Below are 144,179 nucleotides of genomic sequence, written 5' to 3' on the forward strand. Positions count from 1 at the left end.
GTGTTCAAACTCCATATCCAAACTCTAAGTTTGGTGTGGGAACTACACACTAAAATTGACCTGATCATCTTGTGGCTCCATGAGAGCCACTGTCAAGCTATTGACATTAAAGAAGCGCTTGTTGGGAGGCAACCCAATTTTATTTATCTAATTTTATTTTATTTTGTTTCTTTGTTATTTTTGTGTTTAATTAGGTACATGATCATGAGGAGTCACAAAAAAATCAAAAAAATTAAAAACAGAGTCAAAAACAGAAGAAAAAAAATTGTTCACCCTGGAGGCAGCGCAGACTGGCGTTCAACGCAAGTAAGATGCATCTGGCTGGCGTTCAACGCTAGAACAGAGCACCATTCTGGCGCTGAACGCCAGAAACAAGCAACAACCTGGCGTTGAACGCCAGGAATGTGCACAGAGAGGACAAACTGGCGCTGAACGCCAGTAACAAGCATGAAACTGGCGTTCAACGGCAGAAACATGCATTACATGGGCGTTGAACGCCCAGAATGTGCACCAATGGGCGTTTGAACGCCAGGATGATGCACGAAGGCAATTTACATGCCTATATGGTGAAGGAATGGTATTTCTTTTCACCTCAGGATCTGTGGACCCCACAGGATCCCCACCTCAGGATCTGTGGACCCCACAGGATCCCCACCTACCATATTCCCACCTTACCTTCTAATCCTATTTTTGTGATTTGAATTCCCCATGTCACAATTCCCAATCTTCTTCATCAATCACCTCAATTCCTCTTCCCAATTACCCCATTCACCATTCACATCAACCTCCTCTTCCCCATAAACCCCACCTACCTTCATAAAATTCAAATTCATTTTCCCACCCATTCCCACCCAAATTGGCCGAACCTTTACCCTCCCCTCTCCCTATAAATACCCTTCCACTCTTCTTCATTTTCACACATCACAAACCCACATTCTCCCACATAGCCGAACCAACTCTTCTCCCTCTCTTCCCTATTCTCTTCTTCTTCTTCTACTTTTCTTTTCTTTCTTGCTCGAGGGCGAGCAAAATTTTAAGTTTGGTGTGGTAAAAGCATAAGCTTTTTGTTTTTCCATTACCATCAATGGCACCTAAGGCCGGAGTATCCTCTAGAAAAGGGAAAGGGAAGACAAAAGCTTCCACCTCCGAGTCATGGGAGAAGGAGAGATTCATCTCCAAGAGCCATCAAGACCACTTCTATGATGTTGTGGCAAAGAAGAAGGTGATCCCTGAGGTCCCTTTCAAGCTCAAAAAGAATGAGTATCCAGAAATCCGACATGAGATCCAAAGAAGAGGGTGGGAAGTCATAACCAACCCCATGCAACAAGTCGGAATATTGATGGTTCAAGAGTTCTATGCCAATGCATGGATCACTAAGAACCATGATCAAAGTATGAACCCGAATCCAAAGAACTATATCACAATGGTTCGGGGGAAATACTTAGATTTTAGTCCGGAAAATGTGAGGTTGGCGTTTCACTTGCCCATGATGCAAGGAGATGAACGCCCCTACACTAGAAGGGTCAACTTCAATCAAAGATTGGACCAAGTCCTAATGGACATATGTGTGGAAGGAGCCCAATGGAGAATAGACTCCAAAGGCAAGCCAGTCCAACTAAGAAGACTGGACCTCAAGCCTGTAGCTAGAGGATGGTTGGAATTCATCCAAAGATCCATCATTCCTACAAGCAACCGATCTGAAGTTACTGTGGATCGGGCCATCATGATCCATAGCATCATGATTGGAGAGGAAGTAGAAGTTCATGAGGTCATCTCCAATGAACTCTACAAAATAGCCGACAAGTCCTCACCCATGGCACGGCTAGCCTTCCCTCACCTTATTTGCCATCTATGTTACTCAGCTGGAGTTATCATAGATGGAGATGTCTCCATTGAAGAAGACAAGCCCATCACCAAGAAAAGGATGGAGCAAACAAGAGAAGTTCCTCACGGCCCTCAAGAAGAACATGAGGAAGTTCATCATCAACAATTGCCTCAAGGAATGCACTTTCCTCCCAACAACTACTGGGAGCAACTCAATGCCTCTTTAGAAGATTTGAGCCATAATGTTGAACAATTAAGGGTGGAACATCATGAGCACTCCATCATTCTCCAAGAAATAAGAGAAGATCAAAGAGCAATGAGGGAGGAGCAACAAAGGCAAGGAAGGGACATAGAAGAGCTTAAGGACATTGTTGGTCCTTCAAGAAGAAGACGCCACTAAAGGTGGATTCATTCCTTGTTCTTTATTTCTTTATGTTTTCGGTTTTTAATTATTGTGTTTATCTATGTTTTGTGTCTCTACTTCATGATCATTAGTATGTAACCATGCCTTAAAGCTATGAATAAAATCCATTAATCCTTCACCTCTCTTAAATGAAAAATGTTTTAATTCAAAAGAACAAGAAGTACATGAATTTCAAATTTATCCTTGAATTTAATTTAATTATATTGATGTGGTGACAATACTTTTTGTTTTCTGAATGAATGATTGAACAGTGCATATGTCTTTTGATAGTATTGTTTATGAGTGTTAAAATTGTTGGTTCTTGAAAGAATGATGAACAAAGAGAAATGTTATTGATGATCTGAAAAAAAAAATCATGAAATTGATTCTTGAAGCAAGAAAAAGCAGTGAAAAAGCAAAAGCTTGTGAAAAAAAAATGGCGAAAAATTGAGAAAGAAAAAGAAGGAGCAGTAGAAAAAGCCAATAGCCCTTAAAACCAAAAGGCAAGGGTAAAAAGGATCCAAGGCTTTGAGCATCAATGGATAGGAGGGCCCAAGGAAATTAAATCCAGGCCTAAGCGGCTAAATCAAGCTGTCCCTAACCATGTGCTTGTGTCATGAAGGTCCAAGTGAAACGCTTGAGACTGAGTGGTTAAAGTCGTGATCCAAAGCAAAAGAGTGTGCTTAAGAGCTCTGGACACCACTAACTGGGGACTCTAGCAAAGCTAAGTCACAATCTGAAAAGGTTCACCCAGTCATGTGTCTGTGGCATTTATGTATCCGGTGGTAATACTGGAAAACAAAATGCTTAGGGCCACGGCCAAGACTCATAAGTAGCTGTGTTCAAGAATCAACATACTTAACTAGGAAAGTCAATAACACTATCCGAAATTCTAAGTTCCTAGAGAAGCCAATCATTCTAAACTTCAAAGGAAAAAGTGAGATGCCAAAACTGTTCAGAAGCAAAAAGCTACAAGTCCCGCTCATCTAAGTAGAATTAATATTCATTGATATTTTGGAATTTATAGTATATTCTCTTCTTTTTATCCTGTTTGATTTTTAGTTGCTTGGGGACAAGCAACAATTTAAGTTTGGTGTTGTGATGAGCGGATAATTTATACGCTTTTTGGCATTGTTTTTAGGTAATTTTTAGTAAGTTCAAGCTACCTTTAGGGATGTTTTCATTAGTTTTTATGTTAAATTCACATTTCTGGACTTTACTATGAGTTTGTGTGTTTTTCTGTGATTTCAGGTAAATTCTGGCTGAAATTGAGGGACTTGAGCAAAACTCTGAAGAAGGCTGACAAAAGGACTGCTGATGCTGTTGGAATCTGACCTCCCTGCACTCGAAATGGATTTTCTGGAGCTACAGAACTCCAATTGGCACGCTCTCAACGGCGTTGGAAAGTAGACATCCAGGGCTTTCCAGCAATATATAATAGTTCATGCTTTATTCGACGAATGACGACGTAACTTGGCGTTGAACGCCAAGTTCATGCTGCTGTCTGGAGTTAAACGCCAGAAAAACGTCATGATCCGGAGTTGAACGCCCAAAACACGTCATAACTCGGAGTTCAACTCCAGGAGAGGCCTTAGCTCGTGGATTGATCAAGCTCAGCCCAAACATACACCAAGTGGGCCCCGGAAGTGGATTTATGCATCAATTACTTACTCATGTAAACCCTAGGAGCTAGTTTATTATAAATAGAATTTTTTACTATCATATTATCATCCTGGATTGTATTTTGAATCCTGTGATCACGTTTTGGGGGCTGGCCATTCGGCCATGCCTGAACCTTTCACTTATGTATTTTCAACGGTGGAGTTTCTGCACACCATAGATTAAGGGTGTGGAGCTCTGCTGTACCTCAAGTATTAATGCAGTTCTATTTTCTTTTATTCAAATCTCTCTTATTCTTATTCCAAGATATTCAGTCGTACCCAAGAACATGATGAATGTGATGATAAGTAACCCTCATTATCATTCTCACTTATGAACGCACGTGATTGACAACCACTTCCGTTCTACATGCAACCGAGCTTGAATGTATATCTCTTAGATTCCCCAACAGAATCTTCGTGGTATAAGCTAGATAGATGGCGGCATTTATGAGGATCCGGAAAGTCTCACCTTGTCTGTGGTATTCCGAGTAGGATCCTGGGAATCCGGAAAGTCTAACCTTGTTTGTGGTATTCCGAGTAGGATTCCGGTAATGAATGACTGTGACGTGCTTCAAACCTGCAAGTGCTGGGCGTTAGTGACAGACGCAAAAGAATCAAGGGATTCTATTCCAGTAGGTGCAGGAACCAACTAGTGATTAGCCGTACTGTGACAGAGTGCGTGAGCATAGTTTTCACTGCGAGGATGGGATGTAACCATCAACCATGGGTGATGCCTCCAGACGATTAGCCGTGCGAGTGACAGCCGCATAGGATCATTTTTCCGAGAGAATTGAAAGTAGCCACCGCTGATGGTGAACCCCTATACACAGCTTGCCATGGAAAGGAATAAGAAGGATTGAGTTGAAGCAGGAGAATAGCAGGCGTCCTTGAGTATATAGTATCTCCATTCGCTTATCTGAAATTCCCACCAATGAACCTGCATAAGTATCCTATCCCTTTTATAATTTATTTTCTTATTTCTATTTTCAAAAACCCATAAACCAATTTAATCTGCCTAAATGAGATTTACAAGGTGACCATAGCTTGCTTCATACCAACAATCTCTGTGGGATCGACCCTTACTCACGTAAGGTTTATTACTTGGACGACCCAGTACACTTGCTGGTTAGTTGAACGGAGTTGTGAATTCCAATAAAAACAATTTTTGAATAAATCCATACAAGCACAAAGAATAGTGATCACAATTTCGTCCACCACTCACCCTTTATGTCCTAAATACTTATAGTATACCTAGCGATGGAAATAGGCTAGGAGATATGGTAACTTGTGGACGAAGTAAGGGGAGATTTAATGATAAGTCATAACTAATGATGACTGTATAGGTGTTGAGGGTGATGAAGGAAGTGCGGTATATGACGTGGGCCAAAGGGCTGTATTTGATAGTGACTATTGATGAGATATTTTGGTGGAAAAATGAATTTCTCCCAAAACACACAGATCTAACCGGCAAGTGCACCGGGTCACATCAAGTAATAATAACTCACGGGAGTGAGGTCGATCCCACAGGGATTGATGGATCAAGCAACTTTAATGGGTGATTAGTTTAGTCAAGCTAACATTAGTGAATTGTGTGAAGAGTGACCAACAGAAAGTAAATTGCAAGAATTAAAGGTGCAGAAGTTAAATGGGACAGAAACTTAAATGACAAGAAATATAAATTGCAAGAATCTTAAATTGCAAGAATTATAAATTGCATGAAATTGTAAAGGGAATTGGGAATTGGATTTGCAGAATTTAAACAAGGAAAAGTAAATTGCAACAATTAGAAGATTGGAATATGACTTGATTGAATCGGATCAAAAAAACAGAAACGTAAATAAACATGAAAAGCATTAAACAGAGAATGAAAAATTGGAATTCAGATCTCAGGACCCAAGAGACTAGATAACCAAGTCTAGATCTCAATGCCTTCCTAGATCCCACAAGAGCAATTGCAAAGAAATTAGAGAAATGTAAAGTGCAGAAGGAGTAGATGAAGAAGCAATTAACCGAAACTGAAATTCAAGTGTGCAGTAAATAAAGCAGAGAGATCTTAGAATGAGATTGAAACAGAATTCCTTCAATTCTCCAACCCAAGACTCAAAAACAAATTAAAAAGAGAGCTCTCTACTACTACTCCTAGTGCTCCCTAGTGGAGCCAGCCTCCTCTACAAATATGAAAATGATGCCTTATATAGGCTTTACAAAATGGAAATGAAAATGAAATTGAAATTGAAATTAAAACAAATTACAATTAAATGAAATTCCTATTTTATCTATCTGTGCCTTTGAGTGATGATCATGGGCCCTTGCTCTTGATGGGATTGGGTTGATAGAGGCCTTGGTTGATTGCTCTTGGAGTTTGGAGAAGAACCGAATTGAACCGGGTTGGAATCATGAAAGCTTGAGTAAAAGTTGGAGGAAAAGTTAGGGCCAATGTTAGGGGTCTAACTTTGAGGCTAACTTTTCATATCAGCTAGCAAAATTTGCTGATACCAACGTTGGTGCCAAAGTTAGGGGTCTAACTTTGGCTCCAACGTTGGCCATTCCTAATACACATTTATGGAGCCAACTTTGTCTTCTTTTCATGTTGCCAATTTTATGCCCAATATAGACTATCATATATGGTTGGAAAGCTCTAAATGTCATCTTTCTAACCCATTTGGAATCACTTCAATTGGACATCTACAACTCAAGTTATAATCATTTGAAGAGGGCATGGTTGCTGGCTTTGGTGTGCAGCGTTTGAGGTAAAGTTTGCCTCAAACGTTGGTGAAAACGCCAGTTCTGGAGGCTCAAACGTATTGTCCACCCCATACTATTATACATTGTTGGAAAGCCCTGAATGTCTACTTTCCATTGCCGTTGGAAGTGCATCAATTGGAGCTCTACAGCTCGAGTTATACTCCGTTGAAGGTGCAGAGGTCAGTTGGCCTCACTGCAGGTTGCCACCATGTTCGTTTATGCACATTGCGGGGCAGTTTTCTCCCTCAATTTTAGTGTCCACCATGCAGTGCCATATATGCTTGGAAAGCTCTTGATTCCTACTTTCCAATGCTTCTTGAATCACCTCATTTGGAACTCTGTAGCTCAAGTTATTCTTGTTGGAAGTATACCCCTTCAAGCTGTTGTGGTGTGTGGCGCCAACGTTAGCCTCCAAGTTAGGGGTCTAACGTTGGCGCAAACGTGAGTAGCCCCTGGGACAAATTTTTCATGCCAACGTTAGCCTCCAATTTAGGGGGCTAACGTTGGCGCAAACGTTGAGTAGCCCTGGGGGTGATTTTCCAATTCTCACGTTAGCCTCCAAGTTAGGGGGCTAACTTCAAGTCCAACTTTTCACCCAAAACTTTTTGTCCTCTCTTCCTCCTTGTTTTGAGCCACGCTTTTCTTCCTTTGGGCCACGCTTTTCTTCCTTGATTTGGTCATGGGTCACGCTTTTAGAAGCGTGGCCTAAGCCTCCAAAGTGTGCTCCAATTTCAAAGTGTGCCCAAAATTCCTCTTTTCTTCTTTTTAGCTTATTTTGTGCTCTTTTTGCTTCTTTTTCTTCTTATTTCCTACAAAGTTTATCAAATCAAAAGATCAAAGAAATGTACCATTTAAGCACCAAAGAATGCAATATTTAAGCACTAACCATAAATTTCTTGTATGAAAAAGCATAGAAAAACATGACATGGTGACATGTCATCAATTATTGGCTGGTTATGAGTTGTGCCATGAGCCAGATGGCTATGGTGGATATTGATTTATGGCTGGAAATGAAATTAAAACTTTGAATGATTGCTTTATCTTGAGCTCTTTTCTCGAAAGTGCGACCATAGAGAAATGGAGGAAGGTGAGGATCCCTTTCCTTGTTCTTTCTGGTATTGTAAAATTCCCCCCAACGAGATGGTGGGAGGTTAAGATCCCCTCCTTGGTTCCTCCGAGGCATATGAGAACGTACCTCCTGGGTAGTAGTAAAGGTTGTGGTTGCGCCCCACTTGCTCCAGGTTGGTTAGTATAGAAGCTTCCTGGGTGGACGCAAGGGTTGTGGCTTTGCCCCACTTGCCTCGGGTTATGATGAGTAATGTATAAATGTGCAATCATGTGATGTATAAATGACGATATGATCATGATGAATGATTATGGAATGTTATGAATGAATGTGGAATGATTATCTGAGATACAAGTTTCCCTGGATGAAGGCAGTGACTAGCAACCACGTGCTCTAGGTTGAGACTAGATACTCTGCAGACCCTATGTCGTAAGTGTGGCCGGACACTGTGAAAGTTCCGGATGAGCTCGTCTGGTCGTCCCCGTGGATAAACACCAGTGTGGGTGTTTTATGATTGTGATTATGATTATGATCATGATTATGATTGAGGATAACTCGAGTTGAGGATGCACGACAGAGGGACAGTCCAATGGTTAGCTACAGGACTTGTTGGTTTGGCTATATAACTGACAGATGATATCATCAGTCATAGGGTAGGCATTCATCATTCGCATATGTTTGTATTGTTTGGGTTTGTTTATTTGTTATGGATTGTTATATCATATATGCTATGTTACCTTACTATGTGCTACTTGTTCTACTTGTACCTTAATTGTGTATTACTTGCATGTATTGCTTGTGTTTGTACAACTAAGAGGCCCCTTATGCTGGTGTCAGAGGACGCTGAGGGCTGTTCTTGATGAGATGAATTGATGATGTAATTGAATAATAATGATGATTATTGAATGAGATAATTTGAGCTCTCTGGGTAGACGCAGTGAAGTGGATTCACTTGCTCCAAGTGTGGATATGATGTATTGGTATAGAATTGCTGAGACAGAATAATTGGTTATGGTTTTGTTTATGATTCTGATTCCGATTTGTTGGAGAGTTAGAAAGTTGGAGAGCATGAAAGATATGAATTAGATTTATCATTCCTTTATGACAGTTGCGTATTCATGGATTAGCGAGAACCTAGGATGGATAATTAGTGAAGAAAAGTTTAGGATGCTTAGTGAGTTTTGCTTGCAGTGCATTGTATTTATTTGCCACTTTTACCGTGCTGGGAACCCATGGGTCGGGGGTTCTCATTCCGTATATATCTCTTGTTTTTCAGATACAGGTCCAAGTACTCAGAACTGAGCTGTGGTTTATCTGAGAGATGGCGAAGATCTTTATATTTGTTACTTTATACTTTGCTTAGAATCTCTCCACCTTTATTTTGAAGAACTGATATTATGTATTGAATTCTTTTTAACTTGCCTATAGAGGCTCCTATGTTTCTTTTGGGAGAGATTAGGATATTCTGTTGTCAACTATTTTCATATTGTATCCTAGCCAACCTAAACTTCGCAGGTCGCGACTAGTGGCAATTTACTTATGTTATATATCTATATAATGTACTTCTCTTACTCTTCTTCATGCCTTTATCTGTATATCGCCTTCGACTTCACGCTTTATCTTTTAGTTGTCGAAACGACAGTGATATGTCTTTGCGATTTTAGTTTTACTCTTTTTAGGCTTCTCGATTAATACTCCTTTCAATTTTATTTATATTTATGTATTAAAAATCCACTTGAGAGTCGTACCACCGTAATATCATTGACTTATGACTCGAGTATAAGGATTTGAATATGTGGGTGTTACATTATGGTATCAAAGCAGTTCGTCCTTGTGAGCCTGAGGGATAGAACTGCTTATGCTTAAATGCATACTCTGAGTCTGTGCCTGTGCTAGTTAGGGTATCTAACCAATACATCTAGCATGAAGTCCATGAGTGTACCTTTGGTAATTTGAAGCACTTAATTTGAGATATTGAGTCTGATCACCTCGATATCACTTGTCTAGTGTGGACAAGATCCGAAGGGTATCTCATGGACATGAATGAAGTAATCGGAAAGAGGAATTCCCAAGAATGAACCGGTGAGGAAATACCATTATAGGAATTTTGGCAGTGGTGTATATAAGAATGATGTGTTGATTTTGGATTGATGAGTGGAACACTTGGAGGTGGATTGTTGCTTGAACAATTTGTTTAATTATGCTTGAGTTGATTGGAATCTGATGATTTAGAGAAGAAGGGGCTTGTAATTGACATTGGAGTAGTTGGATTTGAATGGGAATGAAAGTTTGTGAAATTGAACACTTGTGTACGAATTTAAAAATGATTAATTATCAAAAAACTTATGCTATAGACCTTGAATGATTAGGATGTGAATTGGAATAGCATTGGATAGATGGCAAATTGTTAAGTGTTGAGGTTGGTGGAGTATGAATTAGGCTTGGACTTGGCTGAGTTTGATATTAATCGGCATGTGCATTTAGTTATGATGAATGGGATTCATCGAATGCTTAGCATGTAAGGCCATGGCGTTATGCTTAAGGAGGAATAAGAGCAAAGTTGCTGAAGAGTGTGTGAAATAGGTGGCTACAGAGAAAGGGAGTCATAGGGAGCACAACTAAGGGTACACACAACACTTTTCCCAAGGACGGAACAACTTTGCAACAAATGAGGAGTCTCAAGGGAACGGTAAGGGAAAACAGACAGCGGCTACTTTAGATATTTCGAGCTATCAGAGATGTGGAAGTCATCACCCAAATAGGCCATGTCGATTGGGGTTAGGTGTATGCTACGAGTGTTGGAGATCAGGGCATATGTCTTGGAATTATCCCTACAGAGAATGCCGGGATGCAACCGAATTTGATTCTCATACCCGAGATAATTGTAAACTAGTAGTTAAATTTCTGACTTCTTGCATATCATTAATATGTAATATTCATTCGTGATGCATGACAAGTGTTGATAATCGTAGAGTCCAAGTCGACGATTAGTCGCGGACCATTAGTCGCTGAGACGGAGCGATATTTAGTTAACTTAGAGGAGTAGCTAGACTCTTAAAGGTTATGAATAAGAGAAACACAGCAGAAGCAAGTTGGATTATATCTAAGGGATCGAAAGTGTCAAAAACTATACTGGGTTATTGTTCGAAACCCAGTGACAGTAAACTGCAAGAAAAGAGAATAGAGCTAATTTAACCTTTACTTGCTCATCGTTTGAGGGGCAAGTGAAGACGAGACAAAATCCCTATACGAGAGATTTTTCAAGACAATTCTCGAAGGAACAAGAACAACAATCACCAAGGGAGGAAGTTGGTGCGCGAAATTGTGAACAATACTTTTCACAACTCTCATAATCCCCGGTCATGAACCCCAAAAACTTGGTGTTCAATACCATGGCATTACACAACTTCGCACAACTAACCAGCAAGTGCACTGGGTCGTCCAAGTAATAAACCTTACGCGAGTAAGGGTCGATCCCACGGAGATTGTTAGTATGAAGCAAGCTATGGTCATCTTGTAAATCTTAGTCAAGAAAACTCAAATGGATATGATGATAAACGAAATAAACATAAAGATAAAGATAGAGGTACTTATGTAATTCATTGGTAGGAACTTCAGACAAGCGCATGAAGATGCCTTCCCTTCCGTCTCTCTGCTTTCCTACTGTCTTCATCCAATCCTTCTTACTCCTTTCCATGGCAAGCTTATGTAGGGTTTCACCGTTGTCAATGGCTACCTCCCATCCTCTCAGTGATTACGTTGCCTATGCTCTATCACAGCATGGATAATCATCTGTCGGTTCTCGGTCAGGCCGGAATAGAATCCATCGATTCTTTTGCATCTGTCACTAACGCCCCGCCTACTAGGAGTTTGAAGCACGTCACAGTCATTCAATCATTGAATCCTACTCAGAATACCACAGACAAGGTTAGACCTTCCGGATTCTCTTGAATGCCGCCATCAGTTCTAGCCTATACCACGAAGACTCTGATCTCACGGAATGGTTGGCTCGGTTGTCAGGCGATCAACCATGCATCGTGCAATCAGGAATCCAAGAGATATTCACCCAATCGAAGGTAGAACAGAGGTGGTTGTCAGTCACATGTTCATAGGTGAGAATGATGATGAGTGTCACGGATCATCACATTCATCAAGTTGAAGAACAAGTGATATCTTAGAACAAGAACAAGCGGAATTGAATGGAAGAACAATAGTAATTGCATTAATACTCGAGGTACAGCAGAGCTCCACACCTTAATCTATGGTGTGTAGAAGCTCCACCGTTGAAAATACATAAGAACAAGGTCTAGGCATGGCCGAATGGCCAGCCTCCCAATGATCTAAGATAGCATAAAAATGAAGATAGCTACCAAAGTCTACAAATACAATAGTAAAAGGTCCTACTTATAGAGAACTAGTAGCCTAAGGTTTACAGAAATGAGTAAATGACATAAAAATCCACTTCCGGGCCCAATTGGTGTGTGCTTGGGCTGAGCAATGAAGCATTTTCGTGTAGAGACTCTTCTTGGAGTTAAACGCCAGCTTTAGTGCCAGTTTGGGCGTTTAACTCCCATTTGGGTGCCAGTTCCAGCGTTTAACGCTGGGATTTCTGAGGGTGACTTTGAACGCCGGTTTGGGCCATCAAATCTTGGGCAAAGTATGAACTATCATATATTGCTGGAAAGCCCAGGATGTCTACGTTCCAACGCCGTTGAGAGCGCGCCAATTGGGCTTCTGTAGCTCCAGAAAATCCACTTCGAGTGCAGGGAGGTCAGAATCCAACAGCATCGGCTGTCCTTTTTAGTCTCTGAATCAGATTTTTACTCAGGTCCCTCAATTTCAGCCAAAAAATACCTGAAATCACAGAAAAACACACAAACTCATAGTAAAGTCCAGAAAAGTGAATTTTAACTAAAAACTAATAAAAATATACTAAAAACTAACTATATCATACCAAAAACATACTAAAAACAATGCCAAAAAGCGTACAAATTATCCGCTCATCACAACACCAAACTTAAATTGTTGCTTGTCCTCAAGCAACTGAAAATCAAATAAGATAAAAAGAAGAGAATATGCAATGAATTCCAAAAACATCTATGAAGATCAGTATTAATTAGATGAGCGGGGCTTTTAGCTTTTTGCCTCTGAATAGTTTTGGCATCTCACTCTATCCTTTGAAATTCAGAATGATTGGCTTCTTTAGGAACTTAGAATCCAGATAGTGTTATTGATTCTCCTAGTAGAGTATGATGATTCTTGAACATAGCTATTTATTGAGTCTTGGCTGTGACCCAAAGCACTCTGTCTTCCAGTATTACCACCGGATACATACATGCCACAGACACATAATTGGGTGAACCTTTTCAGATTGTGACTCAGCTTTGCTAGAGTCCCCAATTAGAGGTGTCCAGGGTTCTTAAGCACACTCTTATTGCCTTGGATCACAACTTTATTTTTCTTTCTTTTCTTTCTCTTTTTCTTTTTTTTTGTTTTTTTTTTTTTGAATAGTAATGCTTTTTCTTGCTTCAAGAATCATTGTAATGATTTTTCAGATCCTCAGTAACATGTCTCCTTTTTCATCATTCTTTCAAGAGCCAACATTCATGAACCACAAATTCAAGATACATATGCACTGTTTAAGCATACATTCAGAAAACAAAAATATTGCCACCACATCAAAATAATTAAACTGTTATAAAATTCAAAATTCATGCAATTCTTCCCTTTTCAATTTAAGCACGTTTTTATTCAAGAAAGGTGATGGATTCATAGGACATTCATAACTTTAAGGCATAGACACTAAGACACTAATGATCACAAGACACAAACATAGATAAACATAAGCACTAAAATTCGAAAAACAGAAGAATAAAGAACAAGGAAATCAAGGAACGGGTCCACCTTAGTGATGGCGGCTCTTTCTTCCTCTTGAAGATCCTATGGAGTGCTTGAGCTCCTCAATGTCTCTTCCTTGTCTTTGTTGCTCCTCCCTCATGATTCTTTGATCTTCTCTAATTTCATGGAGGATGATGGAGTGTTCTTGATGCTCCACCCTTAGTTGTCCCATGTTGGAACTTAATTCTCCTAAGGAGGTGTTTAGTTGCTCCCAATAGTTTTGTGGAGGAAAGTGCATCCCTTGAGGTATCTCAGGGATCTCATGATGAGTGGAGTCTCTTGTGTGCTCCATCCTCTTCTTAGTGATGGGCTTGTCCTCATCAATGGGGATGTCTCCCTCTATGTCAACTCCAACTGAATAACAGAGGTGACAAATGAGATGAGGGAAGGCTAACCTTGCTAAGGTAGAGGACTTGTCCGCTACCTTATAGAGTTCTTGGGCTATAACCTCATGAACTTCTATTTCTTCTCCAATCATGATGCTATGGATCATGATAGCCCGGTCTATGGTAACTTCGGACCGGTTGCTAGTGGGAATAATTGAGCGTTGGATGAACTCCAACCATCCTCTAGCCACAGGCTTGAGGTCATGCCTTCTCAATTGAACCGGTTTCCCTCTTGAATCTCTCTTCCATTGGGCGCCCTCTTCACATATGACTGTGAGGACTTGGTCCAACCTTTGATCAAAGTTGACCCTTCTAGTGTAAGGATGTTCATCTCCTTGCATCATGGGCAAGTTGAACGCCACCCTCACACTTTCCGGACTAAAATCCAAGTATTTCCCCCGAACCATAGTAAGATAATTCTTTGGATTCGGGTTCACACTTTGGTCATGGTTCTTGGTGATCCATGCATTGGCATAGAACTCTTGAACCATCAAGATTCTGACTTGTTGAATGGGGTTGGTAAGAACTTCCCATTCTCTTCTTCGGATCTCATGTCGGATCTCCGGATATTCACCCTTTTTGAGTGAAAAAGGGACCTCGGGGATCACCTTCTTCAAGGCCACAACTTCATAGAAGTGGTCTTGATGCACCCTTGAGATGAATCTTTCTATCTCCCATGACTCGGAGGTGGAAGCTTTTGCCTTCCCTTTCCTCTTTCTAGAGGTTTCTCCGGCCTTGGATGCCATAAATGGTTATGGAAAAACAAAAAGCAATGCTTTTACCACACCAAACTTAAAATGTTTGCTCGTCCTCGAGCAAAAGAAGAAAGAAGAGAGTAGAAGAAGAAGAAAGGAGGGGAAAGGGAATGGCTTTAATTTTCGGCCAAGAAGGGGAGAAGTGGTGTGTATGTTGTGTGAAAATGAAGGAGTGAAGGAGGGTTTATATAAGAGAGGGGGAAGGGTAGTGTTCGGCCATTTGAGGGTGGGTTTGGGTGGGAAAGTGGTTTGAATTTGAATGGTGAGGTAGGTGGGGTTTTATGAGGGATGGATGTGAGTGGTGAAGAGAAAGATGGGATTTGATAGGTGAAGGGTTTTTGGGGAAGAGGTGTTGAGGTGATTGGTGAATGGGTGAAGAAGAAGAGAGAGAGTGGTAGGGTAGGTGGGGATCCTGTGGGGTCCACAGATCCTGAGGTGTCAAGGAAAAGTCATCCCTGCACCAAATGGCAAATAAAATCACGTTTTTAGCCATTTCTGGCGTTAAACGCCGGGCTGGTGCCCATTTCTGGCGTTTAACGCCAGCCTCTTGCCCATTTCTGGCGTTTAACGCCAGTCTGGTGCCCCTTTCTGGCGTTAAACGCCCAGAATGGTGCCAGACTGGGCGTTAAACGCCCAACAGCTAGCCTCACTGGCGTTTAAACGCCAGTAGGTGCGTCCTCCAGGGTGTGCTGTTTTTCTTCCTGTTTTTCGTTCTGTTTTTGCTTTTTTCATTGATTTTGTGATTTCTCATGATCATCAACCTACAAAAAAGAGAAAATAACAAAATAAAATAGATAAAATATAACATTGGGTTGCCTCCCAACAAGCGCTTCTTTAATGTCATTAGCTTGACAGAGGACTCTCATGGAGCCTCAGAAATGCCCAGAGCTATGTTGGAACCTCCCAACACCAAACTTAGAGTTTGAATGTGGGGGTTTAACACCAAACTTAGAGTTTGGTTGTGGCCTCCCAACACCAAACTTAGAGTTTGACTGTGGGGGCTCTGTTAGGCTCTATTTTGAGAGAAGCTCTTCATGCTTCTTCTCCATGATGACAGAGGGATATCCTTGAGCCTTAAACACCAAGGATTCTTCATTCACTTGAATGATCAACTCTCCTCTATCAACATCAATCACAGCCCTTGCTGTGGCTAGGAATGGTTTGCCAAGGATGATGAATTCATCCATGCACTTCCCAGTCTCTAGGACTATGAAATCAGTAGGGATGTAATGATCTTCAACTTTAACCAGAACATCCTCTACAAGTCCATGGGCTTGTTTTCTTGAATTGTCTACCATCTCTAGTGAGATTTTTGCAGCTTGCACCTCAGAGATTCCTAACTTCTCCATTACAGAGAGAGGCATGAGGTTTACACTTGACCCTAAGTCACACAAGGCCTTCTTGAAGGTCATGGTGCCTATGGTACAAGGTATTGAAAACTTCCCAGGATCTTGTCTCTTTTGAGGCAGTTTCTGCCTAGACAAGTCATCCAGTTCTTTGGTGAGCAAAGGGGGTTCATCCTCCCAAGTCTCATTTCCAAATAACTTGTCATTCAGCTTCATGATTGCTCCAAGGTATTTAGCAACTTGCTCCTCAGTGACATACTCATCCTCTTCAGAGGAAGAATACTCATCAGAGCTCATGAATGGCAGAAGTAAGTCCAATGGAATCTCTATGGTCTCAGTTTGAGCCTCAGATTCCCATGGTTCCTCATTGGGGAGCTCATTGGAGGCCAGTGGACGCCCAGTGAGGCCTTCCTCAGTGGCGTTCACTGCCTCTTCTTCCTCCCAAAATTCGGCCATGTTGATGGCCTTGCACTCTCCTTTTGGATTTTCTTCTGTATTGCTTGGAAGAGTACTAGGAGGGAGTTCAGTAATTTTCTTGCTCAGCTGACCCACTTGTCCTTCCAAATTTCTGATGGAGGACCTTGTTTCAGTCATGAAACTTTGAGTGGTTTTGATCAGATCAGAGACCATGGTTGCTAAGTCAGAGTTATTCTGCTTAGAACTCTCTGTCTGTTGCTGAGAAGATGATGGAAAAGGCTTGCTATTGCTAAACCTGTTTCTTCCACCATTATTGTTATTGAAACCTTGTTGAGGTCTCTGTTGATCTTTCCATGAAAGAATTGGATGATTCCTCCATGAAGGGTTATAGGTGTTTCCATAGGGTTCTCCCATGTAATTCACCTCTTCCATTGAAGGGTTCTCAGGATCATAAGCTTCTTCCTTAGATGAAGCTTCCTTAGTACTGCTTGGTGCATTTTGCATTCCAGACAGACTTTGAGAAATCATATTGACTTGTTGAGTCAATATTTTATTCTGAGCCAAAATGGCATTCAGAGTGTCAATCTCAAGAACTCATTTCTTCTGACTAGTCCCATTGTTCACAGGATTTCTTTCAGAAGTGTACATGAATTGGTTATTTGCAACCATTTCAATCAGTTCTTGAGCTTCAGTAGGCGTCTTCTTCAGATGAAGAGATCCTCCAGAAGAGCTATCCAAAGACATCTTGGACAGTTCAGAGAGACCATCATAGAAAATACCTATGTTGCTCCATTCAGAAAGCATATTAGAAGGACACTTTCTGATTAATTGTTTGTATCTTTCCCAAGCTTCATAGAGGGATTCCCCTTCCTTCTGTCTGAAGGTTTGGACTTCCACTCTAAGCTTACTCAATTTTTGAGGTGGAAAGAACTTTGCCAAGAAGGCATTGACTAGCTTTTCCCAAGAGTCCAGGCTTTCTTTAGGTTGAGAGTCCAACCATATTCTAGCTCTGTCTCTTACAGCAAAAGGGAATAGCATAAGTTTGTAGACCTCAGGGTCAACCCCATTAGTCTTGACAGTGTCACAGATTTGCAAGAATTCAACTAAAAACTGATGAGGATCTTCCAATGGAAGTCCATGGAACTTGCAATTCTGTTGCATTAGAGAAACTAATTGAGGCTTAAGCTCAAAGTTGTTTGCTCCAATGGCAGGGATAGAGATGCTTCTCCCATAGAAGTCGGGCGTAGGTGCAGTAAAGTCACCCAGCACCTTCCTTGCATTGTTGGCATTGTTGTTGTTTTCGGCTGCCATGAGTTCTTCTTCTTTGAAGAATTCGGTCAGGTCCTCTAAAGAGAATTGTGCTTTGGCTTCTCTTAGCTTTCTCTTCAAGGTCCTTTCATGTTCAGGATCAGCCGCAACAAGAATGTTTTTGTCTTTGTTCCTGCTCATAAGAAAGAGAAGGGAACAAGAAAATGTGGAATCCTCTATGTCTCAGTATAGAGATTCCTTTAGGTGTCAGAGGAAAAGAAAAGTAGAAGACAGGAGTAGAAAATTCGAACTTATCAAAGTAGATGGAGTTCGAATTTTGCATTAAGGGATAGTGTTAGTCCATAAATAGAAGGATGTGAGAAGAAGGGAAGTGATTTTCGAAAATTAAGTGAAAAATTTTGAAAACATTTTTGAAAAACATTACTTAATTTTCGAAAATGAAAGTGGAAAAGAAATCAAGTGAATTTTTTGAAAAAGATTTTGAAATTAGAAATCAAAAAGATTTGATTGAAAACTATTTTGAAAAAGATGTGGTTAAGAAGATATGATTGGTTTTAAAAAAAAGGATGTGATTGAGAAAATATGATTTGAAAAACATTTTAAAAAGATTTGATTTTGAAAATTAATAACTTGCCTAACAAGAAAAGATATGATTCAAACATTAAACCTTTCTCAACAGAAAAGGCAACATACTTGAAATGTTGAATCAAATCATTAATTGATAGTAAGTATCTTTGAAAATAGAAAGAAATTGAATTTGAAAGAGATTTGATTGAAAAGATATGATTTGAAAAAGATTTGATTTTGAAAAAGTTTGAAAACCTGAAAAAAAATTGCATTGAAAAACAAAATCTTCCCCCTTGTGCCATCCTGGCGTTAAACGCCCAAAATGGTGCACATTCTGGCGTTTAACGCCCAAAACTATACCTTTTTGGGCGTTAAACGCCCAACCAGGTACCCTGGCTGGCGTTTAAACGCCAGTCTGTCCTTCTTCACTGGGCGTTTTGAACGCCCAGCTTTTTCTGTGCAATTCCTCTGCTGTATGTTCTGAATCTTCAATTCTCTGTATTATTGACTTGAGAAGACACAAATAAAAATATTTTTGGATTTTTAATAATAAGGAAAAATCAAAATACAACTAAAATCAAATAGCAATGCATGTAAAACACCAAACTTAGCAGTTTGTATATTACTGACACTAATGAGAATGCATATGAGACACATAAACACTCAAGTCAAGAGAATTCAAAGATTAGAGTAAGAAATCATCAAGAATTATTTGAAGATCCTTAAGACACATGAATGAATGCATGTAATTGACACCAAACTTAAAATGACACATTAGACTCAAACAAGAAATTTTTGGGTTTTATGATTTTGTAATTTTTTTTTTGTGATTTTCGAAAATTTAGTGGAAAAAGGTATCAAAATTCTTAATGAGAATTCCAGGAATCATGCAATGTTAGTCTAAAGCTTCAGTCTAAAGGAATTAGACATGGTCAGCCAAGCTTCAGCAGAACATTGCATTCAAGAGCTAAATTGATGAAGATCAATCAGCTTTGGTGATGATAAGAACATCACCTTGAAACACTAGAATTCATTCCTAAGAACTCTGAAGAAAAAATACCTAATCTAAGTGGTGCGCGAAATTGTGAACTATACTTTTTCACAACTCTCATAATCCCCGGTAATGGCTCCAAAAACTTGGTGCGCTCAATACCATGGCATTACACAACTTCGCACAACTAACCAGCAAGTGCACTGGGTCGTCCAAGTAATAAACCTTACGTGAGTAAGGGTCGATCCCACGGAGATTGTTAGTATTGAAGCAAGCTATGGTCATCTTGTAAATCTTAGTCAGGCAAACTCAAATGGTAATGGTGATGAACGAAAATAACACAAAGGTAAAGATAGAGATACTTATGTAATTCATTGGTAGGAACTTCAGATAAGCGCATGAAGATGCCTTCCCTTCCGTCTCTCTGCTTTCCTACTGCCTTCATCCAATCCTTCCTACTCCTTTCCATGGCAAGCTCGTGTAGGGTTTCACTGTTGTCAGCAGCTACCTCCCATCCTCGCAGTGAAAGCTAATGCACACACTCTGTCACAGTGCTGCCAATCACCGGTGTGGTTCCCTCCCCTACCGGAATAGAATCCAGTGATTCTTTTGCGTCTGTCACTAACGCCCAGCAGGTTACAGGTTTGAAGCACGTCACAGTCATTCAGTCATTGAATCCTACTCAGAATACCACAGACAAGGTTAGACCTTCCGGATTCTCTTGAATGCTGCCATCAGTTCTTGCCTATACCACGAAGACTCTGACCTCACGGAATGGCTGGCTCGTTTGTCAGGCGAGCACTCGGTTGTCAGGCGATCAACCATGCATCGTGCAATCAGGAATCCAAGAGATATTCACCAAGCCTCAAATGCTTGTAGAACAAGAGTGGTTGTCAGTCACTTTGTTCATGGGTGAGAATGGTGATGGGCGTCAATCATCACCTCCATCAAGTTGAAGAACAAGTGATATCTTGGAATAAGAACAAGCGGAATTGAATTGAAGAACAATAGTAATTGCATTAATACTCGAGGTACAGCAGAGCTCCACACCTTAATCTATGGTGTGTAGAAACTCCACCGTTGAAAATACATAAGCATAAGGTCTAGGCATGGCCGAATGGCCAGCCTCCCAATGATCTAAGAACACAAGTGATCAAAAGATATAAAGATCCAAAGACCCAAAGATCCAAAGATCCAAAGATTCAAAGATTCAAAGATTTCTAATACAATAGCAAAAGGTCCTACTTATAAGAAACTAGTAGCCTAAGGTGTACAGAAATGAGTAAATGACATAAAAATCCTCTTCCGGGCCCACTTGGTGTGTGCTTGGGCTGAGCAATGAAGCAAATTTCGTGTAGAGACTCTTCTTGGAGTTAAACGCCAGCGTTGGTGCCAGTTTGGGCGTTTAACTCCCATTTGGGTGCCAGTTCCAGTGTTTAACGCTGGGATTTCTTGAGGTGACTTTGAACGCCGGTTTGGGCCATCAAATCTTGGGCAAAGTATGGATTATCATATATTGCTGGAAAGACCAGGATGTCTACTTTCCAACGCCGTTGAGAGAGCGCCAATTGGGCTTCTGTAGCTCCAGAAAATCCACTTCGAGTGCAGGGAGGTCAGAATCCAACAGCATCTGCAGTCCTTTTTGGTCTCTGAATCAGATTTTTGCTCAGCTCCCTCAATTTCAGCCAGAAAATACCTGAAATCACAGAAAAACACACAAACTCATAGTAAAGTCCAGAAAAGTGAATTTTAACTAAAAACTAATAAAAATATACTAAAAACTAACTATATCATACTAAAAACATACTAAAAACAATGCCAAAACGTATACAAATTATCCGCTCATCACAACACCAAACTTAAATTGTTGCTTGTCCTCAAGCAACTGAAAATCAAATAAGATAAAAAGAAGAGAATATGCAATGAATTCCAAAAACATCTGTGAAGATCAGTACTAATTAGATGAGCGGGGTTTTTAACTTTTTGCCTCTTGAACAGTTTTGGCATCTCAATCTATCCCTTGAAATTCAGAATGGTTGGCTTCTTTAGGAACGCAGAGTCCAGATAGTGTTAATGATTCTCTTAGTAAGGTATGATGATTCTTGAACATAGCTATTTATTGAGTCTTGGCTGTGGCCCAAAGCACTCTGTCTTCCAGTATTACTACCGGATACATACATGCCACAGACACATAATTGGGTGAACCTTTTCAGATTGTGACTCAGCTTTGCTAAAGTCCCCAATTAGAGGTGTCCAGGGTTCTTAAGCACACTCTTATTTGCCTTGGATCACAACTCTTATTTCTCTAATTTTTTTCGTTTTCTTTTTCTCTCTTTTTTTTTCGGTTTTTTTTTTTGAATAGCTTTTTCTTGCTTCAAGAATCATTTTTATGATTTTTCAGATCCTCAGTAACATGTCTCCTTTTTCATCATTCTTTCAAGAGCCAACATTCATGAACCACAAATTCAAGATACATATGCACTGTTTACACATACATTCAGAGAACAAAAATATTACCACCACATCAAAATAATTAAACTATTATAAAATTCAAAATTCATGCAATTCTTTTTCTTTTTCAATTAAGCACATTTTTATTGAAGAAAGGTGATGGATTCATAGGACATTCATAACTTTAAGGCATAGACACTAAGACACTAATGATCACAAGACACAAACATGGATAAACATAAGCATAAAATTCGAAAAACAGAAGAACAAATAACAAGGAAATCAAAGAACGGGTCCACCTTAGTGATGGCGGCTCTTTCTTGCTCTTGAAGATCCTATGGAGTGCTTGAGCTCCTCAATATCTCTTCCTTGTCTTTGTTGCTCCTCCCTCATGATTCTTTGATCTTCTCTAATCTCATGAAGGATGATGGAGTGTTCTTGGTGCTCCACCCTTAGTTGTCCCATGTTGGAACTCAATTCTCCTAGGGAGGTGTTTAGTTGCTCCCAATAGTTTTGTGGAGGAAAATTCATCCCTTGAGGAATTTCAGGGATCTCATGATGAGTGGGATCTCTTGTGTACTCCATCCTTTTCTTGGTGATGGGTTTGTCCTCCTCAATGGGGGTGTCTCCTTCTATGTTAACCCCAACTGAATAACAGAGGTGACAAATGAGATGAGGAAAGGCTAACCTTGCCAAGGTGGAGGTCTTGTCCGCCACCTTATAGAGTTCTTGGGCTATAACCTCATGAACCTCTATTTCTTCTCCAATCATGATGCTATGGATCATGATAGCCCGGTCTATGGTAACTTCGGACCGGTTGCTAGTGGGGATGATTGAGCGTTGTATGAACTCTAACCATCCTCTAGCCACGGGCTTGAGGTCATGCCTTCTCAATTGGACCGGCTTTCCTCTTGAATCCTGCTTCCATTGTGCGCCCTCTTCACATATGACTGTGAGGACTTGGTCCAACCTTTGATCAAAGTTGACCCTTCTAGTGTAAGGATGTTCATCTCCTTGCATCATAGGCAAGTTGAACGCCACCCTCACACTCTCCGGACTAAAATCCAAGTATTTCCCCCGTACCATAGTAAGATAATTCTTTGGATTCGGGTTCACACTTTGGTCATGGTTCTTGGTGATCCATGCATTGGCATAGAACTCTTGAACCATCAAGATTCCGACTTGTTGAATGGGGTTGGTAAGAACTTCCCAACCTCTTCTTCGGATCTCATGGCGGATCTCCGGATATTCACCCTTTTTGAGTGAAAAAGGGACCTCGGGGATCACCTTCTTCAAGGCCACAACTTCATAGAAGTGGACTTGATGCACCTTTGAGAGGAATCTATCCATCTCCCATGACTCGGAGGTGGAAGCCTTTGCCTTCCCTTTCCTCTTTCTAAAGGTTTCTCCGGCCTTGGATGCCATAATGGTTATGGAAAAACGAAAAAGCAATGCTTTTACTACACCAAACTTAAAATGTTTGCTCGTCCTCGAGCAAAAGAAGAAAGAAGAGAGTAGAAGAAGAAGAAATGAGGAAGAGGGAGATGGTGGTGGGTTCGGCCAAAGAGGGGGAGAAGTGGTGTTTAGGTTGTGTGAAAATGAAGGGTTGAAGAAGGGTATATATAGGAGAGAGGGGGGTAAAGGTTCGGCCATTATGGGTGGGTTTGGGAGGGAAAGTGGTTTGAATTTGAAGGGTGAGGTTGGTGGGGATTTATGAAGGATGGATGTGAGTGGTGAAGAGAAGGGTAGGATTTGATAGGTGAGGGGTTTTTGGGGAAGAGGTGTTGAGGTGATTGGTGAATGGGGGAAGAAGAGAGAGAGTGATGGTAGGGTCCTGTGGGGTCCACAGATCCTGTAGTGTCAAGGAAAATGCATCCTTGCACCAAATGGCATCAAAATCCACGTTTTGAGCCATTTCTGGCGTTAAACGCCGGGCTGGTGCCCATTCCTGGCGTTTAACGCCAGGTTCTTGCCCTTTACTGGCGTTTAACGCCAGTCTGGTGCCCCTTTCTGGCGTTAAACGCCCAGATGGGTGCCAGACTGGGCGTTAAACGCCCAACTGCTAGGCTGACTGGCGTTTAAACGCCAGCAGCATCTTCCTCCAGGGTGTGCTGTTTTTCTTCCTGTTTTTCATTCTGTTTTTGCTTTTTTCATTGTTTTTGTGACTTCTTATGATCATCAACCTACAAAAAAGATAAAATAACAAAAGAAAATAATTAATTATAAAACATTGGGTTGCCTCCCAACAAGCGCTTCTTTAATGTCATTAGCTTGACAGAGGACTCTCATGGAGCCTCAGAAGTGCTCAGAACCGTGTTGGACCCTCCCAACACCAAACTTAGAGTTTGAATGTGGGGGTTCAACACCAAACTTAGAGTTTGGTTGTGGCCCCCCAACACCAAACTTAGAGTTTGACTGTGGGGGCTCAGTTTTGAGAGAAGCTCTTCATGCTTCCTCTTCATGATGATAGAGGGATATCCTTGAGCTTTAAACACCAAGGATTCTTCATTCACTTGAATGATCAACTCTCCTCTATCAACATCAATCACAGCCTTTGCTGTGGCTAGGAAGGGTCTGCCAAGGATGATGGATTCATCCATGCATTTCCCAGTCTCTAGGACTATGAAATCAGTAGGGATGTAATGGTCTTCAACCTTAACCAGAACATCCTCTACAAGTCCATAGGCTTGTTTTCTTGAGTTGTCTGCCATCTCTAGTGAGATTTTTGCAGCTTGTACCTCATAGATCCCAAATTTCTCCATTACAGAGAGGGGCATGAGGTTTACACTTGATCCTAAGTCACACAAGGCCTTCTTGAAGGTCATGGTACCTATGGTACAAGGTATAGAAAACTTCCCAGGATCCTGCCTCTTTTGAGGCAGTTTCTGCTTAGACAAGTCATCCAGTTCTTTGGTGAGCAAAGGGGGTTCGTCCTCCCAAGTCTCATTTCCAAATAACTTGTCATTTAGCTTCATGATTGCTCCAAGGTATTTAGCAAGTTGCTCTTCAGTGACATACTCATCCTCTTCAGAGGAAGAATACTCATCAGAGCTTATGAATGGCAGAAGTAAGTCCAATGTGATCTCTATGGTCTCCGTTTGAGCCTCAGATTCCCAAGGTTCCTTATTGGGGAACTCAGTGGAGGTCAGTGGACGTCCATTGAGGGCTTCCTCAGTGGCGTTCACTGCCTCTTCTTCCTCCCAGAATTCGGCCATATTGATGGCCTTGCATTCCCCTTTTGGATTTTCTTCAGTATTGCTTGGGAGAGTGCTTGGAGGAAGTTCAGTAATTTTCTTGCTCAGCTGACCCACTTGTCCTTCCAAATTCCTAATGGAAGATCTAGTTTCAGTCATGAAACTTTGAGTGGTTTTGATTAGATCAGAGACCATAGTTGCTAAGTCAGAGGTATTCTGCTTAGAACTCTCTGTCTGTTGCTGAGAAGATGATGGGAAAGGCTTGCTATTGCTAAACCTGTTTCTCCCACCATTATTGTTATTGAAACCTTGTTGAGGTCTCTGTTGATCCTTCCATGAAAGATTTGGATGATTCCTCCATGAAGGGTTGTAGGTGTTTCCATAGGGTTCTCCCATGTAATTCACCTCTTCTATTGAAGGGTTCTCAGGATCATAAGCTTCTTCCTCAGATGAAGCTTCCTTAGTACTGCTTGGTGCATTTTGCATTCCAGACAGACTTTGAGAAATCATATTGACTTGTTGAGTCAATATTTTATTCTGAGCCAAAATGGCATTCAGAGTGTCAATCTCAAGAACTCCTTTCTTCTGACTAGTCCCATTGTTCACAGGATTTCTTTCAGAAGTGTACATGAATTGGTTATTTGCAACCATTTCAATCAGTTCTTGAACTTCAGTAGGCGTCTTCTTCAGATGAAGAGATCCTCCAGAAGAGCTATCCAAAGACATCTTGGACAGTTCAGAGAGACCATCATAGAAAATACCTATGATGCTCCATTCAGAAAGCATATCAGTGGGACACTTTCTGATCAATTGTTTGTATCTTTCCCAAGCTTCATAGAGGGATTCTCCTTCCTTCTGTCTGAAGGTTTGGACTTCCACTCTAAGCTTACTCAATTTTTGAGGTGGAAAGAACTTTGCCAAGAAGGCATTGACTAGCTTTTCCCAAGAGTTCAGGCTTTCTTTAGGTTGAGAATCCAACCATGTTCTAGCTCTGTCTCTTACAGCAAAAGGGAATAGCATCAGTCTGTAGACCTCAGGGTCAACCCCATTAGTCTTGACTGTGTCATAGATTTGCAAGAACTCAGCTAAAAACTGATGAGGATCTTCCATTGGAAGTCCATGGAACTTGCAATTCTGTTGCATTAGAGAAACTAATTGAGGCTTAAGCTCAAAGTTGTTTGCTCCAATGGGAGGGATAGAGATGCTTCTCCCATAGAAGTCGGGAGTAGGTGCAGTAAAGTCACCCAGCACCTTCCTTGCATTGTTGGTATTGTTGTTGTTTTCGGCTGCCATGTGTTCTTCTTCCTTGAAGAATTCGGTCATGTGCTCTAAAGAGAGTTGTGCTTTGGCTTCTCTTAGCTTTCTCTTCAAGGTCCTTTCAGGTTCAGGATCAGCCTCAACAAGAATGCCTTTGTCCTTGCTCCTGCTCATAAGATAGAGAAGAGAACAAGAAAATGTGGAATCCTCTATGTCACAGTATAGAGATTCCTTTAGGTGTCAGAGGAAAAGAAGAGTAGAAGACAGGAGTGGGAAAATTCGAACTTATCAGAGAGAATGGAGTTCGAATTTTGCATTAAGGGATAGTGTTAATCCATAAATAGAAGGATGTGAGAAGGAGGGAAGTGATTTTCGAAAATTAAGTGGGGAATTTGAAAACATTTTTGAAAAACATTACTTAATTTTCGAAAATGAAAATGGAAAAGAAATCAAGTGATTTTTGAAAAAGATTTTGAAATTAGAAATCAAAAGGATTTGATTGAAAACTATTTTGAAAAAGATGTGGTTAAGAAGATATGATTGATTTAAAAAAAATGTGATTGAGAAGATATGATTTGAAAAACATTTTAAAAAGATTTGATTTGAAAATTAAAAACTTGACTAACAAGAAAAGATATGATTCAATCATTAAACCTTTCTCAACAGAAAAGGCAACATACTTGAAATGTTGAATCAAATCATTAATTGATAGTAAGTATCTTTGAAAAAGGAAAGGAGTTAATTTTGAAAAAGATTTGATTGAAAATTGATTTGAAAAAGATTTGATTTTGAAAAGATTTTGAAAACTTAGAAAAAATCTGATTTGAAAACAAAATCTTCCTCCCCTAGCCATCCTGGCGTTAAACGCCCAGAATGGTATACAATACCATTCTGGGCGTTTAACGCCCAAAATGCTACCCTTTTGGGCGTTAAACGCCCAACCAGGTACCCTGGCTGGCGTTTAAACGCCAGTCTGTCCTTCTTCACTGGGCGTTTTGAACGCCCAGCTTTTTCTGTGCAATTCCTCTGCTGTATGTTCTGAATCTTCAATTCTCTGTATTATTGACTTGAAAAGACATAAATTAAAAATATTTTTGGATTTTTAATAATAAGGACAAACCAAAATGCAACAAGAATCAAATAACAATGCATGCAAGACACCAAACTTAGCAGTTTGTAAACTACTGACACTAACAAAATAAAAATGCATATGAGACACACAAAACAATCAAGTCAAATTGAATTCAAAGATCAGAGCAAGTAAATCATCAAGAACATCTTGAAGATCACCAAGATACATGAATGCATGCAATTGACATCAAACTTATGATGAGACTCTAGACTCAAACAAGAAATATTTTTGGATTTTATGATTTTGCAAATTTTTTTTTTCGAAAACTAAATGGTAAAGGTATCAAAATTCCTAATGAGAATTCCAGGAATCAGTGCAATGTTAGTCTAAGACTCCGGTCCAGGAATTAGACATGGCTTCACAGCCAGCCAAGCTTTCAGAGAAAGCTTCGGTCCAAAACACTAGACATGGCCAGAGGCCAGCCAAGCCTTAGCAGATCACTGCTCCAAAAGCGAGATTGATAGAAATCAACAAGCTCTTGTGGTGATGAGTTGAAACCTCGGTCCAATGAAATTAGACATGGCTTCTCAGCCAGCCAGATTTCAACAAATCATCATGAAACTCTAGAATTCATCTTCAAGAATTTCGAAAAAAATAAATACCTAATCTAAGCAACAAGATGAACCGTCAGTTGTCCAGCCTAAACAATTCCGGGCAATAACACCAAAACTTGATGTTGTTGCCGGATCTTAGCACTGATGTTACCAAAGCTTGCTCAAAACTTGAACAATCCCCGGCAACGGCGCCAAAAACTTGGTGCGCGAAATTGTGAACTATACTTTTTCACAACTCTCATAATCCCCGGTAATGGCTCCAAAAACTTTGTGCGCTCAATACCATGGCATTACACAACTTCGCACAACTAACCAGCAAGTGCACTGGGTCGTCCAAGTAATAAACCTTACGTAAGTAAGGGTCGATCCCACGGAGATTGTTAGTATTGAAGCAAGCTATGGTCATCTTGTAAATCTTAGTCAGGCAAACTCAAATGGTAATGGTGATGAACGAAAATAACACAAAGGTAAAGATAGAGATACTTATGTAATTCATTGGTAGGAACTTCAGATAAGCGCATGAAGATGCCTTCCCTTCCGTCTCTCTGCTTTCCTACTGCCTTCATCCAATCCTTCCTACTCCTTTCCATGGCAAGCTCGTGTAGGGTTTCACTGTTGTCAGCAGCTACCTCCCATCCTCGCAGTGAAAGCTAATGCACACACTCTGTCACAGTGCTGCCAATCACCGGTGTGGTTCCCTCCCCTACCGGAATAGAATCCAGTGATTCTTTTGCGTCTGTCACTAACGCCCAGCAGGTTACAGGTTTGAAGCACGTCACAGTCATTCAGTCATTGAATCCTACTCAGAATACCACAGACAAGGTTAGACCTTCCGGATTCTCTTGAATGCTGCCATCAGTTCTTGCCTATACCACGAAGACTCTGACCTCACGGAATGGCTGGCTCGTTTGTCAGGCGAGCACTCGGTTGTCAGGCGATCAACCATGCATCGTGCAATCAGGAATCCAAGAGATATTCACCAAGCCTCAAATGCTTGTAGAACAAGAGTGGTTGTCAGTCACTTTGTTCATGGGTGAGAATGGTGATGGGCGTCAATCATCACCTCCATCAAGTTGAAGAACAAGTGATATCTTGGAATAAGAACAAGCGGAATTGAATTGAAGAACAATAGTAATTGCATTAATACTCGAGGTACAGCAGAGCTCCACACCTTAATCTATGGTGTGTAGAAACTCCACCGTTGAAAATACATAAGCATAAGGTCTAGGCATGGCCGAATGGCCAGCCTCCCAATGATCTAAGAACACAAGTGATCAAAAGATATAAAGATCCAAAGACCCAAAGATCCAAAGATCCAAAGATTCAAAGATTCAAAGATTTCTAATACAATAGCAAAAGGTCCTACTTATAAGAAACTAGTAGCCTAAGGTGTACAGAAATGAGTAAATGACATAAAAATCCTCTTCCGGGCCCACTTGGTGTGTGCTTGGGCTGAGCAATGAAGCAAATTTCGTGTAGAGACTCTTCTTGGAGTTAAACGCCAGCTTTGGTGCCAGTTTGGGCGTTTAACTCCCATTTGGGTGCCAGTTCCAGCGTTTAACGCTGGGATTTCTTGAGGTGACTTTGAACGCCGGTTTGGGCCATCAAATCTTGGGCAAAGTATGGACTATCATATATTGCTGGAAAGCCCAGGATGTCTACTTTCCAACGCCGTTGAGAGCGCGCCAATTGGGCTTCTGTAGCTCCAGAAAATCCACGTCGAGTGCAGGGAGGTCAGAATCCAACAGCATCTGCAGTCCTTTTTGGTCTCTGAATCAGATTTTTGCTCAGGTCCCTCAATTTCAGCCAGAAAATACCTGAAATCACAGAAAAACACACAAACTCATAGTAAAGTCCAGAAAAGTGAATTTTAACTAAAAACTAATAAAAATATACTAAAAACTAACTATATCATACTAAAAACATACTAAAAACAATGCCAAAAAGTATACAAATTATCCGCTCATCACTAAGCAACAAGATGAACCGTCAGTTGTCCAAACTCAACAATCCCCGGCAACGGCGCCAAAAACTTGGTGCGCGAAATTGTGAACAATACTTTTCACAACTCTCATAATCCCCGGTCATGAACCCCAAAAACTTGGTGTTCAATACCATGGCATTACACAACTTCGCACAACTAACCAGCAAGTGCACTGGGTCGTCCAAGTAATAAACCTTACGCGAGTAAGGGTCGATCCCACGGAGATTGTTAGTATGAAGCAAGCTATGGTCATCTTGTAAATCTTAGTCAGGCAAACTCAAATGGATATGATGATGAACGAAATAAACATAAAGATAAAGATAGAGGTACTTATGTAATTCATTGGTAGGAACTTCAGACAAGCGCATGAAGATGCCTTCCCTTCCGTCTCTCTGCTTTCCTACTGTCTTCATCCAATCCTTCTTACTCCTTTCCATGGCAAGCTTATGTAGGGTTTCACCGTTGTCAATGGCTACCTCCCATCCTCTCAGTGATTACGTTGCCTATGCTCTGTCACAGCATGGATAATCATCTGTCGGTTCTCGGTCAGGCTGGAATAGAATCCATCGATTCTTTTGCGTCTATCACTAACGCCCCGCCTGCTAGGAGTTTGAAGCACGTCACAGTCATTCAATCATTGAATCCTACTCAGAATACCACAGACAAGGTTAGACCTTCCGGATTCTCTTGAATGCCGCCATCAGTTCTAGCCTATACCACGAAGACTCTGATCTCACGGAATGGTTGGCTCGGTTGTCAGGCGATCAACCATGCATCGTGCAATCAGGAATCCAAGAGATATTCACCCAATCGAAGGTAGAACAGAGGTGGTTGTCAGTCACATGTTCATAGGTGAGAATGATGATGAGTGTCACGGATCATCACATTCATCAAGTTGAAGAACAAGTGATATCTTAGAACAAGAACAAGCGGAATTGAATGGAAGAACAATAGTAATTGCATTAATACTCGAGGTACAGCAGAGCTCCACACCTTAATCTATGGTGTGTAGAAGCTCCACCGTTGAAAATACATAAGAACAAGGTCTAGGCATGGCCGAATGGCCAGCCTCCCAATGATCTAAGATAGCATAAAAATGAAGATAGCTACCAAAGTCTACAAATACAATAGTAAAAGGTCCTACTTATAGAGAACTAGTAGCCTAAGGTTTACAAAAATGAGTAAATGACATAAAAATCCACTTCCGGGCCCACTTGGTGTGTGCTTGGGATGAGCAATGAAGCATTTTCGTGTAGAGACTCTTCTTGGAGTTAAACGCCAGCTTTAGTGCCAGTTTGGGCGTTTAACTCCCATTTGGGTGCCAGTTCCAGCGTTTAACGCTGGGATTTCTGAGGGTGACTTTGAACGCCGGTTTGGGCCATCAAATCTTGGGCAAAGTATGGACTATCATATATTGCTGGAAAGCCCAGGATGTCTACTTTCCAAGGCCGTTGAGAGCGCGCCAATTGGGCTTCTGTAGCTCCAGAAAATCCACTTCGAGTGCAGGGAGGTCAGAATCCAACAGCATCTGCAGTCCTTTTTAGTCTCTGAATCAGATTTTTGCTCAGGTCCCTCAATTTCAGCCAGAAAATACCTGAAATCACAGAAAAACACACAAACTCATAGTAAAGTCCAGAAAAGTGAATTTTAACTAAAAACTAATAAAAATATACTAAAAACTAACTATATCATACCAAAAACATACTAAAAACAATGCCAAAAAGCGTACAAATTATCCGCTCATCAGAAGTATAGAAAGCAACCTCAGAATGAAATGACTCATAAGCAATGTGAAAGCTATCATTCGGGAACTCCGTGTTGAGTTGGATTGGGAGTTTGCTATAGTTATGGATGAGCTGGACACATATCCTGGAACTGTCTTGAGAAGGTCAACCGCGATACGTCCTAGGGCTAACAACAAGGTCGTGTGTTCACTACGATGATGAGGGATACCACTAGATCTGACGGTTTGCAAAGAGGTAAGTGAAAGATCGGTAACAACATGTTAAAAGTACGATTAAATTGGTATGTGATTTTGGCTATCATAGATAGAAATCTAGTGAATGGCAATCATGCTAAGCTGTGGTTTAGTACTTGAGGAAATAAGTGATAGAACTAGTACTAGACGAGAGATCAAAGTAACGCAGCAAAAACTTGTGGAAGCAGTAACACAAGATAGTTGCGAATAGGAGCTGTAAAAGTTTACTATAATATTTTAAGTTTGAGTACTCGAAGGGTTTAGTGGGTTACTGCAAGTAATGATCCCAAATAATTGGAATTGATTGTGGCTGCGAGCTTTGATGGTTCTGAAACGGATGAGAAAATTATCGTCGATACGTAATTGGATTTAAATGATGAGTGAGTGCAAGTCGTCGTGTTTGAGAGACCAGTACTGTGATATTTGGTCATGGTGACCTTGGAATTAGATTGAGATTTATAATGATTGGTTTTGAAAGACGAATGTGAACACAATTAAATTGAAATGTTGATGTGGAACTGATATTGGTTTGAGGGAACCCGTGACGGGTGGCAAACTCCAATTTTTTGGGAGGTGCTGTCAAAATTTTTTCCCAAGAATTTGAAAGAGTGTTGGTTATGGGTTTGAAGATGATTTTTTATTTGAGTAACTTTAACAACAGAGATGTGTCTCGAATGCTTTTATAGATTATTAAAGGAAAGTGAATTCTTATGATTTTGTTAGCTTGTTATTTCAAACTCATTTGATTTCTAAAAATGAAAGGAGTTTCGATTAATGAGTCAAGGGCTTTAAAACAGCAAATTATATAGAAATTTGAGGGTTTGGGGATAAGAAAGTAAGTCTGGAGGTTATGCTTGGAGTTGAACTGTGATTAGTGGTAATTAGCTTGGCAGAGAGAGAGGATAAGGATAGGGTATGATTAAGGAATGGTGATGATTTTTGATTGATTATAGTGATGTGGGATGATGACTATGATTAAGGACGATGGTAATATTATTGATGACATGATTTGAGATTTAATAAGATGTGAGTTGATGAGATGACGAAAGTAATGAACGAGACTGTTGGTCGGCGTTGAACGAATGAGCGAAACCCTCAGAGATAGAGGAATTAGAGCGCGGCAACGAAAGCGCGCAGAGTAAAAAGACCTTGGAACTACTATGTGTTGGATATAAAGGCAGAATATGCTCACGTACTTGTAGTGACAGATAGAATTTTCGAGGGCGAAAATTTCTGTTAGGGGGTAAAATGTAAAACCTGGTCAAACCATAATTAACTAAATAATAAATTAAATAGGAGCAAATATGGTTAAAAAATTTGGCAATCGGAATTTGATAATTTAAATATGATATTTGGATTCAGTGAATTTTCTTGAGTTGAAAAACATAATTTTTTTGCGTAAAAACGCACACTGAAATTTTGACCGGCAGTACCGGCTGAGATCTGTCTGATACTGCAGCAGAGAAAACTGATTATAAGTAAATGAGTTTAAGAAACTAGGAATTATAATTAGGGAAGGTATAAATATTTAAAATGCGATTTGGAGAGCTAATCTTAAAGGTTTTGGCCCAAAATTGGGCCAACGGACAAAAATAAGTGAACTGAGCCTAAGTGGACCCAAGATCCAACATATATAAACACTAGCAGAAGACCCGTGCAACGCACGGGTCGAAAATTTCTATTCACGACATAAGCTAAACTTTTTTTAATTCTCTCAGATTATTATTTTTTACATTAGTAAAGATTTTTATGTCTTAAAATAGACATCAAACAAATACAACAAAACTAAAATAATAACAGTAAAACTTTCTAAATACATATTTTGTTTCTCTCTAATAAGGTAGTCATCATCATCAACAGCACCCTAATCCAAATCCATTGTCAACAATGTTAGACCTGCATATCAATAAAAAATACTTAGTTAATAGACCCATGGCGCCTCTTCTGAACGATAGCCGAATATAGAATTTAGGGCATATGAAACAAAATGAACCCCAAATACAGAAGACAATAGAAATTAGGGAAAATTATGATATATAAGGGTATGGAAAAATTATACTAAACAAAGAATTCTATTGAATAATTCACTTACCAAATTATATTTTTTGAAAAACTTTCTTATAAACATTAGATGTGGAGTTTCAATAGTTATCATCATTATACAATAATATCTTCAATTTTGATCTTGTTGTCACTTTAACTATCGCAACATATAACTGTCTATGAGAAAAAATTGCTCGTCAAAGATAAATACCAACCAGAGATAAAGTTTGTCCTTGATTCTTATTAATAGTCATCGCAAAACAAAGACTAATTGAAAATTGCCTGCGCTGAAATTTAAAAGGAGTACTAGGATCACTAGGTACTGAATTCATCCGAGGAATAAAAACTTTGTCACCAATGTTACTTCCAGACACAATTTCAACACCAATAATATTATCTTCAAGATCTTGAACAATGAGTCGGGTTCCATTACACAATCTATTTGCCTGATCTATGTTTCTTAGCAAAATAATAGGAGCACCTTTCTTCAATTTAAGAACATGTTTTGGTATCCCTGAACATGTAATTTGATTTAAAAACTGAATTGTTAACTAATCAATTTCAATTCCATCTTGAAAATTACTTCTACAAATAGAGTCAGAACTCAAATAAACCTTTTCTAACTCAGGAAGAGTATCAACAACAAAATCATTTATCTATTGCACAATATCAACAAAATTTGACACGAAAGAATTATTTTGCAACCTAATATTTTTTGTCAACCACATTACCTTACAATATTTTCAAAGAATTGATGAATTAATTGAAGTCATAATTATTTCAGCACAAGCTAAGTTCCTTTAGGAATAACTGGTAACACTTGTCTAAAATCACCACCAAACACAATAACTTTTTCACCAAAGGAAATATCATGAACCGAAAGCACATTCGAACTCATTAAATCACGGAAAGTTCTATCAAAGGTTTCAAGTGCCAACTTATTCGTCATGGGTGCCTCATCCCATATTATTAGAGAAACACGACAGATGAGTTCTACTCGTTGACTATCTTTCTTAATATTACACACAGATTCCTCATTTAACTCTATTAGAATGCAAAACAATGAGTGTGTAGTCCTCCTACCAGGCAGCAATAGAGATGCAATACCACTAGAAGTAACATTTAAAATAATTTTCCTTTCTGAATGAAGACGAGAAGACAAAAATTTGCACACAAAAAAATTCAGTACCACCAAATCCATAAACAAAAAAGAACCTAACTCTTTTATTTGTAACTTTGTCAATTATTTTCTAGTAAATGAGTTTTTGTTCATCACCAATTTATTCGAATTCCCTTCGTAGTTGATGTACATCATAATCCAACTCATTCATAATCATAGAATTTGAAAAATGAGAAACCAACTCTTGATTAGGAAAAGCATTTGGAAAAAATCTTTCAAGCTTTTGCCGTTCATTTGCAATAATTTTTCAGTTTCAATCAAATAAAGAATTTCAAGTTCTCTTGTGATCATGAGCTCTAAGAAATAAGTGAAAAAAATACATAAATTACAAAAAAAATTAAACATATCATGATATAAACATCTTCACATAAATTTAATCAATAATAAATAATCAAACAGGAGTTTGAAAAATACCTAGCAATTACAACTCGCATCTTCGATAATATAAAATGTCATCACCTAATAGTCTCCAAGTATCTTACCAAACCAATTCAGGTTTATTCATTGAATTAGATGCAAACAATGTAATAAACAACTTAGGGAATTGAAAACCAGAAGACAATTCTGCAGTTTTCTTAATAGCATTATTGAACTCCCAATCATCACTCAATAAACCAAGAGCATTGTAAGCAGCCTTGAAAGAATTATATAGAACACCACCAAGAGTATGAATTCTTTCAAAACTTTTACAACCCCTCTAAATATTGAGCAATAGATGCAAATAAAATATCTCACTCAAACTAGAATGGATAAAAGTTAGCCTTCCAATTGAGTATCCTCTCTGTCTTGGAACCCATTCCTGAGTATCACGCAAGTAAACAAATTAATTTGGATATTTAGAATAGAATAAATGATACCATACGGGAACTTAACATTAGCTCGCATCCAAGCAGTAAACATTGTATCCTTATACTTGTTCTTCTTAATAATTTTTCATATCTTATCATCATAAGTAAATATCAGATTCTGTCTTTCGAGAAAATGAAATATCAACCATTGAACAGATGACCATTTGTGATGAATATCAAATGCAAATAATTTCCAAGCAGATTCACAAGGTGCTAGATATCGACAATCGTAGAATTGCTTAATCTCATTAACATTTTGAACACCATGTTCCTGAGTTTGTACATTTCTAATTGTTGCAATAACATGATCTGGGCCTTTGTTTATATATTTGAACAAATATTTGATGATATTTGACTTGTTACAAAACTACAAATTGATGTGAGCTCAATATTTCATTAGGAGCATTGGATTATAAGGAGCAACAAACTGATTATCCACATCCACACCATTTATTGTGTATGTAATCCCCATATTACGCCTTCTATATATTGGATAACCATCCTTATCAAAATTTGCTGAGTCAACAAATATTTTAGGATAAAGTTTAGATCAACCACCATTTCTCATGCAAGGAGAAGAAGGTTTTAAATTACCACAAGGACCATGAATCATATATTTGGTAACAATGCTATATAGCTTTAGAAATCTCATTGGGTCTGGTAACTCAGCTGATATATCTCATCCAGGATTTCAATTGTTTGCATCCTACCTGCATTTTGAAGCCAAACCAATATATGTGCATGTGGCAAGCCTCTTTTCTGAAATTCAATTGTATACATTCCTGAATAAAAGAAAAATCTAATTTTAAATATAATTCATTATTAGATAAGCAACAAAAAACTCCATAAAATTACCTGCATTCACAAGTCGAAAGAAGACACCGTCCTTCAAATCAGTTTTCAAAGATTAGATTTTCAATTCAAACAATTTGCATGCAAGATCGGGTCGATCAGATATAAGAATATGAGTCTGTTCAGTGTATCTTTGAAACTCCAACCAACTTGAATTGCATGTTATAGTAATAAATAGACTAGGGTATCCATATTGTTTGCAAATAGACATAGCATCCTGACAATTATTCAACATATATCTTCTTCCCCCAGTAAAAGAAGATGGCAACACAATCCTAGTTCCAATGGACGATGCATCAATATCTCCTCATTTCATGGCCTCCTCAACTCCTTGCAATATATGAGATCTTATATTCTTCTGGTCAATCTAATATACAAAAGTCATTGTGATTCTACCATACTAAAAGAATCAGCAATAAATTGTTGAAATAGTCTTTTAGATTTAAATATTGTTCCAAACTCAGCTTTTCATTCTTGAATTCGGAAGCAAACAAATTTTCGAAGAGAAACTCTTTGTCTTGTGGGTATGTTTTCTCTACTTCTAACGTGACGGTACCGTATATCTTCTTGCTATCCATCTTTACCATATGAGAACAACAAAGGATATTGCAATGGCCAATAGCAAGTATGTGTCTCATGAATATGTTGTAACTATCCATTCTTAGAATGAACAATGATATCGCGTCCAATATCTAAGCCATCGAAGCCACCAACAATAAGACCAGTAATTTCAGCAACTGTTGGTTTACTATACACTCGAGGGTCTGTAGCTCAATGTCTAAACAACCGAATGAAAAAAGATTCATCAAGATGTTGCTGATAGAACTGTTTAGCCATCCAAAAAGATTTGGCAACAATATTATTTTCATCGATCATTTTCAATAAATCTTCAATTAATGTTGAATCCAAAGAACCCACATCATTGGTCAAACTTTATACAAAAATAAATTAGTTACCTATTCACAAAAAAGGAATGAAAAACAAATTTGAAAAAAATAATAGTTGGGAGTTAGTTAAAACATAATCAAATCATACTGAAAAAATCTCTCTATTTGCCAACTCATTCTCAGTATCAAAGATATACAACTGAACAAATTTCGGTGGTTGACCAGCCATTGGAAGTAAACCACTAATTCTATGATAATTTTGACTACAAAGAACAAACTAAAGTGGATGTATTCCATTACTAAGAGATGTGTCAACCCTTCCACCAATAAAAGTAAAACAAAACAAATTATTATATACCCAAATGTTCTTTAAAAAGTATTTACTCTTTGGATCATTTTCATTGAAAAGCGATACCAACAATTCCGGTAGCTTTTTCAACAATAGCAATTCCATTTTGCCTTTAAGACAACACATTGAAAATACTGGACAATTAATTTTAAATTCTCTTAAAACATGTTCAGGATACCAAAAGGCCGCACCACACCATATGTAACTGTAATTACAATCACCATGGTCCAAGTATCCTATTTATAAAATAATTAGTATCATATGTCAAGAAAAAAAATAAAATTGTGCTAATCAATATAGGAAAAAAAAGAGAAAAATATTGAACTTATTTATTAAAAGTAATCACACACCTTTATTTTTACTTGGTGCAAACATCACATGATCCTTGATTCCTTGATATTGAATACGTTATTGAAAGAATGAAGTGAACCAATGTATTTAATAAAACTAAAATTAAAAATAAAAAAGTAGCAAGTAAAACTCAACCATTATTTGGAATTTAAAGTTTATATTTGTCTATATATATACCTTCATGGTTTGGTATTGACTCGAATAAAAGGGTCTCTTGATTTATATAAAAAAATACAAATAAATTTATTACTAAAACTTAAAAAAAATCTACTGCAAAAATAAATAAATACTTAAGTAAACATGTGTATATATATGAAAAAAATGAATAAGAATCAAAAGAATATGAAATGTTTCAATTCATGTAAAGGAGTAAGAATCAAAAGAATGTGACAACTCATGTAAAGATAAATAATATATCATTATCAAATAAATAATTATCACCAAGAGAATCAACTAACCTTTTCTTGTGGCAAATGTCTCGTCTCTTTTTCCTCTTCATTGCAAATATTTTATTCTCTAAAACAAGTGTAGATAACTCACTTATATTATTGCTAGCTAAAGAATAGAAATAAAAGAATAAGAAGTGAATATAAAAAACATACTCAAAGAAAAGATTACACTTAACTTTGGTTTCATATGAAAAAGTAAAAAAAAAAAAACTAAAAACACAAAACTTGAAAAGTATCGAAAAAGTTAAAAAAAAAACAAAACACAAAACTTGAAAAATATTGTGTTTTGAAATCACAATATCATTGGATACCTTCAACCAAACTATTAAGCCAATAACCTACTCTAACTCAGCATATAAAAGGTAATTATAATGCTAGATTTTCTTATCCAACTGAAAAACATGATGACCTTTTCTCAAATTGATTTCTTTTTTTTTTCAATGTAGCCTAAATAACCTAGCTATCTATTTAGAATTTAGACAAGTTGTTATTACTTTATGTATTCTATGTATTCTTTAAAAATCCTTCAAAAGAATTCAAAATAACATTATTTAAACATCCTTCTCAATTTGTATAATTAATTCTTATATTTCTTATGGAAAAACATTCAGCACGTCATATAAATTCTCATCAATTATCATTTGTAATTGAATTCTCAACTTTCTCTTGAATAAGATTTGCAACGCTATATATATAACTTTTTAAATATAAATCGTTTGTCAAAACAAGATCGAACATATAATACTAAAGAACTACCGCATTTTATTGATCTATATAGAGATGAACTACAAAGATAAAGGGTTACATAATTAAATTTGAGATAACTAAAAAACTTCACATTCCACACCAAAAAAGGGTGGACACTATTTGCACTACCCATATCTAATACCCTATAAATCCTAATCAATAGCTCTATTTAAATGACATGAAAATCCTAATCAGTAACTCTAGTTGAATGACATGCAAAACCATGTCACTTAACCCCCTCACCAGATCAGATTCATCCTCAAAAGCATCAACATCATCAGATTCATCAAATCAAGGACCTTGTCAATCTTTTCAATGGATGCTTTTTCTTTTTCTAATCTTGAGCACAACCTTATTTAAGGCCAACATCATATTCCTAACTTCAATAAAATTCATTAAAATTTAAACCAAATTAGACAAATTAATACAAATAAGTCTAAAAAATCAAATAATAAAAGTTAGCACATTGTATAAGCAAATAAACACATCATCACCTTCTCACTTTCATCAACTTGATCACACAAATTATCCGAGTGATCACTTTCATTTGATATCTCTCTCATGGCATTAGCAGATTTTCTTTTAAGAGAATGACACTTTTATAGCACACACAATATAGTAGCTTCAGTTAATGTAAAACTCGGTTAATTAACGGCTAATTAGCCTATAAATGAGAATTTATTCTAGAAAGTTCAAAATGTGATTTTTGTGGCTAAATATGATAGAGGAGATTGAGACAAGAATTTTGGTACCAATTTTATAGAAATCGGACCAAGATTGGACCGAACGGGCCAAACTGGGCCAACCGGACCCAAAGTGGGCCCTTGGCCCAACATAACTAGACCAAAACCCTAGTTTTCAGCATTCTCTCTCCTCACTAAACACACTCACATGCTAAAAATGGAGGCCATGGAGGGAAGAACACTCTCTCAAGTTCTTTCTCTCACTTGATCTTCAAACCACCATAACTTTTGATCTAGAGCTCCGATTGCCGCACCGTTTGTGGCCACGCATTCACCGCGGAGAGCTCTACTAAAACCATAAAATTAATCTTGAGGTAAGCCACGTTTTGCTCTTCGAAATTCCAGCCTTGTTTTTGAGTTTTATAAGCAAAAATATTGAGATTTTGGGCTCTTTGATGTTATAGGACCCAACTCTCTTGAAGGAGAAGGTTAATCTTGTCTCCTTGGACCTTGGGTATGGTAAGATTCTCAACCCTAGTGTAATTTTGTTGTTCTATGATGTTTGGTTATTGAGATTTTGTGTATGGGTATGATGATTGTGGCTTAGGTTGTGTATGTGTGAATATTGGAGCTTGATTGGTGATTTTGAAAAGCTTGAAAAAGGGATTTGGTGGTGAAAAATCTGTTCTTGGAGGTATTGAAGCCTTGAGAGCTTGTGGATAAGTGGTTTGAAAGTGCTCCGGTTGAGCTTGGGAAATCGGCTAAGGTATGGTTTCGGTTTCCCGTATCTAATATGTAATGTAATAGGAAATACTTAGGCTAGAGGCCCTAAGATAGGCATTGAATTGTTGATGTTGTTGAATTATTGATATATATGATGTGGTCATATATGTGATGATGATTAATGATGCCTTGATGGTATGATGTATGAGAAATATGCATGTTGTGACATATGCTTGATGATTGGTTATGGTTGAATTGTGGGTTGAACCATGTTGATGGTGAGTATGATATTGATTGTGTACAATGATGATTTAGTGGAATTGATGTTGTTGAGAATTGGCATGAGGAAGAGTATATGATATGTCAATATATTTGAGTGTGAGCCACTTGGGTAAAGTGGGTTAAAATGATGAGATAGTGATTTTGATAAATTGTGGTAAAGTGTCAATGTGTGAGTTGAGGAGGCTTGATGTTGAAATTGATATATTTTGATTGATTTCAAAGAAAAGGGATGAAAATGACATGTTTTGATTGATTTTGAAAAGAGTTGAATATGGCTTGTTTTGAAAATGGCATGTTGTGGTTTTGTATGAAAAACATGGTTTTTGGGCATACTTTGACGGGACATAACTTGGACTGCGAATCTCTGTTTTGTACCAAATCTGTTTAGAAATGAAATTGGGTCCGGGATGTTCCTGCCGTTCGAAGAACGGGTGAAAAACAATTTAAAATGAGGAAGTTATGTCTGTCGGAATATTGGGGATTGAAACTGTGAATTCTGCAGCTTTTAACTTAGAAAATTTTTTAGCAGAATGACCCCCCACGCGTAGGCGCACTTGGCGCGTATGTGCCGTTCTTCTCGAAAGCGCCATCCACGCGTGCGCGCCGATGTGCTGCACCCAATGCCCAGCCATTTTCCAGAGAGTTATGCCAGAACTGTGCAAGTTTTGTGCCTGGGGCACGAGAGTACCCACGCGTACGCGTGGTTGACGCGTGCGCGTCGTTTGGCTAGTTTTCAATCCACGCGTTAGCGTGCATGACGCTTACGCGTCGATGAGTTTTCAAGGCCATCCACGCGTGCGCGTGGAGTGCGCGTACGTGTGGACCTGTTTTCATCCCAAAGTTGATTTTTGAGTTTTAAAAACCAAATTTCATACTTCTAGGCCTCCGATCTCACCACTTATGTCTTAAATCATTATGATATGTCTAGCTATGAGAAGAAGGGCTAGTGAATGTGGCAACTTGCGAGTGAAGCAAGGGAAAAATGGATGATCAATGAGGATCAAGCATGAATATGTGAGATGCGGAGGATGGTGGTGGAAGTGCTTGTTATGCCATGGGCCGAAAGGCTGTAATTGTTGATGAAACGGCTAGTTATGGATTTAACCATGAGCCGGGAGGCTGGTTATGGATTTAACCGTGAGCCGGATGGCTGGATTATTGCCGTGTTACGGTGGGCCCATGATTATGGCTATGTATAAACGCATATATATGTTGTTGAATGAATTGTGAAAGTTGCACTTCCATTATCGGAGATGAGAGTTTCCCTGGGAGAAAGCAATGGCTAGCCACCACGTGCTCCAGGTCGAGACTTGAAGCTCTTTTGACCCTATGTCATCAGGGTGGCCGGGCACTGTGAAATTCCCGGACGAGCTCACCCCCAAAAATATTCACCAGTGATGGTGATGGATAAATATTCACCAGTGATGGTGATGGATAAATATTCACCAGTGAGGGTGATGGATATGGATCATGATTATGATCAAGTTTACTTTGAGCATGACTCAAGATGGGGAGACACGACAGAGGGACAATCCAATGGTTAACTGCCAGGACTTGTCGGGTTGGCTCTATAACCGACAGATGATATCATCAGCCACTAGGGATAGGCATTCATCATATGCATACTATATGAATTATTTGAGATTGCCTATTTGACTACATATTACTTGCTAATTATCTAAATGCCTTACTTGTTCCTAATTGTATATTTCTTGCTTGATATAACTGTGTTTGCTATATTATACTCCTGCTGGTGGCTGGGAGGTCTGAAGGAATTGGAAAGGGAAGTATTAGTTAGACTGAAGAATCTTTAGTCAGATACCCTTTATGGTTTAGCCTGTTTATAAGCTTTGATATTATCTGGAGGAAGTTCTAGGATTGCCTTGGGCTTTCCTCCATTATTATGTATTATATATGTGGAAGCTGTTACCATGCTGGGGTCCTCTGGTTCTCACCCATGCGGATTTTGTGGTTTTCAAATGCAGGACGTGAGGTTTCCCGCTAAGGCATGCTGGAAACTTCTATAATTGCGAAGATCCTTTGTTCTCGGGGCTATGTTTTGGTTTATATGTTTTGTTTAGATACTTTTATATCCATTAAATAATACAACTGTGATGACTCCTCTTAAGGGAGATTTTGGAGAATAGGTTTTATGTATTTGTGTCCCTTTGGGTTTCCTTTGGGGTTTTCCTTATTTTTATCATATGTATATATTGCTATGCTTAGACCGGTTATCTTCGCAGCCGGATTTTGAGTCTTGATATTTCTGTTTTTGACACTCCTTTGTATATATATAATCACGCGTTGGTTATCCTTGTTCGTTACGTTATCGATCGGAGTGTTTCGCTTTCGAGTTGCGATTTTTGTTTACCCCTTTTTTCTACAAAGGCTCCTAGTTATAATCAATCATTCATACTACTATACGTACTAAATTTTTATTTTAGAGGTCGTAATCCCTTGCCATCTCTGAATTATGACTTAAGCATAAGACTCTATATGGTAGGGTGTTACAGTTAACACAAGATAAAAAAAAATGGAGAAAGAGGGGTGTATCTAGTAGTATATATACAACTGAGAAATTTGAATCTTTGAAATAGTTAAATTTTTTAATTTGGGAGGCAAAAGAAAGGAAATAATTAATAGATATTTGAAACTGAACATTCAAAATCTACAGTATACCATATATTAGTCTATACCTACTATCCTCCAATATCTAATCCAAGATCTTCATAACCGTCACTATTAAATCGAAGAATCAGAAGGACAGACTTGAAATCATATATCCTAACCTGATTGCAGGAGAGAAGTATAGCAAAGAGATGTAAAAAATAGCACGTAAATCAAGACAACTTCTTCTAAACCCTAACCTAATAGTGTCAGAAGCAAGAAAAAGGGCATACAATGAGCATATCTAGTATTAGTTTAAATATTATAATTTTAATAGGCATATACAATATATTTTTAATATTTAATACAGGATAGAGCTTATTTCGAATGAAAAATATGTCAAGTTGATCTCTTCTAGAAAAGTAGATATAAACTATTTAAAATATTATTACCCTAATACAGATCTCTTCTAAAAAAATAGATATAGACTATGTAGAATATTATTACCCTAATACAGATTGATTTGTCAACTATTCTCTTCTATCTTTATAACAGATTGTTCTCATTAGCATATTATAAACAATTATTCACTTAAGATCAGTAAAAAAATATATTAGTAAACCTACTTAAAAGAAATTGAAGCAACCGTAACAAAATCATGGAAGGCCAAATAATTATGTTTTCAATTATCATCAAAATAGTATATAGATTAGAGAATTATTAAATGATGTTCATCTTTTAAAAACCTATTTAATATTCAAAAATCAATTACTTAGAGAAGACAAGGAGAGAGAAAAGGAAGGTTAGTCTATATCTACTAACCTCCAATATCTAATCCAAGATCTTCACAGCCGTCACTATTAGATTGAAGAATCAGGACGGATTTAGAACCCTATACCCTAACCTAATAGCAAGAGAGAAATATAGCAAAGAGGGGTGAAAAATAGCACGTAAATTAAGATAGTTCCCTCTAAATCCTAACCTAATAAAAAAAAAGGAAGAAAGAGAGAAGAGGAAAAAAAAAGAGAAATATAAAAAGAAGAAAGAGAAATTGAAGACCAAAAGAAAGGAAGAAAAAGAGCATACAATAAGCAATCTTCTCTATAAATCCTAAGCTAGCAACAATAGATATAAGCAATAAATAAAATTGGAAGAGAAGACAAATAGAAAGGAGAGGAAGAGAGAAAACATGAAGATAAAAAAAAATAACATGAGGTCAGTGTAAAGGAAAAAGTAAGAATCAAAATAAAAAAAGCATATACATAAATCTAAGGGATGGCAGGCTTAGGTAATGAACACACGTTTTTGTTTAAATATCATGATTTTAGTAGCCTTCCTATATAATTAGATTTCTAATTAAAAAATATATCATATTCCAATGAAGATACACACAAGCTTATTATTTATTTAACTAAATACCCAAGGAAAAATAGGAGGGCATCAATAAACTTAGAAAATTATGTTAAAAAGAAAACAATAAAACATACCATCAAGAAATTAAGAGATAAACAAAAAGGAGTAACAAGTAAGGATAAACTACTTACTAATTTTATTTCAATAAAAAGGGAAACAAAATACGTATTTATAAAATAAATAATCAAGAATATAAAAAACCAAGGAATCGGAGAAACAAAAAGAATAAAATAAACCAGCAGCCAAAATTGCACCCTATAAATTTATTAACTTATTTTTTACACACCTATGACCTTTCATATATCAGAAAAAATTAAAGATTATAAACCCACTTAAAAGAAAATAAAAAAATAATTTATATAAAAATAAACAAGTAGTTGTATTGAAAAAATGTTTATGACACATATGAAATTAAAATGGACATCATATAGAAATAATAACCTCCATTATTTATCCCCCACAGAAACAGAAAACAACAAAAATGAAAGATTTAATCAAGGATTAAAGAAATAAACAAAAAAGAGTAACATATAAGAATAACCTTCTTACTAATTTTATTTTAAAAAATACGGCAATGAAATATAGAATATTCCACTTCTTTACCACAGAAGCTTTGAAATTAAATGCATAAAAATGTATCACATGTAAAAATATTTCAAAAAATTCTAAAAATAAATATTAAAAAAAACATAATCAGTGTTAATTAAAATTAAAAATATAAAAAGGCAACAAATTTATATTTGACTCCCAATTTCTTTGTATACAAAATTTCAGAAGAAGAAAATTAGCAAAAATGTTGATTATACTTGTAAAATCAACATGGACCTCATATACAAATTACAATCCTCATTAGAAGAAAAAAAAGCAAAAATCTAAATTTGCCTATAAATTCTTTTCAGTGCAAAAAAATCAGAAAAGAAAAAATGTTCATAATACTTATAAAATCAACATGAAGCTCTATTTTAATAATAATCCCGAGCATTTACCCCCCACAAAAACAGAAAACAAAAAAATAGATCATTCAATCAAGAAATAAAGACTCACAAAAAATAACAAAGAAATAACCCTAAAGATACAGAAGATATCAAATAAAAGTCGGCATATTAGTCCTCCCCTTTATATGCATGAATTTTGTATAAAATAACTAATTTGTGATTTTGAATTTCTAAAAGACAACTTATCCATTCTTAATTTATAAACATCATAATTATTTTAAGCAGTACATAATAGAGGATTAGAAGTAAACATGTACTTTCACCCATCATTAAAAAATAAATATTATAAAACCACATAAAAGAGAATAAATAATCAGTGAATTCAATTTATTTGAAACAAAATTAAAGAAATCCTAGAACAAGGAGAAGAATAACTCATACATGGATGTCACACATAGATTAACACACATATACAAATATAAAAATATTTTTTAAAAAGATATAACAGTGATTGGAGTAGTAACAAAATATTAACAATTTAAAATATCCAAATATACCCAAATATACAACTATATCAAAAAAAAAATAAATATTATAAAACCACACAAAAAAAACAAATTAAACAGAATTTATATAAAAAATAAGCAAGAAGAAAGATTATTTACTTTAACTTTCTCAGAGAGTTCTTCGTAAAAGAACAAATTAATCATAATTTAGAGAAAAAACCATTATACTGTACCGCAAAATCTACACATTAAATAATTATATATAAATAACATTCAAGTATAATTCAAGTTTAAAACCACACAATTATCTCAATAAAAAGATAAATACTTCAAAACCACACAAGAAATACTCACAAATCCATAAAGAATGAAAAAAAAAGGGCTCGCTCCAATTAGATTTTCGCAGCTAATAGATTTCAAAATTTTTACTACTAACGGATCATAATTAATAAATAAATCTGAATAACATCCAAGTAAAATTCAAGTAGTGTGCAATTATACAAATAAGGATGGTTGGTTACTAAATTTACAACAGCACTGCTTTCTATATGAATAAAATTTGGAGAGCAATTGAAGTGTTTCTATATGGAGTGTATGCAGCTCTTATTATGTGTCTCAAGATCATTGTGTTTTTTTCACATGCTTTTGTTTCAGTTGCTGTTAAAACTAAAAAAATTGTCACATTTTAACTAAGCTAAAAAAAGTATGCATTTATGTACAACAAAAGTACATTTCTTTAATCTCCAAAGAAAAATTAATCAGTTATGAGCAGAGTCTATAACACTTTTAAGTTACAGATTTTATAAAAAGCTATTTCAGGGTTCATGATCATCCAAAGATCTTATTTATAATGGTAAGAGAATATTTTAATCAAATTCTTCTCATTTTCTAATGATAAATAAATTTTAACTGAATATATTCTATGAGAAGCAAACCCAATAATTACCTTAACATGCTTAAAACATTCCTCCTGTTGTTGCACCCTCTTCACTTTATCCTCTTGTTTTCTCCTTTCCATCTAACAGAAAAACGAAAAACAATCTCCATAAAGATGGAGTTAAAAAAAATTAAAATTATTCAAAACTACTGTGAATTACATATTAGAAACCCAAATTCAATCTAGTGCTTACAATTTCTAGGATACATGAGAAATCTTAAATCAATATAAACCCAACTAACCTCCGAGATCTAATCGAAGATCTTCACCGCCGACATCATCAGATCTAAGAATCAGAAGTAAGACAGATATCGAACATGTAAAGCCAAATATCTTTCGGTCACGCCGACAAATCTCTCCCAAAAATTGGTACTCATCTCTCTAAACCCTAACCTAATAGCACAAAAGAGCTATAACAGAAATAAGTGTCAAACAGTAAAAAAATAAATCAAACAACAAAACCATAACCACATTCAAAGAACTGTCAGTAAGAAAAACTCTATGCCGGCAAAAAAAAATGCAGACTTGCATCGTAGTAGAGACATGTCGGCCAAATCTAGACTTACTCTTCTTCCCCATTCATATGCTTGGTCCAGCAGATGGGAATATTCCATTTCTTCAAAACATTTTTGCAGGAAGGGAGAGTGGCTCATTAAAATAAATAGGGAGGCAAACTTTAGTTAGATCCTACCCTATATTATCCTTAATCATTGACTAGAGATTCACACCTTTTTCTTTCTCTATAGGGTCAGGCAATTTCTTACGCCACTTAACATGAGGGTAGTTGCTTCCAACAGATCTAATGGCTGTATCTACATCATCCTCCGATTCGAATGCATAGAACCCATCATCATCAGAAGAGAAAGATGATACTCTTTAATCAGACCCATTACTTTTGAAAGAACTGGACGATAGAAAATTGCAGGTGTCAAAAAAGGCATTGTCTTCATCATCTGTTCCTTCTTCTGCAGCATCATTTCTCTCGTTATCATCCTCAGATTCACTTGCACTTCCTTCTAAATCAACAAAATGGAAAAATGAAATTCAAAGTTGTACATCAACATTAACCTTGCTGCTAATGCAGAAATGTCTCAGTTCCAACCATTATCACTGAAGGAGGCCACAAGACCAGAAATGAGCTACCAATAAAGATTTGCTAGTTAATCAAAAGGGAGTAATAATGCCTAACAGCATACCATTCTACAAAAACTTACCACTAGATTTTTCCTTCCTTAATGTGGAGGAAGTCTCTTGATCATTCCACTGTCTTTGGCTCTCATCAACAACTGTATTTTTCATATCGACCTTTTCTATCTACAATATAATAATATAAATAGAAGTTTGTTAATAAAAATGAAGAAAAAGCAAATGCAATCCTTAATATGCCCAAAAAAAATGCATTCAAACACAAAAGATCAACATTTGCCAAAGTCGATCAAAAGAATTTTATAATCAAGGGGAAGCCTGTGAAAATGCTGGATTTAAGCATCAATGACTACATTCATATCTTCAATATAGGATTTAATGGGTCTAATTGTAGAAAAGGATAAAAAAATATTCACCTTATTTAGGTCCTAGCTAACTCTTTTACCCATGAAGGAAGATAGCACCACAAATTTTGCATGATGTTGTCTGCCAGAAAAAGAACTACATTTTTCACACAGGTTTGGGGGTGAAATAAAACTTCATCTTCTAAGTTTTCTCTAATTAATCAAGAACACTGAAATTTGGGGTTGAACGAATCGGAAGCTGGAAAACATATCACAAACAACTTCAGAAGCACATTTTTTATTATTTTGACCCTTCTGTTCATTGCATAAAAGCAACAAACATATCAATGATGCTCCTTAATTGAATTATTTAATGCTTAGTCATACAGTTAACATGAAACCCAATTTTTATCATGATAATAGAAATACAAACTTAAATGCATACTTCAAAATTTAAATACTTCTTGGAACTGATATGAGTTCATATTATTATCAAATGATAATGCAAGACTTGGTAAGTAAAAAATATGAGATCTAAAGTGAGACGAATAGCTGGTAATGTATATAATTGGTTCCTTTTAAAAAGAGAGCTAGCCATAAAGGATTTTGACTATTCCTTAGTGTCAAAAGCTTATGGTGCAGTATTTACTTATCTATCTCCTACTTCCACTCTCCTGCAATGAACTCCAAAATGTGAAATTCCCAGCAAAAGAGAGGTAACTTCAGGATTAATCTTATTTATCATATCCATGGCAATTCTCATATTGAAATGGGATGAAAAGCGTGAAAGAAAAAATAGAGGCCAAATACTAAAACAAATTTTATAAAAAAAATAACACAATGAGCTAAAAAGAGGTGAGAAAACTGTGACTCTCACAACAAAATGGGAATTTGAAATTGAACATTCAGGACACGCAGCAATAAACACAGTATAAGAAATATATATAAGATCTCTTTAGAGTGACCAATGATATAAAAAGAACCTATTTAAATAATGTAAAATTTATTTAAATAATGATATACAATGAAGTCACCCAAAATTGATTTAAAACAATCCTAAATAAACACAAAAGTTGTAAAATCTAAAACATTTAAAGTTTTAGAATTTATAGATTTGTGAATTTTTATAACCTTCAATAAATTTAGCCACAATATTTAGCACTATCAAATTGGGACTAAAATACAACTTACCAATCAAGTAGCTTTTATATGACCTTTAATAAGCACCACCAGAAGCTCTTCATCAACACCAGACCTATTCAAAGTAGGGACAGAATTGCAAGGTTCATGGATAAATGTTAAAAGCTGGCCCAAATAAACTAATATTAAGTACTAATTGTGAGAACAAACAAATAATTTTTTTTTTAAATTAAGCCTATCAAACTTGAAAGTTTACCTAAACTTGTGGAACCTAGAAAACTTCAAAAATTATAAAATAAAAAAATATATATTGTTACTCATATTATATCACTATGGATATAATGACAAATTACTTTTTATCATGTCTTTGCATGAATTTATAAAAAATAAGTGATATTAATCAACATGGCAACAAAATGCTCGAGGAAAAAGCAAGATGTTGATGCAAGAATCTTGATAATCTTGTGTTTTGACCACAATGTATAAGACAAAAAAAAAAGTAGGATGTGATCTTTCAAATATAAAAGGATACCTGATCAACAGAGAAAATGGCCCAAGCTAAAGGCTTGTTGAAGAGAACACTTTCCCTAACCAAACGCACAACACAACGGAGTCCTTGAATCAAAGAGTATCCAGCAGCCAAACCATTCGCAACAACCAAGAATCTGCAAAGTTTTTTAATCCATCAAAAACTAATGAATTAGGACAACAAAACATGCAACACTTTTATTGCTAGAAATTAACATAGAACATAGATTAACAGATACTTACACCAGAGCCTTAACATCAGTGAATTTAGCTTCCTTCTCAAAGGAGAAAAACACCTTTACTTGTGAATCAGTTCTAATAAGAACAGCTACAACAACTCCAAGACCAAGAATCATAAACCTTAATACCAACTCAGCTATCTTGATCCTCTTATCGAACAATTTCAGGTTTGTGCTATGGTACGCTAGAACTGTTCCAGGACTAAAACCTACACCCAAATAACTCATTTTCTCTAGACACTAACAATGCAAAAGAAAACAATGGATATTGGTGGACGAAATTGTGATCACATGCTCTTTGTACTTGTATGAATTTATTCAATAATTGTCTTTATTTGAATTCACAACTCCGTTCAGCTAACCAGCAAGTGTACTGGGTCGTCCAAGTAATAAACCTTACGTGAGTAAGGGTCGATCCCACAGAGATTGTTGGTATGAAGCAAGCTATGGTCACCTTGTAAATCTCAGTTAGGCAGATTAAATTGGTTTATGGGTTTTCGAAAATAGAAATAAGAAAATAAATAATAAAAGGGATAGAATACTTATGCAGATTCATTGGTGGGAATTTCAGATAAGCGAATGGAGATACTGTATGCTCAAGGACGCTTGCTATTCTCCTGCTTCAACTCAATCCTTCTTACTCCTTTCCATGGCAAGCTGTGTATAGGGGTTCACCATCAGCGGTGGCTACTTTCAATCCTCTCGGGAAAATGATCCTATGCGGCTGTCACTCGCACGGCTAATCGTCTGGAGGCATCACCCATGGTTGATGGTTACATCCCATCCTCGCAGTGAAAACTATGCTCACGCACTCTGTCACAGTACGGCTAATCACTGGTTGGTTCCTGCGCCTACTGGAATAGAATCCCTTGATTCTTTTGCGTCTGTCACTAACGCCCAGCACTTGCAAGTTTGAAGCACGTCACAGTCATTCATTACCGGAATCCTACTCGGAATACCACAGACAAGGTGAGACTTTCCGGATCCTCATAAATGCCGCCATCTATCTAGCTTATACCACGAAGATTCTGTTGGGGAATCTAAGAGATACACATTCAAGCTCGGTTGCATGTAGAACGGAAGTGGTTGTCAATCACGTGCGTTCATAAGTGAGAATGATAATGAGGGTTACTTATCATCACTTTCATCATGTTCTTGGGTACGAATGAATATCTTGGAATAAAAATAAGAGAGATTTGAATAAAAGAGAATAGAACTGCATTAATACTTGAGGTACAGCAGAGCTCCACACCCTTAATCTATGGTGTGCAGAAACTCCACCGTTGAAAATACATAAGTGAAAGGTTCAGGCATGGCCGAATGGCCAGCCCCCAAAACGTGATCACAGGATTCAAAATACAATCCAGGATAATAATATGATAGTAAAAAGTTCTATTTATAATAAACTAGCTCCTAGGGTTTACATGAGTAAGTAATTGATGCATAAATCCACTTCCGGGGCCCACTTGGTGTATGTTTGGGCTGAGCTTGATCAATCCACGAGCTAAGGCTTCTCTTGGAGTTGAACTCCGAGTTATGACGTGTTTTGGGCGTTCAACTCCGGATCATGACGTTTTTCTGGCGTTTAACTCCAGACAGCAGCATGAACTTGGCGTTCAACGCCAAGTTACGTCGTCATTCTTCGAATAAAGCATCGACTATTATATATTGCTGGAAAGCCCTGGATGTCTACTTTTCAACGCCGTTGAGAGCGCGCCAATTGGAGTTTTGTAGCTCTAGAAAATCCATTTCGAGTGCAGGGAGGTCAGATTCCAACAGCATCAGCAGTCCTTTTGTCAGCCTTCTTCAGAGTTTTGCTCAAGTCCCTCAATTTCAGCCAGAATTTACCTGAAATCACAGAAAAACACACAAACTCATAGTAAAGTCCAGAAATGTGAATTTAACATAAAAACTAATGAAAACATCCCTAAAAGTAGCTCAAACTAACTAAAAACTATATAAAAACAATGCCAAAAAGCGTATAAATTATCCGCTCATCACAACACCAAACTTAAATTGTTGCTTGTCCCCAAGGAACTGAAAATCAAAAAGGATAAAAGAAGAGAATATACTATAAATTTCAGAATATCAATGAATATTAATTTAATTAGATGAGCGGGACTTGTAGCTTTTTGCTTCTGAACAGTTTTGGCATCTCACTTTCTCCTTTGTAGTTTAGAGTGATTGGCGTCTCTAGGAACTTAGAATTTCGGATAGTGTTATTGACTCTCCTAGTTAAGCATGTTGATTCTTGAACACAGCTACTTATGAGTCTTGGCCGTGGCCCTAAGCACTTTGTTTTCCAGTATTACCACCGGATACACAAATGCCACAGACACATAACTGGGTGAACCTTTTCAGATTGTGACTCAGCTTTGCTAGAGTCCCCAGTTAGTGGTGTCCAGAGCTCTTAAGCACACTCTTTTGCTTTGGATCACGACTTTAACCACTCAGTCTCAAGCTTTTCACTTGGACCTTCATGACACAAGCACATGGTTAGGGACAGCTTGATTTAGCCGCTTAGGCCTGGATTTTATTTCCTTGGGCCCTCCTATCCATTGATGCTCAAAGCCTTGGATCCTTTTTACCCTTGCCTTTTGGTTTTAAGGGCTATTGGCTTTTTCTACTGCTCCTTCTTTTTCTTTCTATTTTTTTCGCCACTTTTTTTTTCGCAAGCTTCCTTTTTCACTGCTTTTTCTTGCTTCAAGAATCAATTTCATGATTTTTCAGATCATCAATAACATTTCTCTTTGTTCATCATTCTTTCAAGAGCCAACAATTTTAACACTCATAAACAACAAGATCAAAAATATGCATTGTTCAAGCATTCATTCAGAAAACAAAAAGTATTGCCACCACATCAATATAATTAAATTAAATTCAAGGATAAATTCGAAATTCATGTACTTCTTGTTCTTTTGAATTAAAACATTTTTCGTTTAAGAGAGGTGAAGGATTAATGGGTTTTATTCATAGCTTTAAGGCATGGTTACATACTAATGATCATGAAGTAGAGACACAAAACATAGATAAACACAATATTAAAAACCGAAAACAGGAAGAAATAAAGAACAAGGAATGGATCCACCTGAGTGAGGGTGGCACCTTCTTGAAGGTCCAATGGTGCTTTTTGAGCTCCTCTATGTCTCCTCCTTGCTTCTGTTGAATGATTCCTAGTAATTTTGGTGTTTCTTCCCTTAGTTGCTTCCAATATTTGTGTGGAGGATAACTTATTCCCTCAGGTATCTCAGGGATCTCTTGATTTGCAGCCATATGTTCTACCACTGAGCTGTGACGGCTTATATTTTTTTCCATCTCCCAAGACTCAGAGGTGGAAGCTTTTGTCTTCCCTTTGAGGTTTCTCTGGCCTTAGGTGCCATTAATGGTAATGGAAAAGCAAAAAAAAAGCTATGCTTTTACCACACCAAACTTAAAATATTGCTCGCCCTCGAGCAAGAAAGAAAAGAAGAGAAGAAGAAGAAGAAGAAGAGAATGGAGGTGAGTGAGGGGAGATGGATAGATGTAGGTGGTGAATGAAAAATAGAAGGGATGACCATGAATGGAAAGAGAGAGGGCGAGGTAGGTGGGGATCCTGTGGGGTCCACAGATCCTGAGGTGAAAAGAAATACCATTCCTTCACCATATAGGCATGTAAAATGCCTTCGTGCATCATCCTGGCGTTCAAACGCCCATTGGTGCACGTTCTGGGCGTTCAACGCCCATGTAATGCATGTTTCTGGCGTTGAACGCCAGTTTCATGCTTGTTACTGGCGTTCAGCGCCAGTTTGTCCTCTCTGTGCACATTCCTGGCGTTCAACGCCAGGTTGTTGCTTGTTTCTGGCGTTCAGCACCAGAATGGTGCTCTGTTCTGGCGTTGAACGCCAGTCTGCGCTGCCTCCAGGGTGAACAATTTTTTTTTCTGTTTTTGACTCTGTTTTTAATTTTTTTGATTTTTTTGTGACTCCTCATGATCATGTACCTAATTAAACACAAAAATAACAAAGAAACAAAATAAAATAAAATTAGATAAATAAAATTGGGTTGCCTCCCAACAAGCGCTTCTTTAATGTCAATAGCTTGACAGTGGCTCTCATGGAGCCACAAGATGATCAGGTCAATTTTAGTGTGTAGTCCCCACACCAAACTTAGAGTTTGGATATGGAGTTTGAACACCAAACTTAGAGTTTGGTTGTGGCCTCACAACACCAAACTTAGAGTTTGACTGTGTGGGCTCTTCTTGACCTTGAACTGAGAGAAGCTCTTCATGCTTACTCTCTTTTGTCACAGAGGGATGGCCATGTGCCTTAAACACAAGGTAGTCCCCATTCAATTGAAGGACTAACTCATCTCTGTTGACATCTATCACAGCTTCTGCTGTGGCTAGGAAAGGTCTTCCTAGGATGATGCATTCATCATCTTCCTTCCTAGTGTCTAGGATTATGAAATCAGCAGGGATGTAAAGGCCTTCAACCTTTACTAGCACGTCCTCTACTATTCCATAAGCTTGTCTTATTGACTTATCTGCCAATTGTAATGAGAACAAGGCAGGTTGTACCTCAATGATCCCTAGCTTCTCCATTACAGAGAGTGGCATAAGATTTATCCCTGACCCTAGATCACATAGAGCTTTTTCAAAGCTCATGGTGCCTATGGTACAAGGTATTAGGAACTTGCCAGGATCTTGTTTCTTTTGAGGTAGAGTTCTCTGAATCCAAGTATCTAGTTCACTAATGAGCAAGGGAGGTTCACCTTCCCAAGTCTCATTACCAAACAGCTTGGCATTCAGCTACATGATAGCTCCTAAATATTGAGCAACTTGCTCTCCAGTCACATTTTCATCCTCTTCAGAGGAAGAATAGTCTTCAGAGCTCATGAATGGCAGAAGAAGATTTAGTAGAATCTCTATGGTCTCTAGATGAGCCTCAGATTCCTCTGGATCCTTAATAGGAAACTCCTTCTTGCTTGAAGGACGTCCCAGGAGGTCTTCCTCACTAGGATTTTCGTCCTCCTCCTCCCTAGTGCATTCGGCCACTTTGATCAGATCAATGGCCTTACACTCTCCTTTTGGATTCTCTTCTGTATTGCTTGGGAGAATACTGGGAGGAGTTTCAATGACTTTCTTACTCAGCTGGCCCACTTGTGCCTCCAAATTTCTAATGGAGGATCTTGTTTCATTCATGAAACTGAAAGTGGCCTTTGACAGATCAGAGACAATATTGGCTAAATTAGAAGTGTTTTGTTCTGAATTCTCTGTTTGTTACTGAGAAGATGATGGATATGGCTTACTATTGCTCAGCCTATTGCGTCCACCATTGTTAAAGCCTTGTTGAGGCTTTTGTTGATCCTTCCAGGAGAAATTTGGATGATTTCTCCATGATGGATTATAGGTGTTTCCATAAGGTTCACCCATGTAATTAACCTCTGCCATGGCAGGGTTCTCAGGATCATAAGCTTCTTCAGAAGCTGCCTCTCTAGTACTGTTGGATGCATGTTGCAATCCATTCAGATTTTGAGAGATTATGTTGACCTGTTGAGTTAACATTTTGTTCTGAGCCAATATGGCATTTAGAGCATCAATTTCAAGAACTCCTTTCTTCTGAGGTATCCCATTATTCACGGAATTCCTCTCAGAGGTGTACATGAACTGGTTGTTTGCAACCATGTCAATGAGTTCTTGAGCCTCTTCAGGCGTTTTCTTCAGGTGAATAGATCCACCTGCAGAATGGTCCAGTGACATTTTTGAAAATTCAGAGAGACCATAATAGAATATATCTAATAGGGTCCATTCTGAAAACATGTCAGATGGACATCTTTTGGTCAACTGCTTGTATCTTTCCCAAGCTTCATAGAGGGATTCACCATCTTTTTGCTTGAAGGTTTGAACATCCACTCTCAGCTTGCTCAGCTTTTGAGGAGGAAAGAATTTATCTAAGAAGGCAGTGACCAGCTTATCCCAGGAGTCCAGGCTATCCTTAGGTTGTGAATCCAACCATATTCTAGCTCTGTCTCTTACAGCAAAAGGGAAAAGCATGAGTCTGTAGACTTCAGGATTAACTCCATTTGTCTTTACAGTCTCACAGATCTGCAGGAACTCAGTTAAAAACTGATAAGGATCTTCAGATGGAAGTCCATAAAACTTGCAGTTTTGTTGCATTAAAGCAACCAGTTGAGGCTTAAGCTCAAAGTTATTGGCTCCAATGGCAGGAATGGAGATGCTTCTTCCATCAAACTTGGATGTTGGCTTTGTGAAGTCACCAAGCATTCTCCTTGCATTATTATTATTATTATTTTCGGCTGCCATGTCCTTCTCTTGTTCGAAAATTTCTGAAAGGTTGTTTCTGGATTGTTGTAATTTAGCTTCTCTTAATTTTCTCTTCAGAGTCCTTTCAGGTTCTGGATCAACTTCAACAAGAGTGCCCTTTTCCCTGTTCCTGCTCATATGAAAGAGAAGAAAACAAGAAAAGAAAGAGGAATCCTCTATGTCACAGTATAGAGATTCCTTTATGTTAGTAGAAGAAGAAAGGGGTAGAAGAAAGAAGAAAGATTCGGATTTTTGGATGAAGAGAGGTGAAGAGAAGTGTAATTAAATAATTAATTAGAAGAAGAAAAGAGAGGGAGAAATTCGAAAATAATTTTGAAAAAGGGGTTAGTAATTTTTGAAAATTAGAGATAAGATAAGATTAAAATTAAAATTTAAAACAAAAAGAATTTTTGAAAAAGAGAGGGAGGTATTTTCGAAAATTAGAGAGGGAAAAGTAGTTAGGTAGTTTTGAAAAAGATAAGAAACAAACAAAAAGTTAGTTAGTTGATTGAAAAAGATTTGAAATCAAAATTTGAAAAAGATAAAAAGATAAGAAGTTAGATAAGATATTTTAAAATCAAATTTTGAAAAAGATAAAATTTTTTGAAAAAGATAAGATAAAAGATAAAAAGATATATTTGAAAAGATAATTGAAAAAGATTTAATTTTAAAAATTTCTTAACTAACAAGAAACTACAAGATAGGATTCTAGAATTTAAAGATTGAACCTTTCTTAACAAGAAAGTAACAAACTTCAAATTTTTGAACCAATCACATTAATTGTTAGCTTAATTTTCGAAAAGTTGATAAAAATATAAGAAAAAGATTTTGAAAATATTTTGAAAAATAATTTTGAAATTTTCGAAAATGAAAAAAAAATGAAAAAGATATGATTTTTGAAAAAAAGATTTTGAAAAGATAAGATTTTTAAAATTGAAATTTTGACTTGACTTGTAAGAAACAACTAATTTTGAAAATTTTTTACCAAGTCAACCCAAAATTTCGAAAATTTGGAGGAAAATAAGGAAAAGATATTTTTTTGATTTTTGAATTTTTAAAGAAAAACACAAAAATGACCCAAAACATGAAAATTTTGGATCAAGACACAAGATGCATGCAAGAATGCTATGAATGTCAAGATGAACACCAAGAACACTTTGAAGATCATGATGAACATCAAGAACATAATTTTGAAAAATTTTGATGCAAAGAAAACATGCAAGACACCAAACTTAGAAATTTTTAATGCATGGAAAATATGAATGCAAAAATGCACATGAAAAACAACAAACAACACTAAACAAGAATTCATCAAGATCAAACAAGAAGACTTGTCAAGAACAACTTGAAGATCATGAAGAACACTATGAATGCATGAGATTTTCGAAAAATGCAAGAAAAATTTTAAAAACATGCAATTGACACCAAACTTAAAAATTGACTCAAGACTCAAACAAGAAACACAAAATATTTTTGATTTTTATGATTTTCTAATTTTTTTGTATTTTTATTAATTTTTTTCGAAAATATAGTTTGGAAAAATGAAAAATAAAAAGAAAAATTTTTGAAAAAGATTTTTGAAAAGAAAATTACCTAATCTGAGCAACAAGATGAACCGTCAGTTGTCCATACTCAAACAATCCCCGGCAACGGCGCCAAAAACTTGGTGGACGAAATTGTGATCACATGCTCTTTGTACTTGTATGAATTTATTCAATAATTGTCTTTATTTGAATTCACAACTCCGTTCAGCTAACCAGCAAGTGTACTGGGTCGTCCAAGTAATAAACCTTACGTGAGTAAGGGTCGATCCCACAGAGATTGTTGGTATGAAGCAAGCTATGGTCACCTTGTAAATCTCAGTTAGGCAGATTAAATTGGTTTATGGGTTTTCGAAAATAGAAATAAGAAAATAAATAATAAAAGGGATAGAATACTTATGCAGATTCATTGGTGGGAATTTCAGATAAGCGAATGGAGATACTGTATGCTCAAGGACGCTTGCTATTCTCCTGCTTCAACTCAATCCTTCTTACTCCTTTCCATGGCAAGCTGTGTATAGGGGTTCACCATCAGCGGTGGCTACTTTCAATCCTCTCGGGAAAATGATCCTATGCGGCTGTCACTCGCACGGCTAATCGTCTGGAGGCATCACCCATGGTTGATGGTTACATCCCATCCTCGCAGTGAAAACTATGCTCACGCACTCTGTCACAGTACGGCTAATCACTGGTTGGTTCCTGCGCCTACTGGAATAGAATCCCTTGATTCTTTTGCGTCTGTCACTAACGCCCAGCACTTGCAGGTTTGAAGCACGTCACAGTCATTCATTACCGGAATCCTACTCGGAATACCACAGACAAGGTTAGACTTTCCGGATTCCCAGGATCCTACTCGGAATACCACAGACAAGGTGAGACTTTTCGAATCCTCATAAATGCCGCCATCTATCTAGCTTATACCACGAAGATTCTGTTGGGGAATCTAAGAGATACACATTCAAGCTCGGTTGCATGTAGAACGGAAGTGGTTGTCAATCACGTGCGTTCATAAGTGAGAATGATAATGAGGGTTACTTATCATCACATTCATCATGTTCTTGGGTACGAATGAATATCTTGGAATAAGAATAAGAGAGATTTGAATAAAAGAGAATAGAACTGCATTAATACTTGAGGTACAGCAGAGCTCCACACCCTTAATCTATGGTGTGCAGAAACTCCACCGTTGAAAATACATACGTGAAAGGTTCAGGCATGGCCGAATGGCCAGCCCCCAAAACGTGATCACAGGATTCAAAATACAATCCAGGATAATAATATGATAGTAAAAGGTTCTATTTATAATAAACTAGCTCCTAGGGTTTACATGAGTAAGTAATTGATGCATAAATCCACTTCCGGGGCCCACTTGGTGTATGTTTGGGCTGAGCTTGATCAATCCACGAGCTAAGGCTTCTCTTGGAGTTGAACTCCGAGTTATGACGTGTTTTGGGCGTTCAACTCCGGATCATGACGTTTTTCTGGCGTTTAACTCCAGACAGCAGCATGAACTTGGCGTTCAACGCCAAGTTACGTCGTCATTCTTCGAATAAAGCATGGACTATTATATATTGCTGGAAAGCCCTGGATGTCTACTTTCCAACGCCGTTGAGAGCGCGCCAATTGGAGTTTTGTAGCTCTAGAAAATCCATTTCGAGTGCAGGGAGGTCAGATTCCAACAGCATCAGCAGTCCTTTTGTCAGCCTTCTTCAGAGTTTTGCTCAAGTCCCTCAATTTCAGCCAGAATTTACCTGAAATCACAGAAAAACACACAAACTCATAGTAAAGTCCAGAAATGTGAATTTAACATAAAAACTAATGAAAACATCCCTAAAAGTAGCTCAAACTAACTAAAAACTATATAAAAACAATGTCAAAAAGCGTATAAATTATCCGCTCATCAGATATGAACACCAATCACTAAAAAGATACAAATACCAATATATAATTCCAAACCACTCTTGAGATCCTATCAAATCACTGCACTTGCTGAAAGCACAAATGTTTTCTATCTTCTTCCTGCAATTACCTTTACTCTCACTTTTCTCAAATCAGATCAACACTCCAGCCACATTTCCATGTGAAACAAAAACGTATATATAGATCAAAAAGATAGAGAGTTGGTGTTGTATTATTATCATTACCGGCCTACATAATAACAAAACCATTTCTTGAAGAGACATGAAGATTAATTTGGAGACTATATTTTGCAATGAACAAAAATGATACAGCTTGATGTTGTTGGTATAACGCGAAATCAGCGTGACTTACCCAACAAAATAGGGAAGATTCAAGGCACAGAGGCGACACCGCAGATCACCTATACCAACTACCAGAATGGTCAGATTTCTTCCAAAGATCATAAAGGCAGAGGATTTTTACCGCGACAGCACATACGGAAACAATCTTCTTAATCTTGCTAAAATTAAACCTCCAGAACAACTGAAGCCATCCAGAAATAGAAAACATACAAAATCTCAAATCAAAGACAACAAAAATAGACAAGAAAATCCTAAATCAAAGAAATTAAAGACCCAGTCCCAGACAAAGAAATAAATCGAAAGAATACCACGTAATAGATATCTTAGTCGCCCAGCATCACCGGCATTTCACCAGCTAAAACTAACAGCGCCATCGCCGTGATTGTGATCTGAGACGAAGATTCTGCTCAGCTCGGTGAGTTAGGGTTTCCAGATGGGGTTGATGAAAATGGTGTTTAAGAGATGGCTTTTCATATGGAGATATATGACTTACTGAAATGAGGTTTTGAGAACCAGGGAGAGCCATAAAGAGAGCATGGATGGACAGCGATTATATAGACTAGAATGAGTTTGTGGGCTATAGAGGAGAGAACAAAGCAGAAGGGGGGATTTAGATTTTCAAAAGGGAGAGAGAGAAATTGAAGTGAAAGATAGATAGATAGATAGATAGATAATAGGAGAGATTTTTTATTCTGGTTAACTGAGAGAATGACGCGTGGCTTCAGGAGCCACGGTCATTATACAAGTAGTAGATTAGTTATGAGTATTTCACCTCATTATACCCTAAAGAAAGGGTGTGGGGCGCAGCATGGTGAAGAGAGGAAGAAGAGAGAAAACCCTAACTCTCTTTGATCTTCAAATCACCATAACTTTCTCTCCGGAGCTCCAATTGACGAGCTGTTTGCGGCCACGCGTCGCTCTTATCATCCTTTACAATTCTATCTAAGTTTTGTGGTGAGTATTCTATTCATCTCTGCATAGTTTTCGAGTTTCCCCACTGCTATGCATTTTTAGGGTGGTTAGAGTTAAAATCTTGTGATTTTAGTTGTTTAGAAATATTCTAACATGGATTCTAAGTGGTTTCTATCCCTATGTCATATGGACTGGGGTAAGATGTGCTTAAACCCTTGTGATTTATCAATTTCATGAACCCTAGGTTAATGTATATATGTGAAATTGGTTATGTTAGTGTATTTGGTGATTTTGGTGCACAATTGGGAGATTGGTGTTGCTTGAGGAGCTTTGGTGAGGCTTGGAGCTAAGGTTGGTGGAGACTTCTAAAGAAGAGGCTCAATTGATTTGGCTGCAAGAGGTACGGTTTAAGTTTCATTTAAGTACCGTGTGGTGTGATGAGAATTCCTAGGCTAGATACCCCTAGGAATAAGTTTAGATTGTGTAAATGGTTGGTGGTAATATGCATAGTTGATATGTATGTAAATTAATGATTAGGTGGAGAATTGTGTAAATTGTATGTTTAGGGTGTTGAAAATTTGATGAATTGGATAATGAGTATTGGTTTGTGAAAATATGCTATTAAATTGTGAATTTGGGCCGGAGGCTGGAAAGAGGTAAGGAAGGTAAGTTGATGTGTGTATTGTGTGATGATATGACTAATTGGATGGATTTTAGATATTGAATGTGTGAATAATTGGGTTGGTTCTTGAATAATAAGGTTTGAGGAATTGAAGTGTGGAATTTGATAGTTTTGGGTGAAATTGTGTAGATGAGGTATGTTGGGCTTTGGTTGGGTGTAATTGTGTGAATGTGATTGAGTTGTGGTTAGTTAGATGAGTGGAAATAAATTTGGCTTGTGAAAATTGGAAAAATTGGTGATTTCTAAGTTTGGGTAAAAACTGAATTTTGACCAAATCAGGTGGTCCGTAACTCGGTCCACAGAGTTTGAAATCCTTCAAAAAATGGATTTTTATGAAATTTTATTCAAAGATCTTTCCAAAAGTCAAAAATGGTTGAAAAAGAAATTTTGTAGAAGAAGTTATGTGCGTTGGAAGCTTGGGGTTTAAAATTGTGAATTCTGCAGCTTTTTAACTTAGTAAAATTTTTGGCAGAACGCAATCCCACGAGAAGGCGTGGACGACACAAATGCATCGTTTTTAAATTTTCACTCCCCACACGTGCGCATGGTCCATGCGTACGCATCGATGTGCTGCATCAGTTGACAAGCCAAATTCCCGAGAGTTGTGCGTGACTTGTGCTGGTTTTGTGCGTGGGGCACAAAATGCACCCACGCGTACCCGTGGCTGACGCATAGGCATCACTTGATTTTCCTCCCATCCATACGTGCGCGTGGGCGACGCATACGCGTCGCTGTACTTTTTTGGCATTTTACGCGTGCGCATGGGCGTCGCGCATGCGTGACCCTGTTTTCACCCCAATATTGATTTTTGAGTTGTTAAAGCCAAATTTCAGACTTCTAAGTCTCCTTTCTCACCCTTTATGTCCTAAATACTTATAGTATTCCTAGCAATGAAAATAGGCTAGGAGATGTGGTAACTTTATGGATGAAGTAAGGAGAGATTTAATGATGAGTCAAGACTAATGATGACTATATGGGTGTTGAGGGTGATGAGAAAAGTGCGGTGTATATCGTGGGCCAAAGGGCTGTATTTGATAGTTATTATTGGCTGGTTATGGGTTGTGCCATGAGCCGGATGGCTATGATGGATATTGATTTATGGCTGGAAATGAAATTAAGACTTTGAATGATTGCTTTATCTTGAGTTCTTTTCTCGAAAGTGCGACCCCAGAGAAATGGAAGAAGGTGAGGATCTCCTTCCTTGTTCTTCCTGGTATTGTAAAATTGCCCCCAGCGAGATGGTGGGAGGTTAGGATCCCCTCCTTGGTTCCTCCTAGGCATGTGAGAACGTACCTCCTGGGTAGTAGCAAGGGTTATGGTTGCGCCCCACTTGCTTCAGGTTGGTTAATATAGAGGCTCCTCGGGTTGACGCAAGGGTTGTGGCTTTGCCCCCACTTGCCTCGGGTTATGATGAGTGCTGTATAAATGTGCAATCATGTGATGTATAAATGATGATATGGTCATGATGAATGATTATGGAATATTATGAATGAATGTGGAATGATTATCTGAGATATGAGTTTTCCTGGATGAAGGCAGTGACTAGCCACCACGTGCTCCAGGTTGGGACTCGATACTCTCCTGACCCTATGTCTTAAGTGTGGCCAGACACTGTGAAAGTTTCGGATGAGCTTGTCCCCGTGGATAAACACCAGTGTGGGTGTTGTATGGATAAACACCAGTGTGAGTGTTGTATGGATAAACACCAGTGTGGGTGTTGTATGATTGTAATTATGATTATGATCATATTATGATTGAGAATAACTCAAGTTGGGATGCACGACAGAGGGACAGTCCAATCACTACTAGAAAACTAGTTATTACAGACGGATATTTCCGACGGATTTTATCCCACAGAAATACAGACGGAATTTCAGAGGGATTTTTTGTCAGAAAATAAAAAAATGAATTAGCATAAATTACAGACGGAAAAGAAAATCCGGCGATAATTCTGTCAGAAAAATTAATTTTTTTTGTGGGAAATGGTTACAGACGAATTTTCCGTCTGTAATTAAATGGACAAAAACGGTGTGTTTTGTTAAATTATTACAGACGGAAAAATCCGTCTGTAATTTAAAAATTTCCGTCGGTAATACTGACTTAAACCTAAACGTTGCTTCTATACCTTCGAGCTCCACAGTTACACTCCACAGTTTCACAAGCAGCTTCAGACTCCATTCACACTCCAAATCTTGCTCCTCAGTGCCCTATTCTTCCATCACCACTGTTCCATAACCACAGTCATCCACCGCATTCTTCCATCATCAACACCTTTGGGACTTCCATCACTCTCGTCGTCGTTGTCAATCATCACTCTCGGTAAACCTAACTCTACTTTTATGAGTATAAATTTTAATCCTCCTTCAGTGACTTTTTCTTCTCTTCAAACCCAACATCGATGGTGACTATATTTTCTTCCAATTAGTTTAATTGCTGCTTGATTTCATTTCCAATTTGGGATTAAGCTAGGGTTTGCTTTTGATTTTGTGATTTATTTGGTTTCTTTGATGAATTTTTTATTTAATCAAAGCATTTCGAATGATGCATGTAAGCTGTTTGATGAAAAGCCTCGGAAACATTCTTCTATCTTGTTATGTGCTTTCTCATAAGAAAACATACTTGCTCTCCTAACTACATAGTGGTTTTCTGTGAAGGTCCCTTGAACAAACAGAACCTGGAGTTTTTCTGAGCTGAGTTGGAGCTGAATCCAAGGTACGTGATTAAATTCGTTCTTGTCACATCCTATATATTACGGAAATTAAACTTTAAAAATCTTGATCAAAAGTTTAGTAGTGACCTCATATCGAAGATAGTGTTTGTTTCGGTGTGGTACTGAAATTAGTTCAATCCTTTAGGGTTAATGTTAATTAATTATTTTTAATTGACAAGTTCCTTTCATGATAGGTAATATATATGCATCAAACTCCGTTTAATGTAACTGGAAGTCTGGAAGCATGGACAGGTGGAACCAGAACTACATTATTATCATCATTTTGTTGGTTCTCACTTGGTTCCTTGTTTTCATTATCATCATGATAATATATCTTACGCATTGTAAAAGAAACAAATAATCAAATATATAGGAACCTTTGTATATATTAGGAGCCTACTAATAAAAGTCTATAACAAACTAAATCCCGGAAGGGACTGAAATTAGGGGCACTGCGTTGATTTGATCGAAGGCTAAGTTTTGTAATTTTTTTCCCACGAGAAATTTTGGACTAACACTTTGTTTTGCAATAAATTTTTATATTTTAAAAAATTTACTTTAGTCAAATATATAAAATCTTCTATCGTTTCAAAAAGGGGATTAATTTGTCTTATAAAATCTTCTATTCAACTTCCCCATCCTGACATCAAGTGTTCTCATTGCTTTATTCTATGACAAACTTTACTTATTTATTTATTTAAATTATTAATTAGTTTATCATATTAATAAAATGTATTTTACTTAAATAATGGAAATAAATAAACAAAATTATTTGAAAATTAAAATAAAAAGATAATAACATTGTTATATTTGCCGACCCTGCTCTTTACTATATTACCTGGTTTATCTATGCGTCTGAGTGTGTATGTGTCAGAAAGGGAATGATATAATAGTTTATAATACTGGTGGATTTTTGGCTTTCCATGAGCTAATCTGCCTCTAATAACAGTTGGCTAATTGCTATTGAGTTGCTATTCTCTTGTAGAGGAGAAACGACCGGGTACTTAACTTTGTTTTGTGCCCCTTTTTACTGTCAGTATATGCCATCTATATGAGATTGACTTATTAATAGGCAATGTTTATTGGTTGTAAGACTCACTGACTAATGTACTTTTGTAAAATAGAACCTTTTGGTGGTAATTTGTGAATGGCTGAAATCTGTAATTCATGTTAAATATATTGTCATAAAGGTTAGTTTCATGTTAGCGTACTACAAATTTGCAGGTTACAGATGGAACATTCCTTAAAGAACCTGGTTCTGGTGCAGTAGCAACTGTTGATAATAAAAAGTTCTTTGTTGGGACATTGGATTGGATCACCAGGTACTAGAGTATTTGATTTTTATCATTCTCTGAAAATATACAGGGTAGGATGCACCTCAAATTTTATTTATTTTTAAAATTTAATTTATTTAAAGGAATTTTTTTCCATTTTTTTCAAATGAATGTAGCATATTGCTGATTATGCTTGCTTTAGATTCATCCATGTTACTAAGATACTGGATGGTAGCTTTGTTCTTTTTTTTTTCTTAACAAAAATGTATATACATATTTACACTCAGATTTTGAAATGAAATGAAAATGTGCGTTAAATGCAAAATAATAGAATAATATTCATTCTGATTTCTTTTTTTTTTTCTTTTAACCCCGTCATTGTTGAGATCCAATTTAAGAGAAATCCTTTCTATAAACGCCACTCTCTAATGCAGTCCAAGTAGGAAAATCAAAGATACTATTTTAATAATTTCAGTGTTGTCGTTTTGGAAAAGGAAGGTAAAGGCAATTGGTCCAATCCAAATTAGCTTCTTTCAGTTTCAATTGTAAACGCATATTAATTCAATCTTAATTTCCTCTGCCTAGTTAATTGAAGTTGATAAGTAACGTGGTAGTTTCCCACAAAATATCATGGCGCTATTATCTCATGGTTTGGTAGGTTGTATTATCATGATTAGCATATATATATTGTTGGTAGTTTCCCAAAAAATTCGAATCTTAAGATGCCTTTTGTTCTTCACATGTTAGCATATATATATTTAGCTTGATAGTTAAAATAAATCTGCACATAGATATACTTGATTTCTTATTTAACTTGATTATTTACCATCTCAGAATTCTTATAAACTATAACAAAACATTGTTGAAAAATTATTAGCTACTGCAATTGGGATTGCAAAGAAGCCAGAAAATACTGAAAAATTCATTGTTGTAAGTTTGCACTCATTCTGTTTTGAAGTTATTGTAGTTGGCTTCACACCATCTTGTATTAAAACTCTGCACTAGAACCAGAGTTTTCACACCATCATATAGCTGAGGATATTGACATTAGATATGAGCAATTCTATTTTAAATATTTAGTTTCAATTCTAGCTAGTAGTTTTTAAATATTAACATGTCTCATATGAATACATTAATTTGCTATGTCAATGTTTACTAATAAATACAGGTCCAACATGGTGAAAATGATGTAAATGCTTTAACTTCTGCTGTTTGTTTGGGATGAAGTCAAGAATCATTGCATAGTTTTTTTTGTTTTTTGTTTTTTTTTAAATCTCTAGTATAGAACTTATTCTCCTAATAGTAATAGATACTAGTAACTAGTATTGGTGCTCAATTCTCCTAAAGTCTCCTCTCCCCCATGTCACAAGTTTCTCTTCTGCCACTTATTAGTTCTCTCTTCTTTGATTTTCTTTTTTGAATGTGCATTCACTTCTTTAATTATTAAAATCATGTTAGCTGATGAACTGTTCATGTTCCCATAGCAATTCCCTAACTCTCTCTCTCTCTCTCTCTCTCTCTCTCTCTCTTATTGCACAGTAGTTAATTGTTAGAAGATTAATTTGTGTGTTCGCTCAGAGATTTTTGGTCCAATCTCTTCAACTTTTTGCTTGGATTTCAGGTTAGTGCAATTTTTGTATTGTAAACTTCATTGATTTCTAGGATATTGTATGATAAAAGAAATATTGCTTATGTTGTGTTGTTGCTTGTATTGCATTGAAAACATTGATATGGTTAAATATTTCTAGGTTATTGCTTATGAGAGATGAAATGTTACTTGTGTTGGATAATTTCTAGGTACTAAAAACATCGAATTCGTAAGATATGTCTTGGCACCATCGAGTGTGGATGTATGATAGGTTGAATCCAACAAGAGGGGGTATTAAACCTGAGTTTTATGACAAGGTTGAGGATTTTATAGAAATGATTAGTAAGTTAGATGTTGTGAAGTCGGAAGGAAAGTGTAGATGCCCATGCGTTAAGTGTAGATGCACAAACTATAAAGAGCTGAACATTATTAAGATGCATTTGTGGGAAAAGGGGTTTATGCCAAATTATTGGATTTGGACAGAACATGGAGAGATTGATGACATAGGGATTAATCAGATGGGATTCAATAATTGTAGGGAAGGTGGTTCAGGAAGTGGTGCAAATGTGGAAGAATGTGATATGTATGACATTAGCTGGGAAGACAACTCCAGAAGGTATCATGAAATGGTTTTCGATTCTGCTGGTCCATAGGATCCTCATGTAGAGGCTAAAAACTTTTTTGATCTTCTTGAGGCAGCTCAAAAGCCTTTGTGGGAAAGTTGTGTGCACTCTCAACTATCGATAGCTGTTAGAATGCTATGCATTAAGGCCGAGGGAAACCAATCGCAGGAGTCATTTAAGCAATGGACGACCTTAATTAGGGAAATTGCTCCTGAGGGTAGTGCCATACCTAGGGATTACTATGAAGCTAAGAAGTTAGTGCAAAAGCTTGGATTGAAGGCAATTAAAATAGATTGTTGCTCAAATAATTGCATGTTGTATCGAAAAGATGATGCTGTTCTAACTAGTTGCAAGTTTTGTTAAGCACCTAGATTCAAGCCTATTTCTGATGGTGGTTGTAAGTCCAAGAGAGTTCCTGTCAGATGGATGCACTACTTACCCTTAATCCCTAGACTTCGAAGGCTTTATGCGTCAATGAGTTCAGCTCCGCATATGACGTGGCACATCAAAAACCAACATGATGATGGCGTGATGACCCATCTATCACATGGGGAGGCATGGAAAAGCTTTGACCGTATCCACTCTGATTTTGCTTTGGATCCTAGAAACATTAGGTTAGGTCTTTGCTCTGATGGGTTTACCCCAAATATCCAATTTAGCAAGCCTTATTCTTGTTGGCCCGTAGTTGTTATTCCATATAATCTACCTCCTGGGATGTGTATGAAAGATCCTTATTTGTTCTTGACTTGCTTAATACCTGGTCCTAATAACCCTAAAGCCAACATTGATGTATTCCCCTAATTGACGAATTAAATGAGTTGTGGAATCCTGGTGTTTTGAAATATGATATTGTAGAAAAGAAGAATTTTGTCTTAAAGGCGGCATTGATGTGGACTATCAATGATTTTCCGGCTTATGGGATGTTGTCTGGGTGAATGACACAAGAAAGATTGTCATGTCCTATTTGCATGGAGGATACCAAGTCTTTTACACTATCACATGGAGGCAAGGCATCATGGTTTGATTGTCATCGGAGGTTTTTGCCGATAAACCACCCTTATAGGCGCAATAAGAATGACTTCAGGAAGAATAAAATAGAAAGTGAAGAGGCTCCTACCAGATTAAGTGGTTTGGAGATTTGGCAAAGGGTTAAAGGACTTGGGAAGATATCAGATAATGGAAAGTGGATCAAATCGCGAGAGTATGGTATTACTCACAATTGGACTAAGCAAAGTGTGTTTTGGGAGTTACCTTATTGGAAGGATAACCTGGTTCGTCACTTTCTTGATGTAATGCACATAGAGAAGAATGTGCTTGATAACTGATGAGCGGATAATTTATACGCTTTTTGGCATTGTTTTTATATAGTTTTTAGTTAGTTTGAGCTACTTTTAGGGATGTTTTCATTAGTTTTTATGTTAAATTCACATTTCTGGACTTTACTATGAGTTTGTGTGTTTTTCTGTGATTTCAGGTAAATTCTGGCTGACATTGAGGGACTTGAGCAAAACTCTGAAGAAGGCTGACAAAAGGACTGCTGATGCTGTTGGAATCTGACCTCCCTGTACTCGAAATGGATTTTCTAGAGCTACAGAACTCCAATTGGCGCGCTCTCAACGGCGTTGGAAAGTAGACATCCAGGACTTTCCAGCAATATATAATAGTCCATGCTTTATTTGAAGAATGACGATGTAACTTGGCGTTGAACGCCAAGTTCATGCTGCTGTCTGGAGTTAAACGCCAGAAAAACGTCATGATCCGGAGTTGAACGCCCAAAACACGTCATAACTCGGAGTTCAACTCCAAGAGAAGCCTTAGCTCGTGGATTGATCAAGCTCAGCCCAAACATACACCAAGTGGGCCCCGGAAGTGGATTTATGCATCAATTACTTACTCATGTAAACCCTAGGAGCTAGTTTATTATAAATAGAACTTTTTACTATCATATTATTATCCTGGATTGTATTTTGAATCCTGTGATCACGTTTTGGGGGCTGGCCATTCGGCCATGCCTGAACCTTTCACTTATGTATTTTCAACGGTGGAGTTTCTGCACACCATAGATTAAGGGTGTGGAGCTCTGCTGTACCTCAAGTATTAATGCAGTTCTATTCTCTTTTATTCAAATCTCTCTTATTCTTATTCCAAGATATTCATTCGTACCCAAGAACATGATGAATGTGATGATAAGTAACCCTCATTATCATTCTCACTTATGAACGCACGTGATTGACAACCACTTCCGTTCTACATGCAACCGAGCTTGAATGTGTATCTCTTAGATTCCCCAACAGAATCTTCGTGGTATAAGCTAGATAGATGGCGGCATTTATGAGGATCCGGAAAGTCTCACCTTGTCTGTGGTATTCCGAGTAGGATCCTGGGAATCCGGAAAGTCTAACCTTGTCTGTGGTATTCCGAGTAGGATTCCGGTAATGAATGACTGTGACGTGCTTCAAACTTGCAAGTGCTGGGCGTTAGTGACAGACGCAAAAGAATCAAGGGATTCTATTCCAGTAGGCGCAGGAACCAACCAGTGATTAGCCGTACTGTGACAGAGTGCGTGAGCATAGTTTTCACTGCGAGGATGGGATGTAACCATCAACCATGGGTGATGCCTCCAGACGATTAGCCGTGCGAGTGACAGCCGCATAGGATCATTTTCCCGAGAGGATTGAAAGTAGCCACCGCTGATGGTGAACCCCTATACACAGCTTGCCATGGAAAGGAGTAAGAAGGATTGAGTTGAAGCAGGAGAATAGCAAGCGTCCTTGAGCATACAGTATCTCCATTCGCTTATCTGAAATTCCCACCAATGAATCTGCATAAGTATTCTATCCCTTTTATTATTTATTTTCTTATTTCTATTTTCGAAAACCCATAAACCAATTTAATCTGCCTAACTGAGATTTACAAGGTGACCATAGCTTGCTTCATACCAACAATCTCTGTGGGATCGACCCTTACTCACGTAAGGTTTATTACTTGGACGACCCAGTACACTTGCTGGTTAGCTGAACGGAGTTGTGAATTCAAATAAAGACAATTATTGAATAAATTCATACAAGTACAAAGAGCATGTGATCACAATTTCGTCCACCAAGTTTTTGGCGCCGTTGCCGGGGATTGTTTGAGTATGGACAACTGACGGTTCATCTTGTTGCTCAGATTAGGTAATTTTCTTTTCAAAAATCTTTTTCAAAAATTTTTCTTTTTATTTTTCGTTTTTCCAAACTATAGTTTCGAAAAAAATTAATAAAAAATATAAAAAAATTAGAAAATCATAAAAATCAAAAATATTTTGTGTTTCTTGTTTGAGTCTTGAGTCAATTTTTAAGTTTGGTGTCAATTGCATGTTTTTAAAATTTTTCTTGCATTTTTCGAAAATCTCATGCATTCATAGTGTTCTTCATGATCTTCAAGTTGTTCTTGACAAGTCTTCTTGTTTGATCTTGATGAATTCTTGTTTAGTGTTGTTTGTTGTTTTTCATGTGCATTTTTGCATTCATATTTTCCATGCATTAAAAATTTCTAAGTTTGGTGTCTTGCATGTTTTCTTTGCATCAAAATTTTTCAAAATTATGTTCTTGATGTTCATCATGATCTTCAAAGTGTTCTTGGTGTTCATCTTGACATTCATAGCATTCTTGCATGCATCTTGTGTCTTGATCCAAAATTTTCATGTTTTGGGTCATTTTTGTGTTTTTCTTTAAAAATTCAAAAATCAAAAAAATATCTTTTCCTTATTTTCCTCCAAATTTTCGAAATTTTGGGTTGACTTGGTCAAAAATTTTCAAAATTAGTTGTTTCTTACAAGTCAAGTCAAAATTTCAATTTTAAAAATCTTATCTTTTCAAAATCTTTTTTTCAAAAATCATATCTTTTTCATTTTTTTTTTCATTTTCGAAAATTTCAAAATTATTTTTCAAAATATTTTCAAAATCTTTTTCTTATCGTTTTATCAACTTTTCGAAAATTAAGCTAACAATTAATGTGATTGGTTCAAAAATTTGAAGTTTGTTACTTTCTTGTTAAGAAAGGTTCAATCTTTAAATTCTAGAATCCTATCTTGTAGTTTCTTGTTAGTTAAGAAATTTTTAAAATTAAATCTTTTTCAATTATTTTTTTCAAATATATCTTTTTATCTTTTATCTTATCTTTTTCAAAAAATTTTATCTTTTTCAAAATTTGATTTTAAAATATCTTATCTAACTTCTTATCTTTTTATCTTTTTCAAATTTTGATTTCAAATCTTTTTCAATCAACTAACTAACTTTTTGTTTGTTTCTTATCTTTTTCAAAACTACCTAACTACTTTTCCCTCTCTAATTTTCGAAAATACCTCCCTCTCTTTTTCAAAAATTCTTTTTGTTTTAAATTTTAATTTTAATCTTATCTTATCTCTAATTTTCAAAAATTACTAACCCCTTTTTCAAAATTATTTTCGAATTTCTCCCTCTCTTTTCTTCTTCTAATTAATTATTTAATTACACTTCTCTTCACCTCTCTTCATCCAAAAATCCGAATCTTTCTTCTACCCCTTTCTTCTTCTACTAACATAAAGGAATCTCTATACTGTGACATAGAGGATTCCTCTTTCTTTTCTTGTTTTCTTCTCTTTCATATGAGCAGGAACAGGGAAAAGGGCACTCTTGTTGAAGTTGATCCAGAACCTGAAAGGACTCTGAAGAGAAAATTAAGAGAAGCTAAATTACAACAATCCAGAAACAACCTTTCAGAAATTTTCGAACAAGAGAAGGACATGGCAGCCGAAAATAATAATAATAATAATGCAAGGAGAATGCTTGGTGACTTCACAAAGCCAACATCCAAGTTTGATGGAAGAAGCATCTCCATTCCTGCCATTGGAGCCAATAACTTTGAGCTTAAGCCTCAACTGGTTGCTTTAATGCAACAAAACTGCAAGTTTTATGGACTTCCATCTGAAGATCCTTATCAGTTTTTAACTGAGTTCTTGCAGATCTGTGAGACTGTAAAGACAAATGGAGTTAATCCTGAAGTCTACAGACTCATGCTTTTCCCTTTTGCTGTAAGAGACAGAGCTAGAATATGGTTGGATTCACAACCTAAGGATAGCCTGGACTCCTGGGATAAGCTGGTCACTGCCTTCTTAGATAAATTCTTTCCTCCTCAAAAGCTGAGCAAGCTGAGAGTGGATGTTCAAACCTTCAAGCAAAAAGATGGTGAATCCCTCTATGAAGCTTGGGAAAGATACAAGCAGTTGACCAAAAGATGTCCATCTGACATGTTTTCAGAATGGACCCTATTAGATATATTCTATTATGGTCTCTCTGAATTTTCGAAAATGTCACTGGACCATTCTGCAGGTGGATCTATTCACCTGAAGAAAATGCCTGAAGAGGCTCAAGAACTCATTGACATGGTTGCAAACAACCAGTTCATGTACACCTTTGAGAGGAATTCCATGAATAATGGGATACCTCAGAAGAAAGGAGTTCTTGAAATTGATGCTCTGAATGCCATATTGGCTCAGAACAAAATGTTAACTCAACAGGTCAACATAATCTCTCAAAATCTAAATGGATTGCAACATGCATCCAACAGTACTAGAGAGGCAGCTTCTGAAGAAGCTTATGATCCTGAGAACCCTGCCATGGTAGAGGTTAATTACATGGGTGAACCTTATGGAAACACCTATAATCCATCATGGAGAAATCATCCAAATTTCTCCTGGAAGGATCAACAAAAGCCTCAACAAGGCTTTAACAATGGTGGACACAATAGGCTGAGCAATAGTAAGCCATATCCATCATCTTCTCAGCAACAAACAGAGAATTCAGAACAAAACACTTCTAATTTAGCCAATATTGTCTCTGATCTGTCAAAGGCCACTTTCAGTTTCATGAATGAAACAAGATCCTCCATTAGAAATTTGGAGGCACAAGTGGGCCAGCTGAGTAAGAAAGTCATTGAAACTCCTCCCAGTATTCTCCCAAGCAATACAGAAGAGAATCCAAAAGGAGAGTGCAAGGCCATTGATCTGATCAAAGTGGCCGAATGCACTAGGGAGGAGGAGGACGAAAATCCTAGTGAGGAAGACCTCCTGGGACGTCCTTCAAGCAAGAAGGAGTTTCCTATTAAGGATCCAGAGGAATCTGAGGCTCATCTAGAGACCATAGAGATTCCACTAAATCTCCTTCTACCATTCATGAGCTCTGAAGACTATTCTTCCTCTGAAGAGGATGAAAATGTGACTGGAAAGCAAGTTGCTCAATATTTAGGAGCTATCATGAAGCTGAATGCCAAGCTGTTTGGTAATGAGACTTGGGAAAGTGAACCTCCCTTGCTCATTAGTGAACTAGATACTTGGATTCAGAGAACTCTACCTCAAAAGAAACAAGATCCTGGCAAGTTCCTAATACCTTGTACCATAGGCACCATGAGCTTTGAAAAAGCTCTATGTGATCTAGGGTCAGGGATAAATCTTATGCCACTCTCTGTAATGGAGAAGCTAGGGATCATTGAGGTACAACCTGCCTTGTTCTCATTACAATTGGCAGATAAGTCAATAAGACAAGCTTATGGAATAGTAGAGGACGTGCTAGTAAAGGTTGAAGGCCTTTACATCCCTGCTGATTTCATAATCCTAGACACTAGGAAGGAAGATGATGAATGCATCATCCTAGGAAGACCTTTCCTAGCCACAGCAGAAGCTGTGATAGATGTCAACAGAGGTGAGTTAGTCCTTCAATTGAATGGGGACTACCTTGTGTTTAAGGCACATGGCCATCCCTCTGTGACAAAAGAGAGTAAGCATGAAGAGCTTCTCTCAGTTCAAGGTCAAGAAGAGCCCACACAGTCAAACTCTAAGTTTGGTGTTGTGAGGCCACAACCAAACTCTAAGTTTGGTGTTCAAACTCCATATCCAAACTCTAAGTTTGGTGTGGGGACTACACACTAAAATTGACCTGATCATCTTGTGGCTCCATGAGAGCCACTGTCAAGCTATTGACATTAAAGAAGCGCTTGTTGGGAGGCAACCCAATTTTATTTATCTAATTTTATTTTATTTTGTTTCTTTGTAATTTTTGTGTTTAATTAGGTACATGATCATGAGGAGTCACAAAAAAATCAAAAAAATTAAAAACAGAGTCAAAAACAGAAGAAAAAAAAATTGTTCACCCTGGAGTCAGCGCAGACTGGCGTTCAACGCCAGTAAGATGCATCTGGCTGGCGTTCAACGCCAGAACAGAGCACCATTCTGGCGCTGAACGCCAGAATCAAGCAACAACCTGGCGTTGAACGCCAGGAATGTGCACAGAGAGGACAAACTGGCGCTGAACGCCAGTAACAAGCATGAAACTGGCGTTCAACGCCAGAAACATGCATTACATGGGCGTTGAACGCCCAGAACGTGCACCAATGGGCGTTTGAACGCCAGGATGATGCACGAAGGCATTTTACATGCCTATATGGTGAAGGAATGGTATTTCTTTTCACCTCAGGATCTGTGGACCCCACAGGATCCCCACCTACCTCGCCCTCTCTCTTTCCATTCATGGTCATCCCTTCTATTTTTCATTCACCACCTACATCTATCCATCTCCCCTCACTCACCTCCATTCTCTTCTTCTTCTTCTTCTTCTCTTCTTTTCTTTCTTGCTCGAGGGCGAGCAATATTTTAAGTTTGGTGTGGTAAAAGCATAGCTTTTTTTTTGCTTTTCCATTACCATTAATGGCACCTAAGGCCAGAGAAACCTCAAAGGGAAGACAAAAGCTTCCACCTCTGAGTCTTGGGAGATGGAAAAAAAATATAAGCCGTCATAGCTCAGTGGTAGAACATATGGCTGCAAATCAAGAGATCCCTGAGATACCTGAGGGAATAAGTTATCCTCCACACAAATATTGGAAGCAACTAAGGGAAGAAACACCAAAATTACTAGGAATCATTCAACAGAAGCAAGGAGGAGACATAGAGGAGCTCAAAAAGCACCATTGGACCTTCAAGAAGGCGCCACCCTCACTCAGGTGGATCCATTCCTTGTTCTTTATTTCTTCCTGTTTTCGGTTTTTAATATTGTGTTTATCTATGTTTTGTGTCTCTACTTCATGATCATTAGTATGTAACCATGCCTTAAAGCTATGAATAAAACCCATTAATCCTTCACCTCTCTTAAACGAAAAATGTTTTAATTCAAAAGAACAAGAAGTACATGAATTTCGAATTTATCCTTGAATTTAATTTAATTATATTGATGTGGTGGCAATACTTTTTGTTTTCTGAATGAATGCTTGAACAGTGCATATTTTTGATCTTGTTGTTTATGAGTGTTAAAATTGTTGGCTCTTGAAAGAATGATGAACAAAGAGAAATGTTATTGATGATCTGAAAAATCATGAAATTGATTCTTGAAGCAAGAAAAAGCAGTGAAAAAGGAAGCTTGCGAAAAAAAAAAAGTGGCGAAAAAGAAATAGAAAGAAAAAGAAGGAGCAGTAGAAAAAGCCAATAGCCCTTAAAACCAAAAGGCAAGGGTAAAAAGGATCCAAGGCTTTGAGCATCAATGGATAGGAGGGCCCAAGGAAATAAAATCCAGGCCTAAGCGGCTAAATCAAGCTGTCCCTAACCATGTGCTTGTGTCATGAAGGTCCAAGTGAAAAGCTTGAGACTGAGTGGTTAAAGTCGTGATCCAAAGCAAAAGAGTGTGCTTAAGAGCTCTGGACACCACTAACTGGGGACTCTAGCAAAGCTGAGTCACAATCTGAAAAGGTTCACCCAGTTATGTGTCTGTGGCATTTGTGTATCCGGTGGTAATACTGGAAAACAAAGTGCTTAGGGCCACGGCCAAGACTCATAAGTAGCTGTGTTCAAGAATCAACATGCTTAACTAGGAGAGTCAATAACACTATCCGAAATTCTAAGTTCCTAGAGACGCCAATCACTCTAAACTACAAAGGAGAAAGTGAGATGCCAAAACTGTTCAGAAGCAAAAAGCTACAAGTCCCGCTCATCTAATTAAATTAATATTCATTGATATTCTGAAATTTATAGTATATTCTCTTCTTTTATCCTTTTTGATTTTCAGTTGCTTGGGGACAAGCAACAATTTAAGTTTGGTGTTGTGATGAGCGGATAATTTATACGCTTTTTGGCATTGTTTTTATATAGTTTTTAGTTAGTTTGAGCTACTTTTAGGGATGTTTTCATTAGTTTTTATGTTAAATTTACATTTCTGGACTTTACTATGAGTTTGTGTGTTTTTCTGTGATTTCAGGTAAATTCTGGCTGAAATTGAGGGACTTGAGCAAAACTCTGAAGAAGGCTGACAAAAGGACTGCTGATGCTGTTGGAATCTGACCTCCCTGCACTCGAAATAGATTTTCTAGAGCTACAGAACTCCAATTGGCGCGCTCTCAACGGCGTTGGAAAGCAGACATCTAGGGCTTTCCAGCAATATATAATAGTTAATGCTTTATTCGAAGAATGACGACGTAACTTGGCGTTGAACGCCAAGTTCATGCTGCTGTCTGGAGTTAAACGCCCGAAAAACGTCATGATCCGGAGTTGAACGCCCAAAACACGTCATAACTCGGAGTTCAACTCCAAGAGAAGCCTTAGCTCGTGGATTGATCAAGCTCAGCCCAAACATACACCAAGTGGGCCCCGGAAGTGGATTTATGCATCAATTACTTACTCATGTAAACCCTAGGAGCTAGTTTATTATAAATAGATCTTTTTACTATCATATTATTATCCTGGATTGTATTTTGAATCCTGTGATCACGTTTTGGGGGCTGGCCATTCGGCCATGCCTGAACCTTTCACTTATGTATTTTCAACGGTGGAGTTTCTGCACACCATAGATTAAGGGTGTGGAGCTCTGCTGTACCTCAAGTATTAATGCAGTTTTATTCTCTTTTATTCAAATCTCTCTTATTCTTATTCCAAGATATTCATTCGTACCCAAGAACATGATGAATGTGATGATAAGTAACCCTCATTATCATTCTCACTTATGAACGCACGTGATTGACAACCACTTCCGTTCTACATGCAACCGAGCTTGAATGTGTATCTCTTAGATTCCCCAACAGAATCTTCATGGTATAAGCTAGATAGATGGCGGCATTTATGAGGATCCGGAAAGTCTCACCTTGTCTGTGGTATTCCGAGTAGGATCCTGGGAATCCGGAAAGTCTAACCTTGTCTGTGGTATTCCGAGTAGGATTCCGGTAATGAATGACTGTGACGTGCTTCAAACTTGCAAGTGCTGGGCGTTAGTGACAGACGCAAAAGAATCAAGGGATTCTATTCCAGTAGGCGCAGGAACCAACCAGTGATTAGCCGTACTGTGACAGAGTGCGTGAGCATAGTTTTCACTGCGAGGATGGGATGTAACCATCAACCATGGGTGATGCCTCCAGACGATTAGCCGTGCGAGTGACAGCCGCATAGGATCATTTTCCCGAGAGGATTGAAAGTAGCCACCGCTGATGGTGAACCCCTATACACAGCTTGCCATGGAAAGGAGTAAGAAGGATTGAGTTGAAGCAGGAGAATAGCAAGCGTCCTTGAGCATACAGTATCTCCATTCGCTTATCTGAAATTCCCACCAATGAATCTGCATAAGTATTCTATCCCTTTTATTATTTATTTTGTTATTTCTATTTTCGAAAACCCATAAACCAATTTAATCTGCCTAACTGAGATTTACAAGGTGACCATAGCTTGCTTCATACCAACAATCTCTGTGGGATCGACCCTTACTCACGTAAGGTTTATTACTTGGACGACCCAGTACACTTGCTGGTTAGCTGAACAGAGTTGTGAATTCAAATAAAGACAATTATTGAATAAATTCATACAAGTACAAAGAGCATGTGATCACAATTTCGTCCACCAATAACATGATGAATATTGTTATGGACACTAATAGAACTAAAGACAATGAAAAGGCTAGGTTAGATCTGGCTGAACTGTGCAAGCGTCCAGATTTACATTTGCGGCATGTCGGTGATAATTATTGGTCCAAACCTAAGGCAGCTTATACTTTAACTTCTGAACAGCAACAAGACGTGTATAAGTGGGTGCAACAACTTAGATTTCCAGATGGTTATGCATCTAACCTTGCTAGATGTGTAAGTCTTTCCCAGGGGAGGTTTATTGGTATGAAAAGCCATGATTGTCACATTTTTATGCAGTGCTTGCTTCCAACTGCATTCAGAGAACTACCTACAAATATATGGAAGCCTCTTACCGAGTTAAGCCAGTTTTTCAAAGACTTGTGCTCAACCACCCTCAAAGTTCATGATTTAGAGGTTATGGAGCAGAATATTCCCATTATCTTTTGCAAGTTAGAAAGGATATTTCCCCCGGGATTCTTTAATGTGATGGAGTATTTGCCAATTCATCTAGCATATGAGGCACGTGTGTGTGGACCTGTCCAATATAGGTGGATGTATCCGTTTGAAAGGGTGATAGGAGCATTCAAGCGAACAGTGAAAAATAGAGCAAGGGTTGAAGGTTTGATTTGTGAGGCTTTCTTGGCAAAGGAGACTTCAAGTTTTGTTTCTTTCTACTTTGAACCACATATCTTATCGAGGCGAACCCGTGTGGGAAGAAATGATGACGGGAGAGACACAATTAAAGCTTCTTTATCAATATTTAATAGACCTAGTCGCAAGGTTGAAAAAGCTAAAGATCATTGGCTAGACGAACGGGACAAAGCTGCAGCTCATTTGCATATTCTACTCAATGAAAGCAAAGTTAGCCCTTTCTATATGTAAGTTCACAAATCTTTTATTAAATAGTTAATTACACTTGTTCTACTAACGAATCCCATAGCTTATCAACTCTAGTCCTACTTTCATCAAGGTTTTGGAAAGAAACTTGTCCTGGAGAAAGCGATGACCGATTTTCCCCTTGGTTTGCATCATATATAAGTGTATAGATTCGTATCATAGATGCATTACATAGTAATCACATATCTTTTATTAAATAGTTTGATTCTTGTTTTTAACTAGGTTCAAAATCAATGCAACGAAATTGTTGATCCCGGTTTGCAATCACTTTCTTGGGGTCCTTCAAACAAAGCAACAAGTTATCCAATTTATAAAGTAAATGGATATACATTTCATACTCTTGCAAGGGCAAAAGGAAAGAAAACCGATAACACTGGTGTGTATGTCAAAGGTGATGCAGGCAATGGGGAAAGTGATTGGTTTGGATTATTAGAAGATATACTCGAGATTGAATACACTGGTGATGACTCTAATCGAGTTGTTTTGTTCAAATGTCAATGGTATGATCCAAGTCGTCCAAATGGAACACGTATTCATAATGACTACAAAATAACTGAAGTCAACCATAGCAAAAGATATCGCCACTATGATCCTTTCATTGTCGCCCAAAAAGCTAAACAAGTTTACTTCTTACCTTATCCTGGAAATTGCAAGTCTCTGTGGAATGTTGTTGTAAACACTAAACCAAGAGGTCGAATTGAAACCAATCATGTACATGTAGATGAGGATGAGGATGAGAATGATGTAGCTTATCAAGTGGATGAGAGCAATCCTTCTAGGATTTCAAACACTGAGCCTCCTATTAGTCTTAAGTCTCCATTTGGAGAGGACCGCATTGTTGAATTATCCATCGGCTCTAGTTCCGGAGCTAATAAAAATGAATATGATGATGTTGCAGACTTTGATGATGATATCGATTTTTAATAGGGTAACATTCCTGAGCTAATTTAATTTGGTTTTGGTGCAGTATATATAGAACTTTCCATTTTCAAAATTTTAATGTTTCATCTCTCATTTACTTTACATATTTTATAATCTGTTATACTACTGAATCAGTTAATAGTAAAAAAGGTAATTAAAATAAATTAATTGGCCTTATTGTTGGAAAATAAAATGTTAATCTGGTTTTCTGCAGACTGACGTTGAAATAGAAGACTACAGCAAAGCTCAACCTGATGCTCTTGCACACTCAGCCTCCAAAAATCATAGCTCGTTGGAGATACAAGAGTATCCAAGTAGAGGTAATAAATCTCAATATTGACTAAAAAGAAATCAACTTTAATTTCTACTCTTAAATTGATTTCTTTTCCATAACGACTTTAGCTACTAAGAACAAAGTCACGTTAAATAAAACAATATAACTTTAAATCAATGTATTTGGCATAAAATGGTATATTGTTAAATCAATATTAATTTGCAAGCATTAGTAAAAGGCTTCTATAAAATGCCTCGTTTATGTGAGTGACTTGTTTTCTAGATGTATAGAACTGTTAAGACCACTGACAAGCCTGCAGCTTCTTCAGGTAATTCGGATTGCTTAATCTTCATTCATTTTTTATATGTATTATATGCATGACATTAAATTTCATGATTAATGATAAAAATTAAAAAATAAATAAAATATATAAAAACCGGACTTGAATCAATGGAAATCCGGTTCTGATGCTCAATGCAAAGAATGGTTGGAGAAGAAGAAAGGTTATCTATAAATAGTTGTCCAGTCTTCACTACATTTGCACTGAGTTCCCTTCACTCTCTTATCTATAAATACTGTGTACTCCCTGCATTCTTAATTAATTGTCATCTTCACTATTTTGGTACAATTATGTAAGAACTGATCGAGTAATTTTCTATAGGTATTAGTAAGAAATTATGGGATATGTGCCTTGTCAAATTAATGGGATATGTCCAAATCAAATGGCATTTTTCCGATTGTGCTTGTCAATTTAAATTTTATAATATAAATTGTTATTGGCAGAGCCAGAGCAGCATTATTACTTTATAATATAAATTTGTAAAGATGTTGGTGATGATGATGGCAGGTTCCTATTGCTGAATTCCTTACTCTCTTTAGAAATATTACTTTTCGTTACAACCAGTTATGATCAATTTGATCTTCTTGTTTCAATTTGTTGCAGGAGGCACAACTTATTTCTGTAGACTCCCTTAGGTTTGATATAAGAATTTGATCTTCTGATTATCTCGAGTAAGTTTTGTACTTGTATGCCTATATGCCATTGGCCAATGATTGTGTATAGAAGTAAAGGCCAGCTATGCATGCGGAGCAAATCAGTTGATGGAATGCATGCTGGTTTCATCTTTAATATTATTTTAGCTTGTGTTATTTTAATTTTGTCTTTAATATATATGTAGATCATGGCTCCTCGGGTCAAGGGTAAAGGTGTTAAGGGTCATAGAGGTTCTCGAACCACCGCCGCAGCCGCTATTACCACCAACTCCACCTCTTCTGGGACTTCAGTTGTGCCAGATTTTCAGTCAGGACCACTTACCCAGTAACCATATTTGATGGTGCCTAATCCAGGCTACACTGGTCTTCCTCCACCAACTTGGCCTACTCCAGGATGTATGGGCCCTCCACCACCCCCTCTTCCAATTTCGATTCCTCCTCCGTCTCGCAATTCCAACCTATTAGTTGATTCAGAGACACCTGGAAGCTCTAGTACATCTCCTCCATCAGAAACTGCATCGGTTCCTAATGTTGTCACAAAACAAAGATTGGTTCCAGATGGAAAAATAAGGTAAAATTTGATTGCTTGAATTAGAGAAATAATTACTTTTTTTTAGTTTCCTAACTTGTCAATTCTTTATGAAATTATCAGTTGGTTACCTTTCCCTCCTGGTTCGCAAAAGATTACAGAGATCATCAAGAAACGGTATGATAAACCATATAAAAAGTTTGGGGATGTCCCTCTTCTGACAAAGAAGTTTTGGTTTAAGGAGTGGAAGGTAAAAATAACATATATATCAATGATCATATATGATTTATGTATATCTTTGTCATCTATACTATAAATGGCTTGTATATAATGTCCTGCAAGAAAAATATCATGAGAATATGTGTTTTACTTAGCTTTATAAATGTCCTGTATATAAATTACTAAGTTTTGTTTACCTCTTTCAATCAGTTTTGAATAATCATGTTGATATACCATAATTCATGATATATAGTTATATACTCTCTATTTATTTTTCGAATAAATTCCTTACATAATTAAAATAGGAACATACAGGATCCAAAAAGAGTTAACAATGAATCATGAACTGGAGTTATTTTCTTGTATCCAAAAAGAGTTTAATATTGTGTTATTTTCTTGTCTTATCTTATATTATAGTATCTTTTTTATGTGCAGAGCCATTTTCTTATTGATGACGATGATGAGGAGTTTTTTTGGAAGGCTTTCAAATATAGGACAAGTAAGCGATTTAGCCAAATGATGTCGGATATCCGTGAGGGTGTGGATACAACCCACGAATGGCTAATTCCTGCTTACAAAAAGTTGTTGGAAAAGTACTGGGAAACGGATGAGAAATGGAAAAATATAAGGAAAAAAGCGAGGGAGAATCGAGCGTCACTCTTAGGTGGTTCTGTCCATTGCGGTGGTTCTATTCCACTGAGCTCAACTATAGAGAGGATGGTAACATAATTTAAGTGGCTTTAGATCTTATTTAATAGACATTTATTTATATAAAATTTTTTTATTCTGTGTTTATGTGAAATAGAAGAAGCAGTTAGACCGTACACCAACTCATGAGGAAGTCTTCAAGGAAACCCACACACTTAAAAGTGACAAGTCTAAATGGGTGGACAAACGCTCTCAAGACACTCATGTGAGATATAGTATAAATATTAAGTAGATAGATTTTTCACTACTACTATTTAGTTTCTTCTCTGTTACTTATTATTATTAGTAGTAGTTGTTGTGTTTTTTTAATTTTGTTTTTATAACAGAATTACATCCAAAAACCAGAGTTATAGTACCTTTGTTTTTTAACATTTCAAGCAAAATGAAACTCTAATTTCTTCCAGATCTGAGCAAAGAAACATGTGTTTTAATTTACATATCTGAAAAACATGTGTCTAATTCTATATGACAATATATGTACTTGCTGGTTTTGGACCTACTTCTCATGCTCTGCTAGATTTCTGAGTTTGTGGCATATTGATTAACTTGTGGTTTTATGGATGATAACCTAAGAAAGCATCTAATATAGGTTTAACTAATTTTTTAGGGGAGTAAAGTTCTTGTTTCTTAAAAAGCAAGCATTGTATTTTGTTTCACCTTGTTATAATTGATTTTTGTTCTGCTATGCATTTGATGATTTGAACTGTGAAAATCTTCTATCTATTTTAAAGAACTAGTTCATCACAGAAGTGTCTTTTGTTTTCTGTATTTTCTCTTAGGGCAACTTACAGCTGCAACTTAACTACTTAAGGGTTTTTTTTCTTTTGATAATAATCATTGTGCAACAGGAGAAGTTTATAAAAAAGTTAGCAGAAGTTCAGGCCCAACATGTCGAGGCTCAAGCACAAGGAATGGAGCTACCACCAATTGATGAAGACTTAATTTGGGAGGAAGTGTGTGGTGGGCAAAAGAAGAATCGAGTTTACGGAAAAGGAGCATTCTTTTCTAGCTCTATTAAGTCTAGAACCACTTCTGCCAACTCTGTATCTGGAAGAGCATCTACAAATCAAAATTTTGTTCCTGATTTGCGAGAACAGATTCATAATCTCAATGAAGAGCTTTTTCAACGTGTTACTCAACAGACAGATGAGCGTATTAGTAAGTTGTTAGATACACACTTGGCTCCTTTGGAAAAGACTCAAAAGAAGTTAGAAAAGTTAGAACGGGCAATTGGAAAGGCCAAGAAGGAAAAGCTGAAACAGAAGAGATGGAATGAGACTTATGTTAGCTATTACAAGAAGGTTAGAGCGTCAAGTAGTTCCACTACTGCTCCACCGCCACCGCCACCGCCGCCACCTTCAATCTCTTCGGATGAAGACTATGATGATGATGGGGATGAAGATGACACTGAGGACTATAGTTGATAAATTTAGTATGGTTGAACAATATACTGAGGATTATAGTTGATAATACACTTTGTTTATGTCTTGAATTATATTGACTTGCTTGTTTATAATACTTTTCTTTTAGCTTTATAATATGATGAATTTGTTTATTTTTTGTAATATTATAAATATTTGAATACTAATTAGATAAAAAATTGTAATTATTAAATTTATATTATTTTGTATAAAACAGGTTTGTTTTACAATGAAAAAATCTAAAAAAAATTTCATTTTATCTTACTGACAGATTTACAGACGGATTTTCTGTCTGTAATCTAAAAAAATTACAGACGAAAAATCTGTCGGAAAATCCGTCTGTGATTACCGAGGAAAAATTCGTCGGAAAATTTGTCTGTAATTACCGATGAAAATCTGTCGAAAAATCTGTCTGTAATTACAGATGGAAAATCCGTCTGAAAATTCGTCAGAAAGTTTGTCGTCTTCAGGAAATGGAGGGAGAATTTACGGAGGGAAAGTCCGTCGGTAACTGGTAAAAATCCATCGGTAATTTTCCGACGGAAAAAAATCCGTCGGTAACTAATTTTCGACGAGGCTTTTACAGAGGGACAAAATCCGTCGGTAATTCCGTCGGTAACCAAAAATCTGTCTGTAATATAAACCAAATCTGTCTGTAAATCTGTCTTTATTAAGCCATTTTCTAGTAGTGAATGGTTAGTTAGCAGGACTTGTTGGGTTGGCTATATAACTGACAGATGATATCATCAGCCATAGGGCAGGCATTCATCATTTGCATATGTTTGTATTATTTGGGTTTGCCTATTTGTTTTGGATTGCTATATCATATATGCTATGCTACCTGATTATGTGTTACTTGTTCTACTTGTACCTTAATTGTGTATTACTTGCCTGTATTGCTTGTGTTTGTACAACTAAGAGGCCCCTCATGTTGGTGTCGGAGAACGCTGAAGGCTGTTATGGATGAGATGAATTAAATTGAATAATAATGATAATTATTGAATGAGATAATTTGAGTTCCATGGGTAGACGCAGTGAAGTGGATTCACTTGCTCCAGGTGAGGTTATGATGTATTGGTATAGAATTACTGAGACAGAATAACTGGTTATGGTTTTGTTTATGATTCTGATTCCGATTTGTTGGAGGGTTAGAAATTTGGAGAGCATGAAAGATATGAATTAGATTTAGCATTCCTTTATGATAGTTGCCTATTCATGGATTAGCGAGAACCTAGGATGGATAATTGGTGAAGAGAAGTTTAGGATGCTTAATGAGTTTTTATTGCAGTGCATTGTATTTATTTGGCACTTTTATTGTGCTGGGAACCCATTGGTCGGGGGTTCTCATTCTGTATATATCTCTTGTTTTTCGGATACAGGTCCAAGTGCTCAGAAGTGAGTTGTGGTTTATCTGAGAGATGGTGAAGATCTTTATATTCGTTACTTTATACTTTGCTTAGAATCTCTTCACCTTTATTTTGAAGAACTGATATTATGTATTTAATTCATTTGAACTTGCCTATAGAGGCTCTTATGTTTCTTTTGGGAGAGATTAGGATATTCTATTGTCAACTACTTTCATACTGTACCCTAGCCGACTTAAACTTCGCGGGTCGCGACTAGTGGCTATTTACTTATGTTATATATCTATATACTGTACTTCTCTTACTCTTCTTCATGCCTTTATCCGTATATCGCTTTTGACTTCACGCTTTATCTTTTAGTCGTCGAAACATCAGTGATACATCTTCGCAATTTTATTTTTACTCTTTTCAGGCTTCTCGATTAATACTCCTTTCAATTTTATTTATATTTATGTATTAAAAATCCACCTGAGAGTCGTACCACCGTCATATCATTGACCTGTGACTCGAACATAAGGATTTGAACCTATGACCCAAATCAAATCACCTCGGCCTTCGGCCCAAATCAAAACAATTCACCATCGGAACTCAACCCAAAATAGAATCAAACACAAACACAACAAATTCAAGACAAACACATTTAAAGAACAGTTACAACAAGTATCACAATTACTAATTAAACAGAATTCATCAGATAAGCAAATCAAAACACTTAGGTGTAATGACTCACATTTAAAAAAATATAAATATAAATAAATTATAATTTATTTTATTAATTGAACCCTCTTATTTTTAGAAACTAATTTACTAAGAATAATTAAATTAATTTTATGATTATTAAAGTTTAAATTAATTATGATTTATTTTATTAGTTTGAATTATTTATTAAAAACTATTTTAATAAACAAAATTAAATTGATTCTAATAATAATAATAATAATAATAATAATAATAATATATTTATTATTTATTATTATTATATTATTATTATTATTATTATTATTATTATTATTATTATTATTATTATTATTATTGCTTCCATTTATATATAACGTGACACATATCCTTACCTCGTTAATCATCATCCTTATTTTATTTTATTCCTTTTCTTCACGGAACCAAAAGAAAGAAACCAAGAGAAGGAAGTGACCGAGAGAGAAAGAGAGAGAACCGTGGTTTAATTAATCTTTCGGCTTCAATTTCTTGAGATATGTAACTTCGATAAAAAAATATAATCTAATAAAAGAGTTTGTATTCTTTTTTTTTTTATATGTTGACGTCATTTTTGTTCGGTAAAATTTAATGGTGATGTAGCTCTCCTTTTTCTTGAGTTCGGCTAATTAGAATTTTAAGAGGCATAAATAATTTTTAACATTTTTTTCTTTGACAGCTCGGTCAAAAAATTTCTCCAGAATCTTGAGCATTTTGATTTCATACGGAAGTACGATTTTAATAAATTCTCATTGATTAAATCTGTATTGAATAAGTGATTTGGTGCTGTGATTGATCATTGATTGAGTTTATATTGAATTTTTGCAATATATTGATGTATTTGTGAAGTTCATGGCTTGACTGTGATAATACCAACGGGACCGAACTGTTTTGGAGATTTTTAGGCTGGAATATCGTTGAGGATCAAGTAAAAATTAGTGAGGTTTGATGGTTGAGAGATTAAATTAAAAGTTACGAAGAATCGGTAACCGAAAAATTTGAAATAAAGTAATATATCAAGTGAAATTTTTATGAGAAACAAAGGGAAGGTTTTGTTTTTTTAGGGTAAAGAGAACAGCCAAGAACTTTTATTTTTTAGAGTGAAAAATATAATTTTATGAAAAGATCAAATTAAATTTATAATTGTATAAATTTGTGGGTATTTTGAGTAATAAGTAAAGTTTAGGGGGTAAAATAAATATTTTATAAAAATTTAGGGTTATTTTCATAAATATGAAAAATAAATGAGGATTTAAATATAATTTTATAAAAAATTGAGGTTAAAATTAGGATATTAAAAAGTTCGTGATTTAGAAAATAATTAATAGAAGTTTAAAAATAAAATTTTATAAACTAAGTTTTAAAAGAAGATTATAGATATTATTTTAAATACTTCTTTAAAATTACTCATTTATATTAAATAAATTATTATTATTATTATTATTATTATTATTATTATTATTATTATTATTATTATTATTATTATTATTTAACAAAGATATTATCTCGTAAGAATATCATAGTGTGTATTATTAATGATAAAACAAGTAAGTAGAGTAATCTTAAAAGCTTTAGAGAACGCATACTTAATTAAAGAACTTTATAATTTTTTTTCATAAGATACTTAGTGGAAGATGAGAGAATAGTGCCAAGATAATTTATATTGTGGAATGATAAGAAAGAAAAAAAAAGAAAGAAAAGAAAAGGAAAAAATATTAAAGATATCTCTGCCACAGGAGGGTAGAGCACAGAAAAAAAAGAAAGAAAGAACGAAACGAAAAGGAGATAATGATGCCTGAGCATCTTATACCCATTTTTTAGTTAATTTTATATTGTTTTGAGTTAGATTTTATTTACTTTTACTTAATTTTAGTACAAAAATCACCTTTGAATGCTACTTTAAATTTTTTTTATGTTTTTATAATTTTAGGTGAAATTCAGAGCAGTTTAGGGAAGTCTGGCGCAAGAAAGGAAAATGCTGGCAGCACCCTTTCTGGGCGCTGAACGCCCATCTGGCGTTTGGTGCCAGCAGGGGGCACAGGCCAGCAACGTTAGACTTCCCCTCTTGGCGTTCAATGCCCATTCCTGAAGTTGAACGCCAGCAGCAGCCCGTTTCACACCTCTTTGGGCTTCCGAGTGGATTTAGCACTTCTTAGTTTTATTTTATTTTCTCTTTGTAATTTTTATTTACAAATAATATCTTTTAGGTTTAATATTTATTATTAGGTTAGTATTTAAAGGAAAAGATCACTTAGGTTTAGAATTTTCTTCCTGCCGTACTTTTCAAAATCTTGTTTTTTCTGTAAGTTATGAGCAACTAAACCTCCTTGTTAAGGTTAGGAGCTCTGTTTATTTTTATGGATTAAGATTATTACTCTTTTATTTTAATTTTTGTTTGATTCAATTCTAAGGTGTTGTTTTCGTTTTTAATCTTATGAACTCGGTGGAACGAGAGTATGACCCTTTTCCACATGAGTTCTTGTGATTCAAGAAAGAGTTATCTCACTTGAACTACAGCTTGAAAACACTCCTCCTAAATTGCTAATTACATGAACTAATTGGGATATGTGACATATAATCCTATTAGCTTTGGGTAATTAGGGTTTTTGTGGCATTAAACTAGTTTTATGAACTTCACCATCTGATCTGAATTGAGTGACCACGAGAGTGGTGGTTGCTGAGGATTAAAGGAGATAAATCACTAATAGATTAGGGTTTAATCACTTATGATTTGCTATAGAATGAATCACTCATTGTTAAAATAGTTGGTAAGATGTTTTAATCCGAAAAGATAAACATCTCCGAGACCTTAACTGTTTTCTTATATTGATTTTACATCAAACCACTCATTGCTTTTTTTATTTTCTTGTTCACTTGTTTATGCGTTTACAACAACACAAGTCTTTTTACTGTTTGCCTGAATGAGTCCAACATAACAACTATTGCTTGCTTAGTCCGACAACTCTCGTGGGATCGACCTTCACTCATCTAAGGTATTACATGGAAAATCCGGTGCACTTTCCGATTAAGTTGTGCGAGTTCTAATTTCGCGCTTGCGCATGATGTTATAAAATCAATAGAAAGAAGAGGAGGGAAAAAATGCAGCAACAACAACAGTAATAAAAAAACGACGATGAAGATGAAACACGCAAAAAAAAGGAGGAGAAACACAAAGAAGAAGGAGAAGAATAAGGAAGAGGAGGAGGAGGAGGAACGCAAGATACAAAGAAGAACAACGTGATTTCATGCGCGCCACATTATGTAAGTGACTTGTACGCCAAGAAGACTTGTATATATAGGAGTACTCATAATAATATAGTATGAAGGCTGCGTAATTTTATAATTAACCTCTTCAAAGATAATGAAATCTTTTTCATAATTATATGATTTTATTTTTTTAAAAAAGTATTATTTATGTATTTTTTAATTATGTTTTTTTATGGTTTATATGAAATTAATTATTTTAATATTTTATTAAATATATTTTAATAAAATTAAAAATAATGACCATAAATACATAACTTTAAATGTATTATCATAAATTCAATAAATATATTTATAGTATCATTTATTAGATATGTTTAATTTTAACTATTAAAATTAATCTAATAACTATAAATATATTTTTATATTCTCATATAAAAGTGTCATTTTTATATGATGTATTTCTCTCTCTCTCTCTCTCTCTATATATATATATATATATCTTACCTAAACCAATATAGAATTGGCTAAGATAGTAAACATTTTAGTCTTTTAAGAAGTAATTAATTTTAAATTTCATCTAAGTTAGGTTAGTTAGGTCAGAATAATTGATTCTTGATAATAGGACTTGAATACTAATCATTAATCAATCAATTTTGAATAACAAAATGGCAAAAAGTGAGCACTAATTTGATACATGAGTTTTATAACCATAAATTAAACTGATGCTCATATTACTAATTTAGTTTAACAGCTAATAAAAAATTAACTTAATTCATAGTAATATAAAAAAACCTAACCAAACTCAACATATTTAACAGATAAATGTTAGAGTTAATAAAATTTATTATTTTTAATTAATTTAATTATTAATATTTAAAAATATAGACTAAAAACATGTCGTTGAATTTCTGTACCAAAAAAAAAAAAAACTGAATACTAAATTCTACTAGTCGTGAACAGAGTGAAAACATTAATCTAAATAATATCTAAAATAAGACAAAGGCTACCAAACCTAGTGACCAACCATGTTTAGGAACATAGGAGGGAGGGTGAATGGGGTGAATCCAAAGTCCAAATAATAATATTAAGTGGTGATTTCCTAAGCATCTCCAATGCATTCATTATTCAATTTTCAATTCCTTTTCACACACACCCCGATTGGTTTTGAAAAACACAGAAAGAAAGAGAAGACTTGAGAGAGAGAGAGAGAGAGAGAGAGAGATGGGAAGAAGAAGGTGCTTCTTGAACATAAGCATAGGTGAAGAGCTTGAAGGAAGGATAGTGGTTGAGCTCTTCAACGACGTCGTTCCCAAAACTGCTGAGAATTTCAGAGCTCTCTGCACCGGCGATAAGGGCATTGCTCCCAACACCGGAGTCCCCCTCCATTTCAAGGTTCCGCCTTCTATCAATTCAATTCCTTCTCTGAAAAGACGGTTATATCCACTTTATTATCACTCCTCTTTTTGCTTCTCGATATACATTTTCGTCATTCGCTCACTTTTATTCTTGGGAAAAGGATTCCTTCTACTTTGTGTTTATTCTTCTTTCAGTGTGTTACTGTGTTCTTAATCCAAAGTAGTATCTTTTTGGGAACTAGAGCATGAGCATACTATATTATCTCTATTATTCTTTAACTCACTACCAAATTTGTTGAAGAATGCTAAAATATGCCAACTTTATCGTGCTCTATAGTTTTTTTTTTTTTTTGATTATTTAATGAATGAATTGCATGAGAATCTATGTTAGCAATGCTGGAAGAAGAAGAAGACCAAAAAAAAAAAAAGAATCCATAAGTTTAAACTGTTGATAGTACATGTCATGATGCCATGGGATCACATTGGCCTACAAATCTAAAAGCTTTCTTTTCATTTTCGTACTTTAATTAAAGATTCAACAAGAATCGGTTGTAACACATACTTAAATTGGATAGAACATTACTACAAGGATGCCTTACTTTATTGGTCTGGACCGGGCTGTACATGTTATGATTTCTATACACTCAATGAGTATAGAAGAATTTCACTCTGTCATTTAATCAAATATTTCAGTGTTTGGCAGAGTTTAAAAGATAGGAGGCGGTTAAATCAAATCAAATGCTTTTTTTTTTCTCTAATGCGGCAAACTTTTTGTACTGGCAAAATTTGTTCATGCCATATATTATCTTCTAACAAGTCAATTGGCAGTATTAGTTTAAAGTCGACTATTGAATTCGAATTATTTTTCTGGTTGTACCTTCAGGGGTCATGCTTTCATCGTATTATTAAGGGTTTTATGATCCAAGGAGGCGATATTTCTGCTGGAGATGGTACTGGAGGAGAATCTATATATGGACTGAAGTTTGAAGATGAAAATTTTGAATTGAAGCATGAAAGGAAAGGGATGCTATCAATGGCAAACTCTGGTCCAAATACGAATGGGTCTCAGTTCTTTATCACCACTACTCGAACTTCTCATCTAGATGGTAAGCATGTTGTATTTGGGAAAGTAGTTAAGGGAATGGGAGTGGTCCGTTCGATTGAGCATGTTACTACCGGGGATGATGACCGTCCCACTCTTGATGTGAAAATTGTGGATTGTGGAGAAATTCCTGAAGGAGAAGATGATGGAATCTCCAACTTTTTCAAAGATGGTGATACTTATCCTGATTGGCCGGCAGATCTTGATGAGAGTCCTAATGAACTTGAATGGTGGACGGAATCTGTTAACAACATTAAAACTTTTGGTAACGATTATTACAAGGTGTTGTTGCTTTCCACAATCCACCCTACTCTATTCTGATATTATATTTGATGTATTGTTTTAACTTTATAAGAGTAAGATGAAATATTCATTCTGTCTGTTAATACTTAATAGTTATCCCTTCTCCCTTGCAATTCTTGACAGGAAAAACTAATTCTTTTTTCTTTTTCGTTACAGAAACAAGATTACAAAATGGCTCAAAAGAAGTATCGAAAGGCTTTGCGCTACCTAGATATTTGTTGGGAAAAAGACGGGATTGATGAAGGCAAGCTGGCCTGTCTACTATTTATTTCGGCAGAGAGATTAAATTGTAATTGCATTTCACCTCCTTTAAATGCGGATAACATAGTTGTATTTATGCCTTTGCAGAGAAAAGTTCAGGTTTGAGAAAGACGAAGTCTCAGATTTTTACAAACAGCTCTGTAAGTTTGAATTTACTTTATTGCAGTGTGCTATCATATTCTTTGTTGAGTTCTGTTGCCAGTTTGCTATATGAACTGTTCCTGTTTTACTAATTGTCTATCGTATGCCATTCTTTAGGCTTGTAAATTGAAATTAGGCGATCTCAAAGGAGCATTGTTGGATACCGAATTTGCAGTGCGTGATGGAGAGAATAATGCCAAAGCTTTGTTCCGCCAAGGTCAGGTTGGTATCCCATTTGTCACAATTTAGGAGCTTTTCTTTCCCTTGAATATATCAGTCTTGTTGCTGGTAATTAATGTTTCTCACTTTCTTCTCCTATTGCTATGTTGCTTCCGAGTTCTGACTTATCAGGCATACATGGCACTCCATGACATTGATGCTGCCGTTGAAAGCTTTAAGAAGGCATTGACCTTGGAGCCAAACGATGGTAATTTACGATTTTGGATCATGCCTTTGGCATAAATTCACTGTTCTATAATCAAAGAGATATATACACATAACTTCACCATATTTCTAGTCAGGTTTTTTGATGTTATTTTAAAAGATTGGATAACCTTTTGATGATACAAGCCGAACAGCGATTTTATATGTTAGGAAATGCAAACATAAAATTTACAACTCGAATGCTTATTCTATGAAGAGCTAATCAATCCGCCTTTGTATGTTATTTAAGCTGGAATAAAAAAGGAACTTGCTGCTGCGAGGAAGAAGGTGATGATCTATCTAATTTGAGCAAGCATAGATAGAAGCATTATATCCTATTTTTAGGAATCTAACTAATTATAACTGTTACAGATAGCTGATAGGCGCGATAAAGAGAAAAAGGCATATAGCAAGATGTTCCAATAACATTTGCTATGCCTCTGCCAGTCAATCCAGGTAATAAAGTAGCATATGAATATGAATTACCTTCTTATTATAGATTTTAAATGTAGAGTAATGACCATGTTTGCTTGTCCACCATCTAAGAAATTCTTAGGTATTCCACGAGCATCTCATTGAAATCGATCACAACTAAGAAAAGAATCAGTCTTTAAAATATGGTTCGATACTTATTGGTTATGGGTACAATAGACATGCTGCTCCAAGAGCATGTGTAGTAATCAAAACTTAAACTTTACAGTTTGGATTTCTGTTGTCACAATAGCTTATTTGCACCATTTGAAACTCAAAAGAGCTGAATCAAACTCACTTCCTTTCCCCTTTGCAGGTCCAAGGAGCATTGTATACAAAATATTAAAACAGGCTTGCATTAATTGTTGCTAAATGTATTAGGAATGAGGCTCAGAGGAAATAAGTTGATACTGGATTGGTATCTTGATGAATTTTTTAGCCAAAATTTTTAGTCAACCATTTTTTTTTTCTTTTTGCAGAGAACTCAACTCATTATTTGGTGGTTATTATAGCTATGGAAATGTTGGTTATCCGATGGACCAGTGAGAAAGCTTTACTTGTGATTTTGTTTTGATATTTGTAATTAGGTACTTACACTCAAAAAGAGAGTAATATAGCACCTCTATTGGTTATTCAATTTTAGACTGACTACACAGTTTTATGTTAGAAAATTTAAATTTATGTATCTTTGATTTAGATATGGTAATTACTTTCAAAATTATTATTTGCACACAAAAAATCAACTACTAAATTAGTCACAATAAATTTATGTGTTATTAACTCATTTTTAATATGTATTTTGTATTTTAATATGTATTTTATATATGTGGTTGATTTTTTTATGTATACTTAACATGATTGTTGTTCCGAGAGTTACCTGAAACGTTGATTTGGGCCTGAACGTGAAGTCCATATCTTTTTGTGTGGCAACGTCCGACTTGATATGTCGAGGTGCCGCCTGTCCGAGTTCCTCGTGAGGAGGTGGGGGTGGTACCTGCAAGAGATTCCAATGTTTAAGTTAGCAAGAGTTTTAGGCCGGTTTAATAGATTAGAACATGAGTTATACCTGGGTGGTGCTAGTGTATTTCTAGTAGAAGAGATAACCACCTTTATTAGAGTAGTTCTATTTTTTCTGATAGATAAACGTTCTTTTTATCTTGGGAGTTTGTTGGGATCTACCTTCTAGAGGAGGTAGAGCAAGTTAGAGAAGATTAAGGAGATAGTTACATGTTTAGTAAAGTAGAGCTGGGCCTATATGTTCCTGTCCGACCTCTTCAAAGAGGTCGGGTGTGTGGCAAGGTCCACCTTTATCGGTGGGCCTTTCGTATTTATTGGGCCTAGCCCTTATTTGCTTAGGTTAGGGTATGAACAGTGCCCCTGCTTGAGTGCGTTTCTTTGTAGAGGTCGGGTTAAAGCATTTTGCGCCTTCTGTCGTGGACATCGAACTAAGTTTGTTGGGATGTTTGATTTGTTCAAATTTTGGAACGTTGGGACTTTAATGCTGAGTGGACGTTTGCACGGGCGTTACTCCTTGAGATCCGCGCGAGTTTTAATGAGTTATGGAGCCGTTTGGGCTTCATTGTTTCTTATAAAGTGACTTCATTTGCTTCTCTTGTGCCCTTTCTCTATTTTCTAAAAGAATTGCTTTGTTCTCAAATTGTTTCTTAACGAGTTTCCCTGTGTTTGTGTGATTCATCCGCTTCTGTTTTGCTTCCAAGATTTTCTCTTTCTTGAATTTCTGCAACCTTTTCGTTTTCGTCGTGGAAAGGAGTGTTCATGGTATCCCCTTCTCGCGATCTTCTATCAGGTTGGTTTCATCTCCTCGTTCCTCTTGGATTCTCCTTTCTAACTTGCACGAGACTTACTTGTTGTTGGGTTTGCATTTTCTTGTTGTTGGGTTTGGTGTGAAGCGTTTGAGGGGTAGGCAGGAATTGTTTGCGAAAATTTGAAAGACTTCTCTTCTTTGTTTGCAAGTATCTTCATTTGTATCTGGTGTTGCTGCTATTTCATGTGCCTATACTTCCCCTAATGGTGCGTCGTTCGACATGATGTTGTGTCGAAAGAGGGTGCCACTTTGTTGCTGTGTAGAAAAGTTTTCGAAAAGAACGGATTTTCTTTGATTTGGTAGCTTTTACCTGACTTCTTTCTAAAATGATCTCCAACTTGTTGGGTGACAATCTTCATTTATTTTTCGTTTGTAGGTGTAGCGTTTATGTCTCGCAAAGTTATCTTGAACATGTCGACTAAGGTTCTCCCTACCCTTCGGGTTTGGGTAGATAGTATTGTTTTAGCGTGTGTCCCGGTAACTGACAAAGAGTATTGTGACACATTTCGTAGATACCATAGCATTTGTGAGAATAGGGAGGATGAGAGAAACTATGTTTTAGAACCATTTGATCCTGAGGAGAGAGTCTGCTTTCCTCCTCTAGTAGAGTCTGAACAGCCTTTCTTTTACGCCTGTGACTGCTTCTTCACTAGGCTTGGTGTCCGACTTTCTTTTATTGACTTTGAGATGGAGGTCTTGCGATCTTCTAATCTTGTCCCTTCTCAGCTGCACCCGAATTCTTGGGCTTTTATGAAAATATTCCAACTCTTGTGTCGAGAATTGGACGTTTAGCCTCTTTGAACGTTTTCTTCTACCTTTTTGTGGCCACCAAACCATATAGTTCAACTAAGAAGTCGGGGTGGATATCCTTCCGAGCTGTACAAGGTTGAAAGGCTTTCTCTATCTTTGACGACTCCTTCCATAATTTTAAAAACCATTTCTTTAATATCAAGGGTGCTGTGGGTGCCCGACATTTCTACTTACCTGAGAACCAGGAAAACTTGTTCCCTTTGTATTGGCAAGACACCCTCAAAATTGTTAAGCGTGATTTCTCCAACTTAGATGATTTAGAGAGGGAGGTAGTAGACTTCATTCTGGGTACCTGGGGCCAAGATCCTAATTTGGACACAAAGAGGTATTTGGGAGATCCTAGCCTTCTGAAGTCAGACCTTGGTAGTGCTTCTTCCCTTGCTTTTTGGTTTATTCTTATTTATTAGATGTTGATTTCAATTGTATCCTATTTGTTGTTGCAGAGGGTATGGCTCCTAAATCTGCTATGAAGTTTCTCCGCAACACCAAGAAGACACTGGTGGCTCGGAACCTTCAGCGGAAAAAGGAGGTCGGGGAGGGAACTTCACAGCAGGAGGTCGGTAAGTCGACCTGATCTGCACCCCGGAAGAGGTCGAGATCGGATCCTTCTGATCCGAAAGTTATTATCCCGACTCCCCTCTCCCGACTTATCTCTTTGGACTCTACTCTTTCATCTCCTTTGTCCACTGAACCGCCTCCCAAAAAACAGAAACTTGATGAAAAAGAGAGCATCTACACTAAAAATTTCGATGCTCTATCTTAGGAAGAAGAAAACCTTGTCCCTCATCATTGCGTGAGTATGGATGATGTGACGATCCAGAACCACCTCCAAATTTGACTCGCGGGGGACTTCATCTTGTTGGAGTGTGCTCTCAACTTTCTAGGGAGCTGAAGAGCGCTCCTATTTAAGCTACTACTAGGGCTTTGGTGGCTGCCCGAGCCACGTGGAGAGGCTGAGTGAAATCAAGGCCGAGTTGGAGAAAGACAGGGATACTTTGAAGGCCGATTTGGAGAGAGCTCTAGAGAGAGCAAACAAGTCGGAAGCAGCTGCTGCTGATAAGTGGATATCTTATACCCTTTTTCATAGCATTTTCATAGTGTTTTTAGTTATGGTTTATTAAAGTTTTAATATGTTTTAGTACAAATTCATCTTTTGGATGCTACTTTGAGGTTTTGTATTTTTTCTATGATTTCAAGTGAATTTCGGGCAAGTTTGGCAGAGTCTTGATCAGGGACGAAGAGAGGATAGCAGATGTTGTCAATCCTGACCTCCGTGCATTTCTTGAGTTACAGAAGTCCAATTGGCGCGCTCTCAACGGAGTTGGAAAGCTAACTTCTAGAGCTTTCCAGCAATATATGATAGTCTATACTTCTTTTCCATAATCGTGCCTAGAACTGGCGTTGAACGTTCTCATCTGGGGTTCAACGCCCAAGAAGGACCAGCCTCCTGCGTTGAACGCCCAAAACTGGCGTTCAACACCAGCTAGGGAGCAGAGGGCATCGAGTTCACCCCCTAATGGGCGTTCAATGCCCATTCTCCAAGTTGAACGCCAGGCTTGGATGAAGCACTCCACCAAAATGGGCCCAAAGTAGATTTTATCACTCCTTAGCTTATCTAGTTTTACCCTTGTACTTTTTAAATTTAAATTTACATCTTTTAAGGTTAGTATTTTCTATTTAAAGAGGAGATCACTCAGGATTAAGTAACAATTCACGAATTGACAGACAGATTTTTTCTGTTTTCTCTGTAAATTATGAGCAACTAAACCTCCTAGGTTAAGGTTAGGAGTTTTGTTTATCTCTATGGATTGATATCATAATTATTCTATTTTAATATATGTTTGGTTCAGTTCTAAGGTTTGTTTTCGTTCTATATTCAAATGAGACTGGGTATGTCCCTTTCTCTACATGGGTTCTTATGATATTGGGAAAAGGTTACTTGAGCTATAGTTTGAAAACACTCCTCTTAAACCAACAAGTTATCTGGGCTAATTGGGATATGTGACATATAATCTCATTAGTTATGGGTAATTGAGATTTCTGTGGTGCTAAACTAGTTTTCTGAACTTCATCTTCTGATTCGGAAGATCCGACCTTATCTGTGGCGTTTTGAGTAGGATCGGAGGAGATTAATTCGCTGAGAGGACAAGATTTAATCACTTACAATTTGCCATAGAATGAATCATTCATTGTTAAAATGGTTGGTAAGAAATGTTAGTTCAGAAGGATAAATATCTCTGAGGCCTTAAATGTTTTCTCATTAATGTTTCTACACCAATTCTATATTGCTTTCTTTATTGTTTTGTTTTATGCGTCTACAACAACAACAACTCATTTTCTATTTCACCTGACTAAGAAGTGCAGGATAACTATTGCTTGCTCAATCCAACAATCCTCGTGGAATCGTCCTCACTCACCTGAGGTATTACTTGGACGACGTGGTGCACTTGCCGGTGAAGTTGTGCGAGTTCAATTTCGCACACCAAGTTTTTGGCACCGTTGACGGGGATTGTTCGAGATTGACAACTACCGGTTATCTTGTTACTTAGATCAGGTACTTTTATCAGTTTTTGACCATTTATCTCCTTTTGATTTTCTAATTTTAAGTTGTACCTATTTCTATACCTTTTCGAAAATGTTCTTCACTAATTTTCTCTTGTTTTCAAATTTTTAAGTTTGGTGTCTTTTTAATGTTTTTCTTTCTTTTTTAAATTTTGGAAATTTTTTAAAATTTTTCTCTTGAATTTTCGAAAATTCTTTCAATTTTTTCAAAATTTTTAAGTTTGGTGTTCTTTTAGTGTTTTTCTTTTAAATTTTTAAAATTAATATTGTTTATCTTTCCCTTTTTAATTTTCGAATCTTTCTTGTTATCTTATTGATTTAATTTTAAATTTTAAGTTTAGTGTCTTTTAATATTTTTTTTCTTTTTGAAAATTTCCAAATCCTTTCTTTTTCTTTTTAATTAATTTTCTTTTTAAATTTTCAAATAATATCTTGTTTATCTTTCTTGATTCTTGATCTTTATCTTATTTATCTTTTCCTTGATTCTAGTTATTTAATTTTTTAATTTAAATTCAATTTTTAAAATTCAAAATTTAAGTGTAGTATTTCTCTGGGTTATCTTTTTCTTTCTTTTTGAATTTTAAATTTTTTTAAAACCCCTTCTTTTGAATTTTCGAAAAATTCTTTATTTTTTTCTTATCTTGGTTTAACTTTTTAAAATTGGGGTCCCGTTAGTGATCTTTTTGTTTAAGTTAATCTTCTCTAATCTTATCTTGCTTATCTTTCTTGATCTTTTGATCTTTTTCTTTGATTTTGAAAACTTTGCTATCTTATCTTATCTTTACTTAAAATTCAAATTTCAAAGGTTTAGTATTTTGTTAGTTTTTCTTTCTTTTAAATTTGAATTTCAAGATCTTTATTTGACTTTCTCTTTCCAATTTTCGAAAATTTCATCTTTAATTTCAAATTTTGTTAGTTAATTGTTTGTCTTGTCTTGTTTTAATTTTAAGTTTGGTGTTTTTTTAACTTTTCTTTTTCTTTATTTTTTTAATTTCGAAAATTTTTAAACCCCTTTCTTTCTAAATTTTTAATTTTTTTTGAAATTTCTAGTTATTTTTTTAATTTCTATTTTTTATTTCGGATTTTTATTTGAAAAAAAATTCTAATTTTCAAAACTTTTAAGACTAATTCTTGCATTTTTATTTCAAATTTTCTTGTTAATTGGCTACTTTATTTTATTTTTATTTCTTTTTGATATCTCATTGGGGGCTCTGTAGACTTTGACATAGAGACTACCACTTTTCTCTGTCTCTTATTTAGGAACACTAAAATTACTATGCACAACCCAAAAGAACCCTGGGATTTTACACAGCTCCCACTCCTGACTTCTATGAAAAGAGCACTAGTGTACCACCTATCGGAGTGAAAAATTTTGAGCTCAATCCGAAATTGATCATGTTAGTGCAGAAAAACTGTCAGTTTCATAGACACCCCAAGAAGACCCTACCAAATTTATCTCTAACTTCTTGCAAATCTGTGACATTGTAAGGATCAATGGAGTGGATCCTGACGTCTACAGGCTGTTGCTCTTCCCGTTTGTTGTGCGAGATCAGGACAAGAACTGGTTGGATGATCAACCCAAGGAGAGCCTGAATACCTGGAGTAAGGTAGCCAACAAATTCATGAACATATATTTCCCCTAATAAAGTTAACTAAACTATAGAAGGATATTCAAGCCTTTAAGCAAGAGGAGGGTGAGTATTTCTACGATGCTTGGGGAAGATACCAAGCAATGCTCAGGAAATGTTCTGTTGAGATGTTCACTCACTGGGTCAAGCTGGATATCTTTTATGATGGACTACTTGATATAGCCCAAATGTCCCTGGATCATTCTGCAGGCGGCTCCTTACACGTGATGAAAACACCTGAAGAAGCTCAGGAGATCATTGAAACAGTGGCTAACAACAACACTTATACATAGCAGAAAGACCCAAAGCAAGAGGTGAGCCTAAGGAGGAATTTGCCACAGATATAACCCAAGCTCAAAATAAAGCAATGGCTGAGCGGTTGGATCTTCTGACAAGACAGTTAGAGAGCATACAGAAATTCACAAGGAGCCAGCACAGCATAGTCCAGGAGACCTAAGCTTCCCTCAAGAGTTTGCGAACATAAATGAGCCAAAAAAATAAGAGAATATCTAAGCAGATAACTGAGAAATGCCATGCAATTAAATTGAGGAGTAGAAAGATCTTGGATACTCAACCTCAAAGCAATAAAGAACAAGATGAAAAAGGGACACCAGAGAGTGAAATTACAGTAACCTAGGACACTATCATTGAAGTAGAACGCCCAGTAGAGGGCAGAGTTGAAGTTGAACGCCCAGGAGGGGGAAAAGCTGATGTTAAATGCCCAGGAGGGGGGCAAAGTATAACTTGAACGCCCAGGAGGGGGCCGAGCTGAAGTTGAACGCCCAAGAGGGAGTAGTGTGGACGTTGAATGCCCAGAGAAGGGGGAAATAGACATTAATTCAAAAGACGTTCCCCTCAGAAACCCGGAAAATCCCTTTCCAGTAACTCTGGGATACTCATCCTACACTACCTAAAGCCCCAGAGTATAAGGCCAAGTTACCATATCCTCAGAGACTTTAGCGGGCAAAAACGGATAAGCAATTCTCTAAGTTCCTAGACGTTTTTAAGAAGTTAGAGATCAAAATCTCTTTTGTTGAACATCTTGAACAAATGCCTTCATATGCTAAATTCATGAAGAAAATACTGAATAACAACAGGAATTGAAGGAAGTAGAGATAGTAGAGCTTACTAAGAAGTGCAGTGTAGTCATTCACAGGAACCTTCTCGAGAAACTTAAGAGACCTCTCACTCTTCCCAGTAACCCAGTGCCTATCCCAAGAGAAGAGTGCATGGCCATCACAGTGGATGCTAAATCCATACCAAAGGAGGAAGTACAAGTTGCTGACACCAAGAATAATTCGAATATGAAGAAAGAAAAACCAAGAACAGGTTAAAAGAGATGAAAACCAAAGTGACCAAGGGACACCAAACTTGAAGATTGACACAAGACTCAAACAAAAGACAAAGATTACTAAAAAAAGAAAAACTTTTGAAAAAGAAAACAAGAAATTGGTAAGACTTAAAGTAAAAAAAAATCAAAAGAAAATACATAGCCAAAAACAGAAAAGGTTTTGAAAAATTTTTGAAAAGAAAACAAAAGACACAAACAAAAGAAAAGATAAAGATAAAAAAGAAAAGACAAGGTTTTGAAAATTTTTTCAAAAGAAAATAGAAGGACTCAAATAAAATAAAACTAAACCTGTAAAGAAAAGGAAATTGACCTAATTTAAGCAACAAGATAATCCGTCAGTTGTCCAAACTCAAACAATCTCCGGCAATGGCACCAAAAACCTGGTGCACGAATCCCCACACTTCCACACAACTGAACCATCAAGTGCACTGGGTCGTCCAAGTAATACCTGAGCGAGTAAAGGTCGATCCCACGAGGATTGTGTTTTGAAGTAAGCTATAGTTATCTTGCAGATATTAGTCAGGAGAGTAGAAGATGTTGGTATGTTGTTTAATTGTATAAAAGGAATAATGAGATCTGAACTAGGTTGACCTGTTTACAATGATGAGAAGATGGTTAAGGCTTGGAGATGATATGTCCCTAGTCTTAATGTCTTCTTCAATTGTGAATGATTTCTTCTATGGCAGGCTATATGTGATTGTTGCCGGTTGAGCGGTCGCCAATGCTCTTCCAGATTTGAACCCCAGGGTTAGTATGGATCCATTCTGATTGAGGGTGAAGCTCCTGTGGTCCATTCACCTTAATGATTATACTCAAAACGCCACGGACAAGGTCGGATCTTCCGGATCATAGAATGCTGTGCCTTTGGGTTCTAGCCTTTACCATAGAGACCCTAATCTCCCCATACCTCGGCTGAACTGGTGTCTCGAGAAGTCCCCAACGAAGTCGTGGATTAGCCTTCTAAGAGATGTATAATCAAGCTAGTGGTTTGATGCTTTCCAGTTGCGTATTCACACGAACCGTTCCAAGGGTTACCTGAAACTGTAGATCGATCTCGGATGAGATCTTCTGTACTGGTCGGAGTGGTTGTGTCCGATTTGTTGGACTTGGTGGTGGTGCTGATCCTTTGTCACCGGAGGGTGGTGGTACCTGCAAGAGACTCCGATGCTTAAGTTAGCAAGGGTATTAAGCAGGTTTTTGGTAGAATCAGAGTATAAGTTATATCTGGGTGCTCTAGTGTATTTATAATGGTGTAGAGTGACCTTCTTAGATAAGATAAGTTAGTTATCTTATCTTATCTTTATCTTTCGAGTGAGGTCATCTTATCTTCAAGGGAACTGCCCTTCTCTCTGTAGGCTTGGGCTGCCTTAGGTTTTGGGGCGCTGTCCAACCTTTGGCCCCTTTTTGGGCTTTCCTGGTGATTTGACCGAGCTCTTTGAGAAGAGGTCGGATTGTCCTGACCTGAAGAGGTCGGTCGACTTATTAGTAGAACATCCCGGGTCAGACAGCTCGACCCAGGGTATGAACAGTGCCCCTGCTCAAGCTCGGTCTTCTGTTTTGAGGTCAACTTATTAGTAGGACTTTGATCCTTTTATGGTGAAGCCGAACTCGAGCATTTCGTCGACTTCTTCTTTGTAGGGTTCTCCTTTGAATGCAGAACATTTTCTTTTGAAAACACGCATCTCCTTGCTTTGGGAGTGTGCGAGGGTTTAATAACCTCATTAATACTTTTAATGTTCCGTTTCTTCGTTTCATTTTGAACTTCTCACAAAAATGGTTTCTTTGCCGTAACTTCCCATTTTCTTTCTCGCTTTTAGTTTTTGCCTGAGCCTTGCATTTTTGCGTTTCTTTCCGCGACGTCATTTGGTGATTCTTGCTATTTTTCGTTGCTCGAAAGGCGATTCCGTCTCTTCGTCTCCAATCTCTTCGAAGTTTTCTTCTTTGCTCAGGTTGGTTCTTGGTGCGCGAAATTGTGAACAATACTTTTCACAACTCTCATAATCCTCGGTCATGAACCCCAAAAACTTGGTAGCTCAGTACCATGGCATTACACAACTTCGCACAACTAACCAGCAAGTGCACTGGGTCGTCCAAGTAATAAACCTTACGCGAGTAAGGGTCGATCCCACGGAGATTGTTAGTATCAAGCAAGCTATGGTCATCTTGTAAATCTTAGTCAGGCAAACTCAAATGGATATGATGATGAACGAAATAAACATAAAGATAAAGATAGAGGTACTTATGTAATTCATTGGTAGGAACTTCAGACAAGCGCATGAAGATGCCTTCCCTTCCGTCTCTCTGCTTTCCTACTGTCTTCATCCAATCCTTCTTACTCCTTTCCATGGCAAGCTTATGTAGGGTTTCACCGTTGTCAATGGCTACCTCCCATCCTCTCAGTGATTACGTTGCCTATGCTCTGTCACAGCATGGATAATCATCTGTCGGTTCTCGGTCAGGCCGGAATAGAATCCATCGATTCTTTTGCGTTTGTCACTAACGCCCCGCCTGCTAGGAGTTTGAAGCACGTCACAGTCATTCAATCATTGAATCCTACTCAGAATACCACAGACAAGGTTAGACCTTCCGGATTCTCTTGAATGCCGCCATCAGTTCTAGCCTATACCACGAAGACTCTGATCTCACGGAATGGTTGGCTCGGTTGTAAGGCGATCAACCATGCATCGTGCAATCAGGAATCCAAGAGATATTCACCCAATCGAAGGTAGAACAGAGGTGGTTGTCAGTCACATGTTCATAGGTGAGAATGATGATGAGTGTCACGGATCATCACATTCATCAAGTTGAAGAACAAGTGATATCTTAGAACAAGAACAAGCGGAATTGAATGGAAGAACAATAGTAATTGCATTAATACTCGAGGTACAGCAGAGCTCCACACCTTAATCTATGGTGTGTAGAAGCTCCACCGTTGAAAATACATAAGAACAAGGTCTAGGCATGGCCGAATGGCCAGCCTCCCAATGATCTAAGATAGCATAAAAAGGAAGATAGCTACCAAAGTCTACAAATACAATAGTTAAAGGTCCTACTTATAGAGAACTAGTAGCCTAAGGTTTACAGAAATGAGTAAATGACATAAAAATCCACTTCCGGGCCCACTTGGTGTGTGCTTGGGCTGAGCAATGAAGCATTTTCGTATAGAGACTCTTCTTGGAGTTAAACGCCAGCTTTAGTGCCAGTTTGGGCGTTTAACTCCCATTTGGGTGCCAGTTCCAGCGTTTAACGCTGGGATTTCTGAGGGTGACTTTGAACGCCGGTTTGGGCCATCAAATCTTGGGCAAAGTATAGACTATCATATATTGCTGGAAAGCCCAGGATGTCTACTTTCCAACGCCGTTAAGAGCGCGTCAATTGGGCTTCTGTAGCTCCAGAAAATCCACTTCGAGTGCAGGGAGGTCAGAATCCAACAGCATCTGCAGTCCTTTTTAGTCTCTGAATCAGATTTTTGCTCAGGTCTCTCAATTTCAGCCAGAAAATACCTGAAATCACAGCAAAACACACAAACTCATAGTAAAGTCCAGAAAAGTGAATTTTAACTAAAAACTAATAAAAATATACTAAAAACTAACTATATCATACCAAAAACATACTAAAAACAATGCCAAAAAGCGTACAAATTATCCGCTCATCACAACACCAAACTTAAATTGTTGCTTGTCCTCAAGAAACTGAAAATCGAATAAGATAAAAAGAAGAGAATATGCAATGAATTCCAAAAACATCTATGAAGATCAGTATTAATTAGATGAGCGGGGCTTTTAGCTTTTTGCCTCTGAATAGTTTTGGCATCTCACTCTATCCTTTGAAATTCAGAATGATTGGCTTCTTTAGGAACTTAGAATCCAGATAGTGTTATTGATTCTCCTAGTAGAGTATGATGATTCTTGAACATAGCTATTTATTGAGTCTTGGCTGTGGCCCAAAGCACTCTGTCTTCCAGTATTACCACCGGATACATACATGCCACAGACACATAATTGGGTGAACCTTTTCAGATTGTGACTCAGCTTTGCTAGAGTCCCCAATTAGAGGTGTCCAGGGTTCTTAAGCACACTCTTATTGCCTTGGATCACAACTTTATTTTTCTTTCTTTTCTTTCTCTTTTTCTTTTTTTTTTCGTTTTTTTTCGTTTTTTTTTGAATAGTAATGCTTTTTCTTGCTTCAAGAATCATTGTAATAATTTTTCAGATCCTCAGTAACATGTCTCCTTTTTCATCATTCTTTCAAGAGCCAACATTCATGAACCACAAATTCAAGATACATATGCACTGTTTAAGCATACATTCAGAAAACAAAAATATTGCCACCACATCAAAATAATTAAACTGTTATAAAATTCAAAATTCATGCAATTCTTCCCTTTTCAATTTAAGCACGTTTTTATTCAAGAAAGGTGATGGATTCATAGGACATTCATAACTTTAAGGCATAGACACTAAGACACTAATGATCACAAGACACAAACATAGATAAACATAAGCACTAAAATTCGAAAAACAGAAGAATAAAGAACAAGGAAATCAAGGAACGGGTCCACCTTAGTGATGGCGGCTCTTTCTTCCTCTTGAAGATCCTATGGAGTGCTTGTGCTCCTCAATGTCTCTTCCTTGTCTTTGTTGCTCCTCCCTCATGATTCTTTGATCTTCTCTAATTTCATGGAGGATGATGGAGTGTTCTTGATGCTCCACCCTTAGTTGTCCCATGTTGGAACTCAATTCTCCTAGGGAGGTGTTTAGTTGCTCCCAATAGTTTTGTGGAGGAAAGTGCATCCCTTGAGGTATCTCAGGGATCTCATGATGAGTGGGGTCTCTTGTGTGCTCCATCCTCTTCTTAGTGATGGGCTTGTCCTCATCAATGGGGATGTCTCCCTCTATGTCAACTCCAACTGAATAACAGAGGTGACAAATGAGATGAGGGAAGGCTAACCTTGCTAAGGTAGAGGACTTGTCCGCCACCTTATAGAGTTCTTAGGCTATAACCTCATGAACTTCTATTTTTTCTCCAATCATGATGCTATGGATCATGATAGCCCGGTCTATGGTAACTTCGGACCGGTTGCTAGTGGGAATGATTGAGCGTTGTATAAACTCTAACCATCCTCTAGCCACGGGCTTGAGGTCATGCCTTCTCAATTGAACCGGCTTCCCTCTTGAATCTCTCTTCCATTGGGCGCCCTCTTCACATATGACCGTGAGGACTTGGTCCAACCTTTGATCAAAGTTGACCCTTCTAGTGTAAGGATGTTCATCTCCTTGCATCATGGGCAAGTTGAACGCCACCCTCACACTTTCCGGACTAAAATCCAAGTATTTCCCCCGAACCATAGTAAGATAATTCTTTGGATTCGGGTTCACACTTTGGTCATGGTTCTTGGTGATCCATGCATTGGCATAGAACTCTTGAACCATCAAGATTCTGACTTGTTGAATGGGGTTGGTAAGAACTTCCCAACCTCTTCTTCGGATCTCATGTCGGATCTCCGGATATTCACCCTTTTTGAGTGAAAAAGGGACCTCGGGGATCACCTTCTTCAAGGCCACAACTTCATAGAAGTGGTCTTGATGCACCCTTGAGATGAATCTTTCTATCTCCCATGACTCGGAGGTGGAAGCTTTTGCCTTTCCTTTCCTCTTTCTAGAGGTTTCTCCGGCCTTGGATGCCATAAATGGTTATGGAAAAACAAAAAGCAATGCTTTTACCACACCAAACTTAAAATGTTTGCTCGTCCTCGAGCAAAAGAAGAAAGAAGAGAGTAGAAGAAGAAGAAAGGAGGGGAAAGGGAATGGCTTTAATTTTCGGCCAAGAAGGGGAGAAGTGGTGTGTATGTTGTGTGAAAATGAAGGAGTGAAGGAGGGTTTATATAAGAGAGGGGGAAGGGTAGTGTTCGGCCATTTGAGGGTGGGTTTGGGTGGGAAAGTGGTTTGAATTTGAATGGTGAGGTAGGTGGGGTTTTATGAGGGATGGATGTGAGTGGTGAAGAGAAAGATGGGTTTTGATAGGTGAAGGGTTTTTGGGGAAGAGGTGTTGAGGTGATTGGTGAATGGGTGAAGAAGAAGAGAGAGAGTGGTAGGGTAGGTGGGGATCCTGTGGGGTCCACAGATCCTGAGGTGTCAAGGAAAAGTCATCCCTGCACCAAATGGCAAACAAAATCACGTTTTTAGCCATTTTTGGCGTTAAACGCCGGGCTGGTGCCCATTTCTGGCGTTTAACGCCAGCTTCTTGCCCATTTCTGGCGTTTAATGCCAGTCTGGTGCCCCTTTCTGGCGTTAAACGCCCAGAATGGTGCCAGACTGGGCGTTAAACGCCCAACAGCTAGCCTCACTGGCGTTTAAACGCCAGTAGGTGCGTCCTCCAGGGTGTGCTGTTTTTCTTCCTGTTTTTCATTCTGTTTTTGCTTTTTTCATCTATTTTGTGACTTCTCATGATCATCAACCTACAAAAAAGAGAAAATAACAAAATAAAATAGATAAAATATAACATTGGGTTGCCTCCCAACAAGCGCTTCCTTAATGTCATTAGCTTGACAGAGGACTCTCATGGAGCCTCAGAAATGCCCAGAGCTATGTTGGAACCTCCCAACACCAAACTTAGAGTTTGAATGTGGGGGTTCAACACCAAACTTAGAGTTTGGTTGTGGCCTCCCAACACCAAACTTAGAGTTTGACTGTGGGGGCTCTGTTAGGCTCTGTTTTGAGAGAAGCTCTTCATGCTTCTTCTCCATGATGACAGAGGGATATCCTTGAGCCTTAAACACCAAGGATTCTTCATTCACTTGAATGATCAACTCTCCTCTATCAACATCAATCACAGCCCTTGCTGTGGCTAGGAATGGTCTGCCAAGGATGATGGATTCATCCATGCACTTCCCAGTCTCTAGGACTATGAAATCAGTAGGGATGTAATGGTCTTCAACTTTAACCAGAACATCCTCTACAAGTCCATGGGCTTGTTTTCTTGAATTGTCTGCCATCTCTAGTGAGATTTTTGCAGCTTGCACCTCAGAGATTCCTAACTTCTCCATTACAGAGAGAGGCATGAGGTTTACACTTGACCCTAAGTCACACAAGGCCTTCTTGAAGGTCATGGTGCCTATGGTACAAGGTATTGAAAACTTCCCAGGATCCTGTCTCTTTTGAGGCAGTTTCTGCCTAGACAAGTCATCCAGTTCTTTGGTGAGCAAAGGGGGTTCATCCTCCCAAGTCTCATTTCCAAATAACTTGTCTGATTGCTCCAAGGTATTTAGCAACTTGCTCCTCAGTGACATACTCATCCTCTTCAGAGGAAGAATACTCATCAGAGCTCATGAATGGCAGAAATAAGTCCAATGGAATCTCTATGGTCTCAGTTTGAGCCTCAGATTCCCATGGTTCCTCATTGGGGAGCTCATTGGAGGCCAGTGGACGCCCAGTGAGGCCTTCCTCAGTGGCGTTCACTGCCTCTTCTTCCTCCCAAAATTCGGCCATGTTGATGGCCTTGCACTCTCCTTTTGGATTTTCTTCTGTATTGCTTGGAAGAGTACTAGGAGGGAGTTCAGTAATTTTCTTGCTCAGCTGACCCACTTGTCCTTCCAAATTTCTGATGGAGGACCTTGTTTCAGTCATGAAACTTTGAGTGGTTTTGATCAGATCAGAGACCATGGTTGCTAAGTCAGAGTTATTCTGCTTAGAACTCTCTGTCTGTTGCTGAGAAGATGATGGAAAAGGCTTGCTATTGCTAAACCTGTTTCTTCCACCATTATTGTTATTGAAACCTTGTTGAGGTCTCTGTTGATCTTTCCATGAAAGAATTGGATGATTCCTCCATGAAGGGTTATAGGTGTTTCCATAGGGTTCTCCCATGTAATTCACCTCTTCCATTGAAGGGTTCTCAGGATCATAAGCTTCTTCCTCAGATGAAGCTTCCTTAGTACTGCTTGGTGCATTTTGCATTCCAGACAGACTTTGAGAATTCATATTGACGTGTTGGGTCAATATTTTATTCTGAGCCAAAATGGCATTCAGAGTGTCAATCTCAAGAACTCCTTTCTTCTGACTAGTCCCATTGTTCACAGGATTTCTTTCAGAAGTGTACATGAATTGGTTATTTGCAACCATTTCAATCAGTTCTTGAGCTTTAGTAGGCGTCTTCTTCAGATGAAGAGATCCTCCAGAAGAGCTATCCAAAGACATCTTGGACAGTTCAGAGAGACCATCATAGAAAATACCTATGATGCTCCATTCAGAAAGCATATCAGAAGGACACTTTCTGATTAATTGTTTGTATCTTTCCCAAGCTTCATAGAGGGATTCTCCTTCCTTCTGTCTGAAGGTTTGGACTTCCACTCTAAGCTTACTCAATTTTTGAGGTGGAAAGAACTTTGCCAAGAAGGCATTGACTAGCTTTTCCCAAGAGTCCAGGCTTTCTTTAGGTTGAGAGTCCAACCATGTTCTAGCTCTGTCTCTTACAGCAAAAGGGAATAGCATAAGTCTGTAGACCTCAGGGTCAACCCCATTAGTCTTGACAGTGTCACAGATTTGCAAGAATTCAGCTAAAAACTGATGAGGATCTTCCAATGGAAGTCCATGGAACTTGCAATTCTGTTGCATTAGAGAAACTAATTGAGGCTTAAGCTCAAAGTTGTTTGCTCCAATGGCAGGGATAGAGATGCTTCTCCCATAGAAATCGGGAGTAGGTGCAGTAAAGTCACCCAGCACCTTCCTTGCATTGTTGGCATTGTTGTTTTCGGCTGCCATGTGTTCTTCCTCTTTGGAGAATTCGGTCAGGTCCTCTAAAGAGAGTTGTGCTCTTGCTTCTCTTAGCTTTCACTTCAAGGTCCTTTCAGGTTCAGGGTCAACCTCAACAAGAATGCCTTTGTCTTTGCTCCTGCTCATATGAGAGAGAAGAGAACGAGAAATGTGGAATCCTCTATGTCACAGTATAGAGATTCCTTTAGGTGTCAGAAGAAAAGAAAAGTAGAAGACAGAAGTAGAAAATTCGAACTTATCAAAGGAGATGGAGTTCGAATTTTGCATTAAGGGATAGTGTTAGTCCGAAAATAGAAGGATGTGAGAAGGAGGGAAGTAATTTTCGAAAATTAAGTAAAAGATTTTGAAAACATTTTTGAAAACACTACTTGATTTTCGAAAATGAAAGTGGAAAAGAAATTAAGTGTTTTTTGAAAAAAAATTTGAAATCAGAAATCAAAAAGATTTGATTGAAAATTATTTTGAAAAAGATGTGGTTAAGAAGATATGATTTGAAAAACATTTTAAAAAGATTTGATTTTGAAAATTAAAAACTTGACTAACAAGAAAAGATATGATTCAAACATTAAACCTTTCTCAACAGCAAAGGCAACATACTTAAAATGTTGAATCAAATCATTAATTGATAGTAAGTATCTTTGAAAATGGAAAGAAATTGATTTTGAAAAAGATTTGATTGAAAAATTGATTTGAAAAAGATTTGATTTTGAAAAGATTTTGAAAACTTGAAAAAAAATTTGATTTGAAAACAAAATCTTCCCCCTTTAGCCATCCTGGCGTTAAACGCCCAGAATGGTGCACATTCTGGCGTTTAACGCCCAAAACTATACCCTTTTGGGCGTTAAACGCCCAACCAGGTACCCTGGCTGGCGTTTAAACGCCAGTCTGTCCTTCTTCACTGGGCGTTTTGAACGCCCAGCTTTTTCTGTGCAATTCCTCTGCTATATGTTCTAAATGTTCAATTCTCTGTATTATTGACTTGAGAAGACACAAATAAAAAATATTTTTGGATTTTTAATAATAAGGAAAAATCAAAATACAACTAAAATCAAATAGCAATGCATGCAAGACACCAAACTTAGCAGTTTGTATATTACTGACACTAATGAGAATGCATATGAGACACATAAACACTCAAGCCAAGAGAATTCAAAGATTAGAGTAAGAAATCATCAAGAATAATTTGAAGATCCTTAAGACACATGAATGAATGTATGTAATTGACACCAAACTTAAAATGACACATTAGACTCAAACAAGAAATTTTTGGGTTTTATGATTTTGTAATTTTTTTGTGATTTTCGAAAATATAGTGGAAAAAGGTATCAAAATTCTTAATGAGAATTCTATGAATCATGCAATGCTAGTCTAAGACTCCGGTCCAGGAATTAGACATGGCTTCACAGCCAGCCAAGCTTTCAAAGAAAGCTTCGGTCCAAAACACTAGACATGGCCAAAGGCCAGCCAAGCCTTTGCAGATCACTGCTCCAAAAGCAAGATTGATAAAAATCAACAAGCTTTTGTGATGATAAGTTGAAACCTCGGTCCAATGAGATTAGACATGACTTCTCAGCCAGCCAGACTTCAACAAATCATCATGAAACTCTAGAATTTATCTTCAAGAATTTCGAAAAAAATAAATACCTAATCTAAGCAACAAGATGAACCGTCAGTTGTCCAAACTGAACAATTCCCGGCAACGGCGCCAAAAACATGGTGCTGTTGCCGGATCTTGGCACTGATGTTACCGGACCAAAAGCTTGCTCAAAACTGAACAATCCCTGGCAACGGCGCCAAAAACTTGGTGCGCGAAATTGTGAACAATACTTTTCACAACTCTCATAATCCCCGGTCATGAACCCCCAAAACTTGGTAGCTCAGTACCATGACATTACACAACTTCGCACAACTAACCAGCAAGTGCACTGGGTCGTCCAAGTAATAAACCTTACGCGAGTAAGGGTCGATCCCACGGAGATTGTTAGTATGAAGCAAGCTATGGTCATCTTGTAAATCTTAGTCAGGCAAACTCAAATGGATATGATGATGAACGAAATAAACATAAAGATAAAGATAGAGGTACTTATGTAATTCATTGGTAGGAACTTCAGACAAGCGCATGAAGATGCCTTCCCTTCCATCTCTCTGCTTTCCTACTGTCTTCATCCAATCCTTCTTACTCCTTTCCATGGCAAGCTTATGTAGGGTTTCACCGTTGTCAATGGCTACCTCCCATCCTCTCAGTGATTACGTTGCCTATGCTCTGTCACAGCATGGATAATCATCTGTCGGTTCTCGGTCAGGCCGGAATAAAATCCATCGATTCTTTTGCGTCTGTCACTAACGCCCCGCCTGCTAGGAGTTTGAAGCACGTCACAGTCATTCAATCATTGAATCCTACTCAGAATACCACAGACAAGGTTAGACCTTCCGGATTCTCTTGAATGCCGCCATCAGTTCTAGCCTATACCACGAAGACTCTGATCTCACGGAATGGTTGGCTCGGTTGTAAGGCGATCAACCATGCATCGTGCAATCAGGAATCCAAGAGATATTCACCCAATCGAAGGTAGAACAGAGGTGGTTGTCAGTCACATGTTCATAGGTGAGAATGATGATGAGTGTCACGGATCATCACATTCATCAAGTTGAAGAACAAGTGATATCTTAGAACAAGAACAAGCGGAATTGAATGGAAGAACAATAGTAATTGCATTAATACTCGAGGTACGGCAGAGCTCCACACCTTAATCTATGGTGTGTAGAAGCTCCACCGTTTAATTTTTCTTCTTCGTATTGTTGTTTGTCTGGAAGGGGATTTTTATTTGCCAGGAGTTTTACTGGGTCCTGTCTTTGCCTCTAAAGGATGCCCTTAGACTTTGTTGTATGTCTTGGGGTTTTCCTTTTTACTACTTGTATTGTCCCAAGTCATGTTTGTCCGAGTTGTTTTGATTTTGCCCGCATTGTTTTGGTTAGTAATCCATTTTCTTTTCTTGCTTGTAGGACTAGTTGGCCATGTCTTCTCGCAAAAATATTGTTGAGACGTCTTCCAAGGTCCCTGAGGGTATGTCCGACTGGCTGGACTCCCTCGTGTTGATGTGTGTCTCCGTGGTAGATTCTGAGTTCTGTGCAGAGCTGAGAAAACGTCATAAGATTTGTAGTAATTGTGCCCAGGAGAAAGATTATGAGCTTGTAGTACCTGATTCTAACGAGAGGGTTTGTTTCCCGACCTCAGTTCAGGGGGAGCGTCCCTTCTTTTATGCCTATGACTATTTTTTCAACCAGCTGAACATTACTTTCCCTTTTACTTCCTTTGAGACTGACTTGTTGTGGTCGTGTAACGTTGCTCCATCCCAACTCCATCCGAACTCTTGGAGTTTCATTAAGATCTATCAGTTGCTCTGCCAAAAATTAGATGTTACGCCTTCTCAAACTCTCTTTCTATACCTCTTTGTTCTGACTAAGCCTGGGACTACCAAAAAGAAAACTTCTTGGGTTTCTTTCAGGTCTACCCAAGGGCACAAAGTCTTTTCCATGTATGATGAGTCCTTTAGGGACTTTAAGAAGTACTTTTTCAAGGTTCAAGCTGTTGAGGGAGCTCGACCTTTTTTCCTAGAAGCGAATGGTGAACCTGCCTTCCCTTTGTGTTGGCAGAAGAATGTTGAAGTGTCTCGATACTCGTGGGAGATGCTTGATGAGGTCGAGAAGGCCTTTGTAACTGTGTTGGAGGATATTTGGGGGGAACCTCCCCATCTTAACACAAAGAGATTCTTGGGGGACCCTTCTCTTGTTCGAGCCGAACTGGTAGAGACTGACTTCTTTTGTTTATATTTTGTTTTTAATTCTTTTCCTCTAGTTTTGTAACTTGTTTTGATTTGTTTTTTCAGAGATGGCCAAGACCAATGATTCCATGAAAGCCTTTAAAAAGGTGAGGAAAGCTACTGCTGCACAGAATATCTCGGCCAAGGTTGTAGGGGAGGGATCTTCTCAAGTTCCTCCCAAGAAATCGATCTTGAGTTCTATTGGGCCGAGGAGGGTGATCCCAACATCTTAGGTCCATTTAGTTAATCCTCCCCAGACCTCTGCTGCTATTTCTTCTCCTACTGCCGTTCCTCCTTCAAAAAGACCCCAGACTGTCGAGCCTTTTAATCTGGATGCTCCTGACTTTGATGCTGTCGGGTTTGTTGATCAACAGGTTGCTCCTTATGGTGTCATGCCTACTGAGGATGTATCCATTCTTCATTATTTGGATTTTGTCACTCGGAGTGGCATTAAATTGGCACACATGGGAGCAGCTTTATACCGGACTGCTCAAGATCTTCCTATCCATGCTACAAAGGCCTTTATGGAGGAGGCCAAGTCAGAGTTTGACCGAATTAAGGGTTTAAAAGAGGAGCTTGAGGTGAAAGTGACCAAGCTGGAGAAGGAGTTGGAGGGGGAGAAGACTCGGGCTATTGGTCTGGCAGCCTCTGTGAGATTAGCTGAGGACACATCATTGAAATATAAGGAGAGCTATGTTACCACCTATAGAGAGATGATGGATCTCAAGAACAGCTTGGAATCTGTCTGGGCTGATTATCCAAACTCAAAGGTCACCTTGTAGGCAGTGTTAATGCTGCTTATGAGAATCTGAAGGAGCAAGTTCGAGTTCTTGCGCCGGAGCTTGACCTTTCCCTTTTTAGCCTGGACAACATTGTTAGGGATGGTAAGATTGTTCCTGATGATCCTGATTATGACGATGATGTCGGCCCTCCTGGTGTTTCTTCTGCAAAAACCTCTAATATTCCGCCCTCCTCTACTTCGGCTGAAGTCGCTCAACCGGAGTCTGATCCCGATATTCGAATTCTGAACCGAGATGATAGAACAGTAGATGCAGTGCCCCTTTAGACTCGTCCTCCTTCATCCTGTGTTGATGCCGCTAAGAAGTCTTTGGATCCTCAATGATTATTCTGGATGTTTGTGTAGATAGCCCAGCTTGTGGGCTTTTGAACTCTTTATATTTTGTAAATGGTGGTTCTGACTTTTTACTACTTTCTTAGTTGCTTGTTTAGTAACTTTATTTTGAAAAACAAAGTAGTCTTGGGGATGATTTTGGTGGCCTCTTGAGTTTGTTATTATTATAACTTGTGCTTTTTATGAAATGTTTGCCTGCATCTGTTTGGTACCTTTTTTAGGTTTTTTGGGAGTGTTGGAGCCTTATTGTCCGACCTCTTTGGATTGCCTTTGTATTTTTATACTTGTGGCTTGATTCTTTTTGAGGTTGTAGGTGTTTGGATTCAACTTGTATGTCGACTTCCTCACTTCGGTCTGACGTTATTTTTAGTAATCCATTTTGTGTGGACCTTTGTCAGGTCTCTGTTAGGAATTACTTTTTATAACTCAGTTTTTGGGAGGCCGACTTCATCATGTCGATCCCTTCTAAGTTATTTTTAGTGATCCTCTTTCTTGGACCTTTGTCAGGTCTCTTTCAGGGATTACTTTATAACTTTTTGATTTTGGGGCCGACTTCTTTGCGTTCCCTTCTAAGTTATTTTTAGTAATCCTCTTTCTTGGACCTTTGTCAGGTCTCTTTCAGGGATTACTTTTTATAACTTTTTGATTTTGGGGTCGACTTCTTTGCGTCGGTCCCTTCTAAGTTATTTTTAGTAATCATCTTTCTTGAACCTTTGTCAGGTCTCTTTCAGGGATTACTTTTTATAACTTTTTGATTTTGGGGCGACTTCTTTGGGTTGGTCCCTTCTAAGTTATTTTTAGTAATCCTCTTTATTAGGGTTGGCCAGGCCTCTTTCCAGGGATTGACGTTTTATAACATTGGTTTTTGTGATCGACTAGTCCGACTTTTCTATGTCGACCTGCCTTTTAAGTTATTTTTAGCAACCCATTTTATTAAGACCTCGTCAGGTCCTTTCTATGGGTCACTTTTGATAACTTTTTGCATTATTTTGTTTTGTCACTTTTTCATCTTGCCAATTTCGTCGAAGTCAGGTTTGATCCTTGTTTGGTTGACCTTTCGATGAATTTGGTTTTCATCTTTTTTTTATCTTTATTATGGTCAGACAGTGAATTTGATCTTCACTTTCTACCAATCTTGTAGCTTTATAATCAGGCAATGAATTTTTTAGCGTTTCAGACTAATGCGTCTTGAGAATTTATAGAAAATCTAAAAAACTTTATTCAGAAGAAAATGCATATATATACATGTGGGAGTTTTATCCCTCTGGGCAATTTTGTAGATCTTGGCTTGGCACCTCATTAAAAAACCTTTTCAGGAAAAAGAGTGTACCTTATCCTAAGATCTTTGTTACCTCTAACTGTAGTATCTTCTTAGGTTGCAGGCGTGCCATGACCTGGGAAGTTCTCGCCCTTCGAGTTCGGACAGTCTGTAATAGCCCTTTCCAAGTACTTCTATGACTCGATAGGGTCCTTTCCAGTTTGCTGCCAGCTTTTCTTCTCCAGGTCGAGTTGTTCCGATATCGTTTCGGATTAAGATGAGGTTGTTCTCGGCAAATCCTCGCAGTACTAACTTTTGATTGTATCTTGAAGCCATTCGACGTTTTAATGCCTCTTCCCTGATCTGAGCTTTTTTTCAAATTTCTGGAAGTAGGTCGAGTTCTTCCCTTTGAAGTTGGGAATTGCCCTCTTCACTATAATGGATCACTCTGGGTGACCCTTCTTTGACCTCTACTGGGATCATTGCCTCCATCCCTAAGCTAATCTGAACGGGGATTCCTTTGTAGTGGAATGTGGCGTTGTTCGATATGCCCATAGGACTTGTGGCAGCTCTTCGGCCTAGGCTCCCTTTGCATCCTGTAATCTTCGTTTTAGCCCGGCCAATATGACTTTGTTGGCAGCTTCTACTTGTCTATTGGCCTGAGGGTGTTCTACGGACGTAAATTGGTGTTTTATGTTCAAATCGACCACCAATTTTCTAAAGCCCGTATCTGTAAATTGAGTACCGTTGTCTGTGGTAATGGAGTATGGAATCCCAAACCTTGTGACAATGTTTCTATATAGGAATTTTTGACTTCTTTGAGCGGTGGCGTTAGCTAGGGGTTCCGCCTCAATCTATTTTGTGAAATAATCTACCCCTACGATGAGGAATTTGACTTGTCCGGATCCTTGAGGGAAAGGACTAAGAAGGTCGAGTCCCCATTTTGCGAATGGCCAAGGTGAGGTTACGCTGACAAACTCCTCTGGTGGGGCAATGTGAAAGTTGGCATGTTTTTGGCATGGTGGACATGTCTTCACGAATTCTATTGCTTCTTTTTGCAGAGTCGACCAATAGAATCTGGCCTGGAGTACCTTTTTGGTAAGAGCCTGTGCTCCGAGATGGTTGCCACAGATGCCGCTGTGTACTTCTTCTAAGACTTCCTTTGTATTGGAAGTCGGCACACATTTTAACAGTGGTGTAGAAATTCCTCTCTTGTATAGAGTATTGTTTATGATCGTGTAATGTTGTGCCTCCCGTTTTAACCTCTTTGCCTCTTTCTTATCTGTTTGGAGTGTCTCTGTTTTGAGGTAGTTAATTATAGGAGTCATCCATCCTTGATCCCGACCTGTTATGGCTATGATTTTTTCTTCTTCCGAGATTGACGGGTTCTGCAGCGTTTCTTGGATGAGGCTTCTATTGTTACCCCCTGGTTTGGTGCTGGTTAGTTTTGAGAGGGCATCAGCTTGGGCGTTCTGTTCTCGGGTATGTGGCGGACCTCATATTCCCCGAGTTGTCCGAGTTGTTCCTTGGTTTTGTCCAGGTACTTTTTCATGGTGGGATCTTTGGCTTGATAGCTCCCTGCTATTTGTGAAGTGACTACCTGTGAGTCGCTGAACATGATGAGCTTTTGAGCTCCAACCTCCTTAGCCAGCTTCAAACCAGCCAGTAGTGCCTCATACTCGGCTTGGTTGTTTGAGGCAGGGAATCCGAATTTGAGGAAAAGTTCGATTTGGGTTCCCTGGTCGCTTTCTATGATGACACCTGCGTCGCTTCTAGTTTTGTTTGAGGAACCGTCCACATAAAGATTCCATTTTGTAGGAATTTCCGGAGTGTCTATAAATTCTGCAACGAAGTCGGCTAGATATTGCAATTTGATGGCTGTCCGAGCTTCATATTGAAGGTCGAATTTGGACAACTCGACTGCCGATTGCAAAATTCTGCCTGCTAAGTTTGTTTTTTGCAAAATCCCTTTTATGGGTTGGTTGGTCCAAACCTTAATGATGTGAGCTTGGAAATATGGATGGAGCCGTTGAGAGGTTAGTATGAGAGCATAGGCGAATTTTTCTATTTTTTGGTAGTTCAGCTCGGATCCTTGTAATGTTTTGCTGATCAAGAGATAGATTTAATCATGGATGAGTTTCTATCCACAATTGAATCCTTCCCTATTAGACATGGAGTTAGAATAATAGAAGAGTGTGCACAACCTCCCATACCCTTGGTGAACAATGAAGAAGATGAGTCGAAAGCAAGTTACCAAGAGGAACAAGTTGGCATGGTGTATATTGAAATTGAAGAATATGAAGAGGTTGATAAATAAATGGATTTATTCATCAATGAATTCCTATCCAAAATTGAATCACCTCCCATTGAGAAAGAAATCGAGATTCTTGAAGACAACACCAAGCCAAATGACAAAGGGGAAAAGGTTGGAAGTGAAGAAGCTTGTCAAGAGGTGGGGATATCCAAAGAAGAGCATAAAGAAGTCAACCATGCATTGTCTAAGTGTGGGGAGGCTTTCCTTCCCAAGACACCATCCAACACAACATTCAAGTGGGTAAAATTCTTATCTTCAAGCTTCACTTTCTCACTTGAATATGCTTTGATTGAAACGGATGGACAACTTGGAGCTCTTTGTGGAGTTAAGGGTAAGAACGAGTTGTGTAATGGTTGGAAGTTAGGAATTAGGCTCATTAAGGTCAAGCTCCTAAGCTATAAGGGTTGTGATTGGAAGAATGCCACTCTGCATGGGTCTCGACGGAAGGCTTGGTGTGCTAAAGAGAATTCTATGTGTCAACCACCCGAAAAGAAAAAGTATGAAGATCAAATTGAAGATGGGTGCGAAAATAAGATATGGGATCTCGGATCGAAGAATGAAAACCAATTAGGGGAACTCATATCTTGGGTAGAACGCTACCCTATATTGGCAAAGATGGTTGCAATTTCTGTAAACCATTCAAGAAGCAAAGATCCTTGGAGATTCAAGGATGAGTACAAACATAAGCCACCATGACAATGAGCTCCTCAAAATGACTAACTTAAGGACTTAAACTAAAAGTGCTAGGTGGGAGACACCCCACCATGGTAAACTCTTTCTACTCTCTTTTAGTTTTGTTTAATAAGTGATTTGAGTTGCCATTGTAGGTAAATTTTCATTTCATATTGATTTGTTTGTATAGATTGGTTGTTAGTATGTTGTATTCACTAGTAGTAGATGAATAAATCCTAAAATCAAATTGCATCTTTGTGAATTGTATGATTTTTGATTGAATAAAGAGTTGTAGGCATTATAGGGAGCTCTTGGGCATTTTTTTCTGCTTTTTGGGCAATTAAAAAAAAGAAAGAAGAAGGGGGAAAGGATGCGCGCGCACGCAGTACGCGCACTCGCCCATGAGCGAATGCAGCCCATACATCTTCTAGAGAGCTGGGCCTCTCTTGTGGGAATGTAAAGCTTTTAGCCTAACTCGTCCCACGTGGACACGCACAACGTGCATGCGCGCCCATACACCTTTAGTGGAAAGCACGCGGACGCGCACTTGCCGCGTACGCGTCCCTAGGCTGATGGCACCAACCCATATATTTTCCAGAAAGTTGTGCTGGCGTTAGGCCAGCATTAAGCCTCTGGCCCAACCTCCATCGTGCGGACGCGCACTGCGCGCTTGCGCATGTATGAGTCTATATGAGAGGGCGCGCGCTCGCGCATATGCCACGTGCGCACCGATCCAGTGATGCGGCCTCCAGGCCAAAATCCAGAGAGTTGTGTAAACCCTGGGCTCACGTTGAGCCTCTGGCCCAACTCCTATGGGATGGACGCACGCTGTGCGCGTCCGCACCCATGACGACATATCCCATCCACGCGAAGGCGCGAATGGCGCCACCGCGCCAGTTGCTCTTCTCACCAATCCGCGCGGACACGCATGGTGCGCGAGCCCGCAGATTCAAAAATTATAACCCTAACTACGTGAGACAAGCCAGCGCAATCGCGCACCATTCTTTTTCCCCCAACCCTCTTCTCCCCTACCTCCTCCCTTCTCTTCCCAGTCGCATTTCTGACCACTGCGCCGGCGCGCCTCCACCGACGTCACCGTCGCTTCTCTCACTATCATCCCTATTCTCTCTCTCTTTCTCACTCATCCTTCCTCTCTCACTTCCCCTCTCTCACTGTCGTGCCCCTGTCACCACCGTGCACCGCCGCGGCTGGCAGTCGCCACCGGCGAGGCCTTCATCCGACCACTACTCTCCACCTCCCTTCTCTCATTCTCCCTGCTTCTCATTCTTCTCTCTACCCTATCCCCTGCTTCACCATCAACCACTACTCACTACCGCCATCTCAATCGAGTGCCACCGTGGGTCTCTACCGCCACCACCATCTGAGGCGGCTACTCCACTTCTGACCCACCTAACCTCTACTGCCTACCCAGTTCCAATTTCCATCTCTGCCTTGCATACCAGGTCACTGCCCCTGCTCCAACTCTGTCTTCTTTATTTTTGTTTTAGTTATTTGTTAGGCTTTGTTAGTTGATTAAATTTTGATTCTGTTTGTTAGTTAGCATAGAAATATCTGCTGTTAGGTAGCTAGGTTTTGGATAGAGGATTCTAGGCCTGATAATTGCACCGTACTTGTTTACCTAATTGTGCGCATATTGATTGCTTGCTGAGCAGTGTTGCTCATTTTGCTGTGACGCATTCTTCACACTTTGTTGCCTGCTACTTTTCACATTTTCTGCTTTTGTTGCTGTTGCCTGGTTTTGTTCAGTTCACTGATCATCATGAATACTGCTTTTTGCTGTTAATTGGCTATGTTTCTTGCTTCCTTGATTTCTTATGATTTCGCGGCTGTTATTTGCTACCCGGAAACATCCGAATTATTGCTGGAATGCTGCCCAATTTTTAAGACATTGCTTTGCTTTTAAACATGTTACCTATAAATGAACTTGTTGGTTTTGAAATTAGGACCCCACCCAGCCACACCAAGTTTATTTCTTAGGTATTGTTGGGTCGGCTTTCCGTAGTCCCTACGTTTCCTGTGACTTGCTTTGAACCATTCCATGTTTCCATTTTTCTCAAGATAGTCGAATGCCTTTATCTTGTGCTTCACTCCCCATTCGGTCTAACTTGCAATTTTGTGCAAATGGTTCATGCATTAGCAACGATTGGTGAATTCTACTTGTGTGACTCATTTTCACTCAATTTATTTCTATCTTGAATTGTGTTACACAACATACATTTCAAACTTGCATCAATTATTGCAAAGAATTGACTGATGACTTGTTTTCAATTAATTGCATCTTTTGTAATTTCATATTTCATCATCAATGACTGCATCCCCCTCATGAGTGTGAACATGATTGTTGCACACATTTTGCAATTCTCTTTTAGTTAGGCAAGTTCCATCATACCACTAACTCTCAATCTCACTTTTTAACTCACTAACTTGTCTAACCTACTGACTTCATTTCTCATTTTACTTAACTCTTTAACCATTTTTTCGAATTATGATGATTACTGTGCCTAACACATGAGCAGTGTGTTACATTGTTTGTAATATTTGAATTCTTGGTTTATGGATATATCTTCTGTGCTTACTTGTATTCCAGGTTTTCAATTTTAGTTCACATCATGATTGCCTGTCATTCATCTTACATCATGAACATGTTCTTCCTTGCTTCATGCTACTTGCTTAACTACTTATATTTTATTCTATTCTATTTTTCAGGATGTCAGAAAAAGGAAAAGCCATAGAAACTACCTCAAAAAAGAGGAAGCGCTCTAAAACTTCCACCCCTTCCCCTTATGCCAACTATGCAAAAAACCCGCTGAATGATGAGGATAAAGAGAATCGGTTACTACCATCCACTGCCCAACCAAATTTTCCAACCTTTACTGTGAGCTTCGCTTCCCTAAGTATCGGAAGACAAATTTGAACATTGAAAAGAGATTGGACCTTTCAAATGATGTGAGCCGTGCCATAAACGCCCAGATTCTAGAACTGTGCATGGATTTTGTTGATAGAGATTGGGGAAGATCAATACTTCATGGGTGAGAGAGTTCTACTGTAACTTCTTCAGCGCCCCTCTTGATTCGGTTCACCTGTGAGGTAGGGAGATCTTAATTACTGAGGCAGCCATTGGGGAGGCATTACTCTGCCGACCTCCCACTGATACCCCATGCCCCTACCAGCAGGCAGAGACAGCCATTCACTGTATGACCTTTGATTATGAGGTGCTTAAGTGCGTGATTGCCATACCAGATGCTCCATGGGTAATGGATTCGGGCAACACGAAGCCCAAAGGGATGCTATTCGCTTATCTGTCTAGAGAGGCTAAGACTTGGCAGATGATATTTGCCTACTATGTCCTACCCACTACTCATTTTTCTGAGATCCCGATGGACATGTTAGTTCTGATTGGCTGTGTCATGGAGGGCAAGGAGGTATATTTTCCCCGATTGATCCGGCAAAGTATGTGGCGAGCGCACATTCGTGGCCTACTCCCGTTTCCTACACTAGTCACCAACATGGCTGAGCTAGCCAATGTTCCGTGGCGGGATGATGATGTGAAACCACCACCCCAAGATGACGACAACAAGGAGGTTACTATTCCATGGGGTGGCTGGGTGCACGAGAAGCCCCCGGCTAGATGCCATTCTTGGGCTAGAGCTGTTGTGGAAGCAGCTAGACCTTCGTCCTCCACGGCAGCAGCTCCGTCCGCCTCTGCAGCCCCTTCTTCTTCAGCAGCCCATTTACCACTAGCACCAGCACCTCAGCCGACTTACTTACTAGTTCAGCGTCTTTTTCGGTTCATGAAGCGCAGCAAGCACCAGCTCATGCGTCGCCTGGATCGGATTGACCAGATATTTGTGGCCCAGGGCCTTGAGCTGCCCCCTCTTCCAGAGTCCTCCGGATCAGAGGAGGAAACCCACGAGGAGGAGCATGTTGAGGAGCCGACTCAGCAGGATGCACCTCCAGAGACACATGCCACCACAGAGATCCAGTAGCCCCCTGAGGACTCACAGCCAGTACCACTGCCCCAGCCAGAGCCAGCATCGACCGGTGTCCATCTCCCTGACCCTCAGGATTAGCATCGGGGACGATGCTTGATCTTAAGTGTGGGGAGGCTGCCGTTGGCACCGTTAGTAGATTGGTGAATATTTTGGCATATTTCCTAGTTATATTCTCCTAGTTATCATGTTTTGCATACTGTTGTACATATTGGTTGTTTTGGATTACTTTGGATACTTTTGCCCTAGTTGGTGCATGCCTTTTATTTTGGATGTTAGATATTTTGGATGTTGGATTTTATATCCTTAGTTAGATTTTTCTCTATATAGTTATCTTCTTAGTAGTTTATAGTTATGATTAGAAAATATTTTGGAATTGTTAAGACTTAGTCAACCCTTTTACATATGAAATTTGTTTTGATTGGAAATAGAAAGGGTAAACTAGGGAATTTTTGAAATTTCTCAATCACAACAATGCTTAGTCAAAATGATGAAATTTTTCCGAGGAATCCATCTAGAGAGCACAACCCAATTGATTGAGAAATTTTTTGAAACTTGCTTGAATTCATACTTTGTGAAGCATGTATTGAGCTAAGAACACAAGCTTGTGAGACTTTAGCCTATTGATGTGGTTACATTTTATAACCACCTATTTTCTCTTCTTGTGTGCAATTATTCTCTTACTATGACTGTGATCCTTGGTTTGCTTGATTCTATATGTCCATTTACTCCTTGTATTCATGCATTTATATGATTGAGGCCATTAATTCATTAGCTCACTTACCTAAATAGCCTTACCTTTTACCATCCATTGCAACCAAGTTTGAGCCTACGCTTAACCCACCTGTTTCTCAATTTAGCACATTACAAGCCCCAAAGCGAAAAATAATAAATGTCCTATTTGGATCTTTGATTAGCTTAGACTATTGAGAGTGCTTATTTTCAAGTTTAGTGAGGATTGGGAACATTGGTTGGGATAAAAGGGTGTGTTTGTATTTTTATATTTGGAAATTGGGTACATACTCGTGTATTGATTAAATGTAAAGACCTTATGCATTGATGTTCCTACATATAGTTTGAAGAAAAAGATAAATGGGAAAAACAAAAGAAAAAAAAGAAAAAAAAGAGAAAAGTGAAAAAGAAAAGAAAAGAAAAGAAAAAAATATGTAGAAAAAGAAAGGAAAAGAAAAGCAATGAAAGGGGACAAAATGCCCCAAAGTAAAAGTCAAATAAAATCAATGCATATATGTGGTAATCAAAAGAAAATGCATGAGTATGTGAAAAAGTGAGGAATGGGTAGTTAGAATAGGTTGAATTTGCATAGGTCATTGCATAGGTTAGGTGGGAAAGTCTATACTAATCAAAGATATAAACTCTAGTCCACTTAACCATAAATGATCCTACCTTGACCCTAACCCCATTACAACCTAAAGGAAAGACCTCATGATGAATGTATGCATGCATGGATTAAATGTAGATTGTTAGAAGAAAATCAAATTTTGGAAAGCATGATTAGAAGAGAATTTAGTGAATTAACCCTTAAACACTTGAGTGAATAGAGCGGATACATATCCAGTGAGGGTTCAAAAGTTCAATTACATGTGTTCACCAATATTATCTATATTCTTGCAAGCTTGAATTTCTTTTGATAATTCAATACAATTGTGGTTTGGACTTGATTCCTAGTGCTCTAGCTCTCATGCTTACACATGTTCTCTTGGAAGTTGAATAATGTTGACCAAGCACTTGTATTCGCTTTAGGTAGTTGTATTTAAATAGGTTCATATAGTCTAGTTACATTTAATAAAGATCATACCCCTTGTTTCCTTCTTATTTTAGCATGAGGACATGCTAAGGTTTAAGTGTGGGAAAGTTGATAAACCCCATTTTTAGGGTTTATCTTGTGCTGAATCCAGAGTATTTTGCTAACCTTTTCTCACATTTAGCCAATGAATTAGCATGATTTTGTGATCTCTCCCTTATTTGTGCTTAATTGTAAAAACATGCTTTCTAGGCCTTTAATTTGATAATTTTAATTCTCTCTTGATTCCATATGGTGCCTTGATATGTTTGCTAGTAATCTCAGGATGAAATAGGCTTGGAATGGATCAAAGGAGCAGGGAAGGAAGCATGCAAGTGGAGAGAATCATGAAAAGCCAAAGATTTGGAAAACGCCATGGGCGCGCACGCGCACTGTACGCCTCTGCGTGGATTACAACTAACTCATGGATGCGCACGCGCACTGTGCACGTCCGCGCCGAAGGCCGCACGTGATTATTAAATAGAAAATGTGTCCAGCAATTTCTGGAAAGCTGTGGGGCCCAGTTGCAACCAATTTTGGTGCCAAAATGCTTTAAAGAACCAAGAATTGAAGGGTAAAAGGATCATTCTACCACTCCATCAATCTAGGAATCATTAGTGAGGGAGTGAGCCTTTTAGTTAGCCTTTAGAGAGAGAAGCTCTCAATTCTCTCTAGAATTAGAATTAGGATTAGGTTTAGGTTAATCTCTCCTCTTAGATCTAGGTTTAATTCATGCTTTGATTTACTATTCCTTTAGCAATTCTTACTCCTCTACTCTTCCCTTCTCTAGTTTTGTACTTTAATTCTTGTAATTCTTCTCTTTGTTGTGGATCTATTTTTGTTCTTTTGTTCTCTTATAATAATGCAATTTGAGGTAATTCATGATAATTGTGATTTCCTTGATTGTTGTTGTTAATTCTTTGCATTCAATTGTTGTTAGAATTCATTCTTGTTATGATTTACTATACTTTTCTTTTGTATCTTCCAAGTGTTTGATGAAATGCTTGGAAGGATGTTAGAGTAGAATTTTATGTTCTTGGCTTGGGGAGGTAACTTAGGATTTCTTGAGTTACTAACGTCCAAGTGATTGATAGTTGATAGCCATTGACTCTAGTCTTCATTAATTCAATTAGTGAAAAGCTAGGATTTATAGACTTGGATTGATATAACTCACTTGACTTTCCTTTGCTACTTGTTAAAGGATGACTTAGTGGGATTGATCCTTGCAACTACCATAATTGTGGCTAGTGATAATGATAGAGACCCTTGACAACCAAACCTTGCCAAGACCATTCTGTTAATAGAATTTCATTATCATTTACTATTCATGTTTCTCATTCAAAACCCCAAAATAAACAAGTCCATAACTAATAACAAGAACACTACCCTGCAAGTCCTTTGAGAGACAACCCGAAGTTTAAATACTTCGGTTTATAGATTTTAGGGGTTTGTACTTGTGACACACAAATTTTTGTATGAAAGGATTATTGTTGGTTTAGAAACTATACTTGCAACGAGAATTCATTTGTGAATTTTAGACCATCAAAAATCCAATCATCAGAGTATACAGGTTGTTGCCCATTGTCGTCTTCTCGGACTAGTGCTGAGGCTACTGCCCGACTTCCTACTGCGAGATATAATATAAGTAGTTCTCCTTCCCGAGGCCAAGTTAGGTTAGGTGGCTGTCCCAGGAATCTTTAAAATCTTGGAAGGCCTACTCGCACTCCGTTGTCCATTCAAACCTTTTTCGCTTCCTTAGAGTGGTATAGAAGGGGAGAGATCTTATTGCTGATCCAGCTAGAAATCTGGACAAGGTTGCCTACCTTCCATTGAGTTGTTGTACTTTTTTGACACAAGTCGGGCTCTTCATGTCGAGTATGGCCTGGCATTTATCCGGGTTTGCCTCGATTCCTCTTTGTGTGAGCATAAAACCCAAGAATTTGCCAGCCTCTACTGCGAAGGTGCATTTTGCAGGATTACGTCGCATGCCATGCCTTCTTATAGTGTCGAATACTTGGGTGAGGTCTGGTGGACGAAATTGTGATCATCAATGTTGTATTCTTTGTTGTTGTATGGAATAATTATAATGGCTCTTTGCTATGTGTGGACACAATTCTGTTCAACTAACCAGCAAGTGTACTGGGTCGTCCAAGTAATAAACCTTACGTGAGTAAGGGTCGATCCCACAGAGATTGTTGGTATGAAGCAAGCTATGGTCATCTTGTAAATCTCAGTCAGGCGGATTATAATTGATTATGGATTTTCGAATAATAATAAATAATAAGCAGGAAATAAAGATAAATAACATAGGATAGAAATACTTATGTAAATTAATGGTGGGAATTTCAGATAAGCGTATGGAGATACTGTGCCCTTTCTTTTTCTACTTTCCTACTTCTTCCTTCAATCCTTCTTACTCCTTTCCATGGCAAGCTGTATGTAGGGCATCACCGTTGTCAATGGCTACATCCCATCCTCTCAGTGAAAAAGGTCCAAATGCTCTGTCACAGCACGGCTAATCATCTGTCGGTTCTCAATCAGGTTGGAGTAGAATCCCTTGATTCTTTTGCATCTGTCACTAACGTCCAGCCTTCAGGAGTTTGAAGCTCGTCACAGTCATTCAATTCCGGAATCCTACTCGGAATACCACAGACAAGGTTAGACCTTCCGGATTCCCATGAATGCCGCCATCAATTCTAACTTATACCACGAAGATTCTGATTAAGGAATCCAAGAGATATGCGCCCGGTCTAGGGTAGAACGGAAGTGGTTGTCAATCACGCGCGTTCATAGGTGAGAATGATGATGAGTGTCACGGATCATCACATTCATCAAGTTGAAGTGCAACGAATATCTTAGAATAGGAATAATTCGAATTGGATAGAAAATAATAGTAATTGCATTGAAGCTTGAGGTACAGCAGAGCTCCACACCCTTAATCTATGGTGTGTAGAAACTCTACCGTTGAAAATACATAAGTGAAAAGTCCAGGCATGGCTGAGTGGCCAGCCCCCATGATCTGAGAACTAAACGTCCAAAGATGTCTAATACAATAGTAAATTACCCTATTTATACTAGACTAGCTACTAGGGTTTACATGAGTAAGTAATTGATGCATAAATCCACTTCCGGGGCCCACTTGGTGTGTGTTTGGGCTGAGCTTGATCTATCCACGAGCTGAGGCTTCTTTTGGAGTTGAACGCCAAGTTGTAACGTGTTTTGGGCGTTCAACTCCGGGTCGTGACGTGTTTTTGGCGTTTTACTCCAGACAGCAGCATGGAACTGGCGTTGAGTGCCAGTTTACATCGTCAATTCCCGAATAAAGTATGAACTATTATATATTGCTGGAAAGCTCAGGATGTCTACTTTCTAACGCCGTTAAAATCGCGCCATTTGGAGTTCTGTAGCTTCAGAAAATCCATTTCACGTGCAGGGAGGTTAGATTCCAACAGCATCAGCAGTCCTTTGTCAGCCTCCTATCAGAGTTTTGCTCAATTCCCTCAATTTCAGCCAGAAATTACCTGAAATCATGGAAAAATACACAAACTCATAGTAAAGTCCAGAAATGTGAATTTAACATAAAAACTAATGAAAACATCCCTAAAAGTAGCTTGAACTTACTAAAAACTACCTAAAAACAATGCCAAAAAGCGTATAAATTATCCGCTCATCACAACACCAAACTTAAATTGTTGCTTGTCCCCAAGCAACTGAAAATCAAATAGGATAAAAAGAAGAGAATATACTATAAATTCCAGAATATCAATGATTATTAATTATAATTAGATGAGCGGGACTTGTAGCTTTTTGCTTCTGAACAATTTTGGCATCTCACTTTTTCCTTTGAAGTTTAGAATGATTGGCTTCTCTAGGAACTTAGAATTTCGGATAGTGTTATTGACTTTCCTAGTTAAGTATGTTGATTCTTGAACACAGCTACTTATGAGTCTTGGCCGTGGCCCTAAGCACTTTGTTTTCCAGTATTACCACCGGATACATAAATGCCACAGACACATAACTGGGTGAACCTTTTCAGATTGTGACTCAGCTTTGCTAGAGTCCCCAGTTAGAGGTGTCCAGAGCTCTTAAGCACACTCTTTTTGTTTTGGATCACGACTTTAACCACTCAGTCTCAAGCTTTTCACTTGGACCTTCATGACACAAGCACATGGTTAGGGACAGCTTGATTTAGCCACTTAGGCCTGGATTTAATTTCCTTGGGCCCTCCTATCCATTGATGCTCAAAGCCTTGGATCCTTTTTTTTACCCTTGCCTTTTGGTTTTAAGGGCTATTGGCTTTTTCTGCTTTTTTTTTCTATTTTTTTGCCATATTTTTTTTCGCAAGATTTTGTTTTTCACTGCTTTTTCTTGCTTCAAGAATCAATTTCATGATTTTTCAGATTATCAATAACATTTCTCTTTGTTCATCATTCTTTCAAGAGCCAACAGTTTTAACATTCATAAACAACAAGATCAAAAATATGCACTGTTTAAGCATTCATTCAGAAAAAAAAAAGTATTGTCACCACATCAATATAATTAAACTAAATTCAAGGATAAATTCAAAATTCATGTACTTCTTGTTCTTTTGAATTAAAATATTTTTCATTTAAGAGGGGTGAAGGATTAATGGAATTATTCATAACCTTAAGACATAGTTACTAAACACCAATGATCATGAAGTAGAGACACAAAACATAAATGAACATAACATAAAAACCGAAAAGCAGAAAGAAATAAGAACAAGGAATGAATCCACCTTAGTGGCGTCTTCTTCTTGAAGGACCAACAATGTCCTTAAGCTCTTCTATGTCCCTTCCTTGCCTTTGTTGCTCGTCCCTCATTGCTCTTTGATCTTCTCTTATTTCATGGAGAATGATGGAGTGCTCATGATGTTCCACCCTTAATTGTTCCACATTGTAGCTCAAATCTTCTAGGGAAGTGTTGAGTTGTTCCCAATAGTTGTTGGGAGGAAAGTGCATCCCTTGAGGCATCTCAGGGATTTCTTGATGATGAGCTTCCTCATGCATCTCTTGAGATCCGTGGAGGGTCTCTCTTGCTTGCTCCATCCTCTTCTTGGTGATGGGCTTATCCTCTTCAATGAGGATGTCTCCTTCTATGATAACTCCAGCTGAGTAACATAGATGGCAAAAAAGGTGAGGAAAAGCTAGCCTTGCCGTGGTGGAGGACTTATCAGCTATTTTGTAGATTTCATGGGAGATGACTTCATGAACTTCTACTTCCTCTCCAATCATGATGCTATGAACCATGATGGCCCGATCCACAGTAACTTCAGATCGGTTGCTAGTGGGAATGATGGAGTGTTGAATGAATTCCAACCATCCTCTAGCTATAGGCTTGAGGTCCAGTCTTCTCAGTTGAACTGGCTTGCCTTTGGAGTCTCTTTTCCATTGAGCTCCTTCCACACATATGTCCATAAGGACTTGGTCCAACCTTTGATTAAAGTTGACCCTTCTAGTGTAGGGGCGTTCATCTTCTTGCATCATGGGCAAGTGGAATGCTAACCTCACATTTTCCGGACTAAAATCTAAGTATTTCCCCTGAACCATTGTGAGATAATTCTTTGGACTCGGATTCACACTTTGATCATGGTTCCTAGTGATCCATGCATTGGCATAGAACTCTTGAACCATTAAGATTCCGACTTGTTGCATGGGGTTGGTTAGGACTTCCCAACCTCTTCTTCGGATTTCATGTCGGATCTCCGGATACTCATTTTTCTTGAGTTTGAAAGGGACCTCAGGGATCACTTTCTTCTTTGCCACAACATCATAGAAGTGGTCTTGATGGCTTTTGGAGATGAATCTTTCCATCTCCCATGACTCGGAGGAAGAAGCTTTTGTCTTCCCTTTTCCTTTTCTAGAGGATTCTCCGGCCTTAGGTGCCATTGATGGTAATGGAAAAACAAAAAGATTATGCTTTGACCACACCAAACTTAAAATATTGCTCGCCCTCGAGCAAGAGAAGAAAGAAGAGAAGAAGAAGAAGAAGAAAATATGGAGGAGAGTGAGGGAAGGTGTTTCGGCTAAGGTGTAGAAGAGGGGATTTGTGTTGTGTGAAAATGAAGTAGAATGGAAGGGTATATATAGGGAGGAGTGTGGGTGTAGTTTCGGTCATTTAGGGTGGGTTTGGGTGGGAAAGATTTTTGAATTTTGAAGGTGAGTGAGGTTTATGGGAAAGAGTGGATGGATGTGAGTGGTGAAGGGGGTAATTGGGAAGAGAGATTGAAGTTGTTGGGAAGTGTGTTTATTGGAAAGAGAGAATGAATGTTGAGAAGAGGGGAGAATATGTTAGGTGGGGATCCTATGGGGTCCACAGATCCTGAGATGATCCTGTGGGGTCTACAGATCCTGAGGTGTCAAGGATTTACATCCCTGCACCAATTAGGCATGTAAAATGCCTTTGCACACCATTCTGGCGTTTAAACGCCGAAGTGATGCACACTCTGGGCGTTGAACGCCCATGTGTAGCATGTTTCTGGCGTTGAACGCCAGTTCCATGCTTGTTACTGGCGTTCATCGCCAGCTTTCCTCAAGGCACATTCCTGGCGTTCAAACGCCAAGATGTTGCTTGTTTCTGGCGTTCAGCGCCAGAAACATGCTCTGTTCTGGCGTTGAACGCCAGCTAGATGCACCTTACTGGCATTTAAACGCCAGTAAGTCCTTCCTCCAGGGTATGATTTTTCTTCTGCTGTTTTTGATTCTGTCTTTAATTTTAGTATTTTTTTCATGACTCCACATGATCATGAACCTAATAAAACACAAAATAACAATAAAATAAAATTAAAATTAGATATATAAAAATTGGGTTGCTCCCAACAAGCGCTTCTTTAGTGTCATTAGCTTGACAGTGGGCTCTCATGGAGCCTCACATATATTCAGAGCATGATGAGGGCCTCCCAACACCAAACTTAGAGTTTCAATGAGGGGGCTTCTCAACACCAAACTTAGAATTTGGTTGTGGTCTCCCAACACCAAACTTAAAGTTTGACTATGGGGGCTCTTTTTGACTTTGTACTGAGAGAAGATTTTCATGCTTCCTTTCCATGGTTGCAAAGGAAGGTCCTTGAGCTTTAAACACAAGGTAGTTCCCATTCAATTGAAGGACTAATTCTCCTCTGTTAACATCAATCACAGCTTCTGTTGTGGCTAGGAAGGGTCTTCCAAGGATGATGCATTCATCTTCTTACTTCCTAGCGTCTAAGACTATGAAATCAGCAGGGATGTAAAGGCCTTCAACCTTTACTAACACGTCCTCTACTAATCCATAAGGTTGTCTTACTGACTTGTCTGCCAATTGTAATGAGAATAAGGCAGGCTGTACCTCAATGATCCCTAGTTTCTCCATTATAGAGAGTGGCATACGATTTATGCCTGACCCCAGGTCACACAGAGCCTTGTTAAAGGTCATGGTGCCTATAGTACAGGGTATTAAGAATTTACCAGGATCTTGTTTCTTTTGAGGTAAAGTTTTCTGAATCCATGTATCTAGTTCACTAATGAGCAAGGGAGGTTCACCTTCCCAAGTCTCACTACCAAACAACTTGGCATTCAGCTTCATGATAGCTCCTAGATATTGAGCAACTTGCTCTCCAATCACATCTTCATCCTCTTCTGAGGAAGAATAGTCTTCAGAGCTCATGAATGGCAGAAGGAGATTTAGTGGAATCTCTATGGTCTCTATATGAGCCTCAGATTCCTTTAGATTCTCAATGGGGAACTCCTTCTTGTTTGAGAAACGTCCCAAGAGGTCTTGCTCACTAGGATTTTTGTCCTCCTCCTCCCTTGTGCATTCGGCCATATTGTTTACATCAATGGCCTTGCACTCTCCTTTTGGATTCTCTTCTGTATTACTTGGGAGAATACTGGGAGGAGTTTCAATGATTTTCTTACTCAGCTGGCCCACTTGTGCCTCCAGATTTCTAATGGAGGACCTTGTTTCACTCATGAAACTTAAAGTGGCTTTTGACAGATCAAAGACTAAGTTTGCTAAATTAGAGGGTCACTGTTCAGAATTTTTTGTCTGTTGCTGAGAAGATGATGGAAAAGGCTTGTTATTACTGAGCCTATTTCTTCCACCATTATTAAAGCCTTGTTGAGGCTTTTGTTGATCCTTCCATGAGAAATTTGGATGATTTCTCCATGATGAGTTATAGGTGTTTCCATAAGGTTCACCCATGTAATTAACCTCTGCCATTGCAGGGTTTTCAGGATCATAAGCTTCTTCAGAAGCTGCCTCTTTAGTACTGTTGGATGCATTTTGCCATCCATTCAGACTTTGAGAGACCATGTTGACTTGCTGAGTCAACACTTTGTTCTGAGCCAATATGGCATTCAGAGCATCAATTTCAAGAACTCCCTTCCTCTGAGGCGTCCCATTATTCACGGAATTCCTCTCAGAAGTGTACATGAATTGGTTATTTGCAACCATGTCAATAAGTTCTTGAGCTTCTGCAGGTGTTTTCTTTAGGTGAATGGATCCACCTGCAGAATGGTCCAATGACATTTTCAAAAATTCAGATAGACCATAATAGAATATATCTAATATGATCCATTCTGAAAACATGTCAGATGGACACCTTTTGGTCAGCTGCTTGTATCTTTCCCAAGCTTCATAGAGGGATTCACCATCTTTTTGCTTGAAGGTCTGAACATCCACTCTAAGCTTGCTCAGCTTTTGAGAAGGAAAGAATTTATCCAAGAAGGCCGTGACCAGCTTATCCCAGGAGTCCAGGCTATCTTTAGGTTGTGAGTCCAACCATGTTCTAGCTCTGTCTCTTACAGTAAAAGGGAAAAGCATGAGCCTGTAGACTTCAGGATCTACTCCATTCATCTTAACAGTCTCACAAATCTGCAAGAACACAGTTAAAAACTGGTAAGGATCTTCAGATGGAAGTCCATAAAACTTGCAGTTCTGTTGCATTAAAGCAACTAATTGAGGTTTAAGCTCAAAATTGTTGGCTCCAATGGCAGGAATGGAGATGCTTCTTCCATCAAATTTGGACGTTGGTTTTGTGAAATCACCAAGCATTCTCCTTGCATTATTGTTGTTGGGTTCGGCTGCCATCTCCTTCTCTTGTTCGAAAATTTCAGAAAGGTTGCCTCTGGATTGTTGTAATTTAGCTTCTCTTAGTTTCCTCTTCAGAGTCCTTTCAGGTTCTGGTTCAGCTTCAACAAGAGTGCCTTTTTCCTTGTTCCTGCTCATATAGGGAAGAAGAGAACAAAAAAATAAAGAGGAATCCTCTATGTCACAATAAAGAGGATCCTTATTGTTAGTAGAAGAAGAAAGGGAAGAAGAGTGAAGAAGAATGGGTAAGAATAGAGGTGGTGATCTGAGATGAAGAGAGATGAAGAGATGTGTTAGTGAATAAATAAATAAATAGAAGGAGAAGAGAAATAGAATTCGAAAATTACTTTAAAAAGAAGTTAATAATTTTAAAAATTAGAGATAAGATATAATTAAAATTAAAATTTAAAAGAATTTTTTGAAAAAGAGATGTATTTTCGAAAATTAGAGAGGGATAGGTAGTTAGTTGGTTTTGAAAAAGATAAGAAACAAACAAAAAGTCAAATAGTTAGTTGAAAAAGAAATTTAAATTAAATTTGAAAAGATAAGAAGATAAGAAGTTAGATAAGATATTTTTTTAAATAAAAAGATAAGATAAATAGATAAGATAAAAGGATAAGATTTTTAAGAAAAAGATATTTTGAAAAAGATTTAATTTTTAAAATTAAAATCAATTACTTAACTAACAAGAAACTAAAAGATAGGATTCTAAACTATTTTGAAAAAGATAAGAAAAAGATAAGATTTTTGAAGAAGATAAGAAAAAGATTTTGAAAATATTTTGAAAAATATTTTTGAGTTTTTCGAAACTAATAAAAAATGAAAAAGATATGATTTTTGAAAAAAAGATTTTAAAAAGATAAGATTTTGAAAATTGAAAATTTGACTTGACTTGTAAGAAACAACTAATTTTAAAAATTTTTGACAAAGTCAACCCAAAATTTCGAAAATTTGGGGAGAAATAAGGAAAAGATATTTTTTTTTATTTTTTGAATTTTTAATGATGAGAGAGAAAAATAACAAAAATACTCAATGCATGAAATTTTTAGATCAAAATAATGAATGCATGCAAGAATGCTATGAATGTCAAGATGAACACCAAGAACACTTTGAAGATCATGATGAACATCAAGAACATAATTTTGAGAAATTTTTGATGCAAAGAAAATATGCAAGACACCAAACTTAGAAATCTTTAATGTATGGACTCTAACCAATGAAAAATGCATATGAAAAACAACAAACAACAAAACAAGAAGACATCAAGATCAAACAAGAGACTTACCAAGAACAACTTGAAGATCATGAAGAACACTATGAATGCATGAAATTTTCGAAAAATGCAAGAAGAATTTTTAAAGCATGCAATTGACACCAAACTTAAAAATTGACTCAAGACTCAAACAAGAAACACAAAATATTTTTGGTTTTTATGATTTTATGAATTTTTTTATTATTTTTTTTCGAAAATAATATTTTTAAAAAACGAAAATAAAGAAAAAAATTTTGAAAGATTTTTGAAAACTTTTTTGAAAGGAAAATAAAAAGAAAATTACCTAATCTGAGCAACAAGGTGAACCGTCAGTTGTCCATACTCGAACAATCCCCGGCAACGGTGCCAAAAATTTGGTGGACGAAATTGTGATCATCAATGTTGTATTCTTTGTTGTTGTAAGGAATAATTATAATGGCTCTTTGCTATGTGTGGACACAATTCTGTTCAACTAACCAGCAAGTGTACTGGGTCGTCCAAGTAATAAACCTTACGTGAGTAAGGGTCGATCCCACAGAGATTGTTGGTATGAAGCAAGCTATGGTCATCTTGTAAATCTCAGTCAGGCGGATTATAATTGATTATGGATTTTCGAATAATAATAAATAATAAGCAGGAAATAAAGATAAATAACATAGGATAGAAATACTTATGTAAATTAATGGTGGGAATTTCAGATAAGCGTATGGAGATACTGTGCCCTTTCTTTTTCTACTTTCCTACTTCTTCCTTTAATCCTTCTTACTCCTTTCCATGGCAAGCTGTATGTAGGGCATCACCGTTACCAATGGCTACATCCCATCCTCTCAATGAAAAAGGTCCAAATGCTCTGTCACAGCACGGCTAATCATCTGTCGGTTCTCAATCAGGTTGGAGTAGAATCCCTTTATTCTTTTGCGTCTGTCACTAACGCCCAGCCTTCAGGAGTTTGAAGCTCGTCACAGTCATTTAATTCTGGAATCCTACTCGGAATACCACAGACAAGGTTAGACCTTCCGGATTCCCATGAATGCCGCCATCAATTCTAACTCATACCACGAAGATTCTGATTAAGGAATCCAAGAGATATGCGCCTGGTCTAGGGTAGAACGGAAGTGGTTGTCAATCACGTGCGTTCATAGGTGAGAATGATGATAAGTGTCACGGATCATAACATTCATCAAGTTGAAGTGCAACGAATATCTTAGAATAGGAATAATTCGAATTGGATAGAAAATAATAGTAATTGCATTGAAGCTTGAGGTACAGCAGAGCTCCACACCCTTAATCTATGGTGTGTAGAAACTCCACCGTTGAAAATACATAAGTGAAAGGTCCAGGCATGGCCAAGTGGCCAGCCCCCATGATCTGAGAACTAAACGTCCAAAGATGTTGATGAGCGGATAATTTATACGCTTTTTGGCATTGTTTTTAGGTAGTTTTTAGTAAGTTCAAGCTACTTTTAGGGATGTTTTCATTAGTTTTTATGTTAAATTCACATTTCTGGACTTTACTATGAGTTTGTGTGTTTTTCTGTGATTTCAGGTAATTTCTGGCTGAAATTGAGGGACTTGAGCAAAACTCTGAAAAAGGCTGACAAAAGGACTGCTGATGCTGTTGGAATCTGACCTCCCTGAACTCGAAATGGATTTTTTGGAGCTACAGAACTCCAAATGGCGCGCTCTCAACGGCGTTGGAAAGTAGACATCCAGATCTTTCCAGAAATATATAATAGTTCATACTTTATTTGGAAATTGACGATGTAACTTGGCGTTGAACGCCAAGTACATGCTGCTGTCTGAAGTTAAACGCCAGAAACACGTCATGATCCGGAGTTGAATGCCCAAAACACGTTATAACTTGGCGTTCAACTCCAAGAAAATCCTCAGCTCGTGGATAGATCAAGCTCAGCCCAAACATACACCAAGTGGGCCCCGGAAGTGGATTTATGCATCAATTACTTACTCATATAAACCCTAGTAGCTAATTTAGTATAAATAAGACTTTTTACTAGTGTATTAGTAGTCTTTTGACCACGTTTCATCTTTGGTCTTAGTTTTGTATTATTCTTCATCTTAAGAGACTATTGATCACGGTTTAGGGGGCTGGCCATTCGGCCATGCCTGAACCTTTCACTTATGTATTTTCAACGGTGGAGTTTCTGCACACCATAGATTAAGGGTGTGGAGCTCTGCTGTACCTCAAGTTTCAATACAATTACTATTAATTTCTATTCAATTCTCTTTTATTCTTATTCCAAGATATTCATTGCACTTCAACTTGATGAATGTGATGATCCGTGACACTTATCATCATTCTCACCTATGAACGCGCGTGACTGACAACCACTTCCATTCTACCTTAGGCCGGGCGCATATCTCTTAGATTCCCCAATAGAATCTTCGTGGTATAAGCTAGATAGATGGCGGCATTCATGAGGATCCGGAAAGTCTAACCTTGTCTGTGGTATTCCGAGAAGGATCCCGGGAATCCGGAAAGTCTAACCTTGTCTGTGGTATTTCGAGTAGGATTCCAGTATTGAATGACTGTGACGAGCTTCAAACTCCTGAAGGCTGGGCGTGATGACAAACGCAAAAGAATCAATGGATTATACTCCAACCTGATTGAGAACCGACAGATGATTAGCCGTGCTGTGACAGAGCATTTTGACCATTTTCACTGAGAGGATGGGATGTAGCTATCAACAAGGGTGATGCCTCCAGACGATAAGCCGTGTAGTGACAGCGCATAGGACCATTTTCCCGAGAGGATGAAAAGTAGCCATTGATGATGGTGATGCCCTACATACAGCTTGCCATGGAAAGGAGTAAGAAGGATTGGATGAAAGCAATCAGAAAGTAGAGATTCGAAAGGATTCTAGCATCTCCACACACCTATCTGAAATTCCCACTATTGATTTACATAAGTATTTCTATCCCTTTTTATTTTCTATTTATTATTAATTTTTGAAACCCATAACCATTTGATCTGCCTAACTGAGATTTACAAGGTGACCATAGCTTGCTTCATACCAACAATCTCTGTGGGATCGACCCTTACTCACGTAAGGTATTACTTGGATGACCCAGTACACTTGCTGGTTAAGTTGAACGGAGTTGTGAGCTTCTCTAACAGTGCCTGGAACTCTTTTATCACAATTTCGTCCACCAAGTTTTTGGCGCCGTTGCCGGGGATTGTTCGAGTTTGGACAACTGACGGTTCATCTTGTTGCTCAGATTAGGTAATTTTCCTTTCAAAAAAAAAACTTTTTCAAAATTTTTCTTTTTTTTTTTCGTTTTTCCAAAAATATTTTCGAAAAAAAAATCAATAAAAATCCAAAAAAATCATAAAATCATAAAAATCAAAAAAATATTTTGTGTTTCTTGTTTGAGTCTTGAGTCAACTTTTAAGTTTGGTGTCAATTGCATGCTTTTTTAAAATTTTTTCTTGCATTTTTCGAAAATTCCATGCATTCATAGTGTTCTTCATAATCTTCAAGAAGTTCTTGGTATGTCTTCTTGTTTGATCTTGATGTTTTTTTGTTTTGTGTTGTTTGTTGTTTTTCATATGCATTTTTTGTTTATTAGAGTCCATGCATTACAAATTTCTAAGTTTGGTGTCTTGCATGTTTTCTTTGCATCAAAAATTTTTCAAAAATATGTTCTTGATGTTCATCATGATCTTCAAAGTGTTCTTGGTGTTCATCTTGACATTCATAGTGTTCTTGCATGCATCATGTGTTTTGATCCAAAATTTTCATGTTTTGGGTCATGTTTGTGTTTTTCTCTCTCATAATTAAAATATTCAAAAATCAAAAAATATTTTTTCCTTATTTCCCTCCAAATTTTCGAAAATTTGAGTTGACTTAGTCAAAAATTTTCAAAATTAGTTATTTCTTACAAGTCAAGTCAAAATTTTAATTTTAAAAATCTTATCTTTTCAAAATCTTTTTCAAAAATTATATCTTTTTCATTTTTTTCTATTTTTAGAAAATTTCAAAAAAATCGTTTTCAAATTTTTTTTTCAAAATCTTTTTCTTATCTTTATATTATATTTTCGAAAATTAGCTAACAATTAATGTGATTGATTCAAAAATTTGAAGTTTGTTACTTTCTTGTTAAGAAAGGTTCAATCTTTAAGTTCTAGAATCTTATCTTGTAGTTTCTTGTTAGTGAAGTAAGTAATTTCAAATTTTTGAATTAAATCTTTTTATCTTTTTCAAAAATTTTATCTTTTTCAAAATTTGATTTCAAAATATCTTATCTAACTTCTTATCTTCTTATCTTTTTCAAATTTGATTTTAATATCTTTTTCAATCAACTAACTAACTTTTTGTTTATTTCCTATCTTTTTCAAAACCAACTAACTACCTATCCCTCTCTAATTTTCGAAAATACTTCTCTCTTTTTCAAAAATTCTTTTTAATTGTTTTAAATTTTAATTTTAATTATATCTTATCTCTGATTTTCGAAAATCACTAACCACTTTTTCAAAATTATTTTCGAAATTTCCCCTCTCTTTTCTTATTCTATTTAATTATTTATTTACTAACACTTCTCTTCACCTCTCTCCATCTAAATATCCGAACCCATTCTTCTTCACTCTTATCCCCTTTCTTCTTCTACTAACATAAAGGAATCTCTATACTGTGACATAGAGGATTCCTCTTCTTTTCTTGTTTTCTTCTCTTTCATATGAGTAGGAACAGGGAAAAAGGCACTCTTGTTGAAATTGATCCTGAACCTGAAAGGACTCTGAAAAGGAAACTAAGAGAAACTAAATTACAACAATCCAGAAACAACCTTTCAGAAATTTTTGAACAAGAGAAGGAGATGGCAGGCGAAAATAATAATAATGCAAGGAGAATGCTTGGTGACTTCACAAAGCCAACATCCAAATTTGATGGAAGAAGCATCTCCATTCCTGCCATTGGAGTCAATAACTTTGAGCTGAAACCTCAGCTAGTTGCCTTAATGCAACAAAACTGCAAGTTTTATGGACTTCCATCTGAAGATCCTTATCAGTTTTTAACTGAGTTCTTGCAGATCTGTGAGACTGTAAAGACGAATGGAGTTGATCCTGAAGTCTACAGACTCATACTTTTCCCTTTTGTTGTAAGAGACAGAGCTAGAATATGGTTGGATTCACAACCCAAGGATAGCCTGGACTCCTGGGATAAGCTAGTCACTGCCTTCTTAGATAAATTCATTCCTCCTCAAAATCTGAGCAAGCTTAGAGTGGATGTTCAGACCTTCAAACAAAAAGATGGTGAATCCCTCTATGAAGCTTGGGAAAGATACAAGCAGCTGACCAAAAGGTGCCCATCTGACATGTTTTCAGAATGGACCATATTAGATATATTCTATTATGGTCTATCTGAATTTTCGAAAATGTCATTGGACCATTCTGCAGGTAGATCTATTCACCTAAAGAAAACGCCTGAAGAGGCTCAAGAACTCATTGACATGGTTGCAAACAACCAATTCATGTACACTTCTGAGAGGAATTCCGTGAAGAATGGGATACCTCAGAAGAAAGGAGTTCTTGAAATTGATGCTCTGAATGCCATATTGGCTCAGAACAAAGTGTCGACTCAACAGGTCAACATGATCTCTCAAAATCTGAATGGATGGCAACATGCATCCAACAGTACTAAAGAGGCAGCTTCTGAAGAAGCTTATGATCCTGAGAACCCTGCCATGGCAGAGGTTAATTACATGAGTGAACCTTATGGAAACACCTATAACTCATCATGGAGAAATCATCCAAATTTCTCATGGAAGGATCACCAAAAGCCTCAACAAGGCTTTAACAATGGTGGATGCAACAGGCTAAGCAATAGCAAGCCTTTTCCATCATCTTCTCAGTAACAGACAGAGAATTCTGAACAAAACACTTCTAATTTAGCCAATCTAGTCTCTGATCTGTCAAAAGCCACTTTCAGTTTCATGAGTGAAACAAGATCCTCCATAGAAAATCTGGAGGCACAAGTGGGCCAGCTGAGTAAGAAAGTCATTGAAACTCTTCCCAGAATTCTCCCAAGCAATACAGAAGAGAATCCAAAAGGAGAGTGCAAGGCCATTGATGTGATCAATATGGCCGAATGCACAAGGGAGGAGAAGGACAAAAATCCTAGTGAGGAAGACCTCCTGGGACGTCCCTCAAGCAAGAAGGAATTTCCTATTAAGGATCCAAAGGAATCTGAGGCTCATATAGAGACCATAGATATTCCATTAAATCTCCTTCTGCCATTCATGAGCTCTGAAGACTATTCTTCCTCTGAAGAGGATGAAGATGTGACTGGAGAGCAAGTTGCTCAATATTTAGGAGCTATCATGAAACTGAATGCCAAGTTGTTTGGTAATGAGACTTGGGAAAGTGAACCTCCCTTGCTCATTAATGAGCTAGATACCTGGATTCAGCAAACTCTACCTCAAAAGGAACAAGATCCTGGCAAGTTTATAATAACTTGTACCATAGGCACCATGACCTTTGAAAAAGCTCTATGTGATCTAGGGTCAGGGATAAATCTTATGTCACTCTCTGTAATGGAGAAGCTGGGGATCATTGAGGTATAACCTGCCTTGTTCTCATTACAATTGGCAGACAAGTCATTGAGACAAGCTTATGGAATAGTGGAGGACGTGTTAGTAAAGGTTGAAGGCCTTTACATCCCTGCTGATTTCATAATCTTAGACACTAGGAAGGAAGAGGATGAATGCATCATCCTTGGAAGACCTTTCCT

The 144,179-nt window shown here is 37.7% G+C and overlaps 5 protein-coding genes, 1 long non-coding RNA gene and 6 other non-coding genes across 13 annotated transcripts; 8 read left to right on the plus strand and 4 right to left on the minus strand.

Moving 5' to 3' along the window:
* The first annotated feature begins 17,299 nt into the window (after positions 1–17,299).
* On the plus strand, positions 17,300–17,407 carry LOC112719185 (small nucleolar RNA R71). Its single transcript, XR_003161496.1, has one exon. It is a non-coding gene; the product is annotated as a small nucleolar RNA R71 (small nucleolar RNA).
* Positions 17,408–25,753: 8,346 nt separating this feature from the next.
* Positions 25,754–25,861, plus strand: LOC112718926 (small nucleolar RNA R71). Its single transcript, XR_003161252.1, has one exon. It is a non-coding gene; the product is annotated as a small nucleolar RNA R71 (small nucleolar RNA).
* A 7,870-nt stretch (positions 25,862–33,731) lies between these two features.
* LOC112717493 (uncharacterized) lies at positions 33,732–34,870 on the minus strand. Its single transcript, XM_025769507.1, has 4 exons — positions 34,733–34,870; positions 34,505–34,577; positions 34,204–34,435; positions 33,732–33,774 (listed from the first exon to the last, which is right to left on the minus strand). Exons 1-4 carry the CDS (start codon positions 34,868–34,870, stop codon positions 33,732–33,734), a joined length of 486 nt encoding a protein of 161 aa, XP_025625292.1.
* Positions 34,871–50,354: 15,484 nt separating this feature from the next.
* Positions 50,355–51,295, minus strand: LOC112717495 (CASP-like protein 2B1). The gene is made up of 3 exons (XM_025769508.1): positions 51,072–51,295; positions 50,833–50,965; positions 50,355–50,465 (listed from the first exon to the last, which is right to left on the minus strand). The coding sequence occupies exons 1-3, from the start codon at positions 51,293–51,295 to the stop codon at positions 50,355–50,357; spliced, it is 468 nt and encodes a 155-aa protein (XP_025625293.1).
* A 5,567-nt stretch (positions 51,296–56,862) lies between these two features.
* Positions 56,863–56,966, plus strand: LOC112718907 (small nucleolar RNA R71). Its single transcript, XR_003161232.1, has one exon. It is a non-coding gene; the product is annotated as a small nucleolar RNA R71 (small nucleolar RNA).
* A 10,415-nt stretch (positions 56,967–67,381) lies between these two features.
* Positions 67,382–71,086, plus strand: LOC140175838 (uncharacterized). The gene is made up of 2 exons (XR_011866576.1): positions 67,382–68,369; positions 70,434–71,086. It is a non-coding gene; the product is annotated as an uncharacterized lncRNA (long non-coding RNA).
* Positions 71,087–74,123: 3,037 nt separating this feature from the next.
* On the minus strand, positions 74,124–74,227 carry LOC112718908 (small nucleolar RNA R71). Its single transcript, XR_003161234.1, has one exon. It is a non-coding gene; the product is annotated as a small nucleolar RNA R71 (small nucleolar RNA).
* Positions 74,228–79,846: 5,619 nt separating this feature from the next.
* LOC140175626 (uncharacterized) lies at positions 79,847–81,664 on the plus strand. Its single transcript, XM_072204153.1, has 2 exons — positions 79,847–80,704; positions 80,963–81,664. The coding sequence occupies exons 1-2, from the start codon at positions 79,847–79,849 to the stop codon at positions 81,662–81,664; spliced, it is 1,560 nt and encodes a 519-aa protein (XP_072060254.1).
* Positions 81,665–83,580: 1,916 nt separating this feature from the next.
* On the plus strand, positions 83,581–85,939 carry LOC112717496 (uncharacterized). The gene is made up of 4 exons (XM_025769509.2): positions 83,581–83,707; positions 84,112–84,396; positions 84,482–84,589; positions 85,233–85,939. Exons 2-4 carry the CDS (start codon positions 84,193–84,195, stop codon positions 85,806–85,808), a joined length of 888 nt encoding a protein of 295 aa, XP_025625294.2. The 5' UTR covers positions 83,581–83,707; positions 84,112–84,192; the 3' UTR covers positions 85,809–85,939.
* A 5,981-nt stretch (positions 85,940–91,920) lies between these two features.
* On the plus strand, positions 91,921–95,780 carry LOC112715535 (peptidyl-prolyl cis-trans isomerase CYP40). 2 transcript variants are annotated; one of them, XM_025767307.3, is made up of 9 exons: positions 91,921–92,479; positions 93,326–93,826; positions 94,004–94,091; positions 94,196–94,248; positions 94,367–94,471; positions 94,601–94,676; positions 94,923–94,960; positions 95,045–95,128; positions 95,460–95,780. In XM_025767307.3, exons 1-8 carry the CDS (start codon positions 92,309–92,311, stop codon positions 95,096–95,098), a joined length of 1,086 nt encoding a protein of 361 aa, XP_025623092.1. In that variant the 5' UTR covers positions 91,921–92,308; the 3' UTR covers positions 95,099–95,128; positions 95,460–95,780. The 2 variants fall into 2 exon arrangements, with proteins under 2 accessions (XP_025623092.1, XP_025623093.1); XM_025767308.3 differs by having other exon boundaries at positions 95,623–95,780.
* A 15,785-nt stretch (positions 95,781–111,565) lies between these two features.
* Positions 111,566–111,673, plus strand: LOC112719232 (small nucleolar RNA R71). The gene has a single exon (XR_003161542.1). It is a non-coding gene; the product is annotated as a small nucleolar RNA R71 (small nucleolar RNA).
* A 30,989-nt stretch (positions 111,674–142,662) lies between these two features.
* LOC112718741 (small nucleolar RNA R71) lies at positions 142,663–142,766 on the minus strand. Its single transcript, XR_003161067.1, has one exon. It is a non-coding gene; the product is annotated as a small nucleolar RNA R71 (small nucleolar RNA).
* Positions 142,767–144,179: the final 1,413 nt, after the last annotated feature.

This window comes from Arachis hypogaea, chromosome 10, assembly GCF_003086295.3.
Source record: "Arachis hypogaea cultivar Tifrunner chromosome 10, arahy.Tifrunner.gnm2.J5K5, whole genome shotgun sequence".
NCBI classification, from domain to species: Eukaryota; Viridiplantae; Streptophyta; class Magnoliopsida; order Fabales; family Fabaceae; genus Arachis; species Arachis hypogaea.

Coding starts and splice junctions, on each gene's coding strand:
- LOC112717493 (XM_025769507.1), bottom strand. CDS start 34,870: ATGACGAATAAGTTGGCACTTGAAACCTTTGATAGAACTTTCCGTGAT. Junction 34,578..34,732: donor ATTTTAGACAAGTGTTACCA/GTTATTCCTAAA, acceptor ATTGTGCAATAG/ATAAATGATTTTGTTGTTGA. Junction 34,436..34,504: donor TTCTGACTCTATTTGTAGAA/GTAATTTTCAAG, acceptor TTACATGTTCAG/GGATACCAAAACATGTTCTT.
- LOC112717495 (XM_025769508.1), bottom strand. CDS start 51,295: ATGAGTTATTTGGGTGTAGGTTTTAGTCCTGGAACAGTTCTAGCGTAC. Junction 50,966..51,071: donor ACTGATGTTAAGGCTCTGGT/GTAAGTATCTGT, acceptor AAAACTTTGCAG/ATTCTTGGTTGTTGCGAATG. Junction 50,466..50,832: donor CCATTTTCTCTGTTGATCAG/GTATCCTTTTAT, acceptor TATTTGGGCCAG/CTTTTAACATTTATCCATGA.
- LOC140175626 (XM_072204153.1), top strand. CDS start 79,847: ATGATGAATATTGTTATGGACACTAATAGAACTAAAGACAATGAAAAG. Junction 80,705..80,962: donor TTCTACTCAATGAAAGCAAA/GTTAGCCCTTTC, acceptor GTTTTTAACTAG/GTTCAAAATCAATGCAACGA.
- LOC112717496 (XM_025769509.2), top strand. CDS start 84,193: ATGATGTCGGATATCCGTGAGGGTGTGGATACAACCCACGAATGGCTA. Junction 84,397..84,481: donor GCTCAACTATAGAGAGGATG/GTAACATAATTT, acceptor TATGTGAAATAG/AAGAAGCAGTTAGACCGTAC. Junction 84,590..85,232: donor AACGCTCTCAAGACACTCAT/GTGAGATATAGT, acceptor ATTGTGCAACAG/GAGAAGTTTATAAAAAAGTT.
- LOC112715535 (XM_025767307.3), top strand. CDS start 92,309: ATGGGAAGAAGAAGGTGCTTCTTGAACATAAGCATAGGTGAAGAGCTT. Junction 92,480..93,325: donor GAGTCCCCCTCCATTTCAAG/GTTCCGCCTTCT, acceptor TTGTACCTTCAG/GGGTCATGCTTTCATCGTAT. Junction 94,249..94,366: donor AGATTTTTACAAACAGCTCT/GTAAGTTTGAAT, acceptor GCCATTCTTTAG/GCTTGTAAATTGAAATTAGG.